This window comes from Hyperoodon ampullatus (assembly GCF_949752795.1).
Source record: "Hyperoodon ampullatus genome assembly, chromosome: 1".
NCBI classification, from domain to species: domain Eukaryota; kingdom Metazoa; phylum Chordata; class Mammalia; order Artiodactyla; family Ziphiidae; genus Hyperoodon; species Hyperoodon ampullatus.
This window is the reverse complement of record NC_136914.1, coordinates 58,943,836-59,083,483: the sequence shown is the minus strand read 5'-3', so window position 1 is coordinate 59,083,483 and position 139,648 is coordinate 58,943,836. Positions and strand designations below refer to the sequence as shown.

The following is a 139,648-nucleotide window of genomic DNA, read 5'->3' as shown; positions in this document are numbered from 1 at the left end:
GAGAGTGTGTGCAGAGGGGCGCTAGGGAGACAGCTAGAGTACTTCATTCAGGGTACACAGAAATGCTCGCTTTCCACTGTTGTCAAGAGAGAAGACTATGGGAAAAGAGCAGGAATTTACGGCTAAGGTGTTAAAGTGTGCAAATGAGTGTGCAAGGCATGAATGGAATAAGGAAGTGGAGTTCCTCAGCCTAAGGGGGGTGGGAGAGCCGTATCTAGGAAGGTGCGGCAGACGAGGGTGCGGCTAGGGGCCCTCGTGGAGCTGAGGCCCGCAGTTTCCTTTTGTAACAGTTTGGAGGCTTTTCCCCAGGTCTCTGAGATTCCCCTTCTCTGCCAGGTGAGATCCCAACCCTGCCCCAGTGGCCTCCTCCTCTGAGAAGCCCTCACCCCCTCACCCCAACTCAGGAGCCCCCTCCCTTGCACACACTCAGCCCAGCTCTGACCCAGCTTCTTCGCACCCAGCCTTTCCCCTGCCTGGGGTCAGAATCTGTCTTCCTAGCTGTGTGTCTGTCTCCCACGGCCCCTGCTTGACTCACTGCTATTTCCTTCCCTGCAGGCCTAGCTCAGCCTGGAGCTTGGGAGGCCACCAATCAGTGTTTGTGCCATTCAGGAATTAAATGTGTGGCCCAGAGGTTGTGAGCTCATGGCAGCGCTAGGTGGGGTCCCTGGTGGTGACTGCAGGAATGGCACACTTGTCCCATTCCCCTGCCCTGGACTCCCAAGCCTCCCAGAGAGAAACAGAGACCAGGCTGGCCCAGCCCTCAGGGCTCTGCCATAGAAAGAAGAAAGTAAGGTGGGGGTGGGGAGGGAGGCAATGCCCTGCCCAGGGAGTTAAAAGGAAGCCAGTTTCCTGGTACTAGGAAGCAAGCCTTGCAAGGTTGGGTAGAGACTTGGAACCAGGAACTGCTGAGGGTCACCTTCAAATGAATAACCGGGGGCTAAGAAGGCATCCTACCTCAAGGTTAGAAGTCATCCTTTCTGTCCTTTAAGGAGGAAGAAATTAACTCTTTACCCCTCTTTGCAGGACTACCTTCCCTCACCAGCCCCACAGAGCCAGGCTTACACCCACTCATGGAGGTGCTCATCTCCCTCCCCAGGAGGGCTAGCTCAACACCTTGCCCTCGGAGGGGTTGTCTGTCTCCCTCTCCCTGGGGGTTCGCCTCCTAGCCTCCTTCCCCACTCTGGTTTTCTTTCAGTTGCCCCCCCGCCCCTAGTCCTGACCTCTCCAGCTAGCTGCACTCTCTCCTCTTTCAAATCTTCCCTAGGGACACGCACACATCTGAGTGGTCCCTCTCAGCTCTCCCTGAGCCCCTAAACGACAACGCCCTGAGGGATGAGGCTGAGACACTCCCGCAGAGGGAGCCTGGAGCTCTTTGGGGCTATAGCACAGCCTTTCCCGGGGTCCTGGGCAACTTCCTTGTCCCTCCCACCCCCAACCTGACCCCAAGCACTATGGGCTGCTCCTCAGACACACCTGCAAATACTGAAATCTCAGAAGAAGTAAAGACCTATTTTCAATTTTTCTCTCCTTTTGCCAGGAACTCTGGGCTGGGGGTCAGCAGGCCTGGTGCCAAGCCTGGCTTTGCCATTAACTTTGTTGGAATACGTGGCATAAATAGTATGACACAGAGGTGGGAGTGTGACCCTGGCTGCAGTTTCGAACCACATAGTGAGCTTTAAGTGTATCCTGATATCCAAGCCCCACCCCAGTCCAGTTAAGTCAGAATCTACACCAACCGGGACCTGGGAATCAATATTGTTGTAAAGGTGCCAGGTAATTTCTAAAGTGCAGCTATGACTATCACCAAGTCTAGAGGTAGTCATGAGGGTGCGGTGGTCAGCCAGAATTTATCAGAAAGGCCACAGTCCAGAGGGCTCTAAGCTATCCAGTGGTGTGCTGGTCAGTGTTTAGTAACTGGCTCTCTGGTTGGTGGGGTGGGCAGGGAGACCCTGTTGCCACTTTCCATAGTGTAAATACTTCCACCATGTCTGAGATGTACACAATCACACCCAATCAGCTCAGCACAGCCCTGCAGCTCTCCCTATCTCAATAATGATTAGCCTAGAGAACGCCATAATGAATGCATCAGTGAAATTCATGGCTTATTAATTAGCACAACAGGTATTAGAAATAAGCTATCATTTGGTGAAATTACTGCCGGCATACCTTGGAGATATTGTAAGCTGGGTTCCAGACCACTACAATAAAGCCAATATCACAATAAAGCGAGCATGAATTTTTGTTACCCAGTTCATATAAAAGATACTTTTAGGGCTTCCCTGGTGGCGCAGTGGTAGAGAGTCCGCCTGCCGATGCAGGGGACACGGGTTCGTGCCCCGGTCTGGGAAGATCCCACATGCCACGGAGCGGCTGGGCCCGTGAGCCATGGCCACTGAGCCTGAGCGTCCGGAGCCTGTGCTCCGCAACGGGAGAGGCCCGCGTACTGCAAAAAAAAAAAAAAAAAAAAAAAAAAAAGATACGTTTATACTATACCACTGTCTACTAAGTGTGCAATAGCATTACGTCTAAAAAAGCAATGTATATGCCTAATTTAAAAATAGTCCACTGCTGGACTTCCTGGTGGCGCAGTGGTTAAGAATCTGCCTGCCAATGCAGAGGACATGGGTTCAGTCCCTGGTCCAGGAAGATCCCACATGCCATGGAGCAACTAAGCCCACAAGCCACAACTACTGAGCCCGTGTGCTGCAACTACTGAAGCCCAAGCACCTAGAGCCTGTGCTACACTACAAGAGAAGCCACCACAATGAAAAGCCCATGCACCGCAACGAAGAATGGCCCCCACTTGCCACAACTAGAAGACCCAGCAATGAAGACCCAGCACAGCCAAGAATAAGTAAACTTTTAAAAATATATATATAAACTTTTAAAAAATACAAAATAAATAAAAATACTTCATTGCTAAAAAATGTTAATCATCATCTGAGCCTTCATCGAGTCATAATTTTTCTGCAATAGTAACATTGAAGATCACTGATCACCATAACAAATATAATAATGAAAAAATTTGAAATATTGCAAGAATTACCAAAATGTGACACAGAGACATGAAATGAGCAAATGCTGTTGGACTTGACACAGGGCTCCCACAAACCAATTTGTAAAAAAATGCAGTATCTTCAAAGCACAATAAAGCGAAGTGCAATAAAACAAGGTGTGCCTGTAGCATTCGAGATATGTAGATTGGCTAAAATGATGAGGGGCACCATCCATTCCTTCTTCAGAGTAAAAAAAAAAAAAATCTCACTTAAGAATGATGCACTGGGATAAATCCTTGAGGCATCCCAAATCCTGAGGGATTCTGGTTGCCTGATGTGACCATCTGTCTAGCTGCATCCTGCATCTAGAATGTTGTATCTTTCTTGAGTGGACCCTTCATGGAAGGTGACAGAGCTCCTAAAAGGACAGAGGGCTGAGCCTTCATTGACTTTACAGAACAGACTATATGAACCGGGTTTGTGGCTTCCTGCTAGTAAATGCTTGTTGTATACATATTTGTATGGGTAACAGAATTTGTTCTGAGATCTATTATCATGATAACCTGGCAGGGAGATTGTAGGGGGAAATAACTAACCTCACCTTTAGCGGCTACTACTGCTTATGAAAGTGAAACCTATGGATTGTACACAATCAACTTGGCTCTCATAAGTGTGCATCCCTGCCTCTGCTTCCCCATCTGTGAAACCATGAGGCTGGACTGTTTTTCTTCTATCTAGTTCTAACAATCTTAGCTATAGTCCTCACAGACAAATCAGTCAGCCAATGTACACTGAGCTTCTGCTATGACTCAGGCCCTGCCCCAGGCTCTGGGGATACAGCTGTAAACAAGATAGACAAGAGCTTCTATTCTCTTCTACTGGGGCATGGGAAGGGGTGGGGGGGACGGAGGGGGCGGGGACATGCAACACGCATGACAACTACTACATGAAAAGGGTAATTTCAAGTACTGATATGTGCTAAAGATGCGGGAGAAGAGCTTCTAGTGGAAGAAGCAGCAGGTACAAAGGCCATGAGAGAAGAAGCAGCTTTGAGAGGGTCCACGTGGCTCATGAAAGGACCTCAGGAGAGTAGAATGGGGAGAGATCAGAGGCATAGGAAGAAGCCTCACAGCTTTCGTAAACAGTGTAGATTTGTTTCTAGTTTTAGTGAGGGCCACCGGTAGGTTTTAAGCAGGGACGTGATACTGAATATGATTTAGCTTTAGAAGGTTGCAGCTGGGACTTCCCTGGTGGTCCAGTGGTTAAGACTCTGAGCTTCCACTGCAGGGGACACAGGTTCGATCCCTGGTCAGGGAACTAAGATCCCACATGCCGCGTGGTGGCCACAAAATAAATAAATAAGAAGGTTGCCGCATGGAGAACAGACAGGAGACAGGGCTGGGGGTGAGGAAGGCTGGTTAGGAAGCCCTTGCACAGTCTCAGTGCAAAAGGCTGTGGACTAGGCGTACAGCGCTGGGAAGAATGACAAGTGGCTGCACTGGGGATATATCTTGGTAATAGAAACAACAGAGCTTACTGACAGATTGAGTGTAGAATGTGAAGAAAAGAGAAATCAAGATGCTCCCAAGTGCTTTTGCCTTGAGCTACTAGGTAAATGTTGCTGTCATTTGCAAAGGTGAGGGAGGTCACAAAGAATGCTGCTGGGGGGAAGTGGGTCAAAAATCAATTACTGGGGACTTCCCTGGTGGCGCAGCGGATAAGAATCTGCCTGCCAGTGCAGGGGACATGGGTTCGAGCCCTGGTCCGGGAAGATCCCACATGCCACAGAGCAACTAAGCCCGTGTGCCACAACTACTGAGCCTGTGCTCTAGAGCCCGTAAGCCACAACTAGTGAGCCCACGTGCCACAAATACTGAAGCCTGTGTGCCTAGAGCCCGTGCTCCGCAACAAGAGAAGCCACCACAATGAGAAGCCCGCTCACTGCAACGAAGAGTAGCCCCCATTCGCTGCAACTAGAGAGAGCCCGCACACAGCAACGAAGACCCAATGCAGCCAAAAATAAATAAAATAAGTAAATTTTTAAAAAAAATCAATTACTGGACTTCCATGGCAGTCCAGTGGTTAAGACTCTGTGCTTCCACTACAGGGGGCACCGGTTCGATCCCTGGTCGGGGAACTAAGATCCCACATGCCGCATGGTGTGGCCAAAAATAAAGAAAAAAGCTTTCCTTTAAAAAAAAAAAATCAATTACTTTGGCCATTTAACTTTTTGAGCTTTCTTTTCAAAATCCAGGTGGAGTTGTCCAGGGAACTCAGAGGTAAGGTTTAAGCTGGATGATATAAATTTGAGAGTCATCAGGTCAATTTAAATCATGGGTCTTGGCTTCCCTGGTGGCGCAGTGGTTGAGAGTCTGCCTGCCGATGCAGGGGACACGGGTTCGTGCCCTGGTCCAGGAAGATCCCACATGCCGCGGAGCGGCTGGGCCCGTGAGCCATGGCCGCTGAGCCTGTGCGTCCAGAGCCTGTGCTCCGCAACGGGAGGGGCCACAACAGTGAGAGGCCCGCGTACCGCAAAAAAAAATAATAATAATAAAATAAAATAAAATAAAATCATGGGCCTATGTGAGATCATCTAGGGAGAAAATGTAGCAAAAGTAGAGGGACAAAGACAGACCCTGGGGCCCCTTCCTTTGAGAGGAAGAGAGGCTGGCAAAGAAAACAGAAAAGATACAGCCAGTGAGGTAGAAGGAAAATGAGGCCAGAAAGGTGACAGGGATGCCTAGAGAAGAAAGGGCTTCAGGAAGTTAAGAGACACACCATTGTAAAGCAATTATACTCCAATAAAGATGTTAAAAAAAAAAAAAAAAGAAGTTAAGAGATGCTCAACAGCACTTAATGTCCTGGGAACCCCCCTTAATAAGCTGAGGTTTCAACTATGTTCTGAGAGGGCGGTGGGGGGTGGGTGGCACAGAGCAGAGAACTGACCATCAGCTTTGCAAGATGTGGGTCACTGGTGACTTTGATAAGAGCTCTTTCAATAGAACAATAGGAACAAAATCCTGATTGGAGTGGATGGAGGAGAGAAAGGAAGGGAAGAAATGGAGGCGGTAAGTGCAGACAACACGGGGATGTGTACACTAGCAGGCAGGTGTACGAAGCCATTCACATGGGAGTGCAAATGTGGACTTCTTCCCAACCCACCAAACAGCCTCCCAGGCCAAATATGCAAGAGTTAGCACCTATGTGGAAGAGTTTCAATGGTCAGGAATTTCAGCAGCTTCTTCATCAAGAGATAGAATCTGTTTCCTTACCTCTTGAATCTATGCTGGCATTCTGACTTGCTTTCACCAACAGAATGTGACAGGAGTGAAGTTGGTTGAGTTCCAAGCCTAGGAATCAAGAGCCTTGCAGCTCCTGCTTTGGTCCCTCTTGGAATGACACTGCCATGGGAACAAGTATGAGCTAGTTGGAGAAACCACATGAGATAGAAGCAAGGTTCCTGGCTGGCAGTCCCCAACCACCAGACATGTGTGTGAAACTATCTTAGACCATCCAGCCCGTCCACGCCACAGCTGACTATATCTATGTGAATGAGTCCAGGCACGAGCAGCTGAACCCAGCCTAAATGTGCCAACTTAGAGAACCAATTTAGAGATTGTTGTTTTAAGGCACTAAATTTTGGCATGGTTTGTTATACAGCAGAAGTTAACTGGTACATTCTTAGAGCCAAAAAAATTCTTTAAACTCAAATACCCATCTCCTTTTTTCCTCTTCCTCCAATTCTTCCCCCAAAGTACTGCATTTTTGAGTCTATATATTTCTTCTTGAGGAGAGACTTTTGTTGTCCTTCAGGTTTTCCTTGACTCCTTTTAGTGCCATCTCGTGGCTCAGAGCTTAGGCCACTTCTCCTTCCCATCCCATCTTAACTCTCAAGGATCTCCATTTATTCTTGACCAGTTATTTATTTAGCATCAGGCACTGAGCTGTGGGCCTTCACATAATCACCTCTTTTGTATTTTTGTTTTTTTTGGTTGTATTGGGTTTTCGTTGCTGCGTGTGGGCTTTCTCTAGTTGTGGTGAGCGGGGGCTACTCTTTGTTGCAGTGCACGGGCTTTTCATTGCAGTGGCTTCTCTTGTTGCAGAGCACAGGCTCTAGGCACGCGGGCTTCAGTAGTTGTGGCGCACGGGCTCGGTAGTTCTGGCTCGTGGCTCTAGATCGCAGGCTCAGTAGTTGTGGCGCACGGGCTTAGCTGCTCCGCAGCATGTGGGATCTTCCCGGACCAGGGCTCGAACCTGTGTCCCCTGCATTGGCAGGCGGATTCTTTTTTTTTTTTTTTAACATCTTTATTAGAGTATAATTGCTTTACAATGGTGTGTTAGTTTCTGCTTTATAACAAAGTGAATCAGTTATACATATACATATGTCCCCATATCTCTTCCCTCTTGCATCTCCCTCCCTCCCACCCTCTCTATCCCACCCGTCTTGGTGGTCACAAAGCACCAAGCTGATCTCCCTCTGCTATGCGGCTGCTTCCAACTAGCTATCTATTTTACGTCTGGTAGTGTATATATGTCCATGCCACTCTCTCACTTTGTCACAGCTTACCCTTCTCCCCCCCATATCCTCAAGTCCATTCTCTAGTAGGTCTGCATCTTTATTCCCATCTTGCCCCTAGGTTCTTCAGACCATTTTTTTTCTTTTTTTTTTAGATTCCATATATATGTGTTAGCATATGGTATTTGTTTTTCTCTTTCTGACTTACTTAACTCTGTATGACAGACTCTAGGTCCATCCACCTCACTACAAATAACTCAGTTTCATTCCTTTTTATGGCTGAGTAATATTCCATTGTATATATGTGCCACATCTTCTTTATCCATTCATCTGTTGATGGACACTTAGGTTGCTTCCATGTCCTGACTATTGTAAATAGAGCTGCAATGAACATTGTGGTACATGACTCTTTTTGAATTATGGTCTTCTCAGGGTATATGCCCAGTAGTGGGATTGCTGGGTCGTATGGTAGTTCTATTTTTAGTATTTTAAGGAACCTCCATACTGTTCTCCATAGTGGCTCTATCAATTTACATTCCCACCAACAGTGCAAGATGGTTCCCTTTTCTCCACACCCTCTCCAGCATTTATTGTTTGTAGATTGTTTGATGATGGCCATTCTGACCAGTGTGAGATGATATCTCATTGTAGTTTTGATTTGCATTTCTCTAATGATTAATGACGTTGAGAATTCTTTCATGTGTTTGTTGGCAATCTGTATATTTTGTTTGGAGAAATGTCTATTTAGGTCTTCTGCCCATTTTTGGATTGGGTTGTTTGTTTCTTTGATATTGAGCTGCATGAGTTGCTTGTATGCTTTGGAGATTAATCCTTTGTCAGTTGCTTCATTTGCAAATATTTTCTCCCATTCTGAGGGTTGTCTTTTCGTCTTGTTTATGGTTTCCTTTGCTGTCTAAAAGCTTTGAAGTTTCCTTTGGTCCCATTTATTTTTGTTTTTATTTCCATTTCTCTAGGAGGTGGGTCAAAAAGGATCTTGCTGTGATTTATGTCATAGAGTTTTCTGCCTATGTTTTCCTCTAAGAGTTTGATGGTGTCTGGCCTTACATTCAAAATCCATTTAGAGTTTATTTTTGTGTACGTGTTAGGGAGTGTTCTAATTTCATTCTTTTACATGTAGCTGTCCAGTTTTCCCAGCACCACTTATTGAAGAGGCTGTCTTTTCTCCACTGTATATTCTTGACCATATGTGTGTGTGTTTATCTCTGAGCTTTCTATCCTGTCCCATTGATCTGTATTTCTGTTTTTGTGCCAGTAACATACTGCCTTGATTACTGTAGCTTTGTAGTATATGGCCTGAAGTCAGGGAGCCTGATTCCTCAAGCTCCGTTTTTCTTTCTCCAGACTGCTTTGACTATTCGGGGTCTTTTGTGTTTCCATAGAAATTGTGAAATTTTGTGTTCTAGTTCTGTGAAAAATGCCAGTGGTAGTTTGATAGGGATTGCATTGAATCTGTAGATTGCTTTGGGTAGTAGAGTCATTTTCACAATGTTGATTCTTCCAATCCAAGAACATGGTATATGTCTCCATCTATTTGTATCATCTGTAATTTCTTTCATCAGTGTCATAATTTTCTGCATACAGGTCTTTTGTCTCCTTAGGTAGATTTATTCCTAGATATTTTATTCTTTTTGTTGCAGTGGTAAATGGGAGTGTTTTCTTAATTTCACTTTCAGATTTTTCATCATTAGTGTATGCAAGAGATTTCTGTGCATTAATTTTGTATCCTGCTACTTTACCAAATTCATTGATTAGCTCTAGTAGTTTTCTGGTAGCACCTTTAGAATTCTCTATGTATAGTATCATGTCATCTGCAAACAGTGACAGCTTTACTTCTTCTTTTCCGATCTGGATTCCTTTCATTTCTTTTTCTTCTCTGATTGCTGTGGCTAAAACTTCCAAAACTATGTTGAATAATAGTGGTGAGAGTGGGCAACCTTGTCTTGTCCCTGATCTTAGTGGAAATGGTTTCAGTTTCTCACCATTGAGAACCATGTTGGCTGTGGGTTTGTCATATATGGCCTTTATTATGTTGAGGAAAGTTCCCTCTATGCCTACTTTCTGGAGAGTTTTTATCATGCATGGGTGTTGAATTTTGTCGAAAGCTTTCTCTGCATCTATTGAGATGATCATACGGTTTTTCTCCTTCAATTTGTTAATATGGTGTAACACGTTGATTGATTTGCGTATATTGAAGAATCCTTGCATTCCTGGGATAAACCCCACTTGATCGTAGTGTATGATCCTTTTAATGTGCTGTTGGATTCTGTTTGCTAGTATTTTGTTGAGGATTTTTGCATCTATGTTCATCAGTGATATTGGCCTGTAGTTTTCTTTCTTTGTGACATCTTTGTCTGGTTTTGGTATCAGGGTGATGGTGGCCTCGTAGAATGAGTTTGGGAGTGTTCCTCCCTCTGGCAGGCACATTCTTAACCACTGCACCACCAGGGAAGTCCCTCACATAATCATCTCTTAATTCCCCACCACCCATGGAATTTGATGTGATGAATCCCACTTTACAGATGAGGAAACTGAGGTTCAGAGAAGTAAACTGACTTTTCTCCAGTGAGAAGTTCAAATACTCTGAGCCAGCAAATGATGTGCTTTCTACTGAATGCAGTTGTGGCCCAGTTACACTAGAATGAAATGTGTTAACTATGTACCTTAAAAAGCAACTAGAAATAATACACAACAGCACAAACATTAAGAGTTCAGGGCTTCCCTGGTGGCGCAGTGGTTGAGAGTCCGCCTGCCGATGCAGGGGACACAGGTTCGTGCCCTGGTCAGGGAAGATCCCACATGCCGCGGAGCGGCTAGGCCCGTGAGCCATGGCTGCTGAGCCTGTGCGTCCGGAGCCTGTGCTCCGCAACGGGAGAGGCCACAACAGTGAGAGGCCCCCGTACCGCAAAAAAAAAAAAAAAAAAAGAGTTCAATACTGATCACAGCTGAAACTTTACGTAGTGTTATTGTGTGTTTCTGCAAGATAGTAGTTCTGTGAGTTTTTACGTGTTTCCTTAAAAAGGATCTATCAAAAAAGCCTGGGAGGGCTTCCCTGGTGGCGCAATGGTTGGGAGTCCGCCTGCCGATGCAGGGGACACGGGTTCGTGCCCCGGTCCGGGAGGATCCCGCATGCCGTGGAGCGGCTGGGCCCGTGAGCCATGGCCGCTGGGCCTGCGCGTCCGGAGCCTGTGCTCCACAACGGGAGAGGCCGCAGCGGTGAGAGGCCCGCGTACCACAAAAAAAAAAAAAAGCCTGGGAAATGCTGTAGGACTTTTTCATATCCTTTAACATGAGAATGGATATTGTTTCTCTCCAGGAGGAAAGATGGGGATGCAGCTTTTCCCAACTATATTTGACTGCACGATCCTATTTCTCCCAGACAACAGCTGTTAACATCTCAATAACTAGTATCTATCAGTGGCTTGGGGTACATGGCACATTCAGTTTTAAAACTGGGACAGTCCCTAGAAACCATAACAGTTCATCTGGGATTGAGGGGTTTCCTGGGATCTAGGAGTTTTGGTGCTAAAACCAGAAGAGTCCTGTGCAAAACCAGGACAAGATGGTCATCCTATTCCTTTCTACTCTTCCCATGATCTCACAGATGTTCAGAAGGGACCAGCCAGTGGTGAGAGGGCTTCAAACTGTGCCCTCAGAGGAAAAGTCAGAGAAGGAGGAAGGGAAGACTCAGGGAATAGGACCAGTGTCTTCAGCTATCTGAAGGTTATCGTGGGGGAAAGAGGAAAACTCATTCTAAGGGATCCCTTGGGATACGAGTGGGACAAAGGGGACCTGCTGAGGGTGAGTCAAGCTCCCTGAAGCAGCGCAGCTTCGTGAAAAACATTTGATTCACAGTCAGGGGGCAGGTTACATGCCAGACCTACCACGTGCAAGCCGTCTCTGAATGAGGACACTGGGAACTTTCGTTACCCTCCTGGGACACCAATGCCATCTGTGAAATGGGACGCTTCAAGGTAACCAAATGAAATTATCAAACACTGCACCTAGAACAAAACAGCTCCTAAAGAACTGAGTCAAATCTGCCCACAGCGGGCCTGCCTGTGTCCAGTCCAATGGGGACCAGTAGACATGGAGGGGGCCAAGCCTCGGAGACCACCAGAACCCCTTCCGTCTCTTCACAGCCCAGGTGCTGGCCCTGAGCCTGGCATCCACCCTCCTAGGACATTTATCCTCTGGCTGGTTTTCTCCTTCAAAATTTTTGGAGCCACCTGCCAGCGCTGGGAGGTAGGCTGGATAGGTGTTTGTATGCCCAATTACAAATGAGAAAACAGGGAGGTTAGGATATTTCCCCTGGCCACAGAGGGAATTAGCAGTAAACAAAGGCTGACAGTGGTGATTCAAGGAGTACCCGAGCTGGGAGGATCTTCAGATATCATTAGGTCCACCCGCCTCATAAATGGACAGAGGAACTCAAGCTCAAAGAAGGCCAGAATCCTGCTTACAGCTACCTATTTATGTTTTATGCCCTTTTATACATGTGTGCTATATTGCACAATAAATGTTTTGTTTGTTTGTTTGTTTTTTTGCGGTACGCAGGCCTCTCACTGTTGTGGCCTCTCCCGTTGCGGAGCACAGGCTCTGGACGCGCAGGCTCAGCGGCCATGGCTCATGGGCCCAGCCGCTCCGCGGCATGTGGGATCTTCCCGGACCGGGGCACGAATCCGTGTCCCCTGCATCGGCAGGCGGACTCTCAACCACTGCGCCGCCAGGGAAGCCCTAAATGTTTTTTAAAAAGAAAAATGTTCCCTTTTATTTTGCATTTCCCTGATAATTAGTGAGGTCAAGTGTATTTTTACATGTTGATCAGTCATTGGGGGTTCTATAAATTTTGTTTTTATCCTTTGTACATTTTTTAATTAAGTAATAGATTCTTTTAAGTGGGCAATGCCAAGGGCTGACAGACTGAGAAAACACCATTCCCATCTCTTCTCCTCATAAGGGAGGGGCCCTTCTGGAGGAGATTCCAGGCTGGCCTCACAGAGCTTTGACAGAGAAGTCTCGCAGCCGGCCACCTGTAGGGGTTGGTCTCGCTGGGGCCCAGCCAGGCGTTCTGGGAAAGCAGTGTGGGAACACTGGCTGCTGGGCCAGGCCTGCGTGACTCACTGGGAGTGGTGAGAGCCAGGCATCAGGGCGGCAGCAATAGCTCCACCTGTCACTCGGGAGGGCAGGGCACTTGTTTCTGGAAGGCTGGGTGCTGCTGGGGGAGGGGAGCCTCAGAGGAGGTGGCTGGGCCCCCAGGGTGGTCAGAAGGTACCAGGAACAGGCCTTGGGGGACACAGAAGTGGGGTCTGGACTTGATCTTGTCGCTATTGAGGAAGGGGTGTAAGGTTTTACACTCAGAAAACGTACATGGATCTGCTGGCCTATGCCAGGAAGGTTAACAGGCCACAGCATCCTGCCCTGTGCTGGTTGCTAGGGGACCCCCTTAAAGGTAGACTGCCCAGTTTACAGCTAAGTGATTTCACCCACATATTAGAACCCTCACCACCCCCAGATTTACTTGGATATCGCCCCCCTCCCCACTGGGTTGTCGGCAGGGGCCATCTCACCACCTGGTATCTGGGGGTCTGGGGTGGTGCTGGGCACACGTAGCTGCTCATTAAACATGGAAGCCACAGGTCAGCTGTCCCTCGCCGTGCAGGCCAGCTCTGCCTGCAGCTCCGTTCAGACTGCAGGTTCCGTCCTCCCCCGGGCTCCCACCAGAAAGCCAGTCACACAGACATTTGAGGAAAAACTTGTCCCAGGAGGAGCCAGTTCTCTTCTCCCAGAAACGCAGACTCCTTTCTCCTACTTCCGGTATTTTCCCTCAGGCCATTTCAACTTCCTCTTTCTGTTTGCTGAGCAAATTCACTTCAGCTGCAGCATCTACGTTCTGTCTTACATTCCCAAGTCCCCCTCTGCCCGGCTCAGAGAAAACAAAAGGCCTTCCACTAGCAAAATGCCATTTTCTGTTACAAACATGTGTTGACTGAAATGTGGTTTTTTTCCTTTTCTTTGGGTCATCAGAATCGCTTTGTGTGGGAAACAAGACAAGGAGGATACTTCTTGCTTTACTCATGAGGAAACACAGTCTCGGAGTGTGCGTCCAAAGTCACACAGCCCTTCAGGGTCCGCGCAGGAACTCGGACCCGGGGCTGATTTCCACCTCCTGCTCAGCCTCCTCAAGCTTCCCTCCAAACCCTGGAGCAATGCTGGCTCCCTCTCTGCCCCAGCAAATGGCCCCGAGATTTCACGAGGACTGCAGAGAAAGCAGGCTAGTCTGACTTCTGGAGGGTCAAGTAGGGGCTGGGGAAAAAACACCATGAGTTTAGGCTGCTAAACAGTAGTTAGTTCTAGTGCATCATAAATGCCATAGGAACCTGGATTTAAAGTCAGCTGGGGGGGATTCCCTGGTGGCGCAGTGGTTAAGAATCCACCTGCCAATGCAGGGGACATGGGTTCGAGCCCTGGTCCGGGAAGATCCCACACGCTGCGGAGCAACTAAGCCCGTGTGCCACAACTACTGAGCCTGCGCTCTAGAGCCTGCGAGCCACAACTACTGAAGCCCGTGTGCCTAGAGCCTGTGCTCTGCAACAAGAGAAGCCACCACAATGAGAAGCCCAAGCACCGCAACTAGAGAAAAGCCTGCGCGCAGCAACGAAGATGACGCAGCCAAAGATAAATTTTTTAAAAAAATTTTTTAATAAATAAATAAAGTCAGCTGGGGTGGAGGGAGTTATGGAATTCTTCTAGTAAAGGATCTCATCTTCCTCTAATTTTATTCTCTTGTGAAGCCAAAACAACTGTCCCCAGAACATCCTCCAATTCAATACCACTTATACATTTTTTTTGTTTTTGGCTGCGCTGCATGGCTTGTGGGATCTTAATTCCCCGACCAGGGATTGAACTGAGCCACAGCAGTGAAAGCGCAGAGTCCTAACCACTGGACCGCCAGAGAATTCCCCTGCTTATACATTTTTTTTAACATGACCCACAACTGTAGTTTACGTTACAGCCCAATGTACATACAAAACACACAACTGAGCAAAAGTTGCATGAAACAAACTCACCCTTGCCGCAGGATGCGTTCTTATATTTTCTATACTGTCCCTTTTAACACTAGTCATAACCCACTGTTTGAAATAACTAATTCAAACTCCTGAAAAAATGCCTCCAGAGAAGCCCTACCAGGCCTGTTTTAGCAAACAGGTAAGTCACACCTGGATTTATAACATCTGTTTGTACAGAGTGTACCCAGGTATTAAGCAAAAGCCAAACCTTTATAAACTGGGCTCAAGTGAATCCCGAGATGGCCTTGATTGAGCACTGATTGCACATCCCTTACTCCCTCCCTCTGCCTGCCACCCACTCTCTGCGTGACATAAACCGGAAGCCAGGAAGGAGCACCTGAGGCCGCAGGGGGACCCTACATCTCCAAGGGCAAGAGCAGGTTTGGGGCTCCACCGTCCTGAGCTACAGCTGAAGGACCAGAGAGGTGGGAGAAGGGGCACAGCCTCCTTTCGGCACCAGGTAGAAGGGACTTTCTGGTTCCCAGAGTTGACCTGCCCCCGCCCCCGTGGAATCCTAACTCTTCTCAGGGAGGGGCTGCTTCTGCCTGCAGGCCGTGTGTGGTCCTGGGGGCCTGCGCCTCCCAGCTGACCACCACGGAGCGGGGGGCGGCACTGGTGGACTGATGGGTCACAGGTGGCCAGCGAGCCTCCGGGGATGCCTAGAGTGGACAGAGGCGAAGGAGTGACTGTTTGCCAGACCTTTCCTTCGCCAAAGGCCCAGGAGAGCATAAACTGCTGTGTCTTCCACCGCTTACTGGCTTGGCCCCTGTTCTAGACATGTCAACAGCCTGGCCTCTATGGGGACCAAGGGGGAAAAAATATGAGCAAGGAAAGAAAAATCACACCTATTTAAAAGGACTCAGTGACATAAGGGAGGAAGCCCTAGGTGAGCGCATTAAGTAGCAAGAAAGAGAGGACTTCAAAGAAAGAAAAAATGGTTATGGGAAGATGCAGTTGGAGGACACACAAAAAAATTCCTGCTAACTAAAAAATATGACTTTCTTTTTTTTTTGTTTCTTTTGGCTGTGCTGCACAGCTTGTGGGATCCTAGTTCCTGACCAGGGATTGAACCCATGCCCTCAGCAGTGAGAGGGCAGAGTCCTAACCAGTGGACTGCCAGGGAATTCCCTAAAAACTATGACTTTCAAATATAACAATTTAATAGAGACAGTCAGTGATGGGAATTGAGTCTGGAAGACAAAGGGAGAGAAGTACCTCACAATTCAGAGCAAAAAACACAAAGAAGTGGAAGTCAGAAGAAAAAGATAAGAGATGTGGAGGCCAGATCCAGGATGAAGAAATGTAGCAGATGCCGCTGGCTGACTAGCTGAACCCCGTGCCCAACCTCCTCCTCCTTTCTCTGACTCCACTATGGAGGCTGGACACTTACTACCAGCTTCCCTTGCTATGTGACACTGTTCCAGCCCATGAGACATAAGCATCCAGAAACATTTTTGTCTTTTCTGATATAAAATGCATATGCAATTAGTGCCGCACTTTTTTCTCCTTTCTTCCTAACTTGACTGCAGACACAGTGCCTGGAGCTGTGGCAACCGTCCTGTGACCACAAGAGAGAGGCCAAGAGAATTGAGGAGATACCAGCCCAAACCCTGATGTTGTCAAATGACAGAACCCAAGCCAGCAGCTGCCTACCCAGGGACTTGTGAAGTGAGGAAAATAAGCACCTATTTATTCAAGTCATTCTTTACTCAAATGTTCTGCTACTTATACCTGAAAACACTCTTACCTAATATGAAAAGAAATAGAGAAATTATAGAAGAAAAGTTCCCTGTGAAGAAAAACTTGTGCTTTCAAACTGAAAGGACTCACTGAGCACCACATTTAAAACTGATACTCCTTTATACACAGGGTATAAATTGGCAAATTCCTGAATTCCACAGAGAAAAGAGAAAAAGCTACAATCTTCCAGCAGAGAGAACAGGTTCCTTAAAAGAGTATCAAGCAAACATTAGATTCTTCATTTTTAGCTCTTGAATCTAGACCACAGAAAAGCAACATCGATAGATGATTGAGAGGAAATAACCATAATCTATGATCAGCTCTAAATATGGGGTATTTTCCATAGTCTCAAGGTCCCTCAGGAATTATTAGCTACGGCTTGGGCATTTCAAACAGAAAACAGGAAAACACTGGCTTTAAGAGTATTAAGAACAAACATCTTTGTATCTACATCCACATTTAAAGAGAAAATGCTTTCCTTTATGCTTCAAACACTGTAAACAGATAAACTGCAAAAATAAAAACCTGGGGCAATATTCAAAATCATAAGATTAATAATACTTACCTCTCGTGTTGTTGTGAGGATTGGTTCCATTAATGTTTCCACTCAGTGAGGAAGGGGGTGGTGGTGGGGGGGTAAGGCAGACATTTGAAAAAGCAATAACAACACAGAGTGGTTAAGTGTCGAGGGGAGGAGCAGTTGCTTAGATCTGTCTGTTCCAGAAAGGCTTCCAGGAGGCAGCAATGTTAAAGAGAGGCCTGCCAGGGACTTCCCTGGTGGCACAGTGGATAAGACTCTGTGCTGCCAATGCAGGGGGCCCGTTTTGATCCCTGGTCAGGGAACTAGATCCCACATGCATGCCGCTACTCAGAGTTCACATGCCACAACTAAGGAGCTGGTGAGCCGCAACTAAGGAGCCCTGGAGCCACAACTAAGGAGCCCGCCTGCCACAACTAAGCCTCAGTGCAACCAAGTAAATAAATTTTAAAAAAAGAAAGAGAGACCTGCCAGATTAAGTGGAAGCTGCCCAAGTGAAAGTGTGTGGAAGAGAGTCTCAGAACAAGGGAAGAGTAGTTCCCAAACTTGGCTGCAAACTGGAACCACCTGGGGATTTCTAAAAACACTGATGCCTGCCTCCCACCCCCATACCTCCTGCCTTAATTGGTCTGAGGTGTGACGTGGCATCGGGCGTTTTCAAAGCTCCCAGGTGATTCTAATGTGCAGCAAAGCTTGGGAACCACAAGACTTGAGGCAAGAGCCTGTGGCTCTCAGTAGATTGAATGGGGAATTGGAGGGGGGAGGACAAACAGTGGGAATGGAGAGAAGTGGATGGGTTAAGATTTAGGATGTAGAATGGATGGGAGTAGGTGATAGTGGGGAGAGAGCGAGGGCAGAAGTTGCTGATGGTGATGGCCCAGTTTCAGGCTTGGGGAACTGGGTGGATGTGGTCAGTTTTCTGAGATGCAGTAGAACACAGCGGGAGGAAGGGGTGTGTGCGGGAAGACCTGCTGATTAGAGATCATGCACACTTATTACAAGGAGGTTTGGCTCAATAAATCTTAACCCTGGCCATGGTTCTCGTTATCATCATCATCAATCATCATCTGAGACTGAGAGGCTGCCTGAAGCCCTTGTGTTCACAAGGATTAAAGCAATGATGGTGTCCTCAGTGTCGCCATCTGTGTATTACAGGCACTCAGGCAGCAGTTGACACACGTGCAGGGGACGGACCCAGGACCTTGGCCCAGGTAGGAACGGGGCTGGAGGTGAAAGATCAGAGATGATCTCCCTTAGTGCTCAGGCCAGGATCCCCCAGTGATCCCCACACTCAGCCCAACCTGAATGAGGGTGTCCTTTGGATGAGCTGCTGTTTCTGCAAAGTGCTCCCGTCATGGAGGGAGCCCGGAGGAAACGGCACTGCATGGGGAATTTGGAGGCTGGAGCTCCAGACACAGCTCTGTTAGTACTGGCTGTCTGACATGGAGTGAGTGCCTTACCTGGGCATCAGTGTCCTTATCAGGACTAGGTGCCCCGGAGGGCTAAGACTGTATCTGTGTTGATGACCACAACAGTGGCCAAGACTGACATTCTCTGCCCTCCAAGGAAGAGACAAGGGGCAGCTCCCATGTCCTCCAGAAAAGCTTCCAGTGCCAGTGAGGAGTAGAGAGAAAGTATCCAGGGAGGCTTCCAGGAGGAGGCAGCATTCCATCCGGGCCCTAAAAGCACTCATACATAGTGTCTGTGGCAAGACACCCCACCCTTGGAACATTCAGGACAAATCTGTCATCTCAGAGAAGCCCTGTGGTAGGAGAAAAAAGTGTGTGGGCTCTGGAGTCAGACAGATCAGGCTTTGACTGTTGGCTCCCCCAACTGCATGACCTTGGGCAAGTTCTTTAACCCTTCTGAGCATATATTCCCATGTGTGAAATGGGGATATAATGAAATAACAACAGCAAACTCTTACTTAGCCCTATGCGCCAGGTACTGGCACAAAAACAGTCCCATGAGATAGGACAACTAGTCCCACTTGACAAATGAGGAAGATGAGGCATGAAGAGGTTATATAACTTGTTCAATCACCAGGCACATGGGCACGTGGTTGGTGCACAGCTATTGCTGTGACCACAGAGATGATAGTTGATGGACTGTACTGGAACAGGTGAGCTCATTGGCAGAGCTCAGTCTCCTGGGCAGGCCAGTGTCCAAAAGAGAATTTCAAGAGATAGAAAGTGACATTCTCCAGCAAGCATTAAGAACAATGCATGATTTGTGACCACATCATGATGCCCCATGGTCCCTTGGGCTTCCTGAATATAGTACCACGTGGGTAAGGAAGAGGCAAGGGCTCTTAGAACTGACTTCTTCCCACCAGCCCCAGTGAGTCCCACAGTACCAAAACCCAGCTGGGTCCTGAAGAAGGAAGACACTTCCTCTCCCAACTTCCCATGTAGCTAAGGGTGGTCATGTGACCTTGTTCTGGCCAATAAGATAAAAGGGACATCTACTGGGAGGGTCCTGGGAAAGATTCCCCTCCCTGACAAAAGAGAAAGACCTGGAAGGGGAGTTCTTTTCCTTCCTGCTCCCTTCCTGGGATGGGAAGGCTGTCACGTAAGGACATGATATTTGGAGCTGTTGCAGCCATCTTGAAGCCATGAGGTAAAGGCCAAGAAGAATCAAAATTCCCAAACGGCTTTGAAACCATTGAGCTGTTTAGCATGGAAGCACTGACCTCCAGACTTCTGGTTATGTGAGAAAAATAAGCCCCCATTTGTTTAAGTCACTATTGCTTATAGCAAAAAGTATTCCTAATATTACACCCAAGCTGTTTCACTGTATTCATTCACTTAATCAGCAAATACCCTTGAGCATATACAATGTGCCCATCACAATGGAGGGAAGGGAAGATATGGCCATAATCAAAACAGACATGATTCCTGGCCTCATGAATTTCTTAGCTTAGCAGAGAAAACCCACTCTGAACAGATGTGATGGGTCAGGGTGTTAACAAGAAGGAAAGCACAGAAATACTACTGGAGTATAGAACAAAGACAGTTAACCTGAGTAAGCACCAAGGAAGTTCTTGAAGGATACTGTATTATGAAGGGTTAAGTGCTATAATAGAGCCCAACATGCAGTGCCTTAAATAAGAAAGAAGTTCGTTTTGTTTTCTTTTTCTTTTTCATGTAACAGCCCTGGGCTCTGCCAGCCATAAGACAGGGCTGCCCTCTCTGGATTCAAGACGGCAGCTCCTGTTGTTGCCATTTTCCAGCCAGTAGGAAGAGGGGAGTGGAAGTGAAAAGCAACCAGCTCCCTCTTTAAAGATGAGACCTTCATGACCATCATTAAAAAGTCTACAAATAACAAATGCTGGTGAGGGTATGAAGAAAAGGGAACCTTCCTACACTGTGGGAATGTAAGTTGGTGTGGCCACTATGGAAAACAGTATGGGGGTTTCTCAGAAAACTAAAAGTAGAATTACCATATGATGCAGCAGTCCCACTCCTGGGCATATATCCAGACAAAAGTATAATTCAAAAAGATACATGTGGGCCTCCCTGGTGGCGCAGTGGTTGAGAGTCCGCCTGCCGATGCAGGGGATACGGGTTCGTGCCCCGGTCTGGGAGGATCCCATATACCGCGGAGCGGCTGGGCCCGTGAGCCATGGCTGCTGAGCCTGTGCATCCGGAGCCTGTGCTCCGCAACGGGAGAGGCCACAACAGTGAGAGGCCCGCGTACCACAAAAAAAAAAAAAAAAAAAAAGATACATGCACCCCTATGTTCATAGTAGCACTATTCACAATAGCCAAGACATGGAAACAAGCTAAATGTCCATCAACAGATGAATGTGGCTTCCCTGGTGGCGCAGTGGTTAAGAATCCGCCTGCCAAAGCAGGGGACACGGGTTCGAGCCCTGATCTGGGAAGGTCCCACACGCGGCGGAGCAATTAAGCCCCCGCGCCACAACTGCTGAGCCTGTGTTCTAGAGCCCACAAGCCACGACTACTGAATCCCGCGCACCTAGAGCCTGTGCTCCGCAGCAAGAGAAGCCACCGCGATGAGAAGCCCGCGCACCACAACAAAGGGTATCCCCCGCTCGCTGCAACTAGAGAAAGCCCGTGCGCAGCAACGAAGACTCAACACAGCCAAAAATAAATAAACATAAATTTTTTTAAAATAGCAAAAAAACCCCAGATGAATGGATAAAGAAGATGCGGTACATATATACAATGGAATACTACTCAGCCATAAAGAAGAATGAAATAATGCCATTTGCAGCAACATGGATGCAACTAGAGATTATCTTACTAAGTGAAGTCAGAAAGAGAAAGACAAATACCATATGATATCACTTATATGTGAAATCTAAAATATGACACAAATTAACCTATCTATGAAACAGAAACAGAATCAGGGACATACAGAATAGACTGGTGGTTGTCAAGGGGGAGAGGGGTGGGAGAGGGATGGAGTGGGAGTTTTGAATTAGCAGATGCAAATTGGCATATATAGAATGGATAAACAACAAGGTTCCTACTGTATAGCACAGGGAACTATATTCAGTATCCTGTGATAAACCATAATGTAAAAGAATATGAAAAATAATGTATATATATGTATAACTGAGTCACTTTTCTGTACAGCAGTAATTAACACAACATTGTAATTCAACTATACTTTAATGAAAAATAAATTTTAAAAAAACGAGATGTTGAAGTTGTCCATATACACATCTATAAATCGCTTCTGCCCACATCCTATGGGCCAGATCTTAATCATGTGACCACACCTGGGTTGGAAGGGAGGCTTGGAAACGTAGTCCTTAGCTGGGCAGCCGGGTGACAGGTAACATCTGGGGAGGTTCTATTGCTAAAAGAAACAAGGGGAAAGTGGTCCTGAGGGAGAATTAGCAGTCACACCTGGTAAAGGAATAGGGCTATTTTTCTCTTAACCCAGAGAGCAATGGGAAGTCATTGAAGGGTTTCAAGCAGGAAATGCATGGTCAGATTTGTGTTTTCAAAAGATCATGGTGGCAGAGGATGGAGTGGAGGGGGACAGATAATACAGGGGGTAGTGAGTTCTCTCTGCTATTCCAGGACCCAGCTCCCCAACTTGGCTGGGAGCTTCATGAAGGTAGAGACATGACATTTTCTCCTAACTCTAGGCAGATCATCAGACCACCTGCCCAGTCGAGAGACCCACTGCAGGGCCCAGGACTCAGCCCTTTCAGTAGAAGCGCTGACCCTCTGTCACCCCCCCTTTCCTTACCTCATCCCCCCTTTCCTCGCCACAGCACTTGCTGCCACATTTGCCAGCACCTGGGGCAGACACCAAGTCTCCTCTGCCTGCAACACCCAGGCTGCCTCTGGGATGACCCCAGTCATGCAACCAGCAAGCGGGTGTTAGGGTGTTCCCTCCTAGGGCAAGCCGTACCCAGTTCCTCCTCTGCCTGCCATAGATGGGCAGATTTTGCAGAAGCCTGATGTTGAGAAATGAACCCGTTTTGTGTTAAGAGCTTCTGAGCTCTGTGTACACCAGGACTACAGCAGATGTAAACACTCGCGGCCTCTCTTCTCCAGCTAGATAAACTTCAGGCTTTCAGGGGGAGGCACTGCCCCAGCACACTCACAGTGTTTAAAAAAGGTGTCAGCTGCAGCCCATGCTCTTGGCAGATGGCAACTCTCCCTCTCCCAGCTGAAGTCCCAGACTCTGGGCCAGGGGGTGGAGGGCCCAGAGCCCATCTGCTAAAGGGGCCAGCCTGGGACCCTCTAGTCTGTGGACAAGGGGGGTGCTATCTGTGAGGAATAAATCCTGGAATGCTGCGGAGACCCCAACATCCTCCAAAAGGTCTGCCCGACCTACATGGACATGTTCTTTTAGTTTAAGCTTTAGATTCTGTGAAAATAAGAAGGCTACTCCCATCATCCCTGACAGGGTGATGTTTTAAACTTTATTCATTATTTGTTATTCATTTATTCATCTGGCATTTACTGAGCACTTACTGTGTGCCATGTACCAGGCTTTATACTGCCCTGCCCACTCAAAGTTCCCTAAAATCCCACTATTAGTGCCAGTGCCATTAGTATAAGGCTTTCAGATATATATATTAGATATAGATAGATGATATATGTTATATATACAATGTATCATCTCTCACCTCTGAGTCATACTTTAAATTTTATTCATCATTTGCATTCAATCAACATTTATAGTGCACCTGATATGCTGACTACTCTCCTAGACACCAGACATAAATAAGACACAATCCAGGTCCTGCGGAGCTCCCTGCCTGTGTGACAGGGAAGTAACTGGGAGGTGGCTTTGATGGGCCTCAAGCGAGCAGAGGTAGACAGGCCAGTGCAGGACGAGGGAAGCCCTCAGGAAGCGGCCCCCCTCAAGGGCCAGAGGACCCAGGGCAAGCCTTCCCCTCTCGGGGGCTCCCCCTCTCTTCTCCAAATGAGGAACTAGATCAGGGCTCCTGAATCTCTGAATTTCATAGACCAATAAAATATCAGAAACCTAATTGAAGGAACCACACAGCTCACCAGAATGTTATTCCACTGAGTAAGAAATATTAGAGAAAAAGAAAAACCAGGAACACAGCTACCATCTGCCATCACCATCATTTCATGAAAGGACACTTTAACCCAAAAAGCAAGAAGGGCATAGTCTCAGAACGAAGACTGAGCCTTCAAAGGGGATTCATTTACCAGAATAAAAAGCTCAGTGCGTTGTCCGCATCCTCATTTTGCCCACAGCCCTGTGAACTTCGTGGTGACTAGATGACCCACAGCTGCATGTGACCCGCCAAAGCCAGGACCAAGGGCCCAAGCCCAGCCAGAGACACGGTCAGGCGACTTCCAAAGGCATCTCTGGGACACTGCTGAGGGGCACCCAGGCCACAACGCTTCCTGGAGCCCCTTTTCTCTCCCTTCCCTCATCCCTGCAGCAGCTCCCACCTTCTTCTCCTCCAAACTCCCTGAAACACAAATCACTTCCGACTCTTGTCTTCAGGATGCTCGCTTCAAGACCACAATAGCACAAACCATGAGGGTAACTCTAACAGGCCATTCTAGCTCAGAGTGACTCAACCCGGGGCTGTCCAAGGCCGCTGTCTCACCATCACCGCTCAACTTCCTCTTCCGCCCACACCTGCTTCTTTCCCCTCCCTTCCCCAGGGGTGGATCCCATGCACTCCTTAATAAACATCCTGCACTCTAAAGTCTGAACCAGAGTCATCTCCCAAGGGTACCCAGCCTGCGCCATCACCTCAGCCCATCCAGCCAGAACCCACGGGCAGCCTTCCCCTCCACTTCCTGGCGGAGGGAACTTCCCACATACATGCTCGAAGAGCAAACTGGAGTCTTGACGCGTCCACAGGAGCTAAAGGAATTTAGAATGTTTTTCTGTTTTGACAAAGAGCAGCCTTCAAGGACATTGTTTAGCGATGAACTCAGCATGCCAGCTCTGAGCGGCAAGGCTGATTGGTAAACCCTTTGTCCAGGGCGGGGCGGCCCCCACCCTCTCCTTCCACAAGGACACAAGCACATAGTTGGAAAGCCGCAAGAGTACATGATTTAAGGGAGAAATAAAACTCTTAGATTCCACAGCTCCAAAACATAATCCTCACATACACAGTGGAGGTGGCGGGACGCTGTGGGGAGGAAGAAAGGGTGCTATCTGGGGGCTTCTAGGGCAGGTGACACAGTCTTGGGTGTCCCAGCCCTGCACTGTGCTTGCACCTGAAACTCAACAAATTCTGGCTGCCTGGAGTAGAAGGCAGAACCGCAAACAGAGAAGACTGACCTGTGGTTACGTCCTTATTTCTATACATTCTACCTCCAAAACCCTGGTCAGCTGAGCACGAGACAAACAAGCCCTAAAGTTGAGTGGCTACCGCTGCTACCAAAAAGCATCAAAGGCAGAGGCCCTTCAGCAAAGGGCAGACATCCAAACAGAGGCTGGTGGCCCGATCCAGACAAGGAACAGGCCTCTGCCCCACGGCCTGGCCGGGGCTGGAGCCAGTTGTGTCTGAAGCTGACTCTGGGCGAGAGGAGGCCCGGGGCCCCACGGGACACATACCCACGGGAGGAGCAGGGGCCCCTGCAAGCAGCCCCTCCTCAAGGAACGGGGCTGGCTTCCCAGGAGACCAAGCACACACTTAGCACAGCAGCCCAGCAGGGCCACCAATGCTGGTGACTGAGAGCCCTCCTCGGCTTTAATGAGGGACACGCCCTGCCCTTCTGAGCCTGCCCGGCCTTGAGGGTCCACACACCCACAGGTGTGCACAGGTGCACGAGTGTGTGTGTGCTCACACACGTCTGTCACACACACAATCACTCAGACACAGTACTGCAGCTTCAGGCAGCACCCGACACACATGCACACAGTCAATGACCAAGAGTAGAGTCTGTGGGCAGCCTCTCGGGGTTTTCTGGAGCTCACAGAAGAGGCAGCGAGCCCTGCCCTTGTCCTAAGACAGTGGTTCTCAAAGTGAGGTCCCTGGACCAGCAACACCAGAATCACCTGAGAACGTGTTAGAAGTGCTTTGCGTTCTGCCTCGGCCAGCAGAGCCCTGAGCTGTCTGGGGGCCTCCCACAGGGCTACAACTCCTTGTCATGTTTTTTAACCTGCCAGCTCCTGTGCTAAATAGACTTTACGTACGTTATCTCATTAAAACTCACTAATATCTTGTGAGATGGGCACCGTACTGTTCCTTTTTTTTTCAGATGGGAAAGTCGAAGCTGGGAAAGGTTAAAAGACTTGCCTGGAGTCCCTGGGGCTCCCAAGCCCATGCCCCTAATCACATTCTAGATGTAGCTCCAGCGCCACTGAATGTAAACACCCTACCAAGGACTGTGCCCCGCATGCCCGGCCCCACCGCTGCCACCTCCCATTTCCCCTGGGTCTCTCCCTGCCTCAGCAGCCAGTCCTAAATCTTCCCTCAAGAGACAAGGCCGGGCCCTCCACGCAGGGGTGGGACGAAGGGCAGGAGGCAGCCCCACCTCGTGAGCAGAAAACACCTCCGCCAAGGCCCTCACCACCCAGCACGCCCCGCCCGGAGAGCAGCAGGGAGGCAAACATGGGCTGGCAGCCCTGCCTGCACCCCAATGCCTGGAGAGAGAGCCTGCTGTGCAGTTGACCTATGGAATCCAAAGATGGCTGCTGTGTGTGCGTCTGATCCAGAATGTTCCCTGAATTGCATTAGCAGGGACCTGGGTTTGAATCCTGGCTTTATCACCAACTTACTGTGTGGCCTGGGCTGGTCCCCTCTTGGAATCTGTTTTTCCATTGCTGCAGCGAAGGGGTTGACTGATGATTTATAAGGATGTTTCTTGCTCTGAAAGCATGTCTTGGAATCTAGATGTCCACATGACATTGGAGAAGTCTGGCCAGGACGTGGGAATGTAAAATGCCAACGGCTCTGGACCCGGCTCTCTGCTCAGCCTAACTCATCTTTGCTTCAGACTTGGGAGTGCCCCCCCGGCTCCCCAGATGTGCCTGGCTTTGCACAGGAGTGCTTCCCTCACTCCTCCATACTCATGCACCAAAGAGGATTTGTCTTCTACAGCATATCCGGCAGGGCACCAGGGCCTGGAAGGAGCCAAGGAGCTAGACTGTTGTCCCAGACCCAGAGGCAGCCATGGGAGCCTATGCCATGGTGACTGACACCAACATCTCATCTGGCCTTGAGAGCAACACCACGGGCATCACAGCCTTCTCCATGCCTGGCTGGCATCTGGCATTGTGGGCAGCAGCCTACCTGGCCCTGGTGCTGGTGGCTGTGATGGGCAATGCTGCGGTTATCTGGATCATCCTGGCCCATTGGAGGATGCGCACGGTCACCAACTACTTCATTGTCAACATGGCCCTGGCCGACCTCTGCATGGCCACCTTCAACGCCGCCTTCAACTTCGTCTATGCCAGCCACAACATCTGGTACTTTGGCCATGCCTTCTGCTACTTCCAGAACCTCTTCCCCATCGCAGCCATGTTTGTCAGCATCTACTCCATGACTGCCATCGCTGCCGACAGGCAAGAGGGGGCAGCTGCGGGGAGTCGGCTCGCTTTTCTGGGTTCACACAGGGCTGGTAACTTGCCCACAGTCACACAGCAAGTTAAGGGTAGAACCCAGTGAATTAACTGCCTCCTAACCTGATCATGATCCTAAACTGTGCATCTGGAAGACAGGGGACTGTGGAACCGAAGCAAGTAAGGTTCAGGTTAGACACAAGGAAAAACATTGCACTAGATGGCTGTTCAAGGCTACAGGGGAAGACCAACGGCGTTTTAGGGACCTTCTGAAGTGTTCTTCTCTGGAGTTGATCTTTGTTTTACTGAAAGGAAATTGCTTATATTGTCATCCTATTCCTAGATATATTATATGAGGGGAAATTTTAACACTGCACGCAGTTACTATATAATTAAGATGGGGCCAATTACTTCCCTGATGCTGCTCTCTGGGGCTGCAGACTGTGACGTTCTGATGGGGATGGGGTGGGGGGCAGGAGGGGTGGAGGGGTGGAGGAGTGATCAGTCGGCAAATCTGAAAGTCCCCTAAGACTTTCTTTTCATTCACTCAGGTATTTGAGGCACTGTTTCAGGCACTGGGGAATAAACACCAGTGGGAAAAGAGTCCCGAAATCATGGTCTCATGGAACTTCCATTTTAAAGGCTGGGTGGAGGGTGGGTAGTACGGACTGTAGAGGGCAGGATGGGAGCCAGGAGACCAGACAGGAGGACATTGAATAATAACCCAGGTGAGGAAGGATGGTGGCTCAGGTCAGGATGGTAATAATGGTGACTCGTCCATTCATTTTTTCATTCATTCTTATGTTCAATGCCTACTATGTACAGATACTGTTCTGGGCATTGGGGGAAGAAACAGAATAAAGATGCCTGCCCTAGTGAGAATTTAAATAATAAACACAAGACTAAATAAATCATATGTTGTATTTTGACGTCATGAGTGCTATGGAAAAATATCAGGAAGGGGATCCGAGGCACCAGGGTACGTGTGCCGGGGTAGGGCAGGTTGTAGTGTTAGATAGGGTGTCAGGATCAGCTTTATTGTGAGAGTGGGATTTGAGCTGCGTCCTATTGTTCTGGCCTGGTCTCAAGGTTCAGATTAATCCCAGGGAGGAAGGCCCGGGGGTCATCTAGGACCAAAGCCGCTTCGGCGTATGTAGAGCAGTTCCTCCACAGCAGAAAGCTAGTGGGCAGCTGCTTCGGGCTTTGTCCAGGAGACCGTTGGGCTCTGTTAAGTTTTCTGAACAGAAGACAGGCTGTGTGACAGGCTGGGGAACTCGGCAGGGCTGAGCTTCAGGACAAGGCCCCAGACGGACTGCCAGTGTGGCCACACTGCTCTCTTGTGGCCATCCGAGAGCACATCCGCGCTCAGAGGGAGGCCATGTGGTAGAACGGGGTGGGGTGGGCTGGCGTTTAGGGCGCTAGTGTCCCACATGGCTGTGGGAGAGCACCAGCCCAGCTGGCTCTCTGCAGGTCGTCAGCCAGGGTGCGGGGAATGGGACTAGCGGATCTGGGCTGGTCTGACGGGAGGGCACCCACCACTCACACTGCCCTCTGCTCACAGGTACATGGCCATCGTCCACCCCTTCCAGCCACGGCTCTCGGCCCCCAGCACCAGAGCAGTAATTGCTGGCATCTGGCCGGTGGCCCTGGCCCTCGCCTTCCCCCAGTGCTTCTACTGCGCCATCACCATGGACCGGGGTGCCACCAAGTGCGTGGTGGCCTGGCCCGAAGACAGCGGCGGCAAGATGTACCTTTTGTAAGGCCTGGGGGTGGGGGAGCATGGTATGTGTGTGCACGCGTGCACGTGTGTGCGTGCATGCACATATGTGCACGTACACATGTGCAGTGTGTATGCATGGGTGTGCACATGTGTCTGTGAGTGAACTGGGGATTATGTGAGTACAGTATCAACTAAAAGTAACACTTAGCACTTACTAAATGTCAGGTTTGGTCTAAGTACTTTACATATATGAACCCACTGGATTCTCCTAACAATATGGGTATGTATGTATTATTATTCCCATTTTTCAGATGAGGAAACTGAGGCACTAAAAAAAAACTAAGTAATGTGCCTAAGACCACACAGCTAGTAAGTGGTAAATCGAAGACTTAAATCCAGGCAGTCCTGCTTCAGAGCCCAATCTCCTCACCACTCTTACTTAAATAAGGGACATGTCAGGGTACCGAGACAGAAAGAAAGGGCAGGTGCCAGAGCCTGGGATGTTTTCAGGAGCCTGGAGTGGACTTGACCTGAGGCAGGCACCGTGGGCTAGGGGATGGGGGGAGAAAACAGAACTCAGGCGTGGTGCAGCTGCTGTGTGACCCTGGCTAAGTCCTTTCCCTTTCTGGGAGTCAGTTTGCCCAGTTCTCACGGCGGGTGTGGCTTTGTCATCCCAAGCACGGCGGGGGTTGGTAGTAGAAGATAAAGAATTGGTTGAGGTTCTGGAGACAGTAGTCGAGTTGGAGTCCTGCGCTGTCCCCTGCTGGCCAGAGGACCCTTTGTAGTCACTTAACCTCTCTGACCCTTTGGCTCCTTCTCTCTTAAAGGGGATTAGTAAGAGAACCTTGCTCAGGGGTTGTTGTGAACACAGAAGAGAAAATGTACCTGACGCAACTTAGCACGGTGCCTGGCACAGAACCGGCGCCCAGCAGGTGGTAGTTTAAATGGGGAACAAACGAAAACAAACCTGGCAGATTTAGTCCAGGAAAAGCCCAGCTGCCCCAGGCATGAGGAGGTGCACGCTCTGAGCCCAGAGCCGCCAGACCACAGAGATAACTCAACTCCCTCTCCCGCCTCCTTTAACAATCCTCCCCCAACGTCCGCCCCTACCTGGTCTCCTCCCGTCCCGAGCACCAGACAGAAGAGCGCCACGCTACGGGCTTCGGGGAAGGCGCCATTCCTCTGAGGAGCCTGCTCCTGGCAACTGCTGAATTTCCCGGGAAACTGCTGCCCTGGGTCTCTGCCCTCGTTCCGTAGCCCATGTTCTCAGGACTCATGGCTCCAGGGGCGGAGTCCACGCAGGGACCCGCCCCCCTCCTTGGCTTTGGGAAGGGGCGGAGAGCAGAACATTTCCTGACTGGCCACTGCGGGGCGGTGTTTCTCCACCTTAACAGTGAGCTTTTCTCTCTGAGGTGCGGACCAGTAAGAATTTAGGGTACCAACCACCACCTTTCTGGGGATGGTGACTTCCGACTCTGCTTCAGGCAACAGGGGAAAACAGGAGGGCAGAGGTGGGCTAGGAAGGCTATACTTTGGTGCTACTTCGAATTCTGAGAGGATCTGGGGGAAAGCCTGGTTTCTCATGTGTAAGAATATATTATTTGTTCTTGGGTTGGGGAGCTTCTGAGATTTAGACTGGGGGCTCCATCCGTACAGGCTCATATCCTGTGTGTGTAGGAATCTAGGAAAATGCACATACGCTCCCCAAATCAAAATACAAAAAAGGCAGTCCAGGCTATGAGATTCTGGCAGGCCCTAGAAGATGGTTGCCAAAGCTCCTTGGCACTCCCTTCTGTGTGGGATCCTAGCCCAGAGTGAATTCCTATCCTGAACCGACTCAAGAAAGAATGAGGCAACAGAAAGGCATCACTCATACTTGGGAAGGATGGTAGAGATTAACTCCTTGTTTTACAAATGAGGAAACAGACTGAGGGAGAGATCTGACTTGCCCAAGGTCATGCTTTAAATTAGAGGCGAGGCAAGAACCCAGTTCTTCTGACTCCACAGGGCTGACCCTCAGTGGAAGGGAAATCATTTGTCTGTTAAGTCCGTATAGAGCTGTTTCACAGGACACAGACTTCCTGTGCCTCTCTGAGCCTCATTTTCCCGCTCTGGATGCTGAGACAGGTGGCCCTGCTGATCCTCAAGGTCTATCTATCTCAGACACTCTGTGACCTCACAGTGAAGGTAAGGTACAAGGGCCTGGCATCTGGCTGCTCCTCCGCCCTCACCTGCTCCACAGTAGGACAGATGATGATCAGGGAGTCTAGGAGCCCCCAAACCTTTTGTAATTAGCATGCTTGCCAAAAGAGAAAGCAAGCCGAATTCTAAACTCAGGCTTTAGGGAAGACATTTGCTGGAGCCACCTACTCCCCTCCCTCCAGGTGTCAGTACCTCTTGAAAGGGACCCAGCAAGGCTGGCACATGGGGAGGAAAGGAAGGGCTTGGGTACCCCTCTGTTCTCCTAGAAAAAGGTCACATGACAGGGCCAGGGGTCTTGGGTCCATTCACCGGATGCTCCTGCTTGGGCCTTGTCAGAGAGAGGCTATAGCATCGCTCAGAAACCAGAATGGGCAGCATGCATCTTTCCAAAAGGAAATGAGAAGGCCTCAACACAGCCCCGGGTGTCCTCCACGGGGACTGGATGAGCGCCATCAATGGTGCTCTGGGCCACTTGCTCACAGGTGGTGTGAAAGAGTATCTGCAGATGTGAGCCATGTTCCCAACCAAATGCTCACGGTCAGGAAGGGATGATTCACTAGCACGTAGAGTGTGGCCTGTCTCCACTGCCCCCTTCCCTGCTAGGGATGTTGGTGCAGGATAGAACCATATCAACTCTAGGAGATCTATCTAGACAGAGAGATGCAGATATAGAAGATATACATAATCTATCTAATACATATGTGCATATACATATACACATATATTACATGATTCTGGAAGAAAGATTCCAAACCATTAACAGTGGTGGGGGTGAGATACATAATTTTACTTCCTCCTTTGTGCTTAAGGGCATTTTAAATTTTAAACAAATGTATTACTTGGTTAACTTTTTCGTTCCTATTTATTTCCTTGTTTGGTAACTTGTCTGTCACTTGGAAGGACTCAGAGCTAACACAGGTGTCCCTTTTGCAGCAGGGGAAACTCTCATTGGGCACATGTGCTAGCCAGTCTGCCCTTCTTTTTTTTTTACTCTTTTTTTTTTTTTTTTTTTCAAACCAAGCGCTTGGGAGGTGGCCCAGGGTAGCCCGCCAGGGACAGCTCAGGGGCGTCAGCAAGGTCCTGGGGATTGAGTGCTGGCGGATGCTGGAGTCGCCCCCAGGTCGCCCCGTGCCCAGGCCCTTGACTCTCCTTCCAGGTACCACCTCGCTGTGATCGCCCTCATTTACTTCCTGCCTCTCGTGGTGATGTTCGTCGCCTACAGTGTCATCGGTCTCACGCTCTGGAGACGCACTGTCCCAGGGTACGAGGTGCATGGCGCCAACTTGCGCCACCTGCAGGCCAAGAAGGTGAACTCCGGGAGTGGGGCTGGAAGTTTGACCCCGCCTCGGGATCAGCCATTCCGGGCACGTCCCCTAGAGGGCGCCGCGGAGGATAGACTCCACCTGTAACTTGGCCTTGTCCCAAGTCCCTGGCCAGAGCATTCATTCCTTCTTCCCGGGGTGGGGGCGGGCGGACTTGCTTTGGTCTTTGGGCTGTGGCAGACACAGATTGCAGGGAGAGGGAGACCTCGGAACCCGTAGCTGGCATAGTCTCCTCTAAGGATGGGGTTAGGAACGAGAGCTCATCCACTCTCCAGGGAGGGGAGCTGCTCTGCTCAAAGAGGGATCCAAGACGCCTTTTAGAGGAGGTGGCCACCGAGCTGGGCTTTGAGGAGTGAGGACTTCAAAGGAAAGACAGCAGTGTGGACAGAGAGACCAGCCTGAGCAAAAGCCCCGAGGTGGAAGGCCCAGGAGTGTCTGGGTAGCAGAAGCTCTAGGGGCCTGAGCCTGTGGAGGTAGACAGGGCCTGCTTATTGAGGGCTTCTCAGGCTGGCCTGAGACGTGCCTCGTGCTTCCCCTCGGGAAAACTGGGGCTTGGGGCTTCCAGGCTAAGGAGTGACCTGAGTCTCTCCTGGACCAGTTTGTGAAGACCATGGTGCTGGTGGTGGTGACATTTGCCATCTGCTGGCTGCCCTACCACCTCTACTTCATCCTGGGCAGCTTCCAGGAGGACATCTACTGCCACAAGTTCATCCAGCAGGTCTACCTGGCGCTCTTCTGGCTGGCCATGAGCTCCACCATGTACAATCCCATCATTTATTGCTGCCTCAACCACAGGTGAGCCCTCACCCCAGCCCCGCTCCTCAGCCTGGCTCCATCTGGACTCCCCTGCACAGCTTGAGCCTGTGCCGGTCCATCCCCGCCACCATGGGATTACCATCCTCCCAGGGAGCCCCCAGCACAGTTCTCCCTCGGGTCCAGGCCTAGCTCGAGCCCCACCTCCTCCCCAAAGCTTTGCCCCATTGCCCAGGCCACAGCTCTCACTCCTGCCTGCTCCTGCTCTTTCTTCTGGCGGCTGCATCTGGGACAAGGATAAGAAAGGAGGGAGGGACAGAGAGATGGAGGGAGGGGAGAGAGGGAGAAGGACAGCCAGAGAGGGCGGAAGGAAGGAGCCAGGTAAAGAAGGGAGGGACTGATGGTTCTAAGAGCTTCCTACACTGAGGAAGAACTGAGGACTGTCCCTGGGCGAGGAGAACAGTGCCAACCGCAGCAGAACGAAGCACTCAACCTGAGGCCCGGGGCCAAGACTAGAGGGGGAGCAGGTTGCTCCCTGGAAGATCACAGAAGGGGTTTTCAGGGCAGCTAGGAAGTGACCTTGGCAGAGACTGCCAGAAAGGAAGGAGCCAAGTTCTCACTCCCCCCCAACCCTTGTACTTCTAGAGGAATGTAGTCCCAGAGAGGGGCTGGCGTTTGCTCAGGGGCGCTTGCACAGGTGAGGAGGTGCTGGGCCAGGCAGGAGCCCCAGCCCAGGAGTCCTGCTTGCAGAGCAAGTCGTTCAGCCTCAGAAAGCCTTGACGGTGGAGCCAGGTAAGAGGAGATGAGAGGTGGACACTGAGTCCTGGCCTTAACGAGGCAATGAAGTGGGTGAGGTTGGCCCTGGGCATCTTTTATCACCTCCCTGCCCACATGTCCACGCCACTCATAATGCCAGTAGGATCTTTGTTGCTCAGACATCCCACCCGGGGCAGGCCAGAAGGAAGTAAGAGACTGTACTTTTTTTTTTTTTTTTTTTTGACTGTTTAATGGCTGCCAGAACCCTCCATTGTCTCCTGAGAGGAAAGTATATAATGGGAGGGAGGTGTTATCCCCATTTTACAGATGAGGAAACTGAGCCTCCAAAAGGAAGACTCTCCTAAACTCATACAGCAGGAATTCCATGTGTCTCCAAGGCCTATAATCTCATCCCCACATCACACATTTCTCCTGCATGCAGTTGTAGGAGAGCTTGGAGACGGGGACTGTCACATCAGGGAGGGGCTCCCAGCCTTCTGTGTCTGTGCATTGGCCACTCTCCTGCTACCCAAAGACACAGTCCCTGGGAGTCTGAACACCCCAGGGCTTTACAACTTCTGAATCATTCAGTATTTGATGACACTAGCTCTGAAGACTGGTATTCCTGGCGGAATTTTCATTCTTCCGCAAAATGTTCACCAGGGGCTCTGTGTGCCCAGCACTGTTCCAGGCCCTTGGGATACCCCTGTGAACAAAAACAGTGATCCCTATCCTCGGGGAGCTGACCCTCTAGTGGGGAGGTGGAGATAGACAATAAGCAAATGTAATGAGTAAATATACATTGTGTATTAGGTGATAAATCCTATAGAAAAAAGAAAAACTAGAGCTGGGTAAGAGAGGACAGGAAGTGCTGGGGGAAGTAATGGGCATAAGGGTTACGATTTTACAGGATGGTCAGGGTAGACTTTACTAAGGGGTCTTTTGAGCAAAGACTTGAGGATTGAGTGGGCCCTGTAGGTGTCTGGACAAGAATTCCAGGCAGAGGGAACAGCCAAGGCAAGGGCCCTGTGGTCAAGGTAAGGACTTGCGCTGGTTCTCAGACATGAGGAGCCCTGCAGTGTTCTGAGTGGGGGAAACACATGCTCTGATTCCCTTTTAAAAGAATCAGTCTCGCAGCTGTGTTGGAACTGGACCACAGAGGGACAAGGGAGGCAGGGAGATGGTTAGGCAGGTGCAATAATCCAGGAGAGAGATGGTGGGTTTAGACGTGTGAGAAGTGGTCAGAGTCCGGAGATTGCTAAGGTAGAGCCAACAGAATTTGATGGAGAGGGAGTCAAGGATGACCCCAGGTGTCTGGCCTGAACTAGTGGAAGGACAGAGTGGTCAGTTGTCAGGAACTGAGACGAGGACGACTGGGGGGGTGTGGGGGGAAAAGGGTGGGGAGCTCGGGTTGGGACATGCTGAGTGTGGGCAGAGGCCATGAAGCTCCCATAATAAAGGCATTTATTGGGCTGCCCAACGGAACCTTCAGAGCCACAGGGGGAGGAACCAAAATCAGGCCTGCTCTTCTGAAACTCGGAACCCTGCGTCTCCTGGGAACAGACCATATAGTTCTCTTCCTCCCTCCGCATCACACAGGGTCTCATCTGTTTCTGCCCCTGACAGACCAGTGTCCTCTCTCTGCCAGCTCTTTCTCATTTCTTCCAGTCACTCTCTGCTTCCTCTGATCTCCAATTTACAGGTGGACCCTCTTTGCTGCCTTGGGGAAAGTTGTTTATTTTTTAAGCAAATGTATTAAAACTTAGTAGTTCCATGTGTATATTTTCTTTCAAAGCTGTCCCCTTGGGGGAGCATCCGTATGCTACCCAACATTGCCAAAGCCCCAAGTTTTTAAGACTCCTCTTTGCATATTCCTTTAGAAGCCAATTAACAAATCGAACAAGAAAATCTGTTGTGTCTTTATGACTATACTTGGTTTATTTTTGTTTGCTTGTAATAACAAACAGTCTCATTCGGCTCACTTCAGTCCTTGGACTTAGCTCCAGATTACTTCTGGTTGTTTCCAAAACCCGAATCCATTAAAGAACGTGTCTCCCCAGAGACCCTGAACTCGTAGGAGCGAGGCAGCGACTTTCCTCTGGAGGAGAGATCGGCTCCTGGAGGTGGGAGCAGCCCCAGGACAGTTCCCATAACTGTTGCCCTCACTCCGTTGCTCAAGATGACCCTCCATTCCCCAGGTTCCGCTCTGGATTCCGGCTTGCTTACCATTGCTGCCCATGGGTCATGCCAACTGAGGAGGACACGATTGAGCTGACTTACCTCATCCCTTTCCACAAGGCTCAACAGGTGTCGCACTAAAGAGACTCTGTTCGTGGCTGGGGATGTGGGCCCCTCTGGGGCTGCCAGTGGGCAGGCTGGAAGTCTGCAAGCTGAAGTGTCTACTGACCCCTGAACCCTTGTGCCTGGCTGCAGGGGGAGGCTTAGCGCCCTGGAGAAGTAGCCAGTTGAGAGGACCACACCGGAAAGTTTGGCCCATGCCTCACCCTTCAGTACATCCATGGAAAAACAAGATGGGGCCAGGAACTCTGCAGTGGGTGCTGACTCTCCCAGCCACCCCTCTGACAGTGCTTCAGGGCATCCAATAAGTCAAAGAAGACAGTGTGAGCTAACACTTATCTAATCCAGGAGTTGCAAGCTCGAATGCCTCCCTGGGGCATACAACATAACGAGTAAACCGAATCCAGTATAAAAGAAAAACTGTAGATATAATGATAAAAGGTAAGTGACTTCCAGCGTTGGGGCAAAAGGAAGGGTGGGGACTGTGGCAAACTGGAGAGCACAGGAATCTAAAGGGGACAACAGCCGATCAGCTCTGGACAGATGCTGCCACGTGGCTGGGAGCCCATTGTTGCCAGATCCTCCAAACCTTTCAAGAGAAGCCAGAAATCCAAAATTGTGAAACTTCCAGGTTTGTTAAACTGAGCTCACATTTTTATAAATGTTGCATAAACCAAACAAAACACACCTGTCAGCAGCACCCAACCATGACACTGACCTATTATTAGGCTAAAGACACAGGGAAAGAAGCTTGTTTTGCAAAGCCCCTAACCTGTGAGCCAATCCAGGGCCTCTCTGCCTTAGCATCTAAGAACCCAGATCCACCCTAGTGTAGATGGTGGTTAAAAGGAGCCTCAGCTGGGTGGCCTCAGACTAGTCACAATGACCTTCAGCTCCTTTCTTTCAATGGCAAAACTACCTCACAGGGATGATGTGAGGATGATGGGAGTGATGCCTATAAACTGGCAGGCCCAACACAGGTTAAGTGCTTCATAAACAGCAGCTGTGACTTTTATCACTACCAGGGCAGCCGTTTGACCTGAATTCCACAAGTCAGCAACATAGCCCTCACCCTTACTTCTGCTCAAGGAGGTGGCAGACAGAGAACACCCACTGTCCCATCTCCCAGAAAGCTCCAGGCCCAACCCAGTCCACACCTCACCCTGCTTGCTGACTCACCCTTCCCACTTCATGGCCCCTTCAGAAGAATCACGTAACACTGTAAATGCACACCTAGAGTTCAATGTTACCTGTGTTCTCCACAAGATCACTGTCATAGGCACCAGCAGTGACAAATAAAGGGACTCTGGTCTCACCAAACCAAGGGAGCATGCAGTCAGTCCTGGGAAAAGCCACCAGAGGTGTGGTCAAGGCCTGGGAGACTCACATCGCACCTCAATCACAGGGTACCAGAATGTGGACTGATGTGGGGCCCACAGACAGGCTGGGGGAGAACCCAAAATGGCAGCCACAGAGTGGAACAGCACCCTCAAGACTGCGGTGGGGCAGGGATGAAAGGGTCAGACAAAGGCCCACAGAAGGGGTTCGTTTATGAAGGGGGTTGGGGAGAGGACAGCAACCCTGCTACCCTGGGCTGCTGCAAGGCTTCATCTGCTCAGGGCAGGGGATCTCTTCATCCATCATCCTGGAGCTGGCAACGAGGGTGATGAGGGTAGGACCTGCTCTAGCACAGCAGGATGGAGGGCCAGTGTTGCCCTGTCCTCTCATGGGGCTTCCAACAGCCCCCGCAAGCCAAGCTGACTTTTGCTTTGTTCCAACTACAAGTGAGGAAGCCAGGCTATTGGAAGACGGAGGCCTTCCATCCCTTTACCTTCTGAGAGGTGTCGAGGCGGGGGCTGCAGGAGTCCCTCCCTGCGGTAGGCCCCCGGGGCTGGAGCAGGGAACTGGAAGGGCAGGTGCTAGAAGAAGGGGAGAGGCTACTTCTTGACCCTTTGCAGGGAGAGTACAGAAGTCCTCAAGCCAAAAGAAGGCTGCACGCTGAAGAACACAGCCTTCATTTCAAACTCTGCCCTGACCCAGAAGGCCACAAAACCCCCCAGGGTTTGGTTTCTGCCACATCCCCCGACGTCCTCCCCACTCCCCAGCCATTAAGCATCACTCGGGTCTTTGAATTGATACAAAGTTTACTAGGTCATACAACATGGCTCACAAAAGCGATGGGAAATTCCAATGAGCGTACTGTTTCTTGATTGGTTCGTTTTACCCAAACGGAGACAAGACACTTTCCCGCAGGACTGCCCACCTCCCCTCCCCAAGACAGACAGAATGCAAGACTGTCACAATGTGGCTATGACCAGTTCCACGGACACACAGTTCAGCGGCATTGACACGCCCTGATGGGACACCAGACAGCAATGGGTGCGGGGCCGGGAGGAAGCGGCGGCTGATGCACCCGTGGGAGGAGGAGTCCCGGCAGTGTCTGCTGGTGAAAATACATTGCACACAGGGGACACATCCCCAAGGACGGGCTGCAGAGGCCCATAAGGCCTGTCAGATGGTGTGACTTTTCATTTTGGGCCAATAAATAACTGTTGGACGAATGCATAAGTTAGAAATGGACGCCACTAAACTTCACATGTGGGGAACGTACGACCAGGTTGAAGTCAAATCATGCAAAGTGGCAGGGCAGGTGAGGAGGGATCTGGAGGTCAGGGAGATTACCAACAGCACACACTCTATTTTGTACCCTACGTTACGCGCCATTAGTTGGCTTCTCTTTTCCTCCCCGCGGTGGTGGTGCTGGCGGGCTTTGGTGCCGGCGTCTCCCGGCACAGCTCGCTGGGCAGAACAGGGGGTCGCTGCTTGAAGAGAGAAGTGCTGGAAGGGCAGCAGGCTGGGGGGCCAGGACTCTTAGCTGCTCGTTTCTTGCCGGAGCCGAACGCCCACTGCCGTGATGAGGGCGGCTCCCTTGCCGCTACCGTCTTCGGATAAGAGGAAGGACACGTTACACTTTGGTGACAGTTCCTTCACGGTTTGGTGCATGATTCTGGAGAAGCTAAAAAGGACAAAAATAGAGAAGGGTAGATAGAGGAACATGAGGAGAGACGCCGGACCCACCTGAAGGCGCTGAAGCACCCTAACAATAAGGAGGGAAGCGAGATGGGAGGGGCTGCTTGGAAGCAGCTGCGGCTTATTGAGAATGGCTGGGAGAAAGTGGGTTTACAGCCAGTCCTGTTACAACTTGCAGCAGGGAGGCACGACGGAGAATCCAAAACGAGCTGCTCTCTACACCTTCTGAGGGCTACGGCATGAGTAACACACCCAGACGGCTCCCATCCTCAAAGCCTGAGGCTCTGAGGGGACCGAAAACCAAGAAGGGGTGCTGGGACCTGGGTGTGGACCACTGAGGCGGGCCAAGCTGGTCTGGCACTGGGTCAGCTCAGCAGGCTGCATGGAAACGAACATCACCCACCCCCAGCTGCAGTCCTCTGAGACCCCAGCCCAGCACCTGAAGCTAAGAGAGGGAGCCCCCCACCCCCGTGAACTATAATCTCTAAATGAGAGGTGGCTCTGGGTTCTTGCATTTTGTGCTGGAAATGAGATAGCGCCAGGCTGCGGATGCTCAGGGCAGTGGGGCTCCTAGAGGAAGTACTGACTGCCCCTTGCTGAGTACCTACTAGGTGTCCCACACTTTATATATGTAATGTCCCGCCTGCTGGTGGTCATTTTCCCATGAAGGAAGAGGAGACTTGGCAGAGATGAAGCCACTGAGCGCAGCTCCTAAATGGTGGTACCAAGATTAAAACCAAGCGTGTCCATGTGCAGCTCCAAAGCCTAGCTCTAAACTACAGTGACAACGAGGACAGCTATGAAGGTGGAGAGAGAGAGGTCGGGGTGGAACCCAACAGATGCTTTCATCCCAAGCCACAGCCATGACGTAGGCAGGCAATGCCTACACTGAGTTGGGTGAGGTTGCTTTTAAGGGGAGTGAATGGCCCAGTTTACTGGGGACAGTCCCAGTGTGATTATTAGTAGCACCCTCTTGACTGGCAAAAGTACCTCCGTTTCGACAATAATATGGTCACTCTATTCATAAGAGCCAAGCTTTGGGATGTGTGGTAGATCAAAGAGCAGACGGGGGCTTCCCTGGTGGCGCAGTGGTTGAGGGTCTGCCTGCCGATGCAGGGGATGTGGGTTCGTGCCCCGGTCCGGGAAGATCCCACATGCCGCGGAGCGGCTGGGCCCGTGAGCCATGGCCGCTGGGCCTGCGCGTCCGGAGCCTGTGCTCCGTAACAGGAGAGGCCACAAGAGTGAGAGGCCCGCGTACCGCAAAAAAAAAAAAAAAAAGAGCAGATGGGCTCATTTCTCCTCCTCCAGCATGGGGTGCTGGACACCCGACCAAAATGTCAGGGAGGTCACATCCCACCCGCCTCCCTGCTACAAAGCCCAGGGCCAAAACCGCTCCTGCCTTCCAAGGCTCTTGACAAACTGATTTAGCAGGTGGACAAGACAGTGGGCCCTCTTCCCCTTTCCTTCACTCCCTCGCCCCACTTACCAAACACAGCCTCCGGGCCAGGCTGATGGGTAAGTGCACGCCCACCCTTACCTCCTTTCCTGCTCCCCACCTGGATAAGAGAGGCCCAGGAGGAGGGGAAAGCAGGAAATGCCAGGCCACAGGTGTGAGCTGCCCAAGTGCCACCTCCCCAGGCATCCCAGGTAAACTTCAGAGCAGCTCATTTCCTCGTCCCAGACAAGCCCCACCCTGACCACACAGCCTGCAGGTTGGCTGTGTCCTGGCGAGGAATTTTCCTGGTGGGAATCACATCCTGATGTCCCATAGCCATAAAGGGGCCTTGCCTGCCCAGGAAGCTCTGCCCATCCCCACCGGAAGCCCCACTCACTGCGGATGAAGCTTGTAGAGCGTCCCGTCCACACCCACAGTCACGTTGAGGTGGTCCAGCCCCCTGTTCTCGCGGATCTTCTCCACCACGGCAGCCATGCCCGCGCCACACAGCTGTGCGGCCCTCTTGGACACTACCCCGCACACGGTCTTCACGAGGATGCTGTCGTCGCACGTGCTGTTCAGGCCAAGCTGCTGGAGGATGGCCCGGACCTGCAGCAGCGCTAATCGGTCACTGTAGGGGGACAAAAGCCAGGAGGCTGGATGAAGCAGGACCCACGAGAGCAGCACAGAAGCCGCCGACTCCAAACGAGCCGGCCCCAAATCACTGCACTTATCCACGAAAAGGGTCATGGCGTTTTCTCTCCCCTTCAAAACATTTATTTGTCTATTTTTTTTAATGATCCCCAAAGTATTACATGTTAAGTTGTAGAATAACTAGCAAATCTAGAAAAATAAAAATTGGAAAATTAGAACTATCTACAATCCCAACACTGGGGAAAATACTATTAACGTTTAAATATATTTCCTTCCAATCTATTTTTCTTGGATATCATTAAACAATGTCTTTGTCCTGATATGTGAATAGGCTTGTTCTTTATTTATTTATTTTTAAATTTTTGTTTTATATTGCAGTGTAGTTGATTAACAGTGTTGCAGGCTTGTCCTTTATATATGGTTTTCTTTCTTGCTGTTTTTCATGCTTCATACATCTAAGCAAGTTCCCACCTCCTTATCTGAGACCAAGATTGGTAAAAGCTGCCATAGTAGTCTATTCTGGGGATGACCATAATTTATTTAGCCAGTTTAGAGAAATTTAAGTTGTTTGCAATTTTCTGCTAATATAAAGTAACACTCTGATGATGTTCCTGTTGGTGCAAGTCAGAGTTTTCCCTTAGGGTTTTTGATACATATTGCCAAGTGCCTTTCTGAAAGTTATATCAATTTACTGTCTCTGACAGAGTATTTGGCCTTACTTGTCCCCAGTGGAAAGGGGCTTCCCTGGTGGCACAGTGGTTAAGAATCTGCCTGCCAATGCAGGCGACACGGGTTCAAGCCCTGGTCAGGGAAGATCCCACATGCCACAGAGCAACTAAGCCCATGCGCCACAACCACTGAGCCTGTGCTCTAGAGCCCGCGAGCCACTACTGAGCCCACGTGCCACAACTACTGAAGCCTACACACCTAGAGCCCGTCCTCTGCAACAAGAGAAGCCACTGCAACGAGAAGCCCGTGCACCACAACGAAGAGTAGCCCCCACTCGCCTCAACTAGAGAAAGCCTGCGCGCAGCAACAAAGACCCAACACAGCCAAAAGTAAAAATAAATAAATAAATTTTTTTAAAAAATTGAAAACACTGGACAATTTGGTAAGAATGGCATCACACTGGTTTAATCTGTGCTCCTCTCTGTTAGTGAGGATTACTGTTTTTGTTTTTGTTGACTGGCCATATGAACTACCTTATACCAAAACTCTTGTTCTCCTGAGATATTTGTCTCCTCATTAAACTGAAAGAGTTGACAATGACGGATGATGAACACAACAGCAGTGGTAAGAGCAGTCAGCCTTTTTTGAGGACTTACTATGTGACACGTGCTTTACATACATCACCTCATTTCTCCTCCTAATAGCCAACTGATCCATGTATGATTATTCCCATTTTAAAGATGCAGAAATTGAGGCTCAGAGAGATCGAGTAACTCACCCAAAGCTCACAGCCAATGGGGTAGAGCAGGTCTCAAGACCAGACCTGCCAAAGCTCTTGCCCACCATGCCACGCTCTGCATCTTGCATATATAATGCAAATGTTTTCCTTAGTTTTCTGTTTGTCTTTTAAGCTTGATGACTGATTTTGTTTTTATCTTATAGAACTATGCAGCTAAATTTGGCAATTTTTTCTTTATGATCTCTCCCTTTGCTATTACACCTGAAAGGACCTTCCCCAGCACTTCACACCCATCAGTATAGCTATTATTAAAAGAAAAACAAAAACAGAAAAGAATACGTGTTGGCGAAGATGTGGAGAAGTTGGAGCCCTTGTATATACTGCTGGTGGGATGTTAAAATGGTACAGCCACTGTGGAAAACAGTATGGCAGCTCCTCCAAATAAATAAATACGTAAAATAATTATGTGATTCAGCAATTCCATTTTTGGGTATACATCCCAAAGAATTGAAAGCAGGGACTCGATCATGTACTTGTACACTCATGTTCATAACAGCATTATTCACAACAGACAACAGGTGGAAGCGACCCAAGTGTCCATGGATGGATGAATGGATAAACAAAATGTAGTGTATACATACAGAGAATTATTCAGCCTTAAAAAGCAAGGAAATTCTGACACATACTACAACATGGATGCACCCTGAAGACATTATACTAAGTGCAATAAGCCAGATGTGAAAGGACAAATGCTATATGATTCCACTTACATGAAGTCACTAGAGGAGTCAAATTCATAGACACAGAAGGTAGAAGGGTGGTTGCCAGGGGCTGGGGGGAGGGGGGAACTGGGGAGTTAGTGTTTAATGGGTACAAAATTTCAGTTTGGGATGATGAAAGAGTTCTGGAGATGGATGGTGGCGATGGCTGAACAACAATGTGAATGTACTTAATGCCACTGAACTGTCCACTTCCAAAATGGTAACAATGGTAAATTTAATGTTACATATATCTACCACAATAAAAAAATGTTAACAAGAAATATTCACTGATATTTTCTTCTCATTCTTCTCAGGCTCCTATTTTCCACACTTGGCCCTTGGGTAAACTTAGAATGAGGAGAGAAAGCAGTGGGGAGCTTGGTTCCCTAGCCTGGTGCCCCCCCTCCTCCGCAGCTGTGAAATGCCACCACTCCACGTGCCCCAGTCCTCCAGGGTCAGTGCCGCAGGGCCGCTGTCTGCAGCTAGCACTTCACTGCGTGGGTTCTGGTGGGAAGTGAGTTCTACCTGAAGGTTACAGACCCAGGCCTGGGCGAAAGCGAGGGGCAGACCCGAGCCAAGCCAATGTCAGTGCTGCTATCGTGACCATTCTAAAATGAAGGTGGCTTTTGCACAAGCTCTTTTGCTGAGCACTTTTCCACCTCTTCTCACAGCTCACTGCGGAAGATGGCAAAGGCACAGATGAAATGTTCACTCTACATGAGAAAAACAGGAGGAAGACAGAAGCAGCTCGCTGTGGGGCACGGTGGGCGGTGAGCTATGCATCCTAGGCTGCCTTTCAGAGGAAAAGAGGGTGAGGCCAGACTAGGGGTGCTTGGTGCTTGGCTCTTCTGGACTCAATGGTCCTTCAATACAAGTATCTGTGATGCACCTTTCCTATCCTGAAATGTAACCTACTTACACACAGGATGATTTCAAACAAATCAGTATAATGCCCTAACATACAGGATGAATAAAAGGAAATGATTTATAGTAAAATTATGGAACTTCAAAATGCAATTGCTCAGGGCCTACTACCCCAGTGGAAGAAGAAAACCCTCCCAAATGGCCAAAATGTCCCCTATGTTGCCTACTGCCCCCATTACAGCCCCCTGGCCAGGTCCACCTCTAATAGGGAAGGCCCTGCCCACTCACCTCTCGATCTGAGACAGATACTTGGTCTGAAAGATGCCCCGAGTCTTCAGCGGCTCAGAGATCTGCCCTCGGAAGAGGAATCCCCTCTTGGTGAAGTCAATCAAGATGTTGCGGACGATTTCACCCAGGTACATACCGCTGATCATCTTCTCATACCTGAAATGAGAGGAGGGGACTGGGTGTCTATATGAAGCCTGTGGTCTCACAGTAACCCCGGGCGCCTTACTGTGCCTCACCGGCATCACCAACCCGTGCACCCAGCCCTGTGCTCCCTGGCAGAGGCAGAGGGTGAGACCGGGAAGGACTGAGGAATCCCCAACCCTCCCGGGGTCAGACGCGAAAGTACCAGCACTCTGTCTCACTGCTGGACCATCCACTTCCTCACCTGACTCCCTGCCTTTGCCTGGCAAAACCCCACTCCAGCTCTCAGCTCCCAACTTGCCCAGCACTGCTCCAAGAGGTCTGTCCTCCTCCTGCCTTTCTCAGCTCCCACACACCCTCCCTTCTTCACAGCACACACAGGTCTTCCGCCCCTTGGCACCCCTGCAGCGAAAGCCTTGAGGGGACAGAGAATGTGTGTCTTGCTCAGCTTTGAGTCCCAGGGCCCAGCACAGCTCAGCGTTGCTCTCAGTCAGGTGCTCAATCAATACCTGTAGAATCAGCAAACGGCTTAAAGGAACAAGACAACACAGGGAAAGTTCCCACTAGATTTTTGGAAGGTTTTGCCAAAACCCAGAGTGCTGGTCAAGTACCCACAGAGTGATAAAGCCACACAGGCTGGAGGACACAGGTGGCCACCACACCCCTGAGGGTCACCTGTTCTTGGGGGCTTTTAATTCCTGTCCTCTCCATGTTCAGGAGCCTCAAGAAATGACATGGGCTTTAAATGCTTCCATGCACACACCCCATCCCAGTGTCCCCAAGCTGGCATGACTCCACTGGAATCTGGATACTCCAGAAGACTTCGGGTGGTCCACAGGAAAAACACGAAATAGCACTATCATCAATTCCCATCTAGTCCTTTTCATTCCATCAAGGAGACATCTCCTTGGTGTTGATAAGTTTGATGCTGATATGGCTCTAACCCCTTCCAACCCCTACTGATCTCCCTTATAACAAAGGGTGTCTTCCTGTAGAGCTGTTGGTAGACACAGTAGCTAGGACTGAAATAACGCTGTTCTTCACTATATCCATTTTATGGTAATATTGGTTTTCCTCCCTCATTAAACGTAAGAATACAAGATGATTTAAAGAAAAACATTAAGCACAGGTGGTATTTGGAAAAGACAAAAATCTTGAGGTTAGCTGGAGAACCACTTATGTTTGGGAGGTATTACCCCCAGCTCTTCATTCTGTTCCTGGGGGCACGGCCTAGACCACCTCGTCTTGGCTATGGCGGAGGATGGCCTGATCCCTGGGAGCTTGAGACAAGGGGTCATTTGTCTCTATGCTGGGAAGGGTGGACACTGCCATCTTGGGAAGGGTCCCTGACACCCGAGCTGCAAAGATCCAAATAGCCACTAGGCGGTGCAGGAGGTCTGCCGTGGGAAGAGGAGGAATTGGCGGTGGCGGGCCTCTGCCTCACCCGTGACGGGGAGCCCCTGACTCCCACTGGCGACATCCTAACTTCCCTTGCCCTTTAACAACTGCAGGTCAAATGTGTCCTACTAAACAAGGCAAAAACCTGCTGACCAACAGATCTCTATGAGCCTGATGGGGAAGAAACATAGAGCAATGAGAAGGCCAGAATGTTGCAGGATAAACACGCTCACTGAGAGGAGTGGTGTGGCCACTGCTACCCTGTCCCCAGAGGCACCTGCACAGAACATCAACCCTGGGCCATCTTGTACCATGTGCTGCCACCACCCTCCACCCCTAAGTTCTCTGCTCTCCTTGGGCCAAAAGCCAAGGTCAGGAGTGAACTTGAGGGACCACAGTCTCCAGGCTTTGTGCAAACCCCACTCCTAGAACCGTCTTCCGTTGTAATAGGCAGGATGCCCTCCCGTCTCCTCCACCAGGTGGGATTACCTTTGCTTCCCGGCGTTTAGAGAATATTCATCCACCAGTTTGTCATAGATCGTTCTGATATCGTCCAGACACCCGTTGTCCCCAAAGGCACCCCACTCCATGTTGATACACATTCGGCCCTCGTTTCCTTCTAGCGTCTCGACGTTTTTCATTTCTTCCATGTAGCAGGCATTGCTGCCCGTCCCTGAAATACACGAGGAGAGAATGAATGGCCACACCACCGTGCTTAGTGGGGAGAGGGATTGCAGCTAGACTTGGGTGGGGCCTGGGGCTCCACAGAGAGGGGCACACTTTTGAGATGAACAAAGTAATAGCTTCACTTTCCCAATGTCTTCCAGGAAAGTCTCAAAATATAAAGGCAAAATCAGAGTTAAAACTGCCCAGAGCATTTGATTAACTTACTTTATACTAAGACATCAACACCGAGAGCCTCGTATGTTTACCTGTCCACACAGGGCTATGTCTATTTTAATACAAGATGGTCTTACAACAAAGGGATGTATTTTCAATTGTGGAAGTTCAGGCAGCATTCAGACTGGAAGGATATTCCTCTATTTCTCTTTCCTTCTCTCTCCACATATACATACACACACATATACTATATTTATATGTATATACACACATACATATAAAATATTACATGGAGGGGTTGTCTACTATCCCACCATGCATGTCCACTTATCTTTTCTTATCAAACTTGGCCGTGGACTCTGCCTGAACAAACTCTCCTGTGGGTTCCAGAATGAGGCCCACAGTTCGTTCAGGGAAGGACAGTGCCCTGAGCGTCTCCAGGGTGCCCTTCTAAAGCAATGGTTCCTCACCATTTGGTATCACAGATCTCTTTGAAATTCTGATGATTCTCCTGAGAAAAGAGATGTTTCCCTGAGTGCACCCCTACACTGTATACACACAAACAGACAAACGGCTGCCAGGGGATCAAGCGCCTCTGATCTCCATCCCTGACCTCCCCAGGGCAGGGCTAGTCAGACTGTGGCCCCCCCAAGGACTAGGGCTGGACCACAAACTGTTTGCTGTTCTCGACTAGGAGTAGTTAGGTACAGATGCTGAGAGGAAGTGTTCTAAAACTTTCACAGCAGATTTAATCGCCAGACATCCAAACTTGTGGTCACTGGCCTTGTCTCAGTGAATGGACGGGAAATTTAAAAACCAATCAACTAACCAAGGAGTCCCTCACACAGATATTTTAACATACACCTGAATCCCCTGAGGAGCTATTAAGATGGATTTTCTGATTCAGGAGGTCTGGGGTGAGGCCTAAGACCCTGCATTTCTAACATGCTCGCGGGTGATTCTGATGCTGCTGGCCAGGGATCACACTTGCAGCCGCAAGGCCCTCACTGTGGACCCACCCTGGGTGGGAGACAGAGGTCGATGGATTTTCAACATCCTTAAGGGACACAAGGACACCTCTACCAGCTAGACAAGTGGGCTCTGGCTGTTTTATGCCCTTTAAAGAAACTTAAGTAGAATTCACAGATGCTTCTGACTGTGTAACTGTAAGCAGATAGGGTAGGGAGTCCCCAGAGAAAGACAAACAGGCATGACTCTCTTGATATAAGAGGAGCCATTTTGGCCTAAGCCATTTTGTGATCTAAGCCTGGCCACAATGCTTGCTCTAGAACAGGTCTCAGTAATAATGATTTTAAGGGAACAAAAGGACAAACTGTTATCAGGCATGAGAAGTAACAATAGCAAAGATAACAAATCAGTTGTAAAGACTCCTAGCTCTGTTTCAGTGGTAAAGATTAGCCTGAAGCACTTTCCTGAGCTGTTTTGCAGAATTTAAACCCTCACTCAACCACCAGATCAAGTGTAACCTAAGGGATGGTGATGTTGACCTTTTCTGACCCTCGTGACTTAAATCAACTGAAGCCTGGACTCTGTCAACCTTTGCCCCAATTCTATACTGAATTCTCCTCTGCCCAAGCCCCTTCATGAATATGCACGTACCCTTAGCTTAAAACTTCCCCAATTTTTCTGTTCGAGGAGACACTGCTTTGGGAAAGACCCCCAGTGTTCTCTTTACTTGCTGCAAGTAATAAATCCTTCCTTCTGATCTTTGGTTTGGTTGTGTCTTTTGGCTCGACACCCACCAAGAAGCCAACCCAGTTTTCGGGTAACGTAATTTTTGTTTTCTCGGCTCCCTTTCACCCAAAGTGTAAAACTGAGAGAAGAGGAGCGCCAGAAATGGAAGGGGTGCAAAGAAAGCCAAAACATGTAAATTATACTTCTTGTTCATGGGCGTTCTGAGCAGAGATCAACTGATGACAGAGGGAAAGAGTGACTTTGAAGGCAATGGGAGAACCCCCTACCCCCACCCCCCACCTCCGTCCCCCTCCCCGGCATTTGCGGGCCTGACCTCTGGGCAGGAAGGTGAGGTCAGGCCCGAAGCAGAGAAAGTGCTGTGTCACTCTAGCTTTGCATTTCACACCTAAACCCATTCATAAGCAGAAGGAAGGGAGGGGCCGGGTGGAGAAAGAAAGCTTTGCAAAAGAAAGGAAGAAACAAAGAGCCCCAAAGCCAGGCCCCAAACAACATTTACCTGGAGCTGCTCCCTAGCTTTTAAAAATTTCCACAGGAGCCAAAAGTGGTTTAACAAATGAAAAGGGCTTCCTGGCACCAGTAAGGCAGCCTGCTGGGGCCTTCTCCCAATCTCCCAGGTGCACGCAGCAGGCTGCTTGCTGACTCTCTCCACCCAGGGATGTTCTGCAGGTGTTAGCTAAGAAACCGGGCCTTTTCCCAGCATCCCTGACATTAGGAACAGGGTCAGTTAGGCGAATGTTTTTCTTGTAGCCTAAATCAAGATGTTTCTGGGATTTTGTGCTCTCAAGGCCCAGACCCCTACTGTGCTTGGATTATAAAGGAACAACCTGCAAAGCCAGATAATCCCTCTGTCTGTAAGCGAGCAGGACCCTGTGGGGCCTTCCCGGGACAGCCACCTCTCCCATATCCTCTGCTTTAGCTCCCCTCTGAAGTACCTAGATAATAGTGTCTGATGCACATTCCCTAAATTGTTTTACTGATGCTAAAACCCCCACCAAATGGAAGATATTAGCTACTTGATGACCTTGAGAACATAGCCGCAGGCCTGCTGGAGCCTAAGGACTGATAATGTTGACCCCAGTGACACCGTCCTGTTACCTCACCATCAACCAATCAGAGAACTGTGCATGAGCTGATCACAGACCCTGAGACGCCCCTCCCTCACCTGGCCTTTGAAAAGGCTGTGCTGAACTGCACGGAGGAGTTCAGGCTTTCTGAGCATTGGCTGTCCTGGACTCCTTGTACGGCGCCTCACAGTAAACGCTGCCCTTTCCGTCCTATGCTAATCTAACTCTTTGTCTATCCCCGCTCCCCCACACACAAAAAACCAAAAACATAACAAAACATAAAAAATGCTGCACTTTTCCTTCACCACAACCCAGTGTCAGTGGATTGGCTTTACTGTGCACAGGTGAGCAGACCCAGATTTTGGCTCAGTCATATGCCTCCCACTTCAGCAGCTGGGACCATTGGTGCTAAAAGCCAAATGGCGCCCAGACTGCCCTCTGGCCCTTCTCCACAGTCAGGAGAGGAGGAGGCTTGCTTTCTTCCCAGCCACAGGCCCCGGCCCTGCAACACCTGCCCGGGCCCCTCCCTACAAGCCCTGCTGACCAGGCCAGCTCCAAGCACTCCCACCCTGTCCGCCGGGGGCGTGTGAGCCACCTGGGGGCCGCACTCCTGGAGAGCTCCGTTCCTGACAACCTGCTTACAGTCAACTGGAAGCCTCGTGGGCTGGCTGTTGGGAGGGGAAACCTCTGGAGAGCCCTGCAGCCTCAGGCCATGATGAAACTCTGGAGGTGGTTAAGGGGACAGTGCTGACAGATATACTGTCTCACACCGAGGGCTGAGCTGTTGGCTCAGGGCCCCACAAAACAGGAAAACCCAGCCTACCCTGCCCCAGAAAAAGACCTTCCAGGACACCCACCTACGATGAGTCCAACCTCGCAGGTGGGCTCCTCATAAGCACAGGTCATCATGGTGCCCACCGTGTCATTGACCACAGCCACCACGTCCAGGTCAAATTCCTTTGGAAAGAAAGAGGCACAGGTTTAGCTTTAGGGGAGGGACAGCGCTGCCCGGCTTGAGTTCTGCAGGGTCACTCTGCTGCACTGCAGTCAGAAAGCTGCTGGTGCATCATCTGAAATAGTTTCCTTACCAGCCTGTGAAAGGTAATGAAATGCTTCTTCACTAAACATCTACTATTAATGATGTATCTGAAGCTTGAGCTCTGAAGAAAGGAAGTATTCTACCCATTTCACAGATGGCAATGAGTCCTAGAGAGGCAGCCCAGTGAGCACTGCGGAATGGAGAAGAGACAAGGGACAATGGCCAAGTAGCTCTTTCTCTTGGCAGGTTAAAGTATTATAGCCTTTCAGAGGGCAAAATGGAAGTACCAAATCTATGTCTCAGAATCTGTTCTTCGGAGACAAGCATACAGGTACACAAAGGCACATACAAGGGTATTTGCGTGACTTATGTGAGCCAGAAGGAGAAACAACCCAAATCTAGATCAAAAGGGACATGTAAGGCCCGGTTCGGGCAAACTCTGGAATCCTGCACAGCCAAGAAAGTGAATGAAGTTGGCCTCTATGTAGCGAAACGAAAGACTCCTATTTCATAGTAAGTGAAAAAAGCCAGCTGTAATATAGTATACGTGGTATGACTCCAATTTTTTTAATGTATGTTGGTATATGCATGGAAAGTACATTGGAAGAACACTGAGATTAAGAGTTGTGAAATGGGCAAAAAGAGGGCATCAGGTTTCTTTTCAATGAAATATTAGCTGTCGTCTAGCACCCTCTTCCAGGAACAATCGACCCCACTTCCAACTCATACATATCAGCCTCCCTGACTGCCTGTGTATATTAATTAATCTGCTCTTCTGAACTGGAGACACTTGAACAGACCTTTTTTCTTTTTTAACTTCTAACTGATTCCCTCATTAATTAATGAGTTAAATAAAAACTTCAGAATTTTTCATTTTATATTTTGTCAATGTCCTCCAGCCAAAGACCACCGGAAACATACCCACAGTGGACAAAGCTGCACTTCCTGATTGGTTGGTTGCAACACAGGCGAACACATCCCATGGTGCGTGCCAGAAGGTGCTAGAAAGCACAGTTATAGGATCTGAGCCTGTGCTGGTGGTTTTAGGGAGGGTTCTAAGAAGTGGGGTTTTGCTCAGGACTGGATGCTGTCAGAAAGCAGGGCCATCTCTGAGCACGTGCCAAGTTCTGCCATGATGACGCAGCACTTCCTGCTCATTTGATTCCATTGCGGTCACAAGGGGGCTGTGATGACGGCTGTGCTCCGCGGCAGTGCCAGACTGTGCCCCACGGTCAGGGGCTGCTTTTCCCTTTTTCAAGCTGGAGGAGAGCCATGATTTTACATTCCTTAAACTATCTTTTAATAACACAAAACTGTTCTGCTCTCTTTTATTGCCATCAGTTGGGGCAACCTTAATAACCTTGTCACAGGGTTCTGTATCGTTTGAATTCTTTACAACAAGCAAGTACTTTTTTCTTTGGCTGCCGAGTGGCATGTGGGATCTTAGTCCCCCAACCAGGGATCGAACCCATGCCCCCTGCAGTGGAAGTGCGGAGTCCTAACCGCTGGACTGCCAGGGAATTCCCGAGCAAGTACAATTTTTATAACCTGAAAAAAACAGGAAAGATTTTTTAAAACATCCTTTTAATAGTTACCTCTCTCCTTTTTACCGCATCCCTCAGTAAGGTCGCTACATCCTGCCCCACGCAATCAGTTGCCTTAAAACCTTTCGTCCAGGTGATCAAGATTCCCTGCAATAGGAAGGGCAGTGGGAGAGTCCTGTGTCATTAATCCTTCTAGGCAGAATACAAAATCCCACCCCCTCCTTCCAGAGTAAACACCTGCTAAGAATTTACAGTGAGACAATGCTGGAACATCTGAGGCACAAACCAATAAAATACAAAGAGTCCTCCGCAGGCCTGCCCCCTCTCACTGTCCTCACAGTGGTCTGGTTTGTAATCCCCACTTCACAGATGGAGAAACTGAGGCATAGAAAGTTAATGGTGCTGCCCGTGGTATAACCAACTAGTTCCTCTGAAGAACAGTTTACCAAAAACATAAGTGGAGAAATGCAAATTTTTAGTAACACTGTTACTACCTAAAGTAAACTTTAGGTTTGATTGGACTGTAGTGTATACACTTGCTGGGTGTGTACTCACTATGATGACGGTATAAGTGAACTGCTTTTAAAAATCACCAGACCTTTTAAAAACTGCAACACCAAGTTTACATGGATCCACCTGTTGAGATCTAAAAGAGTTATTAAGAGGGAAAAAGACCCGAGTCAGCACTGTGCCTGGATTAACTGGCTTCTGGAGGCAGGTGGCCCTGCTCAGCTTGCCAAGTGCTGCCAATCATGTGCCTCAAACCCTGGCCTAAGGCCCCGTGTGATGTGATGCCAACACCAGGGCCTGCTCCCTGGCTATACCTCTACCTGTGCAACACAGAGGATGGGTCTCGCCTGCAGGATTCTGCACAACCTCTCCCTTCCACACAGAACATCCCCCCGGGCCTGCCAACACCCCTAAGCGTGGTGCCGGTGTTGCTGGAGTAGGCTGGGATGCTCCACTAGACTGGCGGCTTCCTGAGGGCAGGAACTGTGTGGCCAGCTCATGGTCCTCAGCAGGTGCTCAAGCCCTGACCTCAAGCCCTGGTTCATTCCATTTATTGAATAAACATTTACTAAGCATCTACTCTGATAGCACATTGTGCTGGGGCCTGTGGGGAACACAGGTCCTCGGCTCAAGGGGCATACGACATCGCAGAAAAGAGAGACACCAAAGATCACTAAAAACTGTGTAAGAAGTACTATAACCAGGCAACATTAGAGGAAACAGGGACCACTCATGAGGGTGAGATTCTTTTTGCCTGGAGGACCAGAAGGCTTCCCAGAAGAGGTGAATGCTTTAAATGATAAAAGAAGAGTAGAGGGCTTCCCTGGTGGCGCAGTGGTTGAGAGTCCGCCTGCCGATGCAGGGGACACGGGTTCGTGCCCCGTCTGGGAAGAAAACCCGTGAGCCATGGCCTCTGAGCCTGCGGGTCTGGAGCCTGTGCTCCGCAATGGGAGAGGCCATACCAGTGAGAGGCCCGCGTACCGCAAAAAAAAAAAAAAAAAGAGTAGAGTCTTAAGATGTACTGGAGGGTGTGGCGTAAGGCCTGAGTCAACTCACTGTGACAGCTAAACTGTCCCAGAATCGAGGGATGACACAGAGGCTGGAGGAGGCTTCAAGAGCTGGCCCACACTGGCCAAGGGACAGTCAGCACCGCCCAGTGTCTGATGCCTGGAAAAAGGAGACTCACCGCATCCAAGCTCGTCTGCTTGCAGGGAAACGAAAACGTGAAGCCCAGAGGCATTCTGGGGCCCTTGATACCCATGTAATCCAGGAAGTCAGAGATGCAGGAAACGATGTGGTCAAACAGCTTTAGGAGAAAAGAAGGGCTTACTCATGTACCCTCTAGTTTCACACCTTCAGTGCATAAATACAAGTACACACACACACACACACACCCGCCCCCGACACATGCAGAGCAAGCCCCCCTCCCTAGGATCTTCCCAGCCCCTGAGCATCCTAAGCCCAGCATGGCTGAATGTACCTGATGCTTTCGGGCCATACAGACACAACTGCACAGCGGCATGTATCACATGCAGGTTCTGGGGCCCAACGGTGCCACTGGCCAGGTCTGTGACGCACATATGTCACGGTGGTGTAAAAGCAAAACTGTCTCACCTCTTCCCCGGTGCCCTGCATGATTTCCGTTGGAATGGCGTAGATCTTGTTGTGCATTTCCACTGTTCTCTTTTTCCCACTACGAATTTTCACCAGCAAGACGCGGAAATTCGTTCCTCCAAGATCCAGGGCCAAGAAGTCACCGTGCTCTGTTGTGGTCAAGAACATAAAGAAGGTCAAGAAGAGTTAGTATTGCCTCCTGACAGCCAGTAACCCCAAGACTTCAGACTTTCAAGGGAGGAAGCCGCATATTAAATATAGGGGAGAAGCTATTAAGTCTTCCCTCAGCACACAGCCCAGGCTCAGAGAGGGTGGGCACCAACTCATGACCACCGCAGCCTCTGAGCCACACTAGAAGGACAAAAGGCCCCATGGATGAACCATCTGTCACAGTAAACAAATAAATTTTTACCAGGCTATTAAAAAGCTTGGCAACAATGACCTGATCTTAGAGAACCTCATATAAAAATTAATAATATATGTCAATGTGTAGAGTGTTTGCAAAAATGGCCACAATCATTCCTCCCTGTATGCAGGCTTCTTTGTAAAGTGACTTTGCACTTCTTCCCGTCAAAAGATGGAATCTATTTCCGCCTCCCCTTGGATCTGGCCTGGCCTTATAACTTGCTTTGGCCAACAGAGTGTGGCAGAAGCGGAGCTGAGCCAGCCCCAGCCTAGGCCTCCAAGAGGCTTTGAGGTCTCCCTCTCCCTCGTGGACCCTGCTGTTACCATGTGAACAAGCCCAGCGGCCCACTGGAGGATGAGACACGTGGCCAGGCACTCCTACACCCCAGCTGACAGACAAATGCTGGACATGTAAGGGAGAGCCCCCCAGGGACTGCAGACGCATGAATGAAAGATCAGCCAAGCCTGGCCCAGATGAGCAATGATAAGTTGCCGACCCAGGGACCCCTGAGCAACAATAAGTGGTTTCTGTTTAAAGCCACTAAGTTTCAGGGTGGTATATTATGCTAGAGTAAGTAGCTGACACATAGGACATACTCATATCACAAACAGTCATCAGCATCCGCCCAGTGCTCAGCTCCAACAGGACCAGCAAGGTCAGCAGTATGGGGTTGGACGCTGAGCTCCAACCTGCCTGGGTATAACAATCCCCAGGCCTCTGTGTGCCTCTCCACCAGGACCTAGGAAGGGGGCAGTGAGTGTTTATCCTTCTTCTGCTTTCCTGTGTTTATCAGAGGCCCTATAGCAATCTCAGTGCTTCGGGATCTGCCCAGCTCTGTTCTCTTAAGAACACTTTCTAATTCTGAACAGGGCTGTGGTTTTGGAGACAGCGCCTGCCTGGGAGTCTGGACCAGGGGAAATAGACTGCCTTGAGTCACACACACGGCAAGTCGGTGGTAAAAATGGAAGAGAGAGGTTTGAGTGAGTTTCTAGCTCTTGCCAAAATCATGCCACCCCAGTGTAAAGCATCCAATGGAGAAGCCAACCACCCTGCAGCCCCACCGTGACTCGGCCACTGGTGTGAGAAGCAGGAGGGGCGTGTCAGCCCCCAACAGAGGTCCTCACCTGTCCCATCGGGAGTGCTCCGGACGAAGGAGGGCAGCATCTTGACGACGGCCTTGTCATGCGTCTGCCTTCCCAGCCCCAATTCCATCTCGGCCCGCATCCTCCTTTTCACCTCCAGCAGCATATCCTTGGTGAGACTGAAGTGGGCCAGGGTCTCCTCTATCTGCCGGTGCTGCTCAGCCAGGCGGTAGGCCACTGCGGTCACCATGGCAGCCCCCTTGCCGCTGCCACTCTCCGAGAGGAGGAAACGCACATCGCAGTCGGGCACCAAGCGCCTCAGGGTCTTGTGGAAACGCCGGGAATACCTGGGGCGGGGAGGCCACAATAGCCGACTGAGCCGGACTGTAGGGAGCTCTAGGACCCCTTTCTTTGGACACCTTAATTCCATTTTCTACACTTGCTTTCCGCATTACTCCAGTCACACAACACATCCACTGTAGAAAAGTTACCAAATGCAGACAGGTAAAAAGGGGAAACTGAAATCACCCACAGTGACACATAAAGAGAGGGCTCTCATTATTACATGAATATCGAGGGACTTCCCTGGTGGTCCAGTGGTCAGGACTCTGCACTTCCACTGCAGGGGACCACAGGTTTGATCCATGGTGAGAGAACTAAGATCCCACATGCCACGAGGCCAAAACAAACAAAAAAAGAATATCAAATACAGAAAATTCAGGGTCCAAAAAAATGTTGTTGTCTACTATGACAAGGAGATAATACAGCACAGTGGTCAAGAAAGAGCCCAAAAGAGCCCAGTGTTTAAAAGTCAGACCAGGAGACAGGGTGAGTGCCCCCACTTCTATACCAGGGGACCTTGTTCCGTTACTTAACCTTGGAGTCAATGTGGATGACAGCATCTGGCTGACAGTGATGTGGTGGGAACTCAGTGAGTTCATCAAATCTTCGATGAATAACTGGCGCTGAGCAAGGGCTCAATCAAGCAAGACTCTCTCTTGTTTTCCATTTTCACTAGGCCCTTTCCCTCAGCCCCCAAGACTAGGGATATTTTTTAGTGGTTAGAAGAGGACTTTAGGACAGGACTCAGTGAGACACAGAACTTTCTCCAGGTCTGTGGTCTGTTGTAAGTATGGAAGGCTGCCTGCCATGGGAAACTGGGAAACTGGAACCTCAAAATGTTAACAGCGGTCAACTCCAGGGGATGGGATTAATGATGACTTCTATTCTCTTTGTAATTTTTTGAACTATCTGAAGTTTCTATACCAAAAATATTTTATTCCTGAAATAATCAGTATTGAATCAGTTATTTTTTAAAATGTGATGTTGCAAATGACAGAGTTCTAGAGATGACTGGTGGTGATGCCTGCACAACAGTGTGAAGGTACTTAAATTTACTGAACTGTACACTCAAAAAATGGCTAAGATGATAAATTTTATATTATGTGTATTTTACCACAAGTAGAAAATTATTTTAATGTGATGTAAATCCCTAAGCTGTCTTGTCCAAAAATTAGCCAAGAAAAAAAAAAAAAAAGATGGCTAATTGCATTATCAAGAATTTTACAAAAACTCTAAGAATATAAAGAAATAAAATTATGGGGCTTCCCTGGTGGCGCAGTGGTTGAGAGTCTGCCTGCCGATGCAGGGGACACGGGTTCGTGCCCCAGTCGGGGAGGATCCCACATGCCGTGGAGCGGCTGGGCCCGTGAGCCATGGCCGCTGAGCCTGCGCGTCCGGAGCCTGTGCTCCGCAACGGGAGAGGCCACAACAGTGAGAGGCCCGCGTACTACAAAAAAAAAAAAAAAAAAAAAAAAAATTATGAACCTGGCAGATAATAGCAGCTAACTAGCTCAAACCCTATCCCCTCAGCAACACTGAACTATTTCAGTTTAAGTCAATCCTTATTTAACTGTTACTAGAACTGGGTATGAAGGCACAGTATCTGCAAGGCCACTTCACAGGCACATTATATATACAGTGGGAGAAATACCTGAGATCCCGTACAAAAAAATCATGTCACAGGCAGTTATTGTTAAAATTTGGAACATAAAGACTTAGAATTCACCTTTAGCCTTTTTAAAAGATTCAGGCCATGTCCTTAGTGGCCACAGAAGGCTTTTGACGCTAAGGCGTCCAGTAGACAAGAAGGCAGCATCAATGGGGACCACTTAACAACTTAATCTCTCTCTGGCTCTCAGATGCAAAGCATCAACAAGTTACCCATTTTTTAAAAGTACTATCTGAGGGTTTGAGGGGCTTTAGAAACTCATCGGAGCTTCTAAAATAGGAATGTGGGCACTACACCTATGACCTGAGCTACAGTGAGGATGAAGGTCCCTGATGAAATGCAGAGAAGCAAGAGAATTCAAGATACAGACATATTCCACCCAGTGCTCCTGGCAGCTATAGAAATCTCTAACAAGACTTACGAAATGAGGAGAGATGACAGTGTAGTGCAGAAGCAACACCAGCAGGAATCAGCTGAGGGCTGGATACTTCCCCAGGTGGGCAACTCTGACCTTTCTGCCCAGAACTACATATTGTCTTGTCTGCCAGAAACCTTCACTGGGTGCAAAAGTCTGCCCTCTGGAGAAAGTCCTTAGCCCAGGCAGGTATTGAGTGCCAATTATAGCAAAGGGCAGACTCACTGTGGGTGCGTCTTGTAAAGAGACCCGTCGACACCAACCGTGGTCCGCAGCCTGGGCGTGCTCTTGTTATCTCGAAGACGATTCAGGATGGCGCCTAGCGTTGCAGCCACTAGGTTGGCAGAGCGGAACGAGACAATGGTGCACACGTGCTGGACCGAAATACAGTCGTCATCAGATGGCTCCACTCCCAGGCGGGTCAGGATTTCTCTGGCATTGTGGAGGCCTTCCTTATTCCTGTGAGGTCAGAGGCCAGTACTTGTGAGTTAAGGACCACAGCAGGCAGGGCAAAGCACTGAGGTTTGAAGGTCCTGGAGAGGTGAACTCACCATTCACCATGTGTGAACGACATGGGATGAAGGCAGTCAAATGCCTGAGAAGAGCCTGAGAAAGGGTCTCCTCCATAAGAAGTCAGGAGGCAGCAAGAGGAAAAACTGTACTAGGCTGGGTTATGACATGTCAGACAAACGGAGAGAAGTGAACAAGCCAGACCACATGGGCCCTGAACACGTGGAGAAATAGATGCTTCCACCCCAGGGCTCAGTGCCCAGGAGGCCTGGGGGAAATCTCCTGCTCTTTGGGTCTGTGAGTTGCCCCTGCATTCTTACACATTCTTCCTTGATGTCTTCCAGTCAAATTTTAATTTGCTGCATACATACATGCTTTGTATATCTTTTGCTGGATTCACTCCAGGGTATAGTTTTATTACTATTGTAGATGTGGTCTTTAAAAAAGAAAAGAAGATATATATATTCTTTATACACACACACACACATATTTTAAATATACCATATTAAGGTAAAATGTTAACAGTGGGGAAAACTGGGTGAGGGATATGTACTATGTTTGCAATTTTTCTGTAAGTCTAAAAATATTCTAAAATAAAAGATTTAAAAATATATACATATTTTAATTACTGTCAATATATAGAAATATAATTAATTTTTGTATCTTATCTCCAGATATCTTCCTAACCTCTCCTGTTATTCTAATCACTTGTCTAGATATTTTTGGTGTTCCATACAAATACGATCTGCAAATAATGACAGTTTTACTTCCTCTTTTTTTGATTCTTATGCCTTTAATTTCTTTTTCTTTCCTAAAAAAAATTTGGCTAAGGCTCCAGGACAATGTTGAATAGAAACAGGTGATACTGTCTTGCTCCTGATTTTAAAGAGAATGCTTCCAACATCTGCACTGGTAAGATGTTTTTAATAGGTTTTTTTGAGATAGACTTTACTACAATATAGACGCCTTCTTGAGCTAGTTCAAGTGGGTTTTGTTTCTTGGTAACCTAAGAGCCAACACCAGAAACAGGCCCAGAGGAAGGCAGGCATTTCCTGACTTTGTCAATGATTCTGAAGACAAACCATGAGCCTCTTTCTCCCTCCCCTCCCAACAGTTGACCAGGTGACTTGAGAAGAGAGATGACTGGAAACTCAGTAGTGTGCCTCCCTATTGACTGTAGTTCTGTACCAACTGCTCCTAAAGGAGAGATCCTAGGACAAATGCCAGGACTCGGATGGGAAATAAGAGTAAGTTCAGATAAACCCCTCTCCGCTTACATTAGCATCTTCTCCCAGGAGCCAGAGCTATGATGCCACTGGCTCTGAATTTCTAGGACCACAGCAGGGGCAGTGGGATGACTGCCTCGTGTGGAAATGAAAGGACATTTCTGGCAACAAGCTAGCCCTATCCTTAAACAGGTGGCCTCTCACAGCTACGTGGAGTCTCCTGAACCAGGAATAGAACCTGGTGGCGCACAGAACTGGCCACAGGACAGGAGCCCTTAAGATGTGGAGCCGCCTAACTACACCAAACTGCCTGGCATCAAGTTCACCCAAGGTCTACAAATAACAGTCAAGGCAGAGAAGTCTGGGTTTCTTACGTTGAGGCCAAAAGGAAGCAGCCCGGTGGCTGGCTGGACTGTCCTTCTATGTCTATGTGTCCTATCTCATCTGTTAGCCAATGTTTCTCAAACTTGTGCCAGGGAACACCTGTGGCGATGAACAAGTGAGAGAATGTAGGGGCCGAGACAGAGTGGGGAGGGAGGAGGCGGAGGGTGTTGCAGGTACAAGGCAATTTTGGGAAATGACCAGTTAACCAAGGTGAACTGGGTTTTCTTTAATATGCTAATGAATACTGTACTTCTCTAAGTATTTTCCAATCCTATTGGTCACAGAACCCTTTTTTCAGGGAACACCTAATGATCTTGAGGTCACTAGGTTTCCCTGGAACATTGTCTGGAGAAGGTCCTGATATCCCAAGGGGGAATTAACCGGACCCGGGCTCGGTCAGCTCCTGTTCACCACCAGGATTCTACTCAGGTAGGTGTGGTGGGGGGGCGGTGCGGAGTGAAGGAGAAGAGGCTACTTTCATAACTAAACCATCCACAAAGCATGTGCTGCTAACTAGATGGCTCTTTAATGCCACCAGGTGCCCGCAGGGAGAGCAGCCCAGCAGGGGTGAGCTAAGAGAGAGGGGAGACTGGCCCAGAAAGCCCTGACACTCTTGAGAAGCCCAGCAAACCAGGACTTAAGTGGTAACAAGGGACCTGTCGTTCTTCTCTGCCCCACACCCCCAGAAAGCCTTGAGGGGAGGCACCTACTTTTCAATGGCTGACACGTCACTGGTGTTAAACTTCCCTCTGGTGAGCAGCTCCGGGGTGATCCGCCCTTCAAATAAGAGGCCCTCCTTGGCCATCTTGACCAGGATCAATCGGACCAGCTCGCCCATGTACATGCCACTGACCATCTTCTCAAACCTGCAGGAGAAAAGCGCCCAGGCACTTGTCAGTCATTCTTACGTACCCACCAGTGGGGCAGCTCTTAAAGGGTGAGAGAAACACAAAAGGAGAGGAAGGCACGGCCCAACCCCTCACAAGCTCACGTTCTCACTGGCAGGCAAGACCACACACTTGTGTGATCATACAGCGAGCACACAGTGGGGGAACAGGAGTCATCCAGACCCCACCCCCAGGGTAGGAAACAGCGGTCATCCAGACCCCACACCCACCCCCAGGAGGAGAGTACCAAGGGGCAGGGGCAGGCAGGGAAGGCTGCCTGGAGGCGGGGGAAACATAAGGATTTAGATTGGGGTTGAAGAGAAGGCCCCCAGACAGAAATGAGCAGAATATGATCATCTCTTACAAAACTTTATGCCTTACTTTATTTTATTTTATTTATCTTTATTTATTTATACTTTTTTGGCCATTCCACACGGCTTTCAGGATCTTAGTTCTCCGGCCAGGAATCAAACCTGGGCCTCAGCAGTGTAAGCACAGAGTCCTAACCACTGGACCACCAGGGAATTCCCAATGCTGTACTTTCTAAAGGGCTTTCATCTTCATTACCCTATCAGGGAGCTCTCCAATTCCTGTGGGAAGGTGGCCAGGAAGTATTCTCTCCATTTCCCAGCTCAGAAAGGGAAAATGTCTTCCGCGACGGAAGATGACAGGGCTGAAGTTCAGCCTTTCCCCATGGGACCCTCTGTCGCTGGTCACCTCCCTGGCATCCATGATCGTCTCCAGCCAAAAGGACCAGGAATGTGCTTTGGGGAACTCACTCCTTCCCCAGTGACCGGCCCCTACACTCCAAGAGAGGGCTCCAAGTAGCTTAAAACCAGTCAGCTCATCCTACTGCTCCGGCCACATTCAGCCACAGGCCAGTCACAGTGGATCCGCTCTCCTGCCTCCCCTGGGAGGTGTGGTGGGAGGTGTGGGCTCTGTGGCTGCAACAGCATTTTGAGCCCAACACTGCAGGGGAGAGGCCGCCAGGGACTGGGGCTCGATGACATATCTGAGCCAGATCCAGGTCCCGAATCCTGGCTGACCAAGGGCCAGGAGGAAGCCCTGAGCAGGACAGATAAGAGGCAGGTCCACATCCGGGCAGCCAGCCTCTCCTCTGAGGGAGCCCAGCTGGCACACCCAGAGCTGGCTGTGACACAGCAAAACGATCAGTGCCATTCAGAGCCAGGCCCAGGAGCCAGGGATGCTGCTGGGACCTGAGCACGCGGCCCTCCCTAGCCCCAAAACAAGGTGCAGAGAAACACTAGTTCTCATTGTTCTGCTCTGGACAGGACCAGACAGGACCTCCCCAGCCACAGGTGTGTTGAGGATCCCTGGCAGGAGAGCACCCTTCTGAGTCCTAGCTGCCCTGCCCAGTTGCTGCCCCAAACACCTGTGGGAACAGCCTGTGTGCAGCCTAATCTGGAGGCTCAGAGCAGAAAGGAGCCAGACTGCCTGGGCTTAACCCCAGCCCTGACACTTACTGTGTTACTTACCTCTCTGGGCCTCAGTTTCTTTACCTGTTTAATGGGCCTCGTGGCAGGGCCTACCCTTAAGGTTGTTGTATGGAGGATAGGGATTGATGTAGGTAAAGTGCTACGGTGCCTGATTAATGAGTGCTGTGGCCCTGGCTATGTGTCTCATACTTAACTAAGCACCTTGTATGTATTAACTTATTTCATCCTCATTACAACCCTATGAGATAGACATTATCATTATCCACATTCCACAGATAAGAAAACTGAGGCATAGTAGGATGAATTGGGAGATTGGGATTGACATATATACATTAATATGTATAAAATAGATAACTAATAAGAACCTGCTGTATAAAAAAATAAATTAAATTAAATTCAAAAAAAGTATTCATAACATGTTTACAGAAAATTTTTTAAAAAAGAAAACTGAGGCATAGAGAGGTTACATAACTTGCCCATCGTCACAGGGCTGATAAGTGGCAAATCCACATTTTTAATCCAGTTAAATCCAGCCCCAGATTCTATGCTCTAATCACTGTGCTGTTCTGCCTCTCTCATAGACAGTATCATTAAATGTTACCTGTATTACTGTCGCGCTCGCGGCCACTAGCCCCACCCCTAACCCAGCTTGTGCTTGTCCACCTCCAGCTCACTTCCTCTAGGTAGTCTGCCCCCCTGTTGGGCAAGTATGACAATAGGAAGGTTCTTCCTCCTTCAGATGAACAAAAATCGGCCTCCTGCCTGAAACCCCTCTACCCACTGCTTTTTGCTCTGCCATCTGTAGACACTCAGAATGATCTGCTCCCCTTTCTACAAGATGGTCTCTTAGACGCATAGATACTGCCATCCCCCTTTCCAGATAAAGGAAGCCCGAGGCCAGGAGCCTGTCCTTTCTCAGTCCCCAGAGTCCCTGTCAAAGCAGTAGAACGAGGAAACAGCACTTCTCATGAGCCTCCAGTGAAACCAAGCAAGTCGTGATCTGCTTCTCAGCAGTCAGATGCCTACAACCACAGGCCGGTGGGCAGCACCACGGTGTTGCAACCTCACTGCCTGCTGGTGGGCACAGGCCTGGGGGAGACTGGGAAGCGGGGGGGCACCATATTCAGAAAGGAGAGCAAGGACTTGCACACCGACCAGGAGTTCCCTTGGCAGCCAGGGTCTGCTCCGACAGGCAGCGCAGGGACAGAGAAGGAGGGTGTGGTCTGTGGCCACCTAATGAGGATTAGAGCTGCTGAGAGATTCCATGCAGCAGGCAGAGCCACAGCAAGTAAGCAGGTGTTTGGGGGATGACTTGAAAAGAAGTGGAGTTACTCCACCACCATTCAGGCCAAAGAATTTTCCAGACCAAACCTTCCTGCTGTTACGATCACTGCTACTGCTGTTTTGTGGGGTGGTGTCTCCTTTGTTTGGAAAGATGTGAGAAGGAATCACAGGGAAATGGGATTCCAAATTCCAGACAAAACAGAGAAAAAGAGCCAGAGGCCCAAGAAGACAGGGAGTTTAAAATGAAAGAAGGTAGGGCTGACATCTACAGTAGGAGACAGGTATGGGACCAAAACAACAAAGGCCCAGGATGGAGGGCGACAGGGAGGAAGGCCACTGCCTGATCCTTTTTAGAGAGAGATCACCTTGGGGGCTAGGGTAGCGGTCCTGAATACTCGGGGCCATTCGTTCCCCTTCGGTCCTGAAGCAGCAATCACGAATGAAGGCAGGAGCCACTGTGCCACTACCCCTCCTGTCAGCCATGTATGGTCAGTACTCAGTAAATGCAAACTTCAGTCAAAACAGATGAGGGGGTGCGTAGTGGGCTAGAGCCCACCTGGGCACAGAGCCTTTACAAAGAGCTAACACACCTATTTTTTTTTTTTTTTTTTTTTTTTTTTTTTTTTTTTGCGGTACGCGGGCCTCTCACTGTTGTGGTCTCTCCCGTTGCGGAGCACAGGCTCCGGATGCGCAGGCTCAGCGGCCATGGCTCACGGGCCCAGCCGCTCCGCGGCATATGGGATCCTCCCAAACCGGGGCACGAACCCGTATCCCCTGCATCGGCAGGCGGACTCTCAACCACTGCGCCACCAGGGAGGCCCCACACCTATGTTTTTAACCCTGGTTAAAAACTGGAATCACTTTTAGGCTCCTGAAGACAGGCCTCAGCCCAGGCCAAATGAATCAGAATTGGAAGGGAAGGTCGGTAGGGTGGGAGGATGCCTGGGAAACAATATGCTTTTTAAAGGGCTCTATGTAATTCTTCTTTATGATTTTATTTTATTTTTATTTTTTTGGCCGCACCACGTGGCTTGTGGGATCTTAGTTCCGTGACCAGGGATTGAACCTGGGCCCTCAGCAGTGAAAGCACAGAATCCTAACCACAGGACCACCAGGGAATTCCCCTTTTTAAAAAAAATTATTTTTTTAAATGTAATTCTAATGAAAAACATTCCTCTAGGGGACTTCCCTAGCGGTCCAGTGGTTAGGACTCCATGCTTCCACTGCAGGGGGGCATAGGTTCAATCCCTGGTCGGGGAACTAAGATCCTGCACGCCATGTGGCACGGCAAAAAAAAAAAAAAAGAAAGAAAAGAAAAACATTTCTCTAAAAGGTTAATAGAATGAAAGTTCCATGAAAATGCGTTGTATGTGTGTTTTGGTTTTTGTTCCTTTCAGTCTATTTCGTCACTTCCATATCCACAGTGCCTAGAGCAGAACCTTGAGGATAGTATGCCCTTGGTAAATATTTTTTTAATTAATGTCAAAGGCAGAGAAACAGATGTTGATATAGATTATTTGTTTGGGGGTTACCTTCCTATGTGAGCAGTGGTGCCACTGATCAAGGTGGCTTAGGATAAACTATTTATGTAACAATAACTTGGTAATAGTTTGTCAATGCTTACCAGATACCAGGTATTGCTAAATGCTTTACATTCCTTATATTATTTGATCCCCAAACATCCATATGATAAAATTGTATTATTTCTATTCATTTTAAAGATAAATTTTAAAGATAAATGAATATTTCTTTTTTTTTTTTTAATTTTTTGTGTGTCCTTATGATTTTTTTTTTTAATTAAGGGTACCTTAATTTATTTATTTATTTATTTATTTTTGGCTGTGTTGGGTCTTCGTTTCTGTGCAAGGGCTTTCTCTAGTTGTGGCAAGCGGGGGCCACTCTTCATCGCGGTGCACAGGCCTCTCACTGTCGTGGCCTCTCTTGTTGCGGAGCCTCTCTTGTTGCGGAGTACAGGCTCCGGACGTGCAGGCTCAGTAGTTGTGGCTCACGGGCCTAGTTGCTCCGCGGCATGTGGGATCTTCCCAGACCAGGTCTTGAACCCGTGTCCCCTGCATTAGCAGGCAGATTCTCAACCACTGCGCCACCAGGGAAGCCCAAATGAATATTTCTATTCATTTTAAAGATAATTCATTTTAAAGATAATACAATTATATCCATATGATATAACTGTATTATTTCTATTCATTTTAAAGATAAATGAACTGAGGCTTAAAGGGGCTAATTAATACATCAGATGCCAAAACTAAATGTATGATAGAAACAGGATCTGAACTTACAGAGACTTACATAGACTTAATTACATAGACCAGGACCTAAGATATACTTGGGTTACAAAATAAATAAAGAAAATTATCATAAGAAGTAGAAATCCTAAATACATAAGGAAGCATGTACCATAAGTTTTTTAAATGTTATAAAATTAAAATAAAAAAATCTATTCCTGAAAAAAAAAAAAGAAAGAAAAACATTCCTCTAGACCATCCTTGATGATTTTTGTTCATAAATGATGAGATGCCTCTTAGACATTCTGGAAGTTCACTATGAAAAACATGTACTTTCCAACAGGACACAAAACCCCAAACTTAACCCAGATTAAACCTCAACAGAGGGCCTTGGGCCAGCTTTGCCCTATCCCCGTAGCCTAGTGCCTTAATTTCCCCATCAGTCAAATGAAGCAAACACCTTTCCCTTGTACAAGGAAAACAAAAGGGTTTTGAAGAACTTGGCATTGCACAGAAGACATAGGGAAGACCCCCAAAATCAGGCAGAAATCTAAGGGACCAGGTAAACTTACTTTGGCAAAACACTCTCTGGCCAATAGCCTAGTTCTAGGAATATATGATACAACTCAAGCATCTGTCATCTCTTTGGAACTGTTTCTACCAAGACCTGACCTATGGTAAGCAGGGAAGCATATTGGAGATGGACTTTACCCCACCCTTCTTACTCTTTTATCCATTTACCTGTTTAGCCAGCCACCCATTTCCCAGTCACTCAGCCACACCTCTCATCCACCATCCATCTTCCACTCCCCCATCCATCCATCCACCCATCCTTGCATCCATCCCCTATTCATCCACCATTCTAAGAATGTTTATTGCAAGACAACTGTGAGCCCAGTTCACAGTTCAGCCCTAGGATATGGTTCAGCCCTTTAGAGAAATTCAGAACTACGTCAAAACGGAGGGCAGAGAATCCAGGTTTCCACCCAAGCCATGTAGGATCCCTACACTGCGCCTAAGGAAACAGATAAGGGCCTGGGCCATATCTGCTCAGTTATCACAGGTAACTGCTCTACCTGCTCTGCTAAGAAGGGTGGCTTCTGATTAAGTGATTGATAGTAACTACAGGTACGTAATTTCTTATCTGAAACCCCTGGGGTCATATGTGCTTGGGAACGTGGACATTTGAGGATTTTAGAGATGTAATATGTTACATATGCCACACAGTACAGAATAACCCCAGAGGGGCCTGAGGCAGTAGTATAATCAAGCATAGATCTCCACTGACATGTATAAAGAGGCACAGTAAATAGTTTCATGTCAGCTGGGGTCAGGTTTTAGAATTGGGGGTTAGGTCAATAGATTGAGGGGAAAAAACCTTTGGCTATCAGAGCTGGGGGCTCTTTATTACCAAGCTAGTTGGTGCTTCGGCATGCAAAGCAGATATTCAACGCTGGGCCTAAGAACTCAGGATTCTCTCAGTGAGAGACCTCATTTATTCACTACCACAACTCCCAGTGGAGGGGGGCTGGCCATTTATGCAATTCCATTAACTCTGGTGGAAAGTCCAATCGCCAGCCTGGGTAATAGGTAAAATAGGCTTCCAAATGACGAATCAACTCCCTGACAGTGTCTCTCTAACATAGGATAAGGGCTGTTAAGCCAACAGGGTCAATGAACATCTCCCAGAGGGCTGACAGCATCCAACTCCAGGATAAGGCTGCTGGGAGGTCGATCAAAGAGAGCTGGCAGCACGCTAGCATCACAGAGAAATATGAGTGTGCACTTCAGGAAACAAGTAGCTCAAAGGAAGCAATGCCCACACCAGCCTGAATAATATCTCTCATACTTCTGTAGCCAGAGTTCCCCAGGCCAAAACCCACTTGCCCAAGAAGTCTGATGTGATGCTCTTTATCAGCTCTGACCCATCTGCCTATACACGACATGGAAGAAGAAGGTCTCACCAAGGTCTGCACGACTCACATGGCTCTCACCCACTCCTCTGCATGACAGGTATTTGCATGTGTGACTTCCCTCCCCAACTAGACCTTAAGTCCTAGAAGGGAAGGTGCTACTTTGTATCCCTGGAGCCTAGCACAGAGCTGGCACATCCTAAGTGTTCAAGAAATGTGTGCTGAATGAACGGATGGCCTCTCCCACCCTGAACAGCAACCCAAGTGAGGACAGCATATGGAAACGCTTTTAAACCTTAGCTTTGTGCTAATGACTCTGTGCTTTTAATTTTCAAAATGTTTTACAAGGACACAATCACAGTGTAATTAAACAAAGAGAAAATCATTTAAAATATGCTTTTTGATCCCTGGTCGGGGAACTAAGACCCCACAACCCCCCCCATGTGGCCAAAAAAAATTTAAAAAGTAAAAATAAAATAAAATACGCTCTTAAATCTGCAGACTTCACAGCTGTGTATCTCTCCAAAGTGAGAGATAACACACACTTGATGGGCTTTTCCTTTTCTCATCACCTGGCTTCCTGCCCCTCTCACCTCCCACCCCAAATCTTCCGTTAAGTGTCCCCTAAGTCCTCTATATGACTAGTTAGAAAGGGTGGGACTCACAGCTGCTTCCCAGGGTTGAGTGAGCCCCGGTCAATCTCCCGGTCGAACTCGGTGCGGATGTCCTCCAGGGCCCCGTCGTCCCCGAAGGCCCCCCACTCGGTGTTGATGCACATTCTCCCTTCGTCGCCTTCCACCAGGTCGATGTGCCTCAATTCCTCCATGTAGCACGCGTTGGTGCCCGTGCCTTGGAGAGAGAGACGAGATCAGAAGCTGTGACCTCACGAAGTCATGAGAGAGGAGGCGGTGCCTTCTGGAAACACCGGCTTCAGGAAGGGATGAGGACACGGTGGGCGTTACCAATGATGAGGCCGACTTCACAATGCTGGTCATCGTAGCCACAGGTCATCATGGTTCCCACAGTGTCGTTCACCACAGCCACAACGTTGGCGTCATAGTCCTTGGGGGAGAAAAGGGGGTGTCACCGTCCACACACACGTGGAGCAGAGATCACAAGCTTCAAGACAGCCTGGTGGGAGGGCTCCTATTCACAGCCGCCACTGCCCCCGTGGGCGGTGCTGCTTTCATTACTGCTGGCACTCAAATTCACTGGATTAGAGCGTGCCCTTCATTATCTGGCTTAAGATTCTTTTCAGAATGGATTTTACTCACAGAGCCACAGCCCTGTGCAAACCACCCCACTGCATCCATGTGCCTTCTGCACTTGATGCAACGCCGGCAGGCTGCACTCAACCATGACAGCTCCCTGCACAGCTGCCCTCCTGTTGGAAGGAGGCCATCCCCTGCCCAAGGGCTTGGCTCTTTGGGGCAGCACCTCGGACAGCTCTGCTTTGAACCAGCCCCGACCTTCCAGACTGTGAACTCTCACCACTCACCTGCCTGGGTCTTCAAGGACTGCCCTCCCCCCCACCATGTAATGGGTCAGGCCATGTACTACTGTCCCCTGAAAAAGCCTTGGTCACACAGCCTTCTCCCCACACTCCCCCACCTCTGGGTAGTCAAGGCAAGTGGCCAGTGAGAAGTTACCCCACGCTTTTTGATGGCTTTCTCAAGCAGCTTCACCACATCCGTTCCCTCCACTCCACTCGCTTTAAATCTCTTTGTCCAGGTGATCAGGATAGCCTGCAAAGGAGAGCAGATGGGGTTGGAAGAGGGCTGGGAGGCCTCCAGAACCCCCAGGTCCCTGGGGGGTCTGCTGAAGGACAGTGACAGAAGCAGAGGCCCAGAGGGGAAAAGAGGTTCACTCCAGATCACACTGGGTAACAGAGCCAGACTCTGTCCTATCTCCTGTTTATCCATCCACACAATGGATTTCTCTGGGGGCTGCCATGGGGAAAAAACCCGCAGCTCATGCTCAAATACAGCCAGTGGTTGGCCAGTGCCGTGGTGTCACATGGCACACAAATCTAACTGATGTCAACGGCACAGCCAGACTTCATTTAAAAAGAGAACAAGAGAAATGCCATTGTTACCTGATCACCTTTCTGCACTTTCAAACCCGACCTTGGTTTCCACAGCCCCAAGGAACTTTTGTCAGAGCCAAATTGGGAAGAGAAACAAAATGCTAAGATAATTTTTGGCTACTGAACTTCTAAGAGCCACGTCCTGAGATTAAAGGATAACACTGACCATGTATGATTCATGCCTCTTCCCCAAGTTTGGAACTTAACCGTCATTTGTAAGCGGTGACACTGCAATTTATACAATATGATCCATCTCTGTGTGTATGTTAATGGAGAAACATTAAGGACAGACATCCAATGGTTATTCACTTGGGAATGTAGAAGGGTAGGAATTTTTACTTTTTGCTTTACACCTTTATATTATTTCAATAGTTTTACATATTGCATCTGTATTTTTTTTTTAATCAAGGATACTAGAAAAGGAAAATAATTGCTCTACTTGACTTTTTCTCCGAATGGAGGAAGTCACTATAAATGCGGCAGGGTTGGGAGGGGCTGCTGTTCAGGCCCTGTAGCCTCTGGGGTGACACAGCGATGGGGAGCTTGTCCACACTGGGCTGCCCTGCGCTCTGAAAGCCACAGAGCCTGCAGGATGCACCGGGGAGGGCGAGCAGCAGCCTGCAGCCGAGCCAGGCATTCCAAAAGCCGCTGGATACTCTGTTTTCTTCCCTTCAACCCTCAGGCCCCCAAAAGCCTCAGAGAACATGGTATTGTGGAAAGAACGTGGGTTGGAAATCAGGAGATTGATCCTATTCCCACCACTTCTGCCCATTTCCTTGTGGGCAGTTTCCCCAACTCCTCTGAGGCCCACTTTGCTCATCTGTGGAAAAAGGCAGCTGGTCTAGATTTGGACAACTTTGAAGGTCCCGGGTAGCCTTGAGGAGTGGGCACAGGCCTCCAGATGGGTAATTAGAGCCTGTGATCCACTGGCCTCCTGTCAGTCAGCATGCCCAGTTTAGGAAGCTCTCTCAGGATGGAAATCAAGGCTGGCAGGTGGGGGGCACACTTTTGGCTCCTTCTCTGCCAGGCACATCTGCCCTGCCCTGCAGGGCTCTTGTGCCCCTGAGGACGTTCCCTCTCTACTTCTGGAATGCCTCCTTCCCTGAAAGACTGCACCTCTGGGGGGCAGGCCACGTCTGCGTGCAGCTCTTTTCCAGGGCCTAGCCCAGCCCACACAGGGATGGCACTCGGGCCACAGCCACTGATGAACACGCATACAGCCAGCACTGTCACTTCCCAGGACATCTCCCACCTCTCCTTGTGGGAGGAGGGGTGCCTCACCCTGTCTGCCCAGGGAGTGTGGCTATCAAGCCTCAGTTCTCAAAAGCAAGGGAAACTCGTACCAACAACAGGCCTTGTGAAAGGTCACTAAACCTACTTGGTTTTCCTTCACTTGCTTAAGAAATGGTCCTCTCTACCTAATGGCCACAAATACCATGATTCGTCTCCAAAAATACATATATAATTAAAGCAATTAAAAAATAAACATGATTATCATAACCTTACATTAATTTCTACAAATATTTCTAAAAAATACAAGATACACAAGCCATCCTGTAAGCAAAAGGGAAAAGTAGTCAAGGGAAAGGGTTCATTAGCATTTCGCCTATGGGGCTTCTGTGGAGCATTATAATCCCAGAATGTTTTACCTCATCTATTTTGGATTGCCGACAAGGGAAAGAAAATGTGAATCCGACAGGTAATTTCTTGTCCTTGATTTTTTTTTTCTCCATGAAGTCTCCCAGGCACTCAGCGACATGATCAAAAAGCTGGAGGAAGCACAAGAGAGCAGTCAGGAGGGAGGAAGGGGACTTAGCATTTCAGGAAAAATGTGAACAATTCTCTGCCCCACACAGAAAGGAGCACGGCTACCCCAGCTGCCCATACCCAAGGCACCCAGTGGCCCTGCATGAAAAGCCACACTGGGGACTTCCACTGCAGGGGGCACAGGTTCAATCCCTACTGGGGGAACTAAGATCCTGCATGCCTCACAACACGGCCAAAATAAAAAGAAAAGCCATGCTGTGTGTGACTGGCAAAGAAGAGTCCCTTGAAAAGAGCCTGCTTCATGGGCCACCACGGCTTAGGAAGCCTTTTAAAGGCTTCACACAGAACTGGCCTCTCGGTGGTCACTAAGATGTATTATCTGGGTACTGAGGAAATGTAAAATTAAGAGAAAATCAGCTCATCCTCCATAACACACAGGCCATGCATCACCAGCAGCCACCCAGGTGGAGTGGCCATTTGGCCCCTTCTCTGTATCTCTATCTTCATCTCTATCTCCCTCACTCTGTCAATTCCAGAAGCTCCGCGGAATACATATATATTCCTAGCCTCTAGCCCACTCGCGTGATTTCAGAATCTTCTGGTTAACAAATTTTTACTTTTTCCTCAAGTATAATATGCATGCAAAAAGGTGCAGACATCCTAAGTATAGGGTACACTGGATTCTCACAAGCTGCACCCACCTGTGTCACCAGCACCCAGATGGAGAAACACAATGTTATCAGCACCCAGACACCCACCTCGTGCAGCCACTGCTGCTGCCACCCAACCCAAGGGCAATCGGCAGGCACTCTGACTTCCACCACCCTCGATTAGTTTTGCCTGGTTGTCTACTACGTATAAATGGAACAACAGTGTGCACTCGTTGGTATCTGCCTTCTTTTCCTCTACACTATGTGTGTGTCATCCACGTTGTGTGTCTCTGTAGATTCTTGATTCTCACTGCTGCACAGCATTCTATGGTGTGACTATACCACAGTTTATTTAGTGGATTGCAATTTAAGTTTGCCAGCTCCACAACATGTGGTCGGGATATGTATACATATCTTAGACTCCACTAGAAAGAACCCAGAACACTGTTTCCCTAGCCTCTGCTAGAATACTGTCAATGACGGGATGCTCACCATCTCTAAGGCAACCTATTGGATCTCTCCAATACCTCCCCTCTTCTCTAAAATGTATCCAGAACTGAATATAATACTTTATATGTGTTCTGACCAAGAGGAAAGCTTAGTTGAACTAAGAACCTCCCTTTCCCTTCGCTCTATACCTCTATTAATATAACCAAAGCATATATATGCTCCTTCAGCAACCATGCCACAGTCCAGGTAACCTCTCTGGTTTTTTTCACATGGCTGTCGTCTAACACAGACCACTAGACCTCCCTTGTATATGGGATTGACGCAGCTAATGGAGCTTCTTGAAGCCGAGAGAAGGCAGTGTTGGCAGAGCCAAACCACGTGGTCACAGGAAGCAACCCCAGCCCATGTTCCCAGACAAGGTCATCTGCCTGAAGGCTTTATTTGCAGGGTATCCTTTTTTCCCCCCATATTAAACGTATAGTTTTATTCAGGCTCGATTTTAACAAAAGTGTCAGGGAGAGAGCCCACAGTAAAGAGTGAAGCCCACGGGGGTAGGTCCTTCCCAGATGCCTGAGGAGGGGGCAGGTCCCCTCCCCTCTCCTTCTCTTCCCTCCGCATCTAAAGGGATTTGGGGAGAAACACAGGGGAGGGGGCTGGTCCCCAGTCTGTGCGGGTATGTTTTGGATCAAGGGCTATGGAGGAATAAGGGACCAGCCCAGGGAGGAGCGGGGGAAGGGCACAAGGCCCACCTGCCAGAATCCACAGCTTTCTGATTCATGCCTGAATTCAAAAACAAAACAAAACTAGACCACAAGCAGCACCCACTCCCTCTCCCCGACCAGGGCTGTAGTTCGAGGGGAGAAGAGGAGGCCTCTTCACCGAGGCCACGGTTCACTCACTGCTGGCCAATCTGCCGGGGCTCCCTGACAGATTGAGGGGGTTGAGGAAACTAAAATAAAACGTCACATAAATTGTCTAGGAGGAGTCCAGCCAAGGGCCAGGTCAGAGCGCGGCCAGGCTGGGGGACGGGGGCCTCTGCAGGCTGGGGGATCACTGCCGCCCTCACAGCCACTGTGCAGGGTCTCCTTGAGAGACCTATCCCCATCTTTCCCCAGGTGTCCTTGACTCAGCTCTACAGTCTGACTTTCCTGCCAAGGTAAATGAAAAATTGTCAGTTTTGACTTGGGAGTCTCTATCCCTGAGTCACTATTACTCAGGTCATGGCTACAGCGGCGACTGACTAAGGAGACACATGACCACCTTCCCCGGAGAAGCCCAGCTAAACTTCCTGCGACCTACATTTCTGAGCGATATAAACCCATCACTAAGCCCGTCAGCTCGCCCCACGTCATCTGCATTCAGAAGCTCCAGGCTCCCAGGCCCTCAAGAGAGCCGGCTGGGCGGAAGGAAGGAAGGCAGGCTGCGGGCAGGAAGAGGCAGGGAGAGCTCAGCCTCAGAAGTGGATTCACAGGGCTGGGACGCTGGATGCAGCCCCCCGCCCCCATTCAAGCCAAACACACCCACCCCTTAGTGCTCTGCTAAGAAGGAAATGTCCCCAACCCAGGGGCGTTCCCCCAGGCTAACCCACGTCTGTGACCAGCCAGAAAGGGAAGTTACCCAGCCTCTCGGCACACAAAATTTTAGTGTCTAAAAAACATTTTTTTTTCTTTCCTGACAACGTGTACATTTATTTAATTTAAATAAATTTAAATTATTTATTTAGCATTCAAAATTCCCAAAACTAAATAAGTGATGTTTTAAGAAGGCTGCATTTATGCTTCTGAAATTATTACAGTTTAAAACTGCACTGAAACTTTCGAGATACCTTGTGTGTGTGTGTGTGTGTGTGTGTGTGTGTGTGCTTGTGTAGAGAAAAAGAGAAAGAAGGATAAAGCAAATAGTTAATTGGGAAATCTGGATAAAGGGTATAAAAAGCTCTTTGTGCGTGTCTTAAAGCTTTTCTATAAGTTTAAAATTATTTTGAATAAAAGGTTTAAAAATCTAGCAAAAATTCCTGTACATTACAGAAGACGAGATCACAACCCCAAGATTCAGCACAATTCAGTCTGTAAGTATGAGTTGCTTCATGGGCAAAATGGGGCCCTTGGTTTATTAGAATATTCGATAGGTCGATAAGAGATCTCAGAAAAATGGACCACCAATACTTATTGCTAATCTCACACCAAACTTCTGGACAAGAGGTTACGGTTTCACCCCTATTTTTTTTTTTTTTTTTTTTTTTTTTTTTTTTTTTTTGCGGTACGCGGGCCTCTCACTGTTGTGGCCTCTCCTGTTGTGGAGCACAGGCTCCGGACTCGCAGGCTCAGCGGCCATGGCTCACGGGCCCAGCTGCTCCGCGGCATGTGGGATCTTCCCGAACCGGGGCACGAACCCGTGTCCCCTGCATCGGCAGGCGGACTCTCAACCACTGCACCACCAGGGAAGCCCCTTCACCCCTATTTTTAAACTGCTAACCTCCCTCAGTCACTTGGATCTTCCTCCTTACCCATAGCCCTCACATTTCCACACCATCAAACATTTTTAATAAAAATATAAATTAATTTATTAATTAATTAAAGACAAAACCCAGCCTATGAGTGTCCCATGTTGCTAACATCTGGAACCAGACTGCCTGGGTTCAAATCCCAGCTCTATCACTTATGTGCTGTATGACCCAAAGGGCTGGTTACTTAACATCTAAGCCTCAATTTTCTCATCTGTGAAATGGGAATAGTAATAATAATACCCACCCCATAGGGTTGTTGTGATGATTAAATGAGTTAATCCAAATAAAGTGCTTAGATCAGTGACATACATAACAAGCTCTATGTAAGTTTTTGCCATGACAATATAACATTATCGTTATCATCATCACCATCTTTTCTCTGCAGGAAGAAACAGCAGGAAACAAAGTGATCCCGGGGCTGGGAAGATGGGGACAGAGGCTGGGAGAGTCAAGGTCCCAGGGGCAGCAATAAGAAGAAAGTCACGGGACTTCCCTGGCGGCCAAGTGGTTAGGACTCCGTGCTTCCACTGCAGGGGGCATGGGTTCGACCCCTGGTTGGGGAACTAAGATCCCACGTACCCCAACGCGGCCAAAAAAAAAAGAAGGAAGTCACTGTGGAAGTGACAGGAGGTGGGAGGCATCCCCTTAATTTATAAACCCTGCTCCTAAAAGGTTAGGCCAAAGCACACAGGAATGTCTGCAGCACAGGGTGTGAGTCCCAATGGTGAAGCAAGAGGCAGAGGTGGCTCAACCCAAAGACCATGGGGAACAGAGTGACAGGTCAGTACTTTTCGCAAATGGAGAGAGCAGGATGCCAACCAGAGGCTGCTGGCCACCTGCAAAAAGGAGCAACGCAGCAACCACTGGGCAGGACGAGGAGACCTACTTGCTGGCAGCCTTCATGAACACACTGGATGAATGAGCCAGTCTCTGAAGCCCAGTAATGGAGGGATAGGCAGGGGGACCTCCCGGTAGGTCCATCAGATGAGTGATGCACTCTTTCAGCGGCTGACTGAAATGTGGCCCATCTGTCCTAGGGACAGTGTCCCCTTCAGTACTCACTGTGACATGGTCTGAAAAGCTCTGAACCCAACCCACCAGCAGTAGGTTAAAGGCCGGGATTAGCCCTTTTCTCTCATAGAAGGAAAAGGCAGAGAGCTTGCATCAGGTCCCACCCACGTTAATTTAGGAACAAAGAGGAGCCAGGAGAAGGCTCTGGGTCTCATCTCAAAGTCCAGCCCAGAACCAATAAGTTTTCTGGAGAACTCAGTCATGAACCTTGCCGTGAACACACCCTCCCTAAAGCAAATATTTGGCAAGCTCTGAATAATACGTATCCTGACAACAGCCATGACTTGGGAGGCGAGCTTCAAATGGGAGCGGCCAGAACACCTGCAGGAGAGGGTGAGGAGTAGAACAGGACCCGGAAATGACTGAAAACCTGACCGGGGGCTGCCCACATCCTGATCACAGGGTCCTCAGTGAGCCTTCGGCCCATCACCCACCACGACCACATGGGGAAGCAGGGAGGGTGGACAGGCCCTTCTGAGCATGCCCACAGCCTCGACCAGCAAAGGAAGGCAGCGCTTCCGTTGGCAGGGGTTACGAGTGTGAGAGGAAGGGATGGTGACTTTCCAGGCAAGGCCCTGCCCTCGGTGCTTTCTGGGCCAAGGACTCACAGAAGACTATTAAATCAGGTAGCCAGGAGCCCTTTATAATAGCCCTGGGGGTATAAGCTCAGATGCCTGCTGCCCCACTAGGTGACAGTCATAACCTACGAGGCCTGGGCCTTTGGTGAACTGGGTGAGGACAATGGCTTGGAAGAAGGGTTTTCACCCAAGGGCTCTGCTACCCCTCGCTGGGGAACCAACCCCAGGATCCTTAGGGAATGGATGCATTTACCTGCTGGGCTTCCTCTTCACACCCCTTACCTGAAAGTCCCAGCAGCCCCCTCCCATCCACCAGTTTACGCACATGGTGGGGTCTCTTCGGGCAGTCACACTCTTCCACCCAAGAGTCCTCCACTTGTGCCTATGATGGACTCCCAGTGCTTTGGGGTCTGGTTCCTGGAGGTACCCTGGGGCCTGATGCTTGGGCCACAGGGGCTGATCGGAAGGGAGCAGGGACCCACCTGGCTTCCACTGCCGTGCATGATGTTCTCAGGGGTGTCGTAAACCTCGGACTCCATATGAACAGTCTGTTTTTGCTCATGATTCACTTGCACCCGCAGAATTCGAAAGGAAGACCCGCCAAGATCCAGGGCAATGAAATCTCCCTTTTCTGTTTAGGGAGACAACAGTATCATATCAGATTCAAGTGCTCCGGGAAAGTCTCATGCTCTGCCCGCTTCTCAACAGGGGCCGGTCCCACCGCGCTGTGCTTTCGGCCAGAAGCAGGAGTCATTCAGACCCCATAGGACCACTGCCCCGCCTGGAAGAGTTGGCAAGAGAAACCCTCTCCCAGCCGGGCGTCCCTAGACAGACAGCTTCACAGTCCTGCTCACTCCCGACTACAGGAGAATGGAAGTATGGACTTAAGTACCAAGCCCTACTCATCTTTCTCTAATATCTTACCCTTTTTCACAAATGGCTGTGTTGTCCATAAAGACAAAAACAGCATTTCAAGTCAGAGAAAACCCTACATCTGAGGTCCATTCCATGCCTTGGGTTCCTTCCCCATCAGCTCAGACACCAATTCCAGCTAGTCCAGAGCTCTACTGATTCCCCAGGGGATTTTTTTTTTTTTAATTGTGGTAAAATATACATCACATAAAATTTTCCACTGCAACCATTTCTAAGTGTACAGTTCACTGACACTAAATACATTCGCAATGTTGTACAACCATCACCGCCATTCCCAAAATTTCTCATCATCCTAAACAGAACCTCTATAACCATTAAGCATTAACTCCCCATTTCCCCTGTCCCTAGTCCCAGGCAACCATGATTCTACTTTCTATCTCTATGAATTTGCCTATTCTAGATATTTCATGTAAGCAGAATCATACAGTATTTGTCCTTTTGTGTCTGGCTTATTTCACCTTGCATAGTCTCAAAGATTCATCCATGTTATAGCCTGTGTCAGTAGTTCACTCCTTTTTGAGGCTGGATGATACTCCATTGTATGTGTATCCATTCATCTGTTGCTGGACAACTGTGTTGTTTCCACCTGGGGGATGTTTTTAACAGAAGTCCCTCTTGGTCAGATAGGAGTCAACTGGCTTGATATGGTTATATTCCTCAAGACCAATGTGTGCAGTGATGGAGGTGGACCTCAGTGGGACAGAGAAAGATGACGGGACCATATGCCAAAACCACGATACAGCACCAATGGAGGAGGCCATGATGGGCAAGATTCCAAACCATTAAGCCACTATCTAATATTCTTTACCCTAGTTACCCTCACACATTCTCTTCCAAAATCAATTAAAATCTATTAATTTTACTCCTGATGTTACATTCTCACTGTCTCACTATCTTCTCATTTTCTTGATGGTGACTTTTGAAGCATAAAAGGTTTTAATTTTGATGAAGTGCAACTTAGCTACTTTTTTCTTCTGTTGTTAGTGCTCTTGGTGTTATATCTAAAAATCCATTGCCAAATCCAAGGTCACAAAGATTTGCACCTATGTTTCCTTCTAAGAGTTTTATAGTTTTAGGTCATACATTTAGGTATTTGATCCATTTTGAGTTAATTTTTGTATATGATATGAGGTAGAGGTCCAACTTCATTCTTTTGCATGTGGATATCCACTGTCAAATTCCAGCACCATTTGTTGCAAAGTTTACTCTTTCCCTCATTGGCACCCTTGTCAAAAATCAAGTGACTATAAATGTATGGGTATTTCTAGACTCCCCATTCTTTTTTCCCCAGTTTTATTGAGATGTAATTGACATAGTGAACTCTCAGTTTTGATCCACTGATCTATATGTCTATCCTTATGGCAGTACCACACTGTCTTGACTACTACTGCTTAGAAATTTTGAAACTGGGAAGTGAAAGTCCTCCAACTTTGTTCTTCTTTTTCAAGATTGTTTTGGCTATTCTGGGTCCCTTGAGCTCTTTCATTTTTTTCTTAAGTAGTGGTTGGCTTTTTTAAAAAAACAGCTTTTCTTTTATAAAGCTGACGCCATCTTTGTATTTGATTCTACCAAGCTTTAAGCTCCGACACACTGCTCTATTTCTGGAACTTAGAATGGTTGTTTGGCATACAGTAAGAACACAACAAATACTTGAACTAATGAGGGTGGTAAAGGAATCAATGAATGAACCAAAGTCTTCTCACACTGAATTTCTGTTCTTACCCTCTCAAGCCCCTTGAGGGAAGAACCACAACTCAGGATTCTTTACATCTGCCCTTGGCACCCAGGACAGCTCAATAAATGCTTGGTAGCTGCTTGATCACAAGGGTTGGTGGCCCATTCATTCATTCAAGGCAGCCTTGCTTGTTGTTCATAAAACAGGAAGCAGTTATACCACTGGTTGGTTGGGGTTTTTTTTTAATAATAGCTTTATTGAGAAATAATTCACCTATCACATTTTAAAGTGTACACTTTGGTTTTAGTATATTTACAGAGTTGTGCAACCATCACCACTATCTAATTATAGAAATTTTCCGTCATCTCCGAAAGAAACTCCATACCCATTTGCAGTCACTCCCCATTTCTTTCCAAACCCCCTCATTCACCAACAACCACTAATCCATTGTCTGTCTCTAGAGATTTCCCTATTTTGGACATTTCATATCAATGGACTACAATATGTGGTCCCCTGTGGTTGGCTTCTTTCATCTACCATGATGTTTTCAAGGCTCACCTATGTTGTAGCATGTATCAGTACCTCATTCCTTTTAATGACTGAGTTTTATTCCACTGTATAGATATACCACATGATGCCAATGTTTTGGGGGGGTTTTTTTTGGCCACACCATGTGGCATGCAGAACCTTAGTTCCCCGACCAGGGATCAAACCCGTGCCCCCTGCAGTGGAAATGTGGAGTCCTAACCACTGGACTGCCAGGGAATTCCCCACGATGACGTTGTTTTTAACTTGCTCCTATCGTGACTTCCCTGATGGCGCAGTGGTTAAGAATCCGCCTGCCAATGCAGGGGACGCGGGTTCAAGTCCTGGTCCAGGAAGATCCCACATGCTGCGGAGCAACTAAGCCCGTGCGCCACAACTACTGAGCCTGCGCTCTAGAGCCCGCAAGCCACAACTACTGAGCCTGCGCTCTAGAGCCCGCGAGCCACAACAACTGAAGCCCACGCGCCTACAGCCTGTGCTCTGCAACAAGAGAAGCCACTGCAATGAGAAGCCCGTGCACCGCAACAAAGAGTAGCCCCCGCTCGCTGCAGCTAGAGAAAGCCTGCGAAGACCCAATGCAGCCAAAAATAAATAAATACGTTAATTAAAACAAACAAACAAACAAAAAAAACTGCTTCTATGGTCCAAAGGAAGGAGACCAAGGGAGAATGCTGGGAAGCAGGTGTCACAGCTTTGTGGGAAATTCTGACCCTGATGTTACAGGTTGTTCAAATCAGTTTAGGGTTTTCTTTGGGCTCCCATCAGAATCCTAACCTCTATGGTGCTTACACTACTACTCAGTTAAAAAAAATGAATTTGGTATGAGGTGCTTCCTCTCAGGAGGAAGAATTACTAGAATATCAAAAGCACTTTATTTAACCATCATTCATTGAGCCTTTCTGTACTCCAGTTGCTAAGTACTTCATATGCCTCATTTTACTTTTAACCCTCTCCACCCTATGAAACAGGTACTACTATGATCCCCATTCTACAGATGAGCAAGTAAAGGCTGGGAGGGATTAGGTAACTTGTCAAAGCACACGGCCAGTAAGTGGCAGAGCCAGAATTTGAATCCAAAGCCCAAATTCATAACCGTCGGATAAAACTGCCTCCTGGATAGACCTCGGGGACAAGGATCCCCAAGGACAGCATCAAAGTGATACTTCAGCACGTCAGGAACAGCTACATCTCTCTTTGGGGGTCTCGTCAACATCCATGATTCCTTGCAGCTTCTGACTCTGTTCTTTTGCTTTGATCTTTAATGAAGATAATGAAAACTCCTTCCGGTAAGCAACTATAAACCACTTGTGCATAAGGAAATAATAGGCACAAAAGCAAACACCGTGCTAGGATGAAAATATGGGTACTTTTTATTTTGTTAACATTTTAATTTAATTAATTTATTTACTGTTTTAATGGTTTTCAAAAAATAAAACCATTTATTTATTTCATATTTTACACTGGCTTTCATCATAACTTAAAAACAATAGTTTGGGAAATTTTTCAGTTGCCAGCCTGGTCAAAGGTCTCATTTTCAGTTGAACGAAAGGCCTAAGTAAAAGCAGGTTCTTGTGCTCAAGTTCCAGGTGATGGTCGAGCATCTCCTGCTTATTGGTGTCAGTGTCAACACACAACGGGTAAGAGCTTTCAGCCCTTCATGCAGAAAGGGATCAGGTTTCAAGCAGCACCTTTGCAGGACCCAGGCCTGAAGTTTTCAAACAAGATAAGTGAAAATGGTCTCAGCTGCCTCTAGGTCGGGAAGGAACCTGGACTTAGGGTGCATGGGGCTGGCCCAAACTTCTGCAGCTCTGCAAGGCCCCTGCCCCACCCCAGCTCTCCACTGCTCCCTTTCTTTTTTTTTTTTTTTTTAACACAAACACAGGTCAGTAGTGTTCCAAGGAGTTAGGGTCAGAGAAGGAGACCAGAAAGGCAGCCTTAAGATGTCAGGACAATGCTAAATACTGCATACTCCAGACACCTGCTAGTGGGAGTTGATGGGTTTGAGGGGGGCCTTTCCCTGAAGGCATTTTACAAGAGGTCACTGTTAAGCCCAGTGCAGCTCCTGATCTGTCCCTGAGCAGTGACCTTGATTCCAGGGTGTGTTTGTGATTGCTAAAAGAAATGGTAGTTGGCCTCTCTTCTGTAAATCACATTTGCACCTCAGGAAATGCGAGACAAATATTAACTTACCTTCTCGGTTTATGGATAAGGAAGTTCCAACCAAATCAGGTGATTGACTTGCTCACAGTCACGCCTGTGGGAAGGCCAGGGCCCTTCCCTTTTCTTAGTCACTCATGTACTTGCAAATACTGGGATGCTCCTAATTTTTTATGTATATATGTCTTATCTTCCTCAGTTGGATGATAAGCAATTTGAAGCCCAGGGCAATTTAACATGCTTACTTCCCTCCCCCAGTACTGAGTCCTGCAAATCAGTACGTGTTTGCTGCTAGTTTGATAAGAACTACCTGGGTTAAATGCATGGTCTGTTCAGTCCTATCCTCTGTCAGGCAAAGGACACCAAGGAACAACTTCTGGAAAGGGCAGCAAGATTTCCGGTAAGCTTTGTTTGCTGTCTAGCATCTCTTTAGATAACTACCCTTCCTGGTTTTCACCTGAGTTGGGGGTGGGGCTGACCACCCACTCCAGCTCCAGGGGAACCAATGTCTGACCCAAGAGCACCCAGAGTCCCCCACTTTGGCCATCGTGATTGGTTCAGGATGGGCACGTGATCCACGTCAGCCAATCATTACCCTCTCCAAGACCACCTCTGGGACCTCTAGTTCTTAGGTGAGGTGTCACCTAGGGCTGCCAGGGCTGTCTCTGCCACCATAAGGGAGAGGTGGCCTACGAAAGAAGCCGACACAAAGACTGAAAGAATAAGAGACAGATGAGTCCCTGTCAACAGAAGCCAACTTACAACTCCATTTCCCAGTTATGTGAAACTAGAATTCCCTTTCTTGCTTATACAACTTTGAGTTAGATTTCTTTCAGCTACAACCAGAGGCTTCTGGGTTCAATATTCTTTATTAGGCAATGAGTCCCCCAAATACCAACTTGCCCTCCATAAAGGATCTATCCTCCCCTTTATGTCAGTTGGTTCCCCCATTCAGAGCTGTGGTGTCCAGTCACCCTGCTGCAGAGGCACCAGAGCTGCAGCCTATGGGCTTGTCCACATTATGTGGGGATACTGGGGTGGGGATGAGACAGCCTGCCTCTGCTTCCCCCTTTTTCCTGCCCCCTCACCCTGTAACATCACCGGGATGCCAGTGAATTCTGAAAAGCTCTGACTCTTTCCTTCAGGGCTAGACCTACACATTTAGGTCTGATGGGTGGGGGACTTTGACTGGCTGCATCAGCTGGGAAGGGGCCGCCCAAAGAATTCTTACAAAGTCGGTTATTAAGTTACAGTGATGATCAGGAGAACAATGACCCCTGTAACTCTCAAGGTGGTTTGCAGTTTCCAAAGCACTTTCATCTGATCCTCTTGACAGCCTTGTAAGGCAGGCAGGGCAGGACCATCACACCTATTTTGCAGATGAGGAAACGGAGGCTTAGAAAATTAAGTGACTGGGGCTTCCCTGGTGGCGCAGTGGTTGAGAGCCCGCCTGCCAATGCAGGGGACACGGGTTCGTGCCCCGGTCCGGGAAGATCCCACATGCCGCGGAGCGGCTGGACCCGTGAGCCATGGCCGCTGAGCCTGCGCGTCCAGAGCCTGTGCTCCGCAACGGGAGAGGCCACAACAGCGCGAGGCCCATATACCGCAAAAAAAAAAAAAAAAAAAAAAAAGAAAATTAAGTGACTTCTCCAAGGTCTCAGAGATAATAAGCAGCAGAGCCAGAGATGAATCCAGTGTTCTGGGTTTCTATTTTATTTTATTTTTTCCTTTAAATTCAAGTTCAGCTTCTTTTTGCAGCAGTTGGCTTCCCTCTAACTTCCTCTTCAAATCTTTGGTCTCAACCTTCCTGCCGGCCGCTGCTGAGACTTTGTCCCACATTTCCCATTTCCACTGAAGCCAGAAGAAGTGCTCTTCTAGAGAAGGCTCATTAAACAAAACATCTGAAGGGCCCCGGCAACTCTCCACTTTCTAACGACAACCATTATTACCAGCAAATAATGGAAAACAAACACGGGGACAGATGTCTCTCTTGAGTCCAGACCTGCGCTGGAATACAGGGCAAACAAAAACTCTGCTTTCATGAAATGCCTACCTTTGCTCTGCTCCATGAATTAATTCTGTGCATGAGACACAAAGCCTTCCCTTCTGTCTGCAATCCAGCTAGTTGATGAGAGTCTACACCTTCGTCAGAAACCCACCCAGAACGCTAGACATTCAGGAGATTTTATGGATGGAGAGAATTTCTGAGACAATCCAACCACCTTCCCAGATAAGGAAACAGGCAGAGAAAGGTGACCAGCCCAAATGCCGTGGAAAAAGGAAATATTTTCCTTCCTTTGGCTGGAAAGTAGTATATTTTAAGCCCCCAGAATTTAACTGTGACCACACTGCAAATCAAACTTTTTTTTTTTTTTTTTTCGGTACACGGGCCTCTCACTGTTGTGGCCTCTTCCGTTGCGGAGCACAGGCTCCGGATGCGCAGGCCCAGTATCCATGGCTCACGGGCCCAGCTGCTCTGCGGCATGTGGGATCTTCCCAGACCGCGGTACGAACCTGCGTCCCCTGCATCGGCAGGCGGACTCTCAACCACTGCGCCACCAGGGAAGCCCAAAATCAAACATTTTTAACTTAACCTTTGAGCAAAGAGCCAGCTAGGAACCATGAAACAGAAACAAGGAAATGTTCAACTCAATTTGCCCTCGAGAAGCTTACGATCTAATTGGTATTTATGGATACAATATCCTGAGTGATAAATGACAAGAGGAGAAAAAAGGGGAGGTTTCACAAGTGAGACAAAGTGTTGGCCAGGCCTTCTGAGGGAGGCTGGACGCAGCTAGGCACCTATCCCCGACTGGGCAGCTCTGAAGAGGGGTTTCTGTTTAGCCAAGTCATCGGAGTAAAAAGGCTTCAATATCTTCCTTCTTTATATATTATTCATACCTTTCCCACTCCAGAAAGGATATGCAGCAGCTAAAAGCCACTTTAGGGTTTGTTTGTTGTTTTTTTTAAACCTAGTGTGTAGATTACTGGAGAGCGATTAAAGAAAAACCACTGCCCATAAAAATCGTCAAAAGGGGAAAAAATTAACAAAAATGGGCTGATAACATTTCCGAAAAATCAGTAGAGTTTCAAAACTCTGAGTCCAGTCATGAGGGTCAAGGTCAGCGTGAAAGGAAAGGTTTGTTTCTCCCTCTGACTTGGAAGTCACATCACCACTTGACAGGCAGGGGCATCTGTCAACCTCGGTGAGTCCAAGTTATCCCTCGGTGGTTTGGGATTAGCACTAATTCTGTCGCTGACTAATTATACAGTTGAAGCAGTAATTAACATTGCGCAAAGGGACTAGCACCACGGTTTACTATGAAGGAGGCCTACATTCCAGCTACTCCAGGGGACCTCCTGGTTGGAGGCACTTCCATCACAAAAGGGCAGGGGCTGGACTGGGGTCAGGGACCCAAGGCCTTGGTATTAATGTCAATGTCTGTGTGGGGCTGTAGTGACCATTCCAAGGGGAGTGTGGGCACCTGGGCACATGACCTGCGCCCACCCATGAATATTAGGAATAGTCATAGGGAGAAGAAGTATAGGGTGTATTACGGGTTGCACAGTGGCCCCCCCAAAAGATATGCGGAAGTCCTAACTCTGGGTACCTGTAAATGTGGCCTTATTAGGAAATTGGGTCTTTGCAGATGTAATCAAGTTAAGAGGAGGTCATGAGTGTGGGTCCTAATCTGACTGGTATCCTTATAAGAGGAAAATGCTATGTGACAACAGAGGCAGAGACTGGAGAGATGCTACTACAAGCCAAGGAATGCCAAGGATTGACAGCCACCACCAGAAGCTAGCAAAAGGCAAGGAAAGATTTAACACAGTGTCTCAGAAGGAGCATGGCCCTGCTGACACCTTGATTTTGGACTTCTAGCTTCCAGAACTGTGAGATAATTCACTCTGATTTAAAGCTACCCAGTTCGTGGTACTTTGTTACAGCAGCGTTGGAAACTAACGCAGGGTAGAAGAAACAGCCACCAGGGAGCACAGAGGTGGACAGGGTAGGGGAAGGCTGGGGGACCCAGGGCCTCATGCATAGGAGGGCAGGTCCTTGTGGTTCAGGGCTTTGGTTCCTCCTCCTCCCCTCCTCCTTCTGTTCTCAGCACTGTTCTGGGCTCCCAAGAGGCCCTAAACACTTGGCCCCAACCACGCTGGAGATGAGAGGCTCAGAAGGAAGCATGGGGCCCAGGCTGCGGGCTCCAGTTCCACAAACCCTAGGACAGTGTTTCCCAACATGGGCATATTACCACATATGTCATCACATTTAAGACACCACTGATTGCAGACACATCATTATTTTATGTAATAGGAAAAGAGAAAAAAATACTGCCGATAATAATCTAAAGATGCAACTATTGTACAATGCATTGCTGATTTCAGAGGACTCAAACAAAAAGGTGTCTCAAACTAGATGAAATATAGTAATAGATGTTGGGGGGAAAGATCAAACAGGTTTGGGGAAAAGGCAGGTAGCCGGGTTAAACAGGTTTCTCCCCTGCAGGACTGCTCAGGGCCTTTAATACGTTGGTGTCTGCTTTGAATCTCTAAGAGGGGGCTATAGAATGTTGTCTTTCCCAAATGAGGATGAGTTTTGAGCCCTGTTTTAAAGAGTAACTAATGGGAACAAATGGCTAGATTAGTAGCCATTTGTGTATGTGGATCACACTTTGAGCCCCTCAACCCTGGAAATGGTGTGTGAAAGAGTGAGGGAGGGCACCCCCTGCTGACACACAGTCCTGGGAAGGGGAGCTGGCTTGCAAGGCGCGTGCAGGAGGAAAGAGAAGCCATCTCTCATGGGATGTGCAGGCCCTGGGCCAGTCACACAGCATCAGGTGCCCCGCAGACATAAGGCATCCTTCTGAGCTCTCCAAGCAAAGCCAGAGCAGGGGCCCTGGGGGGCTGCCCACCCCACCTCGCCTCCCCTTCCTCTTTTCTCAGCTGACAGCAGGCACAGCCACACCTCTCCTACAGAACTCAGCTAACCCTGGAAAGGCACAAATGCTCCTGGATGTGGATGCCATTCGGGGCTGGGAAAAAGCAGGAGCGAATTAGAAAGCCGGAGGCATCAGAACAAAACCCAGGGGACACCACGGTCTGGCCACTCTGATGGCTAGAATCTCTTTGGCAGTCATAAAAAAAACCTAAACTGCTGGTCACCAAGACCTCAAGGAAAACAAAAGGATAAAAGTGGAGTAGATTTTAAACAGTCAAGAAACATCAGAGATATAAGTACCAGTGTGTGTGCATGAAGTAAACCCCACCTGTGGCCACAGGGCAAACAGAGCACATGCCCTTCCTAGGTGTCCCAATCTTGTTCAGGACTTTAAAGGCCGGCTGCAGGCACAGCAGGACCTTTCCACTGCAGCCAGTCCTCCAACAAGCCATGCATTCGCCCACCTTTCATAAACATCAGCTGCAACACCTGCAGTTTCCCTGATGTCCATTTTGTTGGCTCCATATCAGATGCCCCAAATCGCAGCTTTAAACTAGTCCCCAGAGTAGGGAAGAAACACAACAGCCGGAGTGTTGTCAGGGCCGTACTTTCAGGCTATGTACTCACAACCCCAAGAGAAACCTGACTTTCATGATCTCTCTCTCTCCCTCTCACAAAGCAGGCGAGCCCCAGCCTAGAGCACAGAACACAGCTCAGAGCAGGATTCCTGTGCGTGCGCTAAGCTGGGGCAGGCACAGCACCCACCCCTGGGTCAGCCAGACAGAACGACCTCCACTGAGCAGGCCGAGACCAGGCTGTGCCCTCCCAGCCTCCACCCTGCCAAGAGCAGGGGCTGAGGCCACTCCCTGGGGAGGGGGTACTGACAATCCTCAGGGAGCCCCCAGATCCCTACTGTGGGGCATGAGCCACACGTGCAGACCAAAAGGATACTTTTTTTTTCCCAGTCCTACTCCTCTCACCATTTCTCTGCTTGAGGGGCTACCTTGACTTAGCATCTATGAAATTTGTACAAATGGGGACTTGAGTCTCCCCCCTGAGTCTGAGATGCACCTGGCCGCTAGGATCGCTACTTATCTGGGGTACTAAAAGGAGGCCTTGGTGCCCTGTTGGAGAGATTCTCCTAACGTGAAGGAGAATCATCTGCTCTGGAGCCATTCATGTTCTGAAGACATAAGAGTAACTCACACAGCATCTGTAAGATCCATAAACACTACACTTTCTTACCGTAAGTCGCTAGACAGTCAGGCCGATGAAGGCAGGTCAGCATGGTCCAACCATGGTATCCCCCTAGCACATGGTAGGATCTCAATGGACATACATTGGATTGATGGATGGATAGATGAATGGACGGATGGGAGAACAGATGGATGGAATGGTGAATGAATGAATAACTGGATGAATGAGTAAACGAATGAAAGGTGAATGAATGAACAAACAAACGAATGTAAGTTGGAAGGGTGGCTTCACAGAGCTTTCAGCCCTCAGAGCCCAATCTCTGGGTGAGAGACTCACCTGAACCATCAGGAATGGACCTTACAAACGTTGGCAACATCTTGACTATGGCTGTCGGATTAAAATCCCGGGAGAGACCATTCTTCATCTCCTTTTTGAAACGAGCCATGATATCTAACAGAGTTTCATCAGAGAGCCGCATGGCATAGAGATATTTGTCGATCTGGAAGAAGGATGAGAAGGAAAGAAAGTGAGGCCAAGGCTGAGGAAGGTCGTTTCAGCTCAAGTCTGGCTGGGGTAGGACGGGGCAGGCAGCGTGAGGTTCCCGCCTGCCTAAGACAATCCAGCTCCCGTGGGCACTGGAACACCCATGCTGGCCCATCATTCAACTGCGATCAACCATGTCACTCAGAGCAGGCTTGCAAATGCTCTGAGCCCCGGTTCCCCCCCTGTAAAATGAACCAGACACCTCCAAGGTCCCTTCCAATCCTTGAATATTACATGGAAGCTGCCCTTCAATCCCCAGGTACGTGCCAAAGGCACCTTAAGCCTCCACGTGACTCCTTCCCTCTGTCAGAGGTGGTTGGCTCATCCTCCATGGATGACTGTGCCACAGAACAAGGGCTCCAGAGCCATCTACCTGGGGTTCAAATCCAAGCTCCATCACTTACCAGCTGTGTGCACTTCAGTTTCCTCAACTGCAAAACTGAGATGATAAATAGAACGTAACTCACAGAATGTTGTAAGATCAAAGGAGAAAGAGAAGCACTTAGAACACAGAAAGTGCTCGGTAAACATTAGCTATTATTAGCATTGTGAGGCAGTGGTGCTGGAGGGTTTCTTTGGGCATGACTTCTAGGAAGGTGGAAATGGTGGACGAAGGGCTGGAGCCCTTCAGGACATGGGGCTGCAGGCCCAGAGCACAGAGACCGTAACCTCACTACACCCAGCAGGTATGGGACAGCCCAAGTTCCCACGCCCGTGTGCCAGGGCCCATGTGCCCACACTTCCTGATCAGACCGCTCCCGACCCAACAGGACTAAACCAACTCGCTCCTCTTCCTGGGCTCCCCACTCTCCTCAAGGATCCTGGGCTCCTAACCTCAGGCCCCGCTGCTGTCATTTGTTGTTCTTCCTTCATAGTATCTTCCCACTGACTCTCTCTATTTACTGGGCACCTACTACATGTCTGGCTCTTGGTTAGACATCTGTCCTCATGGTGCCTGACCCTGTGGAGTTCACTGAAGTCTCTCTGTCTCACCATTCATTCTTTCTGCCACTCCCTGCCTTAGGAAGCCCTGATAACCATGTGCCTGGATTCCTGACGCCTGATGCATAATCAGTGTAATGGTTTTCAATCTTCAATTTCTCTCCCTTCCAACCCATCCTCTACACCACGGCCACATTGCACCTTCTTTTTTTTTTTCTTTCTTTATAAATTTATTTATTTATTTATTTATGGCTGCATTGGGTCTTTGTTGCTGCGCGCGGGCTTTCTCTAGTTGCGGCGAGCCGGGGCTACTCTTCGTTGCGGTGCGCAGGCTTCTCACTGCGGTGGCTTCTCTTGTCACAGAGCACGGACTCTAGGCGCGCAGGTTTTAGTAGTTGTGGCTCGCGGGCTCAGTAGTTGTGGCTCACGGGCTCTAGAGAGCAGGCTCAATAGTTGTGGCACACGGGCTTAGTTGCTCCATGGCACGTGGGATCTTCCCAGACCAGGGCTCGAACCCGTGTCCCCTGCACTGGCAGGCGGACTCTTAACCACTGCGCCACCAGGGAAGTCCCCTACATTTCACCTTCTTAAACTGGGACCCTGGTCACTTCACTCCCCTGCTCAAAACCTTGCAAAGCCCCCCACACTGGAGGCGTCTACACTCTATGGGTGTGTCTCCAGGCTCTCTGCACACCAGCCAAACCACCTCTACCATTCCTGGGAGGTGCCTGGCTCTCCTGTTGAAACGCCCTTCCTTCTCTTCCCAGCTACTCAAAGCTCCCCTCCCCTTCAAGGTTCAAATCAAATGTCACCCCTCCTGCAGTGGTCGAGATCCCCTGGGTGCAGATAACGCCTTCCTCAGCACTGATCTCTCTACATGGTCCAGCCTGGACCATCACTTTCTACGCCTGTCACCTGGACAGTGTCTGCTCCATTCACCTTGACCTCCCAGTGTCTCACAAGCAGCCTCACACACGGCAAGTTTCTGGCAGATGCACAGACAGATTTATGACTCAATGAGGATGAAAAGACCTTTGACGTGCTTTGCTTCTGAGAATGGCATCTCATGTTTACTTTTCAGGGTGGCTGGAAACGTCCGACTCAAGGACACAGAGTCATTTCTGCATATTTTGGTCCTGGGCAGCCTTCTCGCTCTGGACTCCATGCCTCGTGCTCCCCCAGGCCTTGCCTGTCTCCTGTCTCAGGGACAATCAGGGCACTAGCAGGAGTACCCCAGTGTCCTCTGTGGCCAGAGACAACCCTGCCCCCACCCGCATCTCTTCTACCGCAACTACCTTTTCCTTTCCCCTTCGTGAGAAAGCACTGCAGAGAAGGGCAATCAGAAACCGCCGAGAGCTGAAAGAGAAATGGCCAGAACACAGCCCTAGAAGACATGCTCTGTTCTACCCCCAAGGCTGGCAGTGCTGATCCCTCGCTGTCACCACGCCCACGTGCTTGTCGGGAGAGGCAGTCACACGTGCACGAACGGCCACGGAAGCACATGGGGGCTACTAAGCACAAACTGGAGAAGCCTACTGGGAGGGGTGATGTCAGAGTGCGTCCAGGCACAAACAAGAGCGTGTGTGAAGGCCAAAGGTGAGGGAGGGAGGGTGGTCTGTGGGACGACGGAGCACACAGTGCAAGAAGTGAAGCAGCTGGAAAGGCTGCCAGGAGCTAAGCCTGCAGAGTCTCGTACACTGGGCGAGCAGGTTTAGACTCTAAACGTGACTCTATTGAGTATTCAACAGTGACACGTGTTTCAAAAAGCTCAGCTGTGCACTGGGGAGGGGACGGGTGAGCAGCAGCAGAGCAGTAACAGTCACGGCGCTGCTCTGGCATTTGGACATGTTTCCACTACCACACTCCTCACCCTACATCACGACTGTCTGTCTACTGACGTGCCTATCTCCTCCGATAACATGTGAGTTCCTCAGGAAAGGAAAGACGGAGGAGACCTTTGGAACTACCCAGTTGCCTGGCACAAAAGAGGAATTCAATGAATGCCGGATGCTAGAATAATACTTCATAATTATATCAAGGTTTACCGTACATCAAGTGCTTTCAAATCCAATATGTCATTTAACCTTCAAAACAACCCTGTCAGGGGGACATTCTTTTTTTTCTTTTTAAAATTTATTTATTTATTTTTGGCTGCGTTGGGTCTTCGTTGTTGCACGCAGGCTTTCTCTAGTTGTGGCGCACGGGCTTCTCATTGCAGTGGCTTCTCTTGCTGCGGAGCATGGGCTCTAGGCACACGGGCTTCAGTAGTTGTGGCACACGGGCTTAGTTATTCTGCGGCATGTGGGATCTTCCCAGACCAGGGCTCGAACCCAGGTCCCCTGCATTGGCAGGTGGATTCTTAACCACTGCGCCACCAGGGAAGTCCCAGGGGGACATTCTTAATCCCCATTCTACAGTTGTAAAAACTGAGGCTCCAAGAAGCTAAGTGATTAGTTCAAAGCACACAGCCAGGGAGTCAGTCCCATACCTGAGAGTCTAACACTCTCCCTACAACCGTCCCCATCCCTTGGAGAAGGCCAGTCCCCCTACCGTGTGGAGATCAGGCCCAAGCAAAGCTGCTGAGATTTTCCAGCTGGACAGAGAGAAACTTCTAGAAGAGGCAGGGCTCCACAGCCAGCCTGCCTCCTAACTCAAGGCACAGCTCAGCACAGGGACAGTGATCCCAGAAGCCAGATGTTTTTAGGACAGCCAATCAAACCTGAATAGAGGCAAGAAGCTCAAACAAGAAAACAGGCTGGGGATACAGAAGACGACCTGGCCCCCCAGCACAGAAGGAAGGAGGGCTTTCCCTCTCTGGTTCAGGTTCATGAATCATCACGTGGTACAACTCCTCTCAGAAGAGATGTGGAAATTGGGGCCAGAAAGAGGGTACAGCTTAGGGCAGAGCTGGAACTGACTTTGAAGCCTCCTGGATCTCAGGTGCATAAGAATAAGCCAAGGGGCACCCCTCCTGATCCTCACTCAGGAGCTCAGGAGGGGCCTTTGAACGGCACAGATCCTGGGGCTGGGCTGCAGGTACCCCCCAACGCTGCCCAGCCAGGCAGACACCTGGTGCAGGGCTCAGCAGATCCACACCATATGGACTGTGGCCCTTTAAGCAGCCCAGGAAGCGCTGAAACAAGAGACATTGCAGAATACTCCCAGGGGCCCAGAGTGCCCAGCACCTCACTGAACAAGGGGCCTCTTTCCTCTTATTCAGACTAGCCCTGCCTCGCAGCTGGCCGGCTGCCCCTGTCCACCTGGGAAAGAAGCTGGGAAAGGGTGGTGGGTGGAAGGGGGTAGAAAGGAAGGGTGTCCTCCTGCCCATTTGCTCCAGATCTCTGCAAGAACCCCAGTATAAGAGCTGCTTTTCTTATAGGAGGTTGGCCCAGAAGCCCAGGAGGGGAGAGATGGAGGAGGGATGCAGGGCTGGAGAAGGACAACTTCTGGCTTTGGGAGGTTTGGCCAAAGTCTGTGGTCCTTTCAGCATTTCTCTTTCCATCCCCTCTCCATAGCAACTCCAGATCTTTTCCTCTCCCCTTCTCTCCCTCCCTCTCACATTTCCACAATCCTTGCTCTTCTCTTAGGACGCTGCCTCAAACTTTGTTGCTCTGGCCAAACGCTGGTGCCCAAAGAATCCCACCTGTTCCTCCAACCCCCAGCCCTACATTTTGGTGACAGGAGGGCACAGCACCTCTTCTGGTGGGCTTCAAGCTGCAAGCCTTTGGAACATCTCTCATAGGATGTCTGTCATCCTATGAGACAGAGACAGAGGCTTCCAGAGTCTGTGATAGGAACCCCCTGGGCTCCCTTGCACACATGGTGTCTGACACAAGCATTCAGGACTCGGTCAGACTGGGAAGGAAATGGGAGAGGTGCCAGGGTCCCAGACACCACATGGCGAGCTGGGTCCTGCAGACTCTCGGCTCAGACTGACGATGCCCCTGTCCAGCCCCCGGGGCATCTTTCAACGCCACCACCCCCCACCCCCACCACCGCCAGGGGAAGAGCCCTTCTCCTGAGGGTGGGAGCCAAGGCGGCTGCACAGGGCAGGCACTGGTGCCCTACTACTGTGCAAATACTGGTCCTGGGCTGTCCTTCCTGCGGACCAAGAGGGCCTGGAAGCTCTCATCGGCTCCAGAAGCAGGAACACAGAAGAGGCAGGAGAAGATGTCAGAAGAGAACACAACCTCACCAAGCCCCGCTGGCCCAGAGCTGTCCAGCCAGTGGAAGAGCCCAGCAACCCCACACTGCTCTAAACTCAAACATTTCTGTGCCCGATCCCAGCCCCACCTCCTGGTCCCAACAGACACGTATGAAAAAAACAATTCAAGACTGTACATGCCCAAGTGGACAGGCTGGTCGTGGCAGGAGGCTCCGTAACCACTGGTGACCCAGGCACTCTGACCCCCTGTGGGAGGGGGAACAGCCGTGGAAAATTTTCACTCCCTTTCTCGTCCATTCTTCCGTGAGGATCAAGAACGAGGCAGAGCAACAGGTGTGACTGAAGTTGATCGGCACAGGCTTATGAAGTGAACGTTCCAAGTGAGACACTTTACTTGCAAAGGAAATTGGGGAGGTGGCAGTGAAGCGTTAAGGACTCTTGCTTAAGGGCAGGGCAGAGATTTCAACATCAGATTCACTTCTCTTTCTTAAGGAGACTGACTCAGGAACGAACGGGTCCAGGGGGGCTAATATTATTTTATTAAGAGCTCAGGTGGGCTTCCCTGGTGGCACAGTGGTTGAGAGTCCGCCTGCCGGTTCGGGAAGATCCCACATGCCACGGAGCGGCTGGGCCCAAGAGCCATGGCCGCTGAGCCTGCGCGTCTGGAGCCTGCGCGTCCGGAGCCTGTGCTCCGCAACGGGAGAGGCCACAACAGTGAGACGCCCGTGTACTGCAAAAAAAAAAAAAGAGCTCACGTGTGCAGAGGGCTCTGCTATTTATACACACAACTTTCACACACATTATCCCACCTGGACGGCATACAAAGAGAAGCAATGAGCTCATGGAGATGCCAGGGGCCTGGCATGAAGTGGTGCCTAATGTGTTAGCTCCCCTTCTCCCGGCACAGAAACCCAGCAAAGTAGGCGGGACAGATATCGTTATCTCCATCCTGTAGTCGAGGAAACTGAGACCCATGACTCACACAAAGTCACATGGTTTATCAGTGGCAGCTGGATCTACATTCCAGGTCTTCTAACCCCTCATTTTGGGCTTCTTCTTACAGATTTCTATCTTTTCTTACATGGCGGGAAGAACACAGGGCTATGGATGAAGAGAACTGGGTTCAAATCTAGGACCTGCCATTTATTAGCTGTGTGACTTTGGACAAGTTACTTAACCTCTCTGAGTCCTGATTGCCTCACTTTTAAATGAGGATAATTATACTTTCACCTCAGAGAGCTATTCGGAGAATTTTAATTATGTGGCAAGAACTCTTCCCACCCTTCCAACGAAATGACGGAAAGGGGATCCATCTCCCTCACTCCCTTGTCTAACTCATAATCACATATCCCTAAATCCTTTTACCTAAATACCTAGAGAAATGCATTGATTACCAAATATTACTGATCCATTTTGTAGAAAAGAAAACTAAAGGTAGGTGGTCATTTGCCTGAAACCATAGCAAATAAAAGATTCTCACAAAAGTCCTCTGAAACATTTTGATTGTTTTATTACTTTTTTTTAAAAAACTAACAGTACATTATAGTAACAATAAGTAATATACACTCTTTATTAAAAAAATTCGAACAATACCTAAATGCACAAAAGTAAAAAGTCTGAGTTCTTCCCTCAATCTCCCCAGAGAAATCCCTGCTAAGAGAGCTTTATGTTCTAGGACAGTTTTCCTACCTAAACAAACATTCATACATACAGGGCTTGGGTTTTTTTGTATTTCATTTTACAAAAAAAGGAATCATATTATAAACAGTTCCTCCCTTGAAACCTTAACTCCTCCTCTATTTCCTCGGGGAACTGCCTCTAAGGCTCACACTAACAGCCATACTTAGATTTTCTCAGGACCCTACCTGGCTCAATGATGGGGCATGGATTGGGCAGTACAAACACCTGCGTCAGACTCCAGCTTTGCCATCCTGCAGGCACCTCAGTCTTTCCATCTGTAATGTGGGTGTGTTCACCTGACTTTGACCTATGAAGGCCTCTCTACTTTGCATAGCACTTTCACATGCTGGTCCTTAAACTATCCTGTCCAGAGAAGCAGGGCAGGTGCCATCACATTCAAAGCCCTAAGGAAAAATTAGAGGCTAGAGAGGTTATTCAACTGGCCAAGGTGACCGCTGGTCAGCAAGAAAACCGGAGTAGACACCAAGTTCCTGGTTCTGTGGTCCTTCCTCAGTACCTTTCTTGCTCAGGCCAGGGCGAACCCAGGCCCAGGGCTTCCGAGAGCAGCAAGACGTGGGAACACGGTGGCATTAATGCCACAGCTCCATCCACTGCAGGAGCAGCATGGCTCCCTTGCCTTGCAGAAAGCACGCTGCTCCAGCCTGATTATTTTGGAAGCCTCGTTCACCCTCCAGCAGCTACCAGGGATCTGAACTGCTCATTTCCCCTTTCACACAATCCTGGGAAGGAAGTTCAAAGGCCATAGCAAGCCCAAAGGTCCTGGCCCAATGGGACCCTCTGCCGTGGTGGGTGCCATCCCAAGCCCTCCTCCTGCAGGTCCAACCCTGTTCCTGCCTGCCCAGCCCCACCTCACTGCCAAGGGTGTTGGCCCCAAGGAACCTACCTTTCTATCCTGCTTTTGGCAGCTGGTACCTGAGCAGAGAGGGCACTGGCCACAAGGAGAGACATTTTGGTTCCCTAGCAGAATCATCTGCTCCCGGCACCCTCCTGCCTTCTGCACCCCCGACAGTCCTTCCTCACAGATCCGCCTCTATTACTCGGCTGGCTTGGCCTGTAACTGCCTCTCTGCACTCCACTCCACACCCACCTCCTCCGAAGGGGGTACCATGATCCGCCCGCACAGCACCAGCTGGCGCTCTCCTCGGCATCCCCTCGGCCCTCGTGCTACGTAGGAGCAACCTGCCCGCGCCGCAGCAACACGTGCATGGTGCACGCCTCCAGATAGACCCTGAGTGCCAGGGGTGCAGGGGCCATGCTTCCAAGTTCCTTGTGTCCCCACCCCCTCAGGTGGCTTCTCAGCTGGGCTGAGTGGCTGCTCTCCTGGAGGGGCAGGAGGGCCTCTGGAGACGCCTGGTCCGGGAGGTCTTCTCGGAAGGGTCTGCTGGCTCAGATAAGGCCGGAGACTCCAGTTCTCTGAATGACCCAGCCCTTCTCCAGCACCAGCCCCTCACTTCAGCCTCAGGGCGACCTGCGTGGAGCCAACAGCCCCTCCCTGAGCGATGGAGAGTTCCAGGCGCTCTCAGACGCCCGCTTCGCCTCACAACATCTGCACCTCAAGGCCCAAGGGGACATATAAATGCTCTACAGATCATCAGGAGTCTCCACTCTTCAAGGCTCCCAGAGACTGTGGAATATCTGAAAGAGGAAATGTGTTTGGGAAAATAAATTCCACTTTAGAGGCTTCTCAGTGAAAGCTGTGTGTGCGAATATCCCCAAAGCATCAGGGGTCCCTTTGGCATGTTGAAACACTATAAGGGGAGGTTTCCTTTCCCCAGTCCCTTTTTCAAAATTCAGACACAGCTTTCGGTGCCTTATCTATCATTTAATTGATGCTTCTGAACTGTTAGTTCCATTTCAGTGAGCATGGACGGAGCACCTATTAAGCACCATGGACTGTTCACACAACACTTCTGTTTAATCGCAGCAAATCAGGAGGAAAACGGGATCCCCATTCTTGATGAGGAAACTGAGGTTTTGGGAACTGAGATGTAACAGTCAGCAAGGATGGGTCCCCTGCTGGGCACTTCCACCTGCCCTGATCCAAGCTGCACACTTGCAGGGTGGGCATTATCAGCCTTGTTTTACACGGGAGGAACCCGGGGCTGTGAAGCCAAGCGAAAGGCCCGAGCATCCAGCACCCAGGGTGGCTCTGGCTTCAAACCCCAACCCCGGTGCTCCTTCCCTACTTCCCCAGACTCCTCTTGCTAGGAGGACCGCAGAAGGCCGTGAGGTCATGCCCAAGGTCCTCCTGGTGACCTTGGCTCCTGCTAAGAGGCACTTTCTGCTGGTGAGAGACCAGGCCTTTGCCCAGATGAGAACAAAGCTGTCACACTGAACTAGCTAAAAATAAAGGAGGTACCCAGTCCCTCAAGGGGAACAGAACAGCCCTGGAATGTGGCGGGGCAAGAACAACGGGCTTCATTCTGGGCCTCATGGTCAATGGCTTGGGCAGGGCCAGGCACCAGACTCACAGTTCCCAATGTGCCAGGTGCCTCCAGGCGAGAGGGAAGAGAGGGTCCGAAGTACGGACAACTCTGCTTTCACTATGAGACAACCAGACCCCAGAGCCATGGCTCGCAAATACTGCAGTGATGGGAGCAGACTGGGCTGGAAAGCGAAGGGCTTCAGGCCTCCTCCAGCTACACAGATTCCTTCTATAACCTTGGGCAAGTCACCTTCATCTCTGTGTTTTTCCATCAGTAAAAAAGCAACAGTGAAAACTGCCCTCTCGTCTTCATATATGGTGGGCACAGGAGCTCCATGACACCATGGATTCCTCAGAACACAGGCTTTTCAAAATCCCATGGTGGCAAAGTAGAATGGTACCCAGGATCCCTGCCCCGGCTCAGGGCTCTGGCCGCTTACCCTCTGTTATCCAGGAAGCTACACTCCCCCATCATGCCTCTGCAGGTGCCTACAGGTGTGTTCTGGGTGAACAGCGATGATAACATCTGACATTTGTACAGTTCAGTATGCTTTCCAAGTGTTTCCATATCCATTCTCTGATTTGATAAATGGGCAGATAGTGAGGTAGGAATCATTTACCCCATCTGACAGATAAGGAAACTGAGCCCCAGAAAGCTTGATGTCCACCTAACAACACTGCTCAAGCTAGAGGGATCCTTGAGAGATAAAGGATTCCAGGCTCCTGGCTTTATAGATGAGGAAATTGAGGCCCAAGGACCGCAGGAACCCACTGCCTTAAATGCAGAGTGCCTCTGCCTGAACTTCTGAGCCATAAAATTCCCTGTCTAGCAGAGGGTTTCCAGCAGGAATACAATGCAAGCCACATATGTAATTTAAAATTTTTTAGTAGCCAGATTGTGTTAAAAAACAGGTGAAATTAATTTTAATAACATTTAACCCAATATATCCAAAATATTATTCCCACATGTAATATTTTTTAAATGATCAATGAGCGATTTTATATATCTTTGTCATATAGAGTCTTCAAAATCCTGTATTTTATGTTCAACAGCACATCTCAAACCAGACTTGCCACATTTCGAGTGCTCAAGAGCCACATGTGGCTGGTGTCTACTGCTGTGGACAGCAGGGCTCTAGCACTCCAATCACATCCCCATCATGGGAGCCTTGGGTGATGATTTCTGCTGGGAGCCCACTGCAATGCACTGCTTTAGAAGCCTGAAGCCCTGGACTGACGTCCTGGATCTGCATGCACAGTGAGAGCTGCCTACTAGTGTCAGACAGACCTGGGTCTTCATCACAGCCCTCTGTTCTCTGGCCACCAAAGATCACATCACTTCCACTTCCTGAAGCTTGCCTGCCCCACATGTAAGATGCAGAAAGAAACACCTACACCCAAGCTTGCCAGAAGGACTTCACTAAATCAAGCATGTAAAAGTATTTTGAAAGTGGAACAGGACTTTGCAAATGTGAGTTGGTGTCTTTGTTACAAGGATGGCCTGCAGTCTCCAACTCAACTCACTCTACCCACCCAGAGAGGGTCCCGGAAGGCACCAGGGGACATTAGAGAAATTAGATCAGACTGAATGACAAGGCTGAAGGCAAACCCCACGTGTCAATCAATCAAGGAAATCAGCTGCTTACAGTAGGGCCAGGCTGAGGCTGGGAGAGAAAGCTAGAATAATAATGCCTTATAGGGAGCATGGGGAGGTCTTTCAGGATAAGCACTGGCCTTACCAAGTGTCCTCTTTTAATTGCAAACAGGATGGAGGGAAGGGGACAAATGAAAAGGGTACAGAGAAAAATTTGAAAACCAGAGAAAATCCCTAACATTCACTTAAAAGACTTTATTGGGTCAATTTCCTGCCCAAGTGGAGGGAGCTGGTCAACACTGAGCAGCTTGGGGGTGGAGGGGTGGGGATGGGGAGGATGGGGAGGATGGGAGGAAGAGGAGGAAGGGGAATGGGAATCGGGGGAGTTTGGAGGGTCTCGTGCCCAGCTCTGCCCTGGCCCCGGCTCTTTCCTTCCTTGAATCTGTTTCCCTCAACAGCAAAATCAGAGTTGGATGTGTTATGGTGGAAAGAACATGGGTTTCTGAGTCAGGGGACCTGGTAGTGTTCCTGTCCCTATCACTCATGAGCTGTGTGGTCAGCAAGTCACTTCACTACGTGGGGGCCTCAGCATCCTCATTTCTAAATGAAGATGATGCCTTCCTCAGGTGGACAGAAGCAGGGGCTCTCCCAGCAATTCCACTCCTACACACATACCCAAGAGAAATGAAAGCGTATGTCCACACAGGGAAAACTGTTCACATCAACATTATCATAACAGCCGCAAAGTGGAAACAACCCAAATGTCCCTCAACTAACAAATGCATAAACAAAATGTGGTATACAGAAACAGCTCAATATTATTCAGTAATAAAAAGAACTGAAGTACTCATACATGCTATAGTATGAATGAACCTTGAAAACATGCTAAGTGAAAGAAACCAGACATAAAGGTCACACATTATATAATTCCATTCATATGAAACGTCCAGAAGAAGCAAATCCATTTAAAAAAAGAAAGTAGATTAGTAGATACCAGGGTGGAGGGAGCAATGGGGAGTGACTGCTTAATGGGTATGGGGTTTCTTTTGGGGGTAATGAAAATGTTCTGGAAATAGATGGTGGTGATGGTTGTACAACCTTGTGAACATACTAGACACCACAGACTTGCACTCTTTAAAATGGTAAGTTGGGCTTCCCTGGTGGCACAGTGGTTAAGAATCTGCCTACCAATGCAGGGGACACGGGTTCGAGCCCTGGTCCGGGAAGATCCCACATGCCACAGAGCAACTAAACCTGTGTGCCACAGCTACTGAGCCTGCGCTCTAGAGCCCGTGAGCCACAACTACTGAGCCCGCATGCCACAGTTACTGAAGCCCACGCACCTAGAGCCCATGCTCCACAACAAGAGAAGCCACCACAATGAGAAGCCCACGCACAAGAACGAAGAGTAGCCTCCACTCACCACAACTAGAGAAAGCCCGTGTGCATCAACGAAGACCCAATGCAGCCAAAGATAAAATAAATGAATTTATTAAAAAAAATTTTTTTAATGCTAAGTTTTATGGTATGTGACTTATATCTCAATTAAAAAAAAAAAAAAAAAAGAGCAGGGGCTCTGCCAGAAGACTTAATGCGTCTGAATGCTGGCTCTTCTGTTTATATCTGAGCCTCAGAGTCCTCATCCAAAAGTGGTGATCATAAGGGTACCCACCTCACGGGGGACCTGTGAGGATGTAATGCCTTTGGTGCAGCAAATGTGACAGGCATTATATATGTTGGCTTCAATTAGTATTGTTACTTTTTTTTTTTTTTTTTGCGGTACGCGGGCCTCTCACTGTTGTGGCCTCTCCTGCTGTGGAGCACAGGCTCCGGATGCGCAGGCTCAGCGGCCATGGCCCACAGGCCCACCGCTCCACGGCATGTGGGATCTTCCCGGACCGGAGCATGAACCCCTGTCCCCTGCATCGGCAGGCGGACTCTCAACCACTGCGCCACCAGGGAAGCCTTACTGTTACTACTGATGATTAAATAAGACCCATTTTATGAAAGAGAGGCCCCTAGTAGGCACTCAGTGCACCCTTCCCTCCAAGGCCCCTTCAAGGCCTCGGTGTCTGCGAGCCTGTAACCAAGCATGCAATCAGATGAACGTGATCTGACATTTTCTGCCTCCCCAGGGACCGCATTTGCAAAGGGCTGGGCTGCAGACCTCACACTGCAGTGTGCCTTGGAGGGGGGCAGGTGGCGCACAGCCACCCTCTCCTTTTACGGAAGATAGTCTGAGAGAGGCTGCCGGCTTGAGCTTTCTGTAATAGAGAAACGTTTAGGGGACAGATAAGCCAGCCCTGCCCCAGTCAGATCCACCCAGGAAGAGAGTGTGTGCAGGCAAAAGCACACTTGTTTGTTTTAATTCCCAGAAAAGTTTAACGGATTCATGCTAGAGCACAAGGGGACACAGCGAGCCTTCATGAGCCTGTCTCTGGACACCCTACCCCGCCACCACCTGGGCACTGTGCTAACAGCCAATGGGGTGGGCACTGCTCACAGTGAGCTGTCAACCTCACTCAGTAACACTCGGCAGCAAGGGCTCCCCTTCATAAGGTAAACTAGGAAATGGCTAATTTTAAGCCAAGCTCAAATGTTGTATGTGAATGGAAATGGCTGGGAAGAAACAGTTTCTTTCAAAATTACCTATTAAAAAATTTAGAGGGGGCTTCCCTGGTGGCGCAGTGGTTGAGAGTCTGCCTGCCGATGCAGGGGACACGGGTTCGTGCCCCGGTCCGGGAAGATCCCACATGCCGCAGAGCGGCTGGGCCCATGAGCCATGGTCGCTGAGCCTGCACGTCCGGAGCCTGTGCTCCGCAACGGGAGAGACCACAATAGAGAGAGGCCCGCGTACCAGGAAAAAAAAAAAAAAAAAAAATTTAGGGCTTCCCTGGTGGCGCAGTGGTTGAGAGTCTGCCTGCCGATGCAGGGGACACGGGTTCGTGCCCCGGTCCGGGAAGATGGGAAGATCTCACATGCCGTGGAGCGGCTGGGCCCGTGAGCCATGGCCGCTGAGCCTGCGCGTCTGGAGCCTGTGCTCCGCAATGGGAGAGGCCACAACAGTGAGAAGCCCACGTACAGCAAAAAAAAAAAAAAAAAAAAATTAAAGGTTTTACTGTAACCAAGGGTTGGCTGTGGAACCATATGAACCTGTACAAACTTCTGACTGGACTGGGAGCTGACATGACCACGGAGGCAATTTGGCAAAATCTTAAAAGTGGGAAGATGCACTCACTCCTCCACTGAGCAATTTCAGCCCTAGAAACACAGCCTAGAGCAACTTACATGTGTACAGAAGGATCATGGGGGCACTGTCTGTAATTTGAAAAATCAGAAACTCAAAGGCCTACCAAAAGAATAGATAAATTAGTTTGGTGTATTCACACAATGTAAGGGCATATGGCAGTTTAAATTGATGAAACAGAGGTATACAGATCAACATGGAAGAATGTCAAATATACAATGTTGAGCTTAAAAAAAAGCAAGTTGCAGAAGGATACAAACAGGATAACACCGTTTACAAAAGGTTAAAGCCATATAAAGTAACACTACATACTGTTCATAGATACATGATATGTAATAAAAATATTAAAACATGCAGGAAATGATAAACACCAAACTCAGGACAGAGGCCACCTCTGGGAGGAGAAATGAATGTGACTTGAAGGGGTTTCAGTCGTGTCTGTAATATAATTGTAATTGTGTCTATTACCTCGCAAGCTGAGGAGTGGATACACAAGTGTTTGTTGTGTTAACCTCAATAATTTTTACACACCTCGAATATTTCATAATAAAAAATTAACTCATATGTATTTTTTTTATTAGTTTCTGCTTTATAACAAAGTGAATCAGTTATACATATACATCTGTTCCCATATCCCTTCCCTCTTGCATCTCCCTCCCTCCCACCCTCCCTATCCCACCCCTCCAGGCGGTCACAAAGCACGGAGCTGATCTCCCTGTGCTATGCGGCTGCTTCCCACTAGCTATCTACCTTACGTTTGGTAGTGTATATATGTCCATGCCTCTCTCTCGCTTTGTCACAGCTTACCCTTCCCCCTCCCCATATCCTCAAGTCCATTCTCAAGTAGGTCTGTGTCTTTATTCCTGTTTTACCCCTAGGTTCTTCATGACAACTCATATGTATTGATTTGTGGGGGAGAGAATTAAAATACAGATTCCAAGTTAAATTATTCAAATCAACAAAGATGGGTTTTTCTCCTAAAGGAAAGAAGCGGGGGAGCAAGAAAGGCCCTCTGGGTCCCATTCTAGATTTTCTAAGACCTTGAGAGTCACTCATCTCCTCTGGGCCTCCAGTCAGTCCCTGTTTCTAAATGGGGAATAAAATCTCTGCCTTCTGTCCACTGTACACAAGGCAGCAGGATGTCCAGGGGAGGAGCTGCGAGGGGGAGGGAGCTGCCCTGGGAGCTCAGGAATAATACTTCCTGTCGTGACATCATCACTCAGGTTTCTGAAAGATCAGATGAAAGCATACACATACACACATGCATGTTAAGTGTGTCTATGTGTATTGTTAGGTATAGACAGACATATATACATATACGCACACATATAGCTACACACACAATTGATATCTGACATGGCACCCAGAAGGTGTTTTGGGATGCTCCGAGATAACAACCATTAAAAAAAAAAGAGAAAGCAAAGCTACATTTTAACTATCTATTCGACTCTCCCTTACGAAGTTTCTAAGTATAATATTTCCATTTGTACATTTGTACATTTAGAGCCTGATTTTTTTTTCTTTTTTTTTTTTTTTTTGGTCGTGCTGCACAGCTTGTGGGATCTTAGTTCCCCAACCAGGGATTGAACCCGGGCCCTTGGCAGTGAAAGTGCCAAGTCCTAACCACTGGACCACCAGGGAATTCCTTACAGCCTGGCTTTAAACAACTCTTAGGCTAGTGATTTCCCACCCAAGATCTGACCACTGGCCCCTATAGCTCTCATAGCATTCTCTGTTTTGCAATTATCATAAGACAGCAAATAATTATTTATACTCCATGAGAATAGGGACTATTTCTACCAGGTTTATAGTTGTCACCCCATCCTAGCACAATACTCTGCACATAATAAAGGACTCAAACATTTTCTGAAGAAATGATTGAGTTCCCATGATCGGATTTGATTCTAAAGGGCCTCAAATCAATAAGCAGATGCCTGCAGTCTAGCCATGACTGCTTCCTGGACACGGAGCTGTATGGATGCATCTCTATCCAGCATTTCCTCCAGGGCCTCCTCAGGCACGTTCAGAGCTGACTCCAGTGGCTAATTCTATCAGGCAGGAACCCCTGACTGCAGACACACATGGAGACAAATCAGCCCTTTTAGGAGAAAGCTGCCCATGCCTTCTCCAGAAAACAGGAGGAGTGTGGGAGGACAGCACAGCACGGCCAGATGTGAAAGTCCTGCATACCCACCCACTTTCCCAGTTTATTCCCTCACGACAATCCCAAATTATCAAACCAAATGAAGGGCTGGGCATTTTCTTAGGGGGAGAACTCCAAGGAACATCCAAGGTAGAGGGGACAGGGATTATGAAATAAAGATTCCCCAGGGAGTGAGGCTCTTACCGGATGCTTGTATAACACCAGATCAAAAGGTGCATGAGATAGTTTTCATAATTTTCTAACTCTTATCTCTCTCACCCCCGAGCAATAAGGAAATGGCCATTTTTTTAAATGCTTGCCCTTGCCGCTGGAATACATGGGCTCCAAGGAAAAAGAACTTGGTAGCCTTTTAACTGCTAAGCATACTCTCCTCTGCCTTCCTGAGCCAAGCACTCGAGGACTCTGGGTTCAGCCACTGGACAAATCACACCTGTTGCTCACCTGCTTATGGGGATTCCTTAGGGTCATGGGGATCCCTCCCAGAGAAAATCCACTGGCATTTGCTCACCATCTGTCAAGCCTGAAGGAAAGGACGTCTAGTTTTTCTTTAGAGGCCAAGTTCTGACCTTGGTGGACCCATCTTTCTTTCCTAAAGGAACAGAGCACTAGGTAATCCTTTACCCTCCTTGGAGCTCTTAACGGCTATAGCCCAAGTGGAGGGAGCAGGCAAGGTGAGAGGAATGTGAAAAGTTACTTGGGGGCTTCCCTGGTGGCGCAGTGGTTGAGAGTCCGCCTGCTGATGCAGGGGACACGGGTTCGTGCCCTGGTCCGGGAAGATCCCACATGCCGCGGAGCGGCTGGGCCCGTGGGCCATGGCCGCTGAGCCTGCGCATCCGGAGCCTGTGCTCCACAATGGGAGAGGCCACAACAGTGAGAGGCCCGCGTACCGCAGAAAAAAAAAAAAAAAGTTACTTGGAGGTCAAAAGACCCAGGGCTCTAGCTGCAGAATTAACAGATGTCTGGTATTCTGATGAACGGAATCTTTCACAAGCACACATGTGCATTCTTTTCCTCCTAAAAGCACTAGAAGAGTAAAAGGGAAATCTATGTTTTATACTTAACTTCAGTCTAATGCCACGACACCCTTTTCACCACACCACATCATCCAACACTATGCAGATGCAGTCTGGAAAATGGGACTCCAGGCTGGGAAGCCAGATGCTTGGCCTGTTTCAACCCAGGATATATTTATGAGGCTGAATTACCGATGTGTCTCATAGGCAATGGGGAGAGAAATGATACCCTTTCATGATCACTTTTGTATCCTGAGCAATCCCACAAACCTTCCCTGGCACCATCCCCATCTTCCCTCTATACCCAGGCCAGAGGGCAAGAAGATGGATGAGGATTAGTGTGGAGACAGCCAGAGCTGTCTCCAGAGCTCCAGAGGCCACCTAGGGCTGGAGGGCTGAATCACCATGGCTGCCCAGGCTGGCAGGTGCGGCGGGGTGGGGACTGTCTTCACTGGGTCCTCATCGGGTTGCAGGTAGGGCCCAGTTCCCGCAGGAAGAACAGGGCTTGGAGTCCTGCAAGTGGAGGACTTACCTTGGAGTCCCAGGGCAAGTGGTAGGTAGGAAAAGCTGGTCTCTAAAAAGTCCTGAGTCCCAGGAGAGCACATGGAGTCTCCCAGGATCTGCTCGACTAGGGGCCGGGAAAACTGACTAGTCCATCAGAACAAGAGGCCCAGGAAGTTTCCTGAGGATCACAATCACAGATGGCAGAGTCACACAGCCCATCACGAAGGCCAAGGTGACCCCCTGGCAGGAATCCACATACTCCCCACATAGAAAGCAGCCTGAGAACTCCTCCATGAGGTGCAAGACAGCCAACCTGTTTTTCAGACTCTCCTTGACCAATAATATTATCTGGTGGAAGCTTTGGCCTCAAGACCCACCTCCAGCAAGGTTCTGACACCAGAGGAGGGCGGGGAGGGAATTTCAGAATGCCAATCTCAGAGGAGGGACTTGAGGATCAATTGATTCAGAAGTCACACAGTCAGACGCCTACAGGAGCCTGGTGGATACAGTGTCAATCAGGCCACCACGAGAGAGTGGAAGGCTCTGGGGCCACATTAGATACTGCGTGCCTGATAAAGTAGGTCCCACTGAGGGCAGTCCAAACCTCAACCCAGCTTGGCCCCTGGCGGCCACACAGATGTTGGCGGGTGTGGATGCTGGAGGCTTACAAGGTCATCCGGGTCCCCACCTCAGCTATCTGCTGTCTTGAGCTACAGAGGGCACCCTGTGCTAGGAGAGGGCAGTGAACTCATCTATGCCTTAAATCCCCCACTGTGAAATGGGAAGAACATCAAGGATACACAACACCACTGAAGAAAACTGGTGAAATGCACATGTTGACATGCAGAGCTCCCCAAGCTCAGTGGTCAGAAGGAGGCTCCAGGGTGCTCCACGGGAGTGAGCATGAGTCCCACGGTTTGACAACTCTATAGTCACTGCCACTTGTAGCCATGAGGAACCGTGGCAGATTCCCAGGCCTGTCTCCTAACTACCCAACTCTGGTCCCCACTCAGCGCAGGACCCAGGATCCAAGCAGCATCCCCAATGCCTTTGTCTCAGCACCTCCCCCTCAGCTGACTTCCAGAAGGAGCCTCAGTCAAGTTCCCAGTGGAGGGGGGCGGAGACCTGGGTCCCGCCCTGGCTCTCCCTCTAACTCCTCGGGTGACCTTGATGAGGTCACTGCCCTTAGCAGGCCCGTTTCCTATTGTGCCAGAGGAGGGGGCTGTCTTGGGTGGTTAGGAAGAGCACTGAACATCCTGTGGCTGCAGGCCTGTGGCTCCTGCCTCTCACCTGTAGGTACAGCTCCTTTGTTTGAACTCCAAAGTCAGGTTGACTTTGCTGTCCACCCCAGCTTATCCCAGCAATAATGTCACCCATTCTGGGTGTGGGTGGGTCAGGAGATCTGTCAGGCGTGGCAATGATAAAATGGGCGTCTTTCCCTACAGCTTAGGCTGTTTCTCAAAAACTTGAAGCCAAAGCTGGTATAAGAGAGAGATACACCTTTAACACCTGCCAGCAGACAGGATTTTATGTTAGACAGAAGTTAAAAGCAGCAATACCTCAGGGTAGGAAGATGTGTCCTTGTGCAAGTACACACATGCCACAAGCATACATGTCAAGGCCTCCATCCGACTCAAAAGACCAGTCTCTTATTTGAGCTCCCTGGGCTGGCTGGAAATTACAGCTTAAGAGAGCAGAGCGGTCACGAAGAGGAATAAAAAAATTCCATTCAGACATGCCGCTCCAGACCTGAGGCCTATGAGCAAAGTTTCCGGTGGCCTCCACGCTTCTCCTTGTTCCAGGAAGCTGTGCCGGTCGCCCCGTCTTCAGATTAAGGAGCAGCCGCGAGAACTGGGAGAGCCGGGGTGACAGCTTTTCCGGGAACCCGACGCCTTCCACCGGGAACCCCAAATATGGGATGCATGGCCTCCAGCCAGCACCCCCGCCTGCTGCGCGCTCACCTCCCCAGCATCTCTGTGATCACTCCTCCGCCCATGGCGCTCGGACCGTACCAAACAGGCCCTGTGGACCAACCCACCAGTTGCCACACGGTCACCCTCCCCGCATGGCCCGGGGGCCCATTTGACATCCACATCCCGTTTCAAGGACACTGCAGCAGGCAGCCCAGACTCGGGGGTCTCCCCACCCACCCCCCAACACACACACACACACACGCGCGCGCGCGCATACGATCCCGGGAAGAATCAAAGGGCGAAGCCTTCCCCACCGCCCTGCGGTCCAACCAATGCTGGCCTGGGGGAGGCTGGGCGCGGGAGGATGGAGGCGGCTGCGGCGGCGAGCGGATACCGGAATGCAACGTTGCGGGCAGAGCGCCGGGCGGCGGCGCCGGCGGGGGCTCACCTTTTTGACTTGGTCATCCTTCAGTTCGGTGAAGTAATAAGCCAGGAGCTGCGCGGCGATCATGCTGGCGGTCGGGGACGCGGGGCGACAGGCTTGGGGCCAGCGTCTGTCCTCCGCAGCCTGGGTGAGCAGTGGTCCCCGGGCTGCAGTTCCGCGGCTCCTCCTCCTCCTCCTCCGGCCGCTCCTCCCCCACGACCTGGGGCGCGGCGGCGGCTCGCGCGCTCCCAGTCTCCGCGCTCCCGTCCCCGCGAGGGTGACAGCCTCCAGCCGGCCCACCTCCTCGGCGCCCATTGGCTGCCGCGCGCCTCTGCAGCGCCGGGCGGTCGCGGCCGGGCCAGGGCCGGGGGGGCTCGGTGGCTGCTCCTCCCCGCGCCGGAAAGGGGGCGGGCGACGCCGCGAAATCCCCCACAGCCAGGCATCTCCCTGCACGTCCCCCACGTAGGGACCCGGCGCAGGGACGGGAGGTTCTGTCGCGCGCGCACCGTCACGCGTGGCGGCGCCCTGCTCGGGCGGGGCGCAGGCGGGGAAGCTCGGGACTCAAGAGGAGGCATCGCCCGGCCCGGTTTGCTGGCGAACGGGGCAGCCTAGAGGGGCGGTCCCCTTCCTTGGAAATTAGGGCTCGCCCCTGGGAGTTCCGTGGAAGGGGAGACGCCCGGAGGGGGGCTCGAAGAAGTGGGCGTGGAAAGCGAGCGGGGCCTGTGGCGGCGGAAGCGAGATCCGGGAGGCTTCGCAGTCCTCGCACCGGGTCACCACGCCAACCGGCTCTCGCGGGCCCAAGGGGCCGAGCGCCGAGCCCCACCTGGGCCCTCACCGACGGAGCATCATCCCACTCCACCCCGCCCCACCCTGGCCCGCCCGTGCTGCGGCGCCTCCAGGCCTAATCCCCGGCTGGCGGATTTGTGTTGCTAAACCAAGAGCGACGCCCCACAGCGTCCGCCCCTGAGTCACAGGTTCTTTCGGCCGGCCCTCCCGAAGGGCGCACGCCTGCTGGGCGGGACTTGAGGTGCAGGCCCCGGCCTGTCCCCATCCCCCCCTGGCCCCCTGAGCACCCAGACTCGCTGGAGTCTGGGGGACAGTTTGGGCGCCCCTCCTAGGTGCCACCTTTCTCACTTCCCGGAGGAAGTTAGCCGGGCTGGGAGGAATCCCTAGAAAACCATTCGGCTTTAAACGGGGGAAGGGAGGTGAGGAATCAGAGGTGTTTATGCTGCTACTAGGACTGATGGCAACCACAGGATTCTTAGATTAATTGCTTCTGTGTGCCAACCACCACCAGGAGCTTTACTGCCTTACAAAAGGACGTGTAATGAGCTCAAAATACAAAGTGGTTACTATTCCGATTCAACGGGTAAGCAAGTGGAGGCTCACTGAGGCCATGTGTCTTGCTGTACAACCAGAAAGCTGTAGATCCAGGATTAGGTTTTGGGTCTGTGTGTTTTCAAAACGAGTGCTCACCCCTGGGTTTTGCTGTCCTCCCAGTCGTATGTAGCCTCTGCCTAAATAGGCCGTGATACTTGAACCAAGGCTGCACCACATGGTGCCCTGAGATGGCCAGTGTCCAACCCCATAACCTCTACCCCAGCCCTGGATCCTGGGGGCCCCTAGCCAGGCCTAAGAAAGGTACAGTGGAGTCAGGAGGGGGTGGTTTAGGTCCAGAACAGCCCTCAGGGGCATGGCTTTGACATCACCAATTGAAGAGGGTCTCAATTGTGGCCCTTGAGGCCAGAGCCCTCAGTCCAGAGCACAGACCCTGCCCCCTAGCTTTATGGCTCTGGCATCCAGGGTCACCTCTCTGAGCCTGCTTCCTCATCTATAACATGGAGATACTAATGCCCACCTACCTCCCTTGGTTGCTGTGAAATACTACAAATAAAATACCTGCTTATAATATACAATTAATAAATGGTAGGTATTATCATAAGATTGACTGGGAAGCTGATGAGGTTTACACTTCAGGGCTTCTTGCTTGCATTCCCCCAATTCTAGGCCCTCAGAGGGCCTATCAATTTTATATTTGTAATTTTGAATTATTTTCCAAAGAGGCTCCCCAACATTATTTTAAGCTTTAAAGCTTCACAAAACCTGGATCTGCCCCCTGGATAGTATCATTATAAACCAGGAACAGAGAGGTTTCCTGGCATCCATCAAACACTTATACCACCTGCATGGCCATAAAGCAAAATTGGGTGAATGGGAACAATTTGGTTGTTCTCAAGTGCCATTTTTGAGTCTTGCGAATGTGATTCTGCCAGACTCAGCAGGATCAAGAACTGTGCTTTGTTAATTGCTCCGTCTCACACTCAGCCCACGGCCTGGCACTCGAAGGTGGAATGAGCCCAGAGCAGCGATCAGGAACACACATACCCCTTAACACAGGCCCAGCCAGCATCATCACCAAGCCCCCATTACAACTGAGATGTCTTATCTGAACTGGAGCTAGGGAGAAGCTAACCCTTCCAACGGCCAGGCTACACGGAGATGTTCTGTTTGCAGGCAGGGAGGCTGCCAGTGCTTTCTCTTCCCTGCCTTCCAGAGAGAAACTGCTTCTTAAGGTGACTCACTCTTCCCCACCCCCTGAATGCAGCCATGTCCCAAGGCCTATCAGTATTTCCTGGGAAATATCTCTAGGCCTGCCCCACCGCCTCCTCCCAACCCTCAGTCCTCATCAGCCCAGGCCAGAAATATTGCAAGAGTCTTCTAGCTGCCCTTCCTGGTTCCTGGCTTCCTGCCATCCAAGTCATTCTGAGGTCCCAGCCACATTACTCCTGCTAAAAAGCAGCCTAATCACAGCATAACCCTGCCCGAAACCCCTGGGTGGCTCCCTCCTTCCTGATGGAGTGGTTCAAACGTCTCTGCCTGGTGTCTGAGGCCCTCTGTAATCTGTCTCCACTCTTCCCCACTTACCTCTTCCTCCACTGTTGGCCACAGCGAAGCCACTTCCCACTCTTCTTGGCCCACTCCACATCCATCCTGTTGGAGCCCCTGCTCATATTTCCTTGCTTGCTCGGCCTTCTCCACTCACCTCCACCTGACCAGTGTCCCTCTCGCCGAGGGCCCAGCTCTCCCACCCTCCCCATAAAGTCTTCCCTGACCACGGCTACTCACTTCAGTCTCCCAGGCCTCAGCACCTCCACAGGGCAAACTCGGACTGTGCTCAGAGTCCAACTAGATCTAGACCAAGACTCTTCTTTACAGACTAAGAATGTGAGAAGCAGCAGGTGGGCCATATTGCCCAGCCAGTCTCTGTCCATCCTTCCCCACTACCTCACTGCAGCCTGGTTCTCAGATAAGTAACACTGAGTCATAACAGTCTGCCTGATATTTTTGACTGTCTTCTGGGGGGTGGCCTTATCTGCCCCAATCAGACAGCTACCTGAGGCCAGAGTCCATTCTGCACTGCTATGTCCCACACTGGGCTCAGAGCTGGGCCTGTCTCCCCTTTCTGTCATGCCAGGTATCATCCCTTGCACTTCTTTATTATTCTGCCTCTTTTTTGCTGTCACGTATCTCTTGGACCCCAGCCAAGTCCTTTTGCTGATTACTCCACAGACCCTGAGGAAAAGCAGCAAAGACCTGGACCATGGGAAACCTGGTTCCACAGGTCTCTCCTCACCCTTGAGATGGCCCTCGCCTCTCCCAGAAGTCCCCTGGGTTTCTCTGTTCATTTACTGGGCTTCCTCCTGTATGAGTTGGGATGGCGCATGGAGGGTCAGACAGTGCTGGGCTGCCAAGCCACAAAACACCCCTGCTGGTAAGAGAATGAGGGCTGCAGCTAAGTCAGAATGAAACAATTTGCATCAGACCCATGGCACTAGGAACTTTACACCAGAAATTCTCTGCAGCGGATCAAAGCTGTACCCCAGCATCTGGCAGCACACTTGTAACAGCAATGCTTGCATAATGTTGACAGTTTACAGAGTAGTTTCTCATTTATTGCCTCATTTCTCCTGATAACAGACTGGTGAGGTTAGAAGGGCAAATATCATTATCCCCACTTAATCAGTCGATGAGGGTTATGGAATTTAAAGAGCTTGTTTAAGGTCTCAAAGAGAAAGAGAAAGCAAAAAAATAAAAGAGTAAGGCCAGTGCCCACACCAGGGCAGCATCTTGGACTCCTGACACAGTGGGGGGCCTGTTGTGCACAGCACGTTCTGAAAAGAAGCACCAGGAAGGGACCCTGACCCAGTGTTTATATTAGCTAGATCCGTGGTGTCGGGAATTCCCTGGCGGTCCAGTGGTTAGGACTTAGTGCTTTCACTGCCGTGGGCCCGGGTTCGATCATTTAGGTCGGGGAACTAAGACCTCTCAAGCCGTGTGGTGCGGCCAAAAAAAAAAAAAGAATGACCTGGAGAGCTTTTACAAATGCTGATACCCAGGCCCCAGCCCCAGAGATGATGGCTGAATTGACCTGGGGTGCAGTCCAAACATCCTTTTGAAAGTTCCCCAGGTGAGTCCCAGGGGCTGCCAGGAATGAGAATGACTAATTTAGACCCTTACTTTCTACGGGGACCTCTGGAGGAAATGTCTGAAATGGATTTCAGCATGGAGACTTTCAGCAGTCTCTCTTGGATGCCGCCGACCAGTGGTTCCTCCAGGGTCCTAGTGGTCCTACAGATATGGAGCACACTGGAGGCAAGTTCATCATGACTTTCTCATCAGCTTTGCACAGTTCTGCTTCCTGCGTGAGAAGGCTGGTGAGGAGTGTCTGGGGTTGGAAAATCACCTCAGCCTGCCTCCTTTCCTCTCGCATTCACCCGAAGTGCTGCCCTCCAGCAACATCACAACAGAGGTTATAGATCGACAACCCCCAGGCTAAAACATCTTATTTGGCCCACCGAATGTTTTATGAGCCAACACTTGAAAATGACATGTCAGTTTACATTATTTATTTATGTATTTATTTTTGGCCGTGTTGGGTCTTCGTTTCTGTGCGAGGGCTTTCTCTAGTTGCGGAGAGCGGGGGCCACTCTTCATCGCGGTGCACGGGCCTCTCACTGTCACGGCCTCTCTTGTTGTGGAGCACAAGCTCCAGATGCGCAGGCTTAGTAGTTGTGGCTCACGGGCCCAGCTGCTCCGCAGCATGTGGGATCTTCCCAGACCAGGGCTCGAACCCGTGTCCCCTGCATTGGCAGGCAGATTCTCAACTACTGCGCCACCAGGGAAGCCCACATGTCACTTTAAAAATCCAGGTTTCTGGCATCTAAAGTCTAGCCACACAGCCCACGTGATCACTGGCAATAATCAGCTGGCACTGAGCACCACTGCCCCCTTCAGACAAGGCAGGTGTGCTGCAGCTTGCCCAGGCCCCACCCAGCCCACCTGTTCACTGGTACACACAGCTGACTGGCCCCTGTAGGCATTTCAACTTTCAACTGATAACTGGAATTTGTAGACCGAAGGCCTCAGGTATTAGGGCCGGGACTGAGAGGCCTTGCACCCTAAGCACCTCTGTTGCTTCACCCAAGTCCCAACCCTCTCAGGTTTCATTAAGGTCCCTGCCTGCCTGCCCCTTGCTCAACCCTGACCTATTTACCTGGCTCAGAAAGGGCCTGACCCCCTAGAGACACCTTGCTCAGCTTCTGTCCCAAAACGTCTTCTACTCCCCTTTAGGGGTGACAGTCCCTCAGGGAAGCCAAAGGAAAGCCCAGTCTGGTCCTGTCAATTCCTGGACATCCCGTCCTCATTCCATGGCCTCTGAACCTGAGGAGCCTCCTGTGCACAAGGAATAATGGCCCGCAGGAAGAAGGGTTAACCAGACCACTGAGGCCTGCCTGGCTTCAGCCCTGCTCCTCATCTGAGGCCAGCTCCTGCCCCAAAGGATGCCCGTATCATGTTGGAAGAGAGCAATCTTAAATCACCCTGCTGGTTACCCTGAGTTTCCTGGGATAGTTCTCCCCAGTGCCCACACACAGCCAACCTCATAGGTCCAATAGAAGGTCCTCCTCAATCCTACCCCTTAGAATTAGCTCCAAAATATGGAGGGAAATGCTCACATAGGAGAGTCCATGTCAACACTTAGGCAGGGTTCCCAGGCTATGGGATTGCACAGGCCAGCAAATTAAACATACAGACAAAACCTAGGCACTGGCTTTTCATTTTGCTAAGAAAGGATTTTTTTTCATTGTAATTTCCATCTCCCACTACCATAATTTCCTAAAGGAAGAACTATTTTAACCCAGAGAAGTAAACATAAGGGCTGGTTTTCAAACAAGATACTTTGGTTTTGTAATAATACTAGTGCTTAGGTAGGACTTACTACATACCAGGTATCGTTCTAAATTCTTTACTTACATTAACTTGCTTGACGCACAGAACAACCCGATGAGGTAAAAACTAATTTTATCCCCATTTTATAGACAAGAACACCGAGTCACAGGGAGATTAAGTGACTTCTCCAAGGTCACAGGGCTACTGATGGAAGAGCTGGGATCTGAGCCCAGGCAGTCTGACTCAAGACCACCCTGCTGCTCTAACAAGGTGAAATATTCATTTTACTATATTGTCCTTATTTCTTTTATTTAACCAGGGCCAGTGACGGCTCAGTCACAGATGGGTCCAAGCACCTGAGTTGGGGAGCTTCTCCCCTAGTGTACTGAGCCATTCTTGGTTAGATTTATAAAACATGGCATGTGGATCCTGGCTCTGCAGAACCCTAATGATAGGGACAGAGTAAAGGGACAAAGCAGGTAATTAAACAGTTAATCCCACTAGGGAATTGTAAGTAAAGAAAAAAATATGGGAGACCCCTGTAAGTTAATGATCACGCAAGAAAGCAAGTTTTCTTAACCACAAAGCCAAGCAGGCTTGCTTAGCAACAAAACCATGCAACAGAAGCATGAGACATGCCCCCAAACTATAAAACAATAGCGGCATGAGACCCACATCCTGCCCAGTGAGCTCAGTAAGTTAATGACTAGGACATGCTCCCTGCACACATAAAAAACAATAATTTATGGAAAGGTGACATTTCAAAGGGAAAGACCCTGAGACCTGAAGTAATTTTTCCATAGTGCCATGACAGTCCCAGCTTGACCACGTAGGGACAAGAAAACTCCCCCACCCAACCTGGAGGAGGAGCTGATGATGGAAGCATGACGTCTACCAATGAATGAGGAAGAAGGGGATCTTCTCCCCATCCCCACTTTTCCTTTGATTATAAAACAATAGCCCAGGGGCTTCCCTGGTGGTGCAGTGGTTAAGAATCTGCCTGCCAAGGCAGGGGACACAGGTTCAAGCCCCGGTCCAGGAAGATCCCACATGCTGCGGAGCAACGAAGCCAATGCACCACAACTTCTAAGCCTGCGCTCTAGAGCCAGCGAGCCACAACTACTTAGCCCGCGTGCCACAACTACTGAAGCCCGTGCGCCTAGAGCCTGTGCTCCACAACAAGAGAAGCCACCGCAATGAGAAGCCCGCGCACCGCAACAAAGAGTAGCCCCCGCTCGCCGCAACTAGAGAAAGCCCGCGCGCAGCAACAAAGACCCAAAGCAGCCAAAAATAAATAAATAAATTAATTAATTAAAAGAAAAAACTGTAGCCCAGTAAGTTCTCCGGGTGTGGCACCCTCTCGTCCACCTGCTTGTAAGCCTCACAAGCGTCCTATTCTAATAAATCACCTCTTATCTGTCACTTTGCCTCTCACTGAATTCTTTCTATGCTGAGACGTAAAGGACTGGAGCTCCTTGGAGCGCCCAGAATCGCCTCCAAGCGGTTTCACTCTTACAAAGGGCATTCTCAAACCAAGTGGTAAGGCTGCTCCATGACAGAGGGGCCTATAACGGAGGTGTAGAAGTAGTTGCCCCTCCCAGTGCAGGGGCGGGGAGGTGGGGGGCGCATCTAGTCTGGTGGACTCAGCGGAGCTGACTGAGTATTCCCTCCTCTCTCAGTCTTCTGCGGGTCCATCGCAACGTGCCCTACCCAAAGAATCACTTTTGTCAAGAGTTGCGGCCTCCACCTCTCTCCTGAGCTCCAGACCCATATTTCCAACTGCCTGTGAATATCAACTCCTAGATCCCATGGGCACCTGGAACTCAATTTGTCTCCCATCGCAATTATTTCTTCTTCTTAAACTTCCTTTCTTCTCGATTCCTCCCCTTGTCATTTATTCACTCAACAAATATTTCTGAAGCATTTAAGGTGCCCTGCACTTCCTAGTTCACTAGAAATGTGCAGGTGATTAAAACAGAGTCACAGCCCACATTCCGTGGAGAGAGACAGACAGTAAACAAATCACAAATTAAATGTACCTTATGTCAGGCGCTAGGAGGAAAAATAAAGCAGAGTGTATGTGACACAGCTGCATCCTACAATTTCCATTTCCCGTGTGTCCTAACTAATAAATGCTCTAATGTTTAGGTGTCCTGGCCCCGCGCCCCAGAATAAAGGCTAGCCAGCCTGCAACTAGATGTGGCCAGGGGACCAAGTTCTGGCCAGAGAGTAAAGCCGATTCCCCCTAAAACTGAGGTCCCCTGCCAAGTTTATGATTAACCTCTCTATCCAAAACTTTATTCCCTTTCTTGTCCTGCCCGTTCCCCTCAGGATTGAGGAATATCAAAGAAAAGGGGGGGGACTTCCCTGGTGGCGCAGTGGTTAAGAATCCGCCTGCCAATGCAGGGGACACAGGTTCGAGCCCTGGTCCAGGAAGATCCCACATGCTGCGGAGCAACTACACCCGTGCACCACAACTGCTGAGCCTGTGCTCTACAGCCTGTGAGCCACAGCAGCTGAGCCCCCGTGCCACAAGAGAAGCTACCGCAATGAGGAGCCCGGGCACTGCAACAAAGAGTAGCCCCCGCTGGCCGCAACTAGAGAAAGCCCTCGTTCAACAATGAAAACGCAACACAACCAAAAATTAAAATTAAAATAAAAAAATAAAATTTAAAGAAAAGGGGGGACTGAAACTGAGCAAGCCCCTGCAGGGTCTTCCCAGGTACAAGCCCCCCCATGCTCCCTCACCCCCTTCTTGTTTGGCCTTCCCTGGTTTCCAAAGAGCAGTTAATAATTAGGACAATAGTCACAGGCCTCCTAGTTCCTCCTGAAGGGATACAGATAACATCTGAAGCATATCTTTGAGTGGTTCTGCAGAAATTAAGACCCCCACTCAGTGGACAGTGGTGACTTGCTGACCACGAGCACGTAGACCCCAGACTGGTTGGAACCAGAAGGCTGATGAATAAGATTCCTGAAACATTCCCCTGTTACTTCACCACCAACCAATCAGAAGAATGTCTGCTAACTGATCACACACCCTGCAACCCTCACCCCTAGTGCTCCCTTTAAAAAATCCTTGCCTGAAAGTCTTTCAAGCACGAGCTGCCCCTTGGTGCCCTGCAGTAAATGCTGTATCACGCTGTACTTCATTCACTGCCACCCGGTGTCAGTAGACTGGCTTTGCTGTGCATCAGGAGAGAGGACATAACAAGAAGAAAGTGAGGTCTCATGGGAGCTTCCAAGAGCCATTCCTAAGATTGTGCAGCTTTCCCTCTGCCATCCCTCCTTCTTCCCTCTTGCTGGCTGGAGTACAGACAGACAGGCTGGAGATCCAGGAACCATCTTGGATTATGAGATAACCTTGGGAATGGCAGCCATACAAAACAAAGCAACAAAATAAAATAGAAAGAGCTTGCGTCCCTGTCACCAAGGTGCCCCATATCATCCCCACACTGACTACCTCCAGGTTTTTAGAACTTGAGAGAGAAAATTTAAATTACAATAAAGAACAACAGAGAATGTATCACTTTAGATAGGATGGATAAGGGAGGCTTCTCTGAGGATGTGACATTTGAGCAGAGACCAGAATAAAATGAGGGAGTATGCCATGCCTGTGCTTCCTCTTCTCTCTTGGGAAAAGATGGTTCCAGGCAGAACCGTCTCCCTGCCACCCAAGCTGGAAACCTGGATACCATCCAGTGAGCTCTTTCCCCTCCCAAACCCCATCTAGTCTAATCTGATCTGTCACCAAACCCCATCAAGTCTACTTATACTTGTGTCTTGAGAACAAACACAACACAAATCAAACCTACAAACTCTCTTGAATCCATCTTCTCCTTCTGATTCGTTCTGCTACAACAGGACTGTAGTGGGTTGAAGGGCACCCCCCAAAAGATATGTCTTAACCCTCACAACCTGTGAATGTGACCTTACCTGGAAAAAGAGTCTTTGCATGCGTAAGTAAGTTAAGGATCTCAAGATCAGCCTGGATTACTGGTGGGCCCTAAATCCAACGACTGTCCTGATTAAGAGGCAGAAGAGAACACACAGGGAGGAAAACAGAAATTGCCATGTGAAGGCAGAGGCAGATGCCATGTGAAGATAAGCCAAGGAACGCCTGGAGCCCCCAGATGTGGAAGAAGTGCCCTAGAGCCTGTGGTGGGAGCGCAGCCCTGCTGACACCTTGATTTTGGTCTTCTGGCCTCCAGAACTGTGAGACAATACATTTCTGTTATTTTTAAGCCACCAAGTTTGTGGTAATTTGTTCTTGTGGCCCTAGGAAACAAATACAATGCCTTTAGCACAATATCTACTCTCTCTTAGCCCCAGGCTACAGAACTTGTCTATTCAGAAACCGCTGCAGTAAAAATGTTTTGATCATGTATCTCGATATGTATATTAATTTACAACTATCAGTGCATACTACTGTACTAATTCGTTAGGTATATTACAAAACATACCTAAATGTCTATGTTCGACATGAAAATGGATGAGACAGATGGGAGTGTAAAATGATACAACTACTTTGGAACTGTTTGGCTGTTGCTAATAAAGTACAATGTACACCGACCCCGTTACCCAGCAATTCCATTCCTGGGTATTTACCCAAGAAAAATTGAGGCATGTGTCCCTACAAAGATTCGTACACAAATATTCATAACACTTTATTAGTAACAGCCAAAACTAGAAGCAACCCAAATGTCCCTGAGCAAGCGAGTGGTTAAACAAATTGTAGTACATCCATATATCATACTTCTCAGCTATAAAAAAGGAATGCTTTTCTGGGGTAACAATTTTATTGAGTGTAATTCACTACCATATAATTCACCCATTTAAAGTATAAAATTCAATGATTTTTAATGCAGTTGCAGAGTTGTGAGATCCTTGCCACAATCAATTTTATAATATTTTCATTATCCCCAAAAGAAACCCATATCCATTAGCTGTCACTTCCCACCCAAACTCTCACGCTCCCTAGCCCTGGCCAACCACTAATCTGCTTTCTGTCTCTACAGATTTGCCTATTCTGGACATTTTGTATAAATGGCATCATACAGTCTTTGGTGACTGGCTTTTTTTATTTAGCATAATGTTTTTAAGGTTCATTCATGCTGTAGTGCATATCTGAACTTCAGTCTTTTTTAGGTCTGAATAATATTCTGTTGTGTGGATATATCACAGTTGGTTTATCCACTCATCAGTTAATAGACAGTTGGTTGTTTGCACTTTGGGGATTCTTTTGGTATTTTATTAGTTGGGCTGCCATAACAAAATACCACAGACTGGATGGCTTAAGCAACACAAATTTACTTTCTCACAATTCTGGAGGCTAGAAGTCCAAGATCATGGTGTTGGCAGGTTTGCTTTCTTCTGAGGCCTCTCTCCTTGACTTGCAGATGACTGCCTTCCTGACATGTTCTTCTCTCTGTGTGCACACATCCCTGATGTCTCTGTGTATCCAAATTTCCTCTTCATAGAAATACCAGTCATAGTGGATTAGAGTCCACCATAAAGACCTCATTTTAGTTTAATTACCTCTTTGAAGACCCTATCTCCAAATATGATCACATTCTGAGGCTAAGACTTCAACATATGAATTTTGGGGGGGATACAGTTCAGTCCATAACAGGTGTTGTATTAAGAAAACACTGCCAAATCCAAGGTCACAAAGATTCATACCTATGTTTCCTTCTAAGAGTTTTATAATTTTAGCTATTGCATTTAGGTCTTTGATCCATTTTGAATTAATTTTTGCATATGGTATGCAGTAGGGGTTCAACTTCATTCTTTTGCATGTGGATATCTGATTGCCCCAGCACCATTTGTTGAAGAGACTATTCTTACTCCATTGAACTGTTTTGTTTTGTTTTGTTTTGTTTTGTTTTTTTGCGGTACGCGGGCCTCTCACTGCTGTGGCCTCTCCCGCTGTGGAGCACAGGCTCCAGACGCGCAGGCTCAGCGGCCATGGCTCACGGGCCCAGCCGCTCTGCAGCATGTGGGATCCTCCCGGACCAGGGCACGAACCCGCGTCCCCTGCATCGGCAGGCGGACTCTCAACCACTGCGCCACCAGGGAAGCCCCATTGAACTGTTTTGATATCCCTGTCAAAAATCAAATGATTGTAAAGTTGTAAGGGTTTATTTCTGGACGTTCAATTCTATTCCATTGATTTATATGTCTGTCCTTATACCAGTACCACACTGTCTTTATAAGCTTTGAAAATAGGAAATATGAGTTCTTCAACTTTCTTATTATTAAAGGCGTTTTGGCTATTCTGAGTCCCTTCCATTTCCATATGAATTTTAGGATTCACTTGTCAATTTCTGCAGAGAAGCCTGCTGGCATTTTGATAGGGATTGTGTTGAATCTCTACATCAATTTGAGGAGTACTGCCATCTTAACAATATTAAGTCTTCCAATACATGAATATGGGATGTCTTTCCATTTATTTAGACGTTCTTTAATTTCTTTCATCAATGTTTTGTAGTTTTCAGAATGTAAGTCTTACACTTTTTTTAATTTGAAAAAAATTTTTAAACATTTTTATTGGAGTATAATTGCTTTACAATGGTGTGTTAGTTTCTGCTTTATAACAAAGTGAATCAGTTATACATATACATATGTCCCCATATCTCTTCCCTCTTGCATCTCCCTCCCTCCCACCCTCCTTATCCCACCCCTCTAGGTGGTCACAAAGCACCAAGCTGATCTCCCTCTGCTATGCGGCTGCTTCCCACTAGCTATCTATTTTACGTTTGGTAGTGTATATATGTCCATGCCACTCTCTCACTTTGTCCTAGCTTACCCTTCCTCCTCCCCATATCCTCAAGTCCATTCTCTAGTAGGTCTGCATCTTTATTCCCATCTTGCCCCTAGGTTCTTCTGACCATTTTTTTTTCTTTTTTTCTTTCTTTTTTTTTTTAGATTCCATATATATGTGTTAGCATACGGTATTTGTTTTTCTCTCTCTGACTTACTTCACTCTGTATGACAGACTCTAGGTCCATCCACCTCACTACAAAGAACTCAGTTTCGTTCCTTTTTATGGCTGAGTAATATTCCATTGTATATATGTGCCACATCTTCTTTATTCATTCATCTGTTGATGGACACTTAGGTTGCTTCCATGTCCTGGCTATTGTAAATAGAGCTGCAATGAACATTTTGGTACATGACTCTTTTTGAATTATGGTTTTCTCAGGGTATATGCCCAGTAGTGGAATTGCTGGGTCGTATGGTAGTTCTATTTTTAGTTTTTTAAGGAACCTCCATACTGTTCTCCATAGTGGCTGTATCAACTTATATTCCCACCAACAGTGCAAGATACACTTCTTTTAAGTTTATTCATTCCTAAGTGTTTTGTTCTTTCTGGTGCTATTGTAAATGAAATTGTTTTCTTAATTTCATTTTTGGAATTTCATTGTAAATGTATAGACGTACATTGATTTTTACATGTTGATTTCATATCTTGCAGCCTTGCTGAATGTGTTTATTAATTCTAATAGTTTTGAGGTGTGTGGTGTGTGTGTGTGTATCTTAGGATCTTCTATATGCAAGATCATGTAGGAATGAATATATACAGCAATATAAAAACATTAAAGCCAGATACAAAAGAGCACATGCATATGATTACATTTACATGAGGTTCAAGAATAGGAATCCTAACCTACGGTGATAGAAGTCAGAACAATGATAACCTCAGGACAGGGGAGGGAGAAGTAGTGACTGGAAAGGGGCATGAGGAGATTTTGGGGAGTGATGGAAATGTTCTATCTTGAACTGTATGATGGTTATATAGGTGCATACATGTATTCAAACTTATTGAGCTGACACTTAGGGTTTATGTACTTGACTGCTAGTAAATAATACTTTAATAAAAAATAAAGATGAAATAAACTGTTTTAAAATGCAGTGGCTTATTAGTATCATTAGTTAATTATCTCAAGGCCTTCTGTGTATGTAGGGATTAGCTCATCATTAGCAACCTACAAAGTAAAGCCAGAATTCAAATAGCTTTGCTCGCTTTAATTTTTTTGGCTGATCGCTTATTATATCTGATCAGATCTTTTGTTTCTTTTTTTTTTTATTTTTATTTTTTTATTTTTTTTATTTTTTTATTTTTATTTTTTGCTTTATCACAAATTTAATCAGTTATATGTATACATATGTTCCCATATCCCCTCCCTTTTGCGTCTCCCTCCCACCCTCCCTATCCCACCCCTCCAGGCGGTCACAAAGCACCGAGCTGATCTCCCTGTGCTATGCGGCTGCTTCCCACTAGCTATCTACCTTACGTTTGGTAGTGTATATATGTCCATGCCGCTCTTTCACTTTGTCACAGCTTACCCTTCCCCCTCCCCATATCCTCAAGTCCATTCTCTAGTAGGTCTGTGTCTTTATTCCTGTCTTACCCCTATGTTCTTCATGACCTTTTTTTTTCTTAAATTCCATATATATGTGTCAGCATACAGTATTTGTCTTTCTCTTTCTGACTTACTTCACTCTGTATGACAGACTCTAGGTCCATCCACCTCATTACAAATAGTTCAATTTCATTTCTTTTTATGGCTGAGTAATATTCCATTGTATGTATGTGCCACATCTTCTTTACCCATTCATCCGATGATGGACACTTAGGTTGTTTCCATCTCCGGGCTATTGTAAATAGGGCTGCTATGAACATTTTGGTACATGTCTCTTTTTGAATTATGGTTTTCTCAGGGTATATGCCCAGTAGTGGGATTGCAGGGTCATATGGTAGTTCTATTTGTAGTTTTTTAAGGAACCTCCATACCGTTCTCCATAGTGGCTGTACCAATTCACATTCCCACCAGCAGTGCAAGAGTGTTCCCTTTTTTCCACACCCTCTCCAGCATTTATTGTTTCTAGATTTTTTGATGATGGCCATTCTGACTGGTGTGAGATGATATCTCATTGTAGTTTTGATTTGCATTTCTCTAATTAGTAAAGATGTTGAGCATCCTTTCATGTGTTTGTTGGCAGTCTGTATATCTTCTGTGGAGAAATGTCTATTTAGGTCTTCTGCCCATTTTTGGATTGGGTTGTTTGTTTTTTTGTTATTGAGCTGCATGAGCTGCTTATAAATTTTGGAGATTAATCCTTTGTCAGTTGCTTCATTTGCAAATATTTTCTCCCATTCTGAGGGTTGTCTTTTGGTCTTGTTTATGGTTTCCTTTGCTGTGCAAAAGCTTTTAAGTTTCATTAGGTCCCATGTGTTTATTTTTGTCTTTATTTCCATTTCTCTAGGAGGTGGGTCAAAAAGGATCTTGCTGTGATTTATGTCATAGAGTGTTCTGCCTATGTTGTCCTCTAAGAGTTTGATAGTGTCTGGCCTTACATTTAGGTCTTTAATCCATTTTGAGCTTATTTTTGTGTATGGTGTTAGGGAGTGATCGAATCTCATACTTTTACATGTCCCTGTCCAGTTTTCCCAACACCACTTATTGAAGAGACTGTCCTTTCTCCACTGTACATTCCTGCCTCCTTTATCAAAGATAAGGTGACCATATGTCCGTGGGTTTATCTCTGGGCTTTCTATCCTGTTCCATTGATCTATCTTTCTGTTTCTGTGCCAGTACCTTACTGCCTTGATTACTGCAGCTTTGTAGTATAGTCTGAAGTCAGGGAGCCTGATTCCTCCAGCTCCATTTTTCGTTCTCAAGATTGCTTTGGCTATTCGGGGTCTTTTGTGTTTCCATACAAATTGTGAAATTTTTTGTTCTAGTTCTGTGAAAAATGCCAGTGGTATTTTGATAGGGATTGCATTGAATCTGTAGATTGCTTTGGGTAGTAGAGTCATTTTCACAATGTTGATTCTTCCAATCCAAGAACATGGTACATCTCTCCATCTATTTGTATCATCTTTAATTTCTTTCATCAGTGTCTTATAATTTTCTGCATACAGGTCTTTTGTCTCCTTAGGTAGGTTTATTCCTAGATATTTTATTCTTTTTGTTGCAATGGTAAATGGGAGTGTTTCCTTGATTTCACTTTCAGATTTTTCATCATTAGTATATAGGAATGCCAGAGATTTCTGTGCATTAATTTTGTATCCTGCAACTTTACCAAATTCATTGATTAGCTCTAGTAGTTTTCTGGTAGCATATGTAGGATTCTCTATGTATAGTATCATGTCATCTGCAAACAGTGACAGCTTTACTTCTTCTTTTCCAATTTGGATTCCTTTTATTTGCTTTTCTTCTCTGATTGCTGTGGCTAAAACTTCCAAAACTATGTTGAATAAGAGTGGTGAGAGTGGGCAACCTTGTCTTGTTCCTGATCTTAGTGGAAATGGTTTCAGTTTTTCACCATTGAGGACGATGCTGGCTGTGGGTTTGTCATATATGGCCTTTATTATGTTGAGGAAAGTTCCCTCTATGCCTACTTTCTGCAGGGTTTTTATCATGAATGGGTGTTGAATTTTGTCGAAAGCTTTCTCTGCATCTATTGAGATGATCATATGGTTTTTCTCCTTCAATTTGTTAATATGGTGTATCACGTTGATTGATTTGCGTATATTGAAGAATCCTTGCATTCCTGGGATAAACCCCACTTTTCACCCCAAGATACGGCTGATGAATAGCTTGTACCAGGGATAAGAAAGTAGTCAGCACACTTATTTTCTCAGTGTTCTTTAGCTTTAATTCACAGTTTCTATGTAGAAATCTTTCTCAGCCACTTGCTTATTTTGTTGAGTCAGTCTAACTAAAGCCAGAAAATATCATGCATAAAGATTCAACCAGTTTAAATTTGGAATTATATAAAAATAAAACATTAACCAGAAAACTGAAAATCAAAACAAAACAAACAAAAAACCCTTCAACTAGGCAGTTCTAAGACAGTAATGCCTCGTAATATGCTTAAAATGGCCCAGGAAACAAAGGAAGGGGCCACTATCAGCCACCCAGAGAGACCCTGGGTACAGGATGATACTAGTGACCATCTGAAGGGCTGACCAAGCAAGGTTACCAGTGTTGATTAGTCTTAAAAGAAGTGGTTACAATGGAACTTGTAGTATTTTCTCCCCACCCTGAGGTGGATTATCTTGCACACATGCCTATGGAGATCTCTCTATATACGTATCCCCACTGCCCCCTGTCTGGTTTCCTGGTTACCCAAGGCTCACGTTCCTTGCCACTGCCAGATAGAACACAATGTACATGATGCCTCAGCCTAAAGATCTTTTGGACCCCGTCGCTAGAGTTCCTTAACCAGACATCCAATGCCAGCCCCACCCAACTTCATCAGCCTCCTCTCCCGACTTCCCCACCAGCATCACACCAGTCAGCCTCTCCAGGCTTCTTTCCATCCTTTACAAGCTGTGCTCTCTCTGCTCGGAATGTCCATCCTGTCCTTACAAATTCCTTCCTCCATCAATCCCCTCTGCAAATCTCACCTCTTCTATCCAACCTTCCTTCCTTTTCTCCCCAAGACAGGGCTGATTCCTCCCTCATCTGGGTCTTAAGGCACATGTCACCCTATGTTGTAACTTTTTTCTTTTTTGCGTGTTGAGCTTCACTTCTCAGCCGTAAGTCCTCAGAGACTGGAGACTCTTATTCATTTTGGAAAGAACAAAAATACAGCTGTTCAATCAGTGGAATGAGGGTGAGGGCAGAGGTGGCTATGAACGCAGACCCAGTCTTGAGCCTCACCTGGCTAATGGACCCAGATGCAAGAGAAATTGAGAGTTGCTCTACTTTTCTCCCAGCAAGTTGGCTCTTAAAGACTCCACCTGGGGGGCTTCCCTGGTGGCGCAGTGGTTGAGAGTCTGCCTGCCGATGCAGGGGACACGGGCTCGTGCCCCAGTCCAGGAAGATCCCACATGCCGCGGAACGGCTAGACCCGTGAGCCATGGCCGCTGAGCCTGCACGTCCGGAGCCTGTGCTCTGCAACGGGAGAGGCTACAACAGTGAGAGGCCCACGTACCGCAAAAAAAAAAAAAAAAAGACTCCACCTGGGGCTTCCCTGGTGGTGCAGTGGTTAAGAATCTGCCTGGCAATGCAGGGGACACGAGTTTGAGCCTTGATAAGGGAAGATCCCACATGCCACGGAGCAACTAAGCCCATGCGCCACAACTACTGAGCCTGCGCTCTAGAGTCCGCGAGCCACAACTACTGAGCCCTCATACTGCAACTACTGAGGCCCGCGCGCCTAGAGCCTGTGCTCCGCAACAAGAGAAGCCACCACAATGAGAAGCCCGAGCACTGCAACGAACAGTACCCCCTGCTCACCGCAACTAGAAAAAGCCTGTGCGCAGCAACAAAGACCCAATGTGGCCAAAAATAAATAAATAATAATAATTATTATTTTTTTTAAAAAGACTCCACCTGACTGCCTTTGCATGAAGCAACCCACCTCAGATATACTCTGTTGCATTTTTTTTTTTTTTTTTTTTGGCCATGCTGGCGTGGCTTGCAGGATCTCAGTTGCCTGACCAGGGATTGAACCCAGGCCACAGCACTGAAAGCCCAGAATCCTAACCACTAGGCAACCAGGGAACTCCCTGTTGAACCTTAAAGACACTATAAAGTGCCAGCTTGACGAATGGAAGGGAGGGTTGGGGGGGCACCACAAATGGCACAGAAAATTCTGTTTTGGAACCATAAGGGAAATGCCAGTAGGGAAAATCCGAAACCTGTCCATGCTCTGGTGCAGAAGGGATGGGCGCCAATTTCCTGGCATGCCTGACCCTGCACTTTGTTTTTTGTTTTTTGTTTTTTTGCGGTACTTGGGCCTCTCACTGCTGTGGCCTCTCCCGTTGCGGAGCACAGGCTCCGGACGCACAGGCTCAGCGGCCACGGCTCACAGGCCCAGCCGCTCCGTGGCATGTGGGATCTTCCCAGACCGGGGCACGAACCCATGTCCCCTGCATCGGCAGGCGGACTCTCAACCACTGCGCCACCAGGGAAGCCCCTGACCCTGCACTTTGGACCAGACAAGAGAGGGGAGAGACCTTTCCAGTCCCTCCCCCAGAATCTCTCCCACAGTCGGCGTGCCACGCAGCGCCAAGGCTGGAGTGTGTAGTTCTGATGCTTAGCATTTTGCTTCTAAGAAAGGGCTAAGAAGGGAGCCTAGTAACAAAGGTCCCTCAGAAAGCCCCTGCCCTGTGGTAGTGGGCTGGGCCCAGTGGGAGCAGCTAGAGGTAAGCGCTCTTCCTCACCCCAGAATCTACTGCAGGGCTGCTCACTGATCAGAATTCCCAAAGAGAAGTGCCGTACAACATGTTTCTCTTTCAGAAAACGTTACAGAAGAAAATGGAAAGAACATTTAGGTTTCTTACCTTACTTTGAGTGAGCGGGGGCTGAATTGGACTTTCAGTTGCTGCACCCTTCAAGACAGGACAAGATAAGGTGTTATAAAGGCATGCAACTTGCATTCACAGCATATTGGTACTTATAATTAACCAACCACACTCAGAAAGCAAAAGTAGTTACAAGTAACATTGAAATACCTAAGCAAATTCTACAATGATAAATGATTCTCTGGATGAAATGCAGCAGAGCTCAGAAATCTTCGATTCACAGATCTATTCACATCAGCGTTTATTAGGTACTTACAAATGTGCCAGGCACTGTGCTAGTGGCTCTGACCTCAGGGAACCCACAGTCCTCTAGAGAAGATGCATGTGCTCATCAATCATGAAAGCACAGCTGGCTGAACTGCTGGAGAGGTGTGTAGGGGAGCTATGGGAACACAGGGGTCTGTCTCTGCTGGACCTCTGGCCCCGCCCCACCGTGTCCCCAAAATTGCAGGGTGAGATGCTTCCCAGATGAACATGGAGGGAATGTGGGCAACAAGCAGTGACCAGCTTGATGAGTAGGCACCCTTGGTGAGTTAGCACCCCACCCTTCCATAACCTTTTTACAACTTCCCCTGCCTCACAGATTTGGAGAGCTGATGCCAATCAAGAGACAGGCCCATGTGGATTTCTTCATGATGGCAGCTGAAGGGATAAGGAGGATATAGTAAATTATTTGCAAAAAAACAGCTGCAACAGTTCACCTCTCTGTATCTATGCTCTCATGTTGTCTCCTCCCACAGTGACTCTGGGATTGGCTGTGTGACTCACTTTGGCCAGTAGCACAACAGCAACAGGATGAAAGCGGAGGCTTGAAAAATTGCTTGTGCTGGGGCTTGCCCTCTCTTGCTGTTCTTGGGATTCTTACAAAACCACTCTCAGTGGGTGAGGAGAAGTGGAAACCAGAGTGACAGAGCACAAGAGGAAATCCCACTTTACAAGGAAGGAGACTGAGGTTTCTAGAAGGTTGCATAGCAGCTCACAGACATGCAACCAGTCCCTGTGAAAACCAGCGGTAATCCTCCCTGAAGGGCAGCCCCTATCTTTTCAGCACTTCTTGTCCTGCCTCGCATAGAATAGGTGCTCAATAAATGTTTGCTGATCGTGAACTGAAAAGCCATGCCCTCTTCTAAGCAGGCCCCAAATCAAAGAAACTCCATAGAAATCATGATCCTAGGGAAGCTAGGAGCAAGAAAAGGCATAAAATGACCAGGACAATCCAGGCAAATTTTCCACATGCCCAAGGCCCAAACAGTCTAGGCTTTATACTGATACCCCACGAGAGCAAACTTCCTGCTGAAAGGGCTCTCATGAAGGCTTGCAGATACTTACAGGCCTAGAATCAAGAGTAAGGCAACAGTGAAAAATACTGTCTGGGGCTTGGAATAGCCAAGGAGCCAAGGAGAAAGAAACTGAATGGACCATATAATTTCTAGCCCTTCCTTAGATTAAGAGTGGGAATTCAATATTCAAAGCACAACATTTCTAAGCTTGGAACAATTTGAAATATAACTATCCTAAGGAAGTTATGGTCTGAGTGGCAGGCCTCGCCCTGAGCCTTGAGTTTGACGTGGAAATAGAAAGAGTACAGGCTGGGCTTCCCTGGTGGCGCAGTGGTTGAGAGTCCGCCTGCCGATGCAGGGGACGCGGGTTTGTGCCCCGGTCCGGGAAGATCCCACATGCCGCAGAGCAGCTGGGCCCGTGAGCCATGGCTGCTGAGCCTGCGCTGAGCCTGCGCGTCCGGAGCCTGTGCTCCGCAACGGGAAAGACCACAACAGTGAGAAGCCCGCGTACCACAAAAAAAAAAGAAAGAGTACAGGCTTGGAGTCAGAGAGACCTGAGTTTATGTCCTGGATCTGCCACTGAGCAGCTGTGCAAAATTAGGCAAGTAATTTAACCTCTCTGAGCCTCAGTTTCCCCATCTGTAAAATGGGAATGATACCTACTTTTTTGGGTCTTTGTGAAAATTAAAGGAGACCATGTAAAGTGAAGTGGCTGGCATGGGGTACTGCTCCTGAAATAGCAGCAGCTGCAGAAAAGATCATGGATTTATACGGAGGCACAGGGCAACAACGCCAACTTACACCAGCCTGCTTGAGGGGTCAAACCAAGCTCCAACTCATAGGTTTTCAGCTTGTGTCTGAGACCCCAGAGCCCGTGTTCCTCTCTCTGGACCCCCAAGTACCATGGAGGACCAGCCCTAGACCCGCAGATTGACCCTGAACTCCAAGTGCCAGTGCCCGAGCCTGCTGATTGCCACGTGGCGCCTCTGACACTGGCTGCTTTGTGCCACCTCTCCAAGGCTGTCCTGGCCTGCTTTAAAGGCTCGGTGGCATTCTGCCTGGGGCTGGCAAAGCCAAGCAGGGGCACAGGAAGGGGACAGTGGGGACCAGGAGATGTGGCAATGACATCCCAGACGAACCTCCTGGTATGGAAGTACTCCTCCTTCCCCAGAGCGGGCAAAACTTGTCTTGCCCTGGTTGTGAAGTAAAGGAGAAGAAGAGAAGAAAGAAAGAGGCATCGGAGGCTTGGGACCCACAGAGAGTCTACCCACTATAACCAAACAGGTGCCTTGGATTCTTGAGACTGAACTTCCACTTGGGGGTTAGAAATGGGATCGAGTCCAATTCTCTCAATGACTTGTAAGGTAGGAAGGATGTGTCTGGGCTACACTTTGCAAAGCCCTTCTCAGAGATGATGAAGGGGGTATTTTAAACGAGTCCTGCCGGACTGAGGGAAAGTCCCCCCACCCCACCTGACCTGCTGTGTGCCCAAGCTTCTCACCTGGAAGCCAAAGCGGTTCCCTCCTGAGCTAGCACTTCCTCCCCACTTTCAGATGCTATTTGGGAACTAACTTGACATCCAAGCACTGACCTGGGTAAAGTCTTCACAAAGCAAACAGGCTGGGCCACAGCAGTGATTGAGACACTGCTGTGAGAGAGTTCTGTCCCCAGGACACTAGCCTTGCGTTTGTCCCTTGGGCTTAAACACCACTGTGCCTCTGTTTCCCTAACTTAAAAAGGGAGAAATTGTAGTTCTTGCCCACAGGGGCATTCTGCAGCACAGGTTAATTTAAAATGAGCCAGCCACTCAGAACATAATTTGTCCAGTAAACGTTTTCCAGGGTGTGTTTCAACATCCAGAGGAGAAGCAAAGTTCTCTGTAAGAGGCAAGAATGGGCTTCAGCTTTTACATGGTAACGTAGAATCCAGCCAAGGAAGGTTTCTCTTAGAAAAAGCCACGCTCTTGTTTTCATCACACATTTGTGACTTTGCAGCATGACTGTCTAAGAAGCAAATAAGCAGAGGGGTTACATGAAAGATCCTCTGGGCTCCCTTTGGTCAGGACCTTTCTGGCCCTGGTGAAAATTAAACTGCAAAGAGAATTAGAGGCCGGATCTGAGGGGCTCCTGAATTGTTCCATAACAGGTCCCTGCAGTGCTCTTGGTCTGGGGCTTCCCTCCTATAAAATGGACCCTAAGCAACACCTGCCAGAGGGAGTGGGCTGAGTGGGCAGGGGTGCCTGTGACCACGTGAAGCTAGAGAAAAGCTAGAGGAGATCTTACCCATCCTCGCTGACAGGTCTGCCCCATGGTGGGGAGGACACCTGCTGTGCCTAGGTCCTTTCTTCTCTTCCGCTCTCAGCAGCAGGGGCTGTGATGCCTAGAGAAAAGCAAAGCCCAAAGGAGGTAGTGTCGGGGGTGCACCAGCCTCACTCCTGTTCCCCAGCTGGGAGATAAACACCAGATACTGAGGACCAGGGGCAGAGTGCAGGCCCCTATTTTCAAAAGGGTCTGTAATCCCAAGTAAACTGTCATAAGGTTTCTGGCGGGATATCATCCCAGAAGAAATTCCCGGGAACCTAGTCTGCAGGTGGTGCCTCATCCCAACTACAGCCTCCTCTGCTTACACAGAGGTCTGGAATTGGGTGCTGCTCTGGGGAGGAAACCACAAAGGAATGGAAATTAGCCAAGACAACTTCCAAAGGCCAGCGTTTCAGAGGTGTGATCGTCATCACGGTGTTGCTCTTTTCCCCTAATTTAAACACGGTAGGGAGTATCTCTGGGTAAAAAAGTAATTTTCTGGGCTTCCCTGGTGGTGCAGTGGTTAAGAATCCACCTGCCAAGGCAGGGCACAAGGGTTCGAGCCCTGGTCTGGGAAGATCCCACATGCCGCAGAGCAACTAAGCCCGTGTGCCACAACTACTGAGCTTGCGCTCTAGAGCCCGCGAGCCACAACTGCTGAAGCACGCACGCCTAGAGCCCGTGTCCACAACAAGAGAAGCCACCACAATGAGAAGCCCGCACACCGCAATGAAGAGTAGCCCCAACTCGTCGCAAGTACAGAAAGCCTGCGCACAGCCACGAAGACCCAACACAGCCAAAAATAAAATAAATAAATTTTTTAAAAAGCAATGCACACTCATCACAAAAAAGCCAGAAAATACAGGTAAGTAGTTTAAATTTTTAAATCACCTTTATTCCTGTAGAAACAAGCTCTATTAACATTTTGGTACATATTCCTTCTTTATATTTCCAGATGACTACATACCAATAACAACACAAAAATGGAACCATGATATACTTTTTTTTCTTCTTTTATTTTGGAAACAATACATTCACTCTAATATTCAAAAGGTGCAAAAAGCCATATGGTGAAAAGTCCTCCTTGAACCTTTGTTCCCAAGCCGCCCAGTTGCCCTCACTGGGCAAATAATGGTATAAGCTTCTGGTATATCTTTCCAGGCATATTTTGTGCCTATACAAGTAAATCTTAATATATACTGTCCCCCTCTTGTGTGTGATAGCATATTACACACACTGTCTACAATATATTTTTTAAAACTACTTTTTTTCCAAGGAATAATACATTATGAAAATCTTTTCATGTCAAATTAATCAAGATCTCATCATTTTTTATTAGCTACACTGGGTAGAGATTTTATAATTCATATACAGAAAGGCTAATTCAAGAATCCTTATTCAATAAATGTCAAATAGCCTAACTCAAAATTCGTAGCAATTTTATTGTCACTACATATCACGAACAGCTTACAATATTATGTGATTTGCCTAACAATTAGTGTGCTGCAGCAAATCCAAAAGCCTCCCTACTATTTGAGGCTTTTTCAGTTCTCAGAGGGTAAGCCAAGAGTCCAAGCTCCTAAACATTGGCGTAAGCTGGGCATCCAGCCACTGAATCCCAACGATTCAAAGTTTGTGAATTCTGCCAGAATTGGTCTTGGCAGGATACCTGGCACCCCTGACACCCCAAAGCCTCCGTGGCCCAGCTCAGAGGCATAAACAAAATTTGTGAGGCTGCTTTGTTATTTGTTTACCTAAACAAAATTTGATTTAAAGATCATACTTAATTCCTTCATCCCGAGAATTTCTGGATGAGAAAAGACACAGAACTTGGCTGTGGTATATCCTTCAGAGAACTTAGAACTATCAGTACTTGTCTGATATTTACTTGATAATCACTGCCCTCTCCCATCAGAGAATAAGTTCCCAGGGTGCGGGGACTTTGTGGGTCCCCAGTTCTAGGCACATAGCAGGTGTTGAACACAGCCTCGAGGTCATGCTGCTTGGTCTGGAGCCCTACTCAGCTACATAATAGCCTTGACTCTGGAAAAGTTACTTAGCCTATCTGAACCTCAGTTTCCTCAACTGTAAAATGGGGATAATAACTGAACTAACAGAGCCACATAGGAATGAGGTGTGTGTACATAAACAGAGCACTTAGAATAGTGCTTGGCATCTAGCACGTATTGAAAATATGTTAGTTAACCATCATTCTTGTTGGTTGATTAGCAAATGTACTGAAGTTCAAAACAGCTGTGAAAGCAAAAGGGCTTTTACTGAGAGCATAAATGGCTTATAATTGGAGGCACAGCCTGTTCAGAGGTGGTTTAGAGCAGTGACTCCACAGGGAGAGCACAAGGTAATTTGTTGGGGTGAGGGAAGACACTATCAGAACTTTTATTTACAACTTTTTAAATCTCACTCTATAACTTTTTTTTTTTTTTTTTTTGCGGTACGCGGGCCTCTCACCGCTGTGGCCTCTCCCGTTGCGGAGCACAGGCTCCGGACGCGCAGGCTCAGCGGCCATGGCTCACGGACCCAGCCGCTCCGCGGCATGTGGGATCCTCCCGGACCGGGGCACGAACCCATGTCCCCTGCATCGGCAGGCGGACTCCCAACCACTGCGCCACCAGGGAAGCCCTCTATAACTTTTTAAGGCTATTCTTTATAGTGTGTATATTCTTTTAGTACATTACTAAATGTATATAATTTTTTAAAAATTGAGCTATAATTCACATACCAAAAGATTCACATTTCGAAGTATGTATATAATTCGTGCTTTCAGTGTATTCGTAAGGTTGTGCAAACATCACCACTATCTAATTCCAGGACATTTTCATCAACCCCAAAAGAAACCCTGTAGGGAATTCCCTGGCGGTCCAGTGGTTAGGATTCGTCTCTTCCACTGCAGGGGGTGAGGGCTCGATCACTGGTCAGGGAACTAAGATCCCACAAGCTGAGTGGCATGGCCAAAAAAAAAAAAAAAAAGAGAGAGAAAGAAATCCTGTAACCATCAGCAGTCCCCAGCCCCTGGCAACCACTAATCTACTTTCTTCTCCATGGATTTGTCTATTCTGAACATTCCACATATATGGAATCATACATGTATATAATCTCAAAATAATTAAAACACATGCATTTGGGAACGTGTCTACAAAAATAGTTTACTGATAGAGTGCATGATCAAAAAAGGTTTGGAGGGACCTGGCTGGGGGTGTAGAGCCTGCTTGGTTTTATCCCCAGCTCCACTATTAGTCTGCACCACAGACACTGACAGGAGGTAACAGGCTCCATCAACCCAGGGCTAATGAAATTCCAGTTGCTGGCACAGTCCAAAGTAGAACATGATCTAAGCATAACAAAGATTTTGCTTGGTAAATTATGATTTAACTTTGTTTTCATAAAAAGATGTTCTCCTCCTAATTATGCTAGATAGGCTAACAGTTAAAATAGCAATGCAGCCTGGGACCTGGGCTCAATCCTTGCCCTGCCACTTACTGAACTTCTCTAAGTTTCCTTGTCTATAAAGCAGGGGTAATAATAGGTGAAAATTAGTAACCCTTTTCGTAGACGGGTTTTTTTTTTGTTTGTTTGTTTGTTTTTTTGCGGTACGCGTGTCTTTCACTGCTGTGGCCTCTCCCGTCGCGGAGCACAGGCTCCGGACGCGCAGGCCCAGCGGCCATGGCTCACGGGCATAGCCGCTCCACGGCATGTGGGATCTTCCCGGACCGGGGCACGAACCCGTGTCCCCTGAATCAGCAGGTGGACTCTCAACCACTGCGCCACCAGGGAAGCCCCTAGTAACCCTTTTCTACTTTTTTTTCTTTTTGGCCGCACGGCATGGCTTGCAGGATCTCAGTTCTCTCATCAGGGGCTGAATCCCGGCCACAGCAGTGAAAGCCCGGAATCCTAACCACTAGACCACCAGGGAACTCCCCCTTTTGCATTAGAATGTGGCCTTAGGGTAGTGCTTTAGCTCTGTCCCCCTGCTTACCTGGTAAGGGTAGTGTGTCAGATATATTTCTGAGCAACATCTCTTAGGGTAAAGATGACCCCTAGTTGGTAGTTTGCTTCTGGGTTGGAAGAACTATAAATACTAGATGGAATGCCATAGCTTTGGGCTTCCTGAGAGAGGTGACTCTTGTCTTGTCCCCTGCAGGGACTCTGGAAAATGTCCCTATGGAGCTGCTACAAGAGAATTTGGTTCCTGTGGAGCAGGAGGCTTTTAAGCAGAGAGGAATCCTGCACCTGCCCAGTGAGATCTTGTCTCCTCCTGTCTGTGGACTGCTACACGGACTCTCTCAGAAAAGAAGCACTCCGCCTTGCCCTGGCGGCAAGCTGTGGTTCCTGTCTTACAGCCTTGCACGCAGAATGGGGCCGAGTGTGGCCTGTGGCAGTCGTTGAATCTGGAGGTCTAGTAGAGTCTAGAACTCTCCTGATGGGCACTGCAGATGAAGTCATGCAGAGAGCCTGGCATACAGTAAGTACTTAATAGGCGGCAACTATCAGTACTAAATAAATGGCCATTATTATTATTAATGTTTTGTTTTATCTGCACTTACCAACTCACAGTGGGCCAGAGATCATTCTAACCCCAAGAAGCCCGGGTCGGGATATCAAGCTGCCAGATATAGCCCCACTATGAAGCATGAGAAAACACCTCTCTGCAATTCTCAAAAGAGAATTTATACGAATGTCCATTCACCAAGTATTTATTTGTACTAGATATTAGGAGCACTGTAGTGGAAAAGACGGACACGGTCCCTGCCCTTGCAGAGCTTATAACAATTAAAGAGCAATTATAGTGCATTGTGACAGGAGAAGAGTGGGGAACTATATTTTGAACGATATATATTTAGAAATCCAAGAAGACTTCTCAGAGTAAGAACACCAACCTCTGGCCCATGGCACAGAATCCTAGGTTGGATAAAGACCGGAGCCCTAGCACTCACCTTCTCCCCCCATCACTGTACACATGGTAGATTGTTGCAACCATGGATAGTTCTCTGTATCCGGGCCCTTGGGTAGTTCCCATCCACAAAGACCCGGGCTTGGCAAATGACTTGCTTTGGCCGACTGGCCAATAGCAACTGTGCCACAGGAAAAAACTTGAAAAGTGCCTACACGTGAGGGACTTACTCTCTCTTGTTGCTCTTGGGAGCCCTGCCACTGCTGTCATGGGAAGAAGCCTCTGCTGGCCTACTGGATGATGAGAGGCTACAATGGGGCAGAAACAGTTATCCCAGATGGGTATCTGAGGCCAGCCTCCAGCCAACCAGGGAGTTGACTGACATACAGGAGTGAGCCCGACCAAGACCAGTCACATCTGCCTCAGATCTGCAGAACCACTGTGATACTGTGATTTACAATAAGAAATATATATTTGGTCTTCAACCCTGTTCCTGGCACATAGCTCCTAAAGCCCTTGTAATGTCCTAAGTGATAAAAAATTATGGGAGAATCTTTGGTTATAACATTTGGTCTTTTGTCCTCAAACAGCTCCAATTCCTGAAACAGCTCAAGTGATAAAGGGGAGTGTCTTGTTGTTCATAACAAGCCTCTTTCAACCGCACCTGAGTTTATGTTAATGAGGATGGGCTGGTTGCCAGGGGAACCAATTTTGTGATTTGAGGGTTGGAATTTCAGCCCCCTCCCCGCCCCACCCTCACCCCACCTATGGGGAAAGGACAGGGGCTAGAGGACAAATTAATCAGCAACGGCCAGGGATTTAATCAATCATGCCTATGTATTGAAGCCGCCTTGAACACCCGAAAGGATGGGGTTCAGCGAGCTTCCAGGTTGATGAATATATGCAGGTGCTGGGAGGGAGGTGCACCCAGAGAGGGCATGGAAGCTCAATGCCCCTTCCCACATACCTTGCCCTATGAACCTTTCCCATTTGGCTGTTCCTGAGTTATATCCTTCTATAATAAACTGGTAGTCTAGTAAGTAAACTGTTTCCCTGAGTTCTGTGAGCTGCTCTAGCAAATTAATCAAACTTGAGGAGGGGGTTGTGGGAAACTCTGATCTACAGTCAACTGGTCAGAAACACAGGTGACAACCTGGATTTGTGATTGGCATTGAAGTGGAGGTGGGGAGACAGTCTTGTGGGACTGAGCCTGTGGGGTCGGTAGATGGTGTCAGAATTGAGTTAAATTAGAGGACATTCTATAATTCTGGTGTCACAGAATTGCTTGGTTTGGGAAAGAAACCCCATCCATTTGGTGACCAGAAGTGTTCAGTGTGAGTAGGGAGAAGGAGAGACACAGGTGAAACATCTTCCTTTACAACCACGCAGCTGAGCCCAGCCCAAATTGCTGTAACACAGAATCATGAGCTTATTGTTTTCAGCCACAAAGTATGGGGGTGGTGTTTGTTTTGTTTTGTATTGTTTTGTTTGCACTACGTGGGCCTCTCACTGTTGTGGCCTCTCCCGTTGCGGAGCACAGGCTCTGGATGCGCAGGCCCAGCGGCCATGGCTCACGGGTCCAGCCGCTCCACGGCATGTGGGATCTTCCCAGACCGGGCCACGAACCCATGTCCCCTGCATCGGCAGGCGGACTCTCAACAACTGCACCACCAGGGAAGCCCCATGGGGGTGGTTTTTTGATGCAGCAATAGGTGATTGAACCCTCCAGGAGCAGGCTGTCATAGAAGAGTCCTAAGTTAAGAGTCAGAGAGCTGGCTCACTCTAGTCCTGGGTCCACCACCTGTTACCTAAATGGTCTCAGGGAAAATGCTTCACCCCTTCAAGCCTCAGAGTGTCACCTGGTATCAACTGCTCTCCCGTCTACCTCTGTGGGTTACTGTGAAGATCACATACAGCTACTTGGATCCCTCAAGGGAGCTATTAGCATAACCTGAATGGCAGCTGGCCATAAAGAAACTTTGTTGCCCAATTATCACTGATAATGCCATAAGAAGAAAGAGTTGCTTTTGCACTTATACATTTTCTCACTTGATCCTGGTAACACCGTTACAGGGGAGATAATATGATCCTAAGTTATAAATGAAGATGCTGACATTCAGAGGGGTGCTGTAACTTGCTCAAGGTCACACAGCAGGACATGGGAAAACAAGCATGGGTGCAGTTCTCACAGACTCCAGAGCCCTCTTCCCACTCCACGGGCTGCCTCTCCTCCAGAGTCTATGTCATGTCATCCGCCCCTCCTCATACCTCAGCATCCTGAATGCTGGGGTGGGGAGAATCACACACTCCCCAGCTCCAGGCCCTCTACAAAAGAGCCTGCAGGAGCTGAGCTGCCCACTAACATCCA

At 48.8% G+C, this 139,648-nt stretch overlaps 2 protein-coding genes across 3 annotated transcripts; one reads left to right on the top strand and one right to left on the bottom strand.

Moving 5' to 3' along the window:
* Positions 1–26,482: 26,482 nt before the first annotated feature.
* TACR2 (tachykinin receptor 2) lies at positions 26,483–35,943 on the top strand (the record flags this gene model as incomplete). Its single annotated transcript, XM_079708742.1, has 5 exons — positions 26,483–26,874; positions 28,433–28,627; positions 31,950–32,100; positions 32,714–32,910; positions 35,823–35,943. 5 exons carry the CDS (start codon positions 26,483–26,485, stop codon positions 35,941–35,943), a joined length of 1,056 nt encoding a protein of 351 aa, XP_079564868.1.
* A 2,112-nt stretch (positions 35,944–38,055) lies between these two features.
* Positions 38,056–109,386, bottom strand: HK1 (hexokinase 1). Of its 2 annotated transcripts, XM_079712381.1 has the most exons (18): positions 109,264–109,386; positions 88,941–89,103; positions 77,637–77,785; positions 71,782–71,901; positions 69,696–69,791; positions 69,009–69,108; positions 68,712–68,895; positions 60,973–61,128; positions 58,368–58,601; positions 55,759–56,063; positions 54,229–54,377; positions 53,801–53,920; positions 52,156–52,251; positions 50,379–50,478; positions 46,391–46,574; positions 44,363–44,518; positions 40,785–41,018; positions 38,056–38,938 (listed from the first exon to the last, which is right to left on the bottom strand). In XM_079712381.1, exons 1-18 carry the CDS (start codon positions 109,324–109,326, stop codon positions 38,794–38,796), a joined length of 2,754 nt encoding a protein of 917 aa, XP_079568507.1. In that variant the 5' UTR covers positions 109,327–109,386; the 3' UTR covers positions 38,056–38,793. The 2 variants fall into 2 exon arrangements, with proteins under 2 accessions (XP_079568507.1, XP_079568508.1); XM_079712382.1 differs by lacking the exon at positions 69,696–69,791 and having other exon boundaries at positions 109,264–109,361.
* Between the last annotated feature and the right edge of the window lie 30,262 nt (positions 109,387–139,648).

Bases quoted from the DNA above. Each gene is read 5' to 3' on its own strand.
- HK1 (XM_079712381.1), bottom strand. From the start codon at position 109,326: ATGATCGCCGCGCAGCTCCTGGCTTATTACTTCACCGAACTGAAGGAT. The intron at 69,109-69,695 runs GTAACTTCTCAC...TTCTCCCCCAAG, and splicing joins AAGCCATCAAAAAGCGTGGG to GACTATGACGCCAACGTTGT. The intron at 54,378-55,758 runs GTGAGGACCTCT...TGACCACAACAG, and splicing joins GAGCACTCCCGATGGGACAG to AGCACGGTGACTTCTTGGCC.